Raw genomic sequence first — 137,418 nt, 5'->3', positions numbered from 1 at the left:
TTATCTAGTATGAAGTGACCAGTTCCGAGTTCGGCTGACTTCCGGCTTACAAATTCTCCAGTAGCTTCATCTAGGTACAAATGAGTCGTATTTTCAACCAATACTATACCTGCTCGCTCTGAATCTGCTATTTCCATCGGCAGTCGCTGAGATTTGAGCTCTGTCTCATTATATACCGATAAGGTAGAAGTGGAAGGGACCTACTCAACCTGATCCTCCAAAAGTTCTGTACCAAAAAAATCTGTAGCACAAGGCTCGAGTGACGGTTCCCCTTAATGTATTACATTACATAATGTAATAACATTTCGCATCGGATCATTGCTGCTGTGTCATAACTGCACATAACGAATTTGTCATTGCCAAAAATAAAAATGATGTGCACATATCGATTTTGTTAAATCGACTTCCAGGCGGAAATACTATATATTTGTTTTTGTAGGCTATGCAGAGTACTATTTTAATGCTATTTATCGAATAAAAAAAAAATAAAAAAAATACACATAACGGTTTTGGCAGGCGCACCGACGAATGTTTCATGGTTTTCTAGAATTCACCCCCTAAGGGTGCAAATAAGGGGTTGAAAGTTTGTATGGAAAAATGTTTAAATCGCCACCGATTTTTATAAAATTTTAAATTTAGACTCTTAAAAATATTTCATTGAACACGTTTCATGGGTTATTAGAATTCATCCTTAAATACGCAAGCGAAGCTGCGCGCGTCCGCTAGTGTTATATAATACTATCGATTCGCCTGCGGCTTCGCCTGTTTGAATTTAGAATTTTCATTAAATTTAGAATTTCGCTTTAGTAACAGTTAAATTCCACCTCTCAGCTTGCAATGTCCCAAAAATTTAACGGCAAGTGTGGGAAGTGGGAAACAAAATAAATTAACACTAGGTTCCATGTACCTACTCTAATATATGTAAGATACACCGTAAAGCGAAAATTATTGAAATATATGTATGAGTCCGTAGTGGCGCAGTGGCTCAAGCATGTGACTGAAATGTGACGGTTGTAGGTTCTATACAAACTCAGGAGAATGAATTACTATTTGTTAAAATTTTCATTTCTTCGCTCTAGTAACAAGGTAAAATCAACACGAAATGCCTCCAGAATTTGACAGAAAGACGCTTTTCTTCCCCAAAAGCGTCTTAATACTGGGTCTCACTTACCTACCCTACAATATACAGGATACAGGTGAAGCTAAAAAGAAATAGTTTAAATATAAATAAATAAATCTTTTAAGTGGCTCTTTAATAACCCATTAAAGATGAAACTAAGGAAGTCCGGCCCAGGTTCCTATTGCAAAGATGTGCATAAAGTAGCTTTACGAGCACTCAGTAGCCGCAACATCCTGAGGGCTCTCAACAAATATACATTACGAGTACAAGACATACAAAGACGACATTATGTCGCAAGTTTGTTCAAAGAAAATTATTAATATCTTATGTCAATTTTGTTTAGGTTTGTTGTTTGAAAATATACGTCTTTAGGAAAAAAGTAAAAGCAGTTCAACCATGGTCAGTCATGGTCAGACTGTTAACGAAATCATTTTCAGTTCAACCATGGTCAGTCATGGTCAGACTGTTAACGAAATCATTTTCAGTTCAATTCCCAATAGCGGGACTGAATCATTTTTAGCTGTCTTTTTTTCTTCAAAAAGAAGAAAATTTTTTACTCTTCTCATTGAGTTCCATCACTTAACATGCAATGCCTCGAATTCGTTCGGAAAGTGAAGAACTCGATTATTGTGAAAGTCTCCGCCTCCCCTGAATATATGGGTCTGACAAAGCGTGAAGCTAATAAAATATATATTTGCTTTCTAGATTTTTCTGATAAAATGTAATAGCTGTATTTAAGTTAAAATATGAACAAAGAAATTACAAAAAAAGGCATTAGACTGTCTTTAATACAATATTCCTATTGGATTAAAAGAAGAAGAAAAGCGTGAATTATTCTTCACCCCTTTACAAAATTACACGTGGTATTTACCTTACTTTTCATTGTTATTTCATTCAGCTACATTTCCTTATCGATTATTATGACTATAAAATTACTACTTTACTAACTTCAAATTGTTGAATTTCATTTGACTAAGTTTCTTGTCAAAGGGCTCAATTCAGCCGTAACTATTCATGAGGCTATACTTAATACACTTAGGTATCCCGTTTCTGATGCTGTAAGCTTGTGAAACATAAATTGGTGTACTTCGGTAATAAAATCAAGAACTATATCCAACTTTGAGGCAACTTTTCTGAAGAATCAATGTATATGAAACGAGGCACGACTTGATTATAACACAAATATCTACCAACTCTCCCAACGGAGGATTGAGGGAAACTTCAACTTCTTCCAATTCTCCATTGACATTCGTCCAAATAAAATTACAAGTTGGTAATTCTCACAAAACGTCAATCAAGCCGTATTCAGAGTTAGTAACTTCTGAGTCGACAAAGAATGTGTCAGATTTGACGAGGGCAAAAGAAATCGGGTCCTTCGTGTGTGCTTGCGCTCGCGAATAGCAAATGAGTCGCTCCTTTGGTATCTTTTTCTGTTTTTAATGTATATTGTAGTGTTTCAAAGTATTTTTTTGGTATTGTTTACTCTTGGAAAGATTGTAAGTATGACTGATGTTCAGAGTAGCATGCTTATTGAGATGGGGAATGTATATTTACCGATTTATAGCTTGTAATTTGTTTGCGTGAGCTAAAATCGTAAAAAATTGTTTTCTGTTTTGATATTATAATTGATTGATGATGATTTTTTTAGATCAAAAACTCCACCACTTGACTTTTAAAAACAATAAGAATAGTATTTTAATAGGACCCTTAAATTTTTTTTGCCTTTGAATATGGTATAATAAAAAAATAAATTTTAAGGCACTTCAAAAGTTAAGGTATAAAAATATTTACAAGTATCCAAACTTAAAATAAAAACTACTGAACTACAATGTAAAATTATTAACATTTAGCCATAGCTTATTAATAACATGAAGTTATGAAGTTACAGTTCCAGGTGGTTCCTAGCACTTTGTTTAGGAGTTCTTCAAAAGCAACACATACATATGTCTTAAAATATGATTTCTAAATAAACAGAACAATTTCGACTTGAAACATATGTATGAACAATAGGGTAAAACCCGGATAGTTGCCTCGGACGGATACTTGCCTCAGTTTCAAATTCTCTATGTTAGACGTTTTTACAGTGTTTCTTTTTGATCATAATAAGAAGCGTCCCCCGCGTAGGACTCGGTGCCGCATCAGCTGTCGAAGTAGGTGCACGAGTTTTGTCCGTGTGAGTAAAAATCTTCCGCGACGATACTTTGACGAGCGTCAGAATTATATTGGCAAGTAAACTCCGTAAAATATAATTATAACTAATTGCAGTTTCAGTAAAATAATTATTTCTTTGATTGCATTAGAGTTTAAATTGCACTGTAATAAACGTTTTGTTGTTAAATAAGTTTTATTTATTTTGTAAATAAAAAGGGCAAGTATCCGTATCAAAAAGGATAGTTGCCTTACTGTCTTTTGCGGATTGTTGCCCTGGGGTAACTATCCGTAACTACACATTTTAATGAGCAAACAGGTTTTTTTCTTTGTTATTTTTTTCATTTGGTTTTACCTTTTTTTCTTGGTGATATTTTTATTGGGCTTAACTATAGTTTATCTTAAATAAAATAAATTCTCAACAGCAAAATGCCTCGCAAGTATAAACGAAAGCCAGGCGTGATGGCGTGCCACATCAGCTGGACAGAAGATATTATTAAATATTAGCTTAGCACTTGCGTTCGAAGATCTAAATAAAAAACAAAAAAGTATCAACGAAATATCCCGGATGTATGGCATATCCTCTCGAACCTTAAGAAATTCAAAATAGCAATATTAATTAGCAAATTCAAAAAAATGAAATACCAACAAAGAAGTTAAAGTTGATAATTATTGTGTACTATGTTTTGAAAATTATAATTTAACTAAATCAAAATCAGATTGGATACAATGTGAGATGTGTCGAATGTGGTTGCATGAAACTTGTACAACATTCAAAAACCATTCCATGAGATGTCGCAAATTGAAAACCTTGGCTTCTGATAATAATCAATACTAATGCCAAAGTTATTCCCATAATTATTTTTAATATTTAAGATAAATATTAATATTGAATTATTTTTTTAAATTAAAAAATTACATGTTCAAATTTAAAATTTTAAAACCTTAGTACTTTTAAGTGTTGTTTGGGTAATAATTATAAAGGATCTCAGTAAGTAATTAGAACTGAATACTTATTTAATAGATGCTATGCCAAAGTTAATTCTTATTTTTATTGTTGTTCTACCTTTAAAATAAATAGTAATATTTAATTATTATTTTGGATACTTAATTACCATTTTGGAGTCTATTTTGTTGTAATTTTATAATTATATTGACTTTGATTAATACTTCATGAAAGATTGTGTTCAATAACAAAAAGTGATTACTTAAATTAATATAAGTTCGTTTTTATTTGAAAAAAATAGACAGGCAAGTATCCCCCGAACCATTTTTAACGTTAGGCTAGTATCCGCCATAGTAGGCAACTATCCCCTTTTTTAGAGGCCACGTAAAACAGGCTGTACTCAAAATTAATAATATTTATATTTGAAAAAATTGGCTAAGTTAGAAGATTAATATACTATATTTAAGAACGCACATTGAATAGATAATGTAGTGGTATACATTTCTAACAAAAGAGCTTTTTCAAAAAGTGTGGCAACTATCCGGGTTTTACCCTATCATAATATAATAATAAATAAACACTATTTTAAATTGTAAAACTTAGTTACAATTCATCATTGTAGCGCATTTAGAATATGATTGAATTTTATAAGTGCGGACTCAAAACGAGGATCCTGTTATTTATTTTTTACATTTTATTAAAATTCTGATATAGCGTGGAAATTGAGCAATAATTTATAACCAGATTGTTATATTAATTATTTTTTTTTCCTGGTTTCTACGTATATAAACAATCAAAATTTATTTTGAATTTAATTTCTTAAGTGCTGGAACTCGCCTTACCTGTATAGCTTGGATGGGGAGAATTTAGTATCGAGACTAATACTTATTCGGCTATTCGGTGGGAATTGGGGAACGGATTGTCTTAACACTACGTTCCCAAGTTCCGTTTCCGCTCCGCGGGATCGTTACTTTACGTTCTTTTCCCTGAAAGCAAGGAAAACCTGGGAACGTTGTTTTAAGACACTCCGCTCTCTACTTAACGCCCAATTTTTGAGACATGTTAAGTGGCGGAACTGAACGCCCTACTTAACCTATAGATATAATATATCATCCTTTTTTTCTATTATTCCTCTAACTTCAACAATAAGTTTATTTTAAAGGCAAGAAAATGAAATCTCAAATGCCGCCGTTTATTTCGTAAATGTTACACTTTTATTACATCGAGAACAATGCTTTATTGCTTTTATCTGTATTTCTGTTCGCGTAACGAGTGGACTAAATCATAATGCCACATCAATTTTTGTGCTCTAAATAGGTTATTATACTAAACAAGTCTTAAAAATGTTATATTTCTTATAAGAGCTCCTTAGTATATACGTGTTTTTTTAGCTTCGCGCACATAGGATGGTAGGCTGGGGGAACCTGGGACCCTAGTATTGTGACACGCTATTTCCATTAAGAGACATTCGTTCACCATTTTCCACCAAAAGCTGGAGCTACAAGTATGTATGTATGAAAAAATATATAGAAAGCTTGTTTTTAAAAGATTTTTTAATTAATATTTTATTTATCGCCTTGAAGAGTTCCGCCACTTAACATTGGTAACGGAGTGTCTTAACACTAAGTCCTTTCTGCCTCTCTGCCTAACGATACTGTAATGCGTTATATGTGCGCGGCGTATTGAAAATGTCAAACCTATTCGACAACTCTTTAACTACACTAGACACTTCGACACAATGTGTCCATAGAGCGGCCTATGCGACACTAATTGTAAAGACACTCGTGTTTATACAGAGACACTCCATGTATAATTGTATACACTGAGTGTATCGTGTAGTGAAGTAGTGTATGCATATCTTTGAGAAAAAAAAAATGAAATTAGATTAAATTAGTGTCAATGAGACTTGAAAATTATTAACTACTAGCGGACGCGCGCAGCTTCGCTTACGTATTTAGGAGTGAATTCTAATAAACCATGAAACATGTGTTCAATGAAATATTTTTAAGAGTTTAAATTTCAAATTTTATAAAAATCGGCGGCGTTTTAAAGATTTTTCCAAAAAAATCTCAACCCCTTATTTGCACCCTTAGGGGGTGAATTCTAGAAAACCATGAAACATATGTTCAATTAAATATTTTAAGAGTCTAAATTTCAAATTTTATAAAAATCAGTGGCGATTTAAGAATTTTTCCATACAAACTTTCAACCCCTTATTTGCACCCTTATGGAAAAAATTCTAGAAAACCATGAAACACGTGTTCAATTAAATACTTTTAAGAGTCTGAATTTTAAATTTTATAAGAATCGGTGCCGATTTAAATTTTTTTCCATACTAACTTTCAACCCCTATTTCACCCCTTTAGGGTTAAAATTTTTCAAAATCCCTTCTTAGTGGATGTCCAGATTACGAAAGTAAACATCTGTCCAAATTCCACGTTTCTATCATCAGCAGTTACGGCTGTGCGTGCGTCTTACCTCAGTCAGTGAGGACAAGTCCTTTTATATATATAGATATATAATTTCTATAACTTCTACTATGTATATATTTATTGACATCTCTAAGTAGAGATTCTAAAATCCTGAAATATTCCGATATGGAAATTCCAGTTGCCATCCAATAACACTAGAATTGCCTTCATCGACTTCACAAATACCGTTTCGCGAACTCTAGATATAAATCTTTTAAAAAGACAGCTTAATGCACTAACGTTGGAAATTCGATATCTCTATAATATATGTAGGTAACGAGGCCGTCATGGCGGAGAGGTTTGGTGTCTGACTGCTAACGCGAAAGCTTTGACTTCGATTCCCATTTGTAGGAGTGAATCATTTTCATTTTTCATTTACATCAAGAAAAACCGCGGCGTTGAATTCCACCACTCAACACGCATTGAATAAGGAAAGTGGTGAAGGGATTGAAATTAGGGTCGCGGTCTCTTTACTTCTTCTATCTACCGTGTTGAGCGGGAAAAGTGTGAAATGACTGGGATAAAGTCCCTCGTTGTAATTGGGTATCATTATATCTGTGAGTGATTTTAAGTTGTGGATCGGGATATAGCATTAGGGGTTTTTACTTTTTATGGTTCATGATAGTAAACTAAAATTAATTTTTCATTTTTTAGATATTTCTCTTGTTTTTATTATAAGTTAATAACCCAATCGTGGCATAGAGGCCTGAAGTGTGTCTGTAACGGGATTCGATTTCCATTTGAGGAAATGAAATATTTAATATTTCCATTTTCTATGCTTTGGCCTCGAGGTGAAACGCGGCGTTGAGTATCGCCACTCACCTGTGTACACGCACACACGTGAGTGCTCCTGTGCAATGACTGTTCTACTGTTACATATCATATAATTTAAAATCAATGAACAGAAACAACTTCAAAATATCGTACTGAAAGTAACTATCCAACCAATACAAGAAGAATATAGACGTGATCGTCAAATTGCATTTCGTTTATAGAGACCAACCGTTGAGAATTCTAGAGTTTCAGTTGAGAAGTTAGTGCGAAATTTTTAGACGGTTGGTTTCAGCGAGCGTTTTTCTTGAAACTTTTGCTTTTGCAAGAAATAAACTTACTTGACCAATACAAAACATCTTTTGAAATAGATCTCAGATGACATACTTTAAAAGAATCGACTTCCTTCTTCCATTGAGTTGATAGAAACAAAGATTTAGTACGGCGCTATAAAATAGAAGATATGTATACACGTATTGGGGAGCAAATAATAAACTCGGCTACCAAATCGAGTGGCCTGAGTTATGTGAAAACTTGGCCGATATGCTACGAACATACCAAGTTACAAGGATGTAGAGTTTTGAGATGGTATTTGCTAATTTACATTTTAAATTATATTTTTATTCAATATTCAATAAATAAATATTCAATTCAATGCTTTTGGCATTTTGAGTACTAGACATAGTAAGAGAATGCTTCGTTAAAGTGTAGGCACACATTTATTATTTTTCTACAAATCACGAGGATGGCTATAGGCTGTTACATCACGTTAAGATAATAAGATCCATTTTCATAGCGGAAATTAAAGATATCTATGTTTTTTTTTTCAATCGAATATTCTGACAGCTTCACGCTTTTTTCGTACCTTTCGTTAAGAAAAATTACTATTGTACTATTGTGAGCTCACTGCTACATATAGGTCTCTCCCAAGGATTTCCACATCGATCCTGATTGGGTTTCCAGTTTCCAGCAGCTTTTGGCAATCTGACCCTTAGATCGCCCACCTTGTTACACAAAATACGTACTATAATTCAATATAATAATGTATATCATGTGAGAGGAACGGAATATCTTAAACACTAGATTCCCTCTGCCTACCCTGCTGTGTGCGGGATACAGCGTGAAGCTGATTTTATGTATATCATATAAAATCAAAATTCCCAAACAACGATTGTCCCATCCATTGGCACTGACATCGGAACACGGTACATTTGCCGCCATAAATAATAACTGAGCGACCGGAGGCGCCGCGGATACGGATCCGTACAAAAACGTAACAAACAGATCTCTTAAATAAAGAAAACATGGGCGTATGTTAACATCTGTCGGTAGGCACGGGCTGGCACTGGAAATTACAACGGTACGCTCTACTGTACGCTGGGGGGGTTTTTTTTTTTTAATTTTTTTTAGCAGGGCAGAAATATATATTTTTTTTATTTAAAGAGAGTATATTCTCTTTACAGATATACATAAAATTAACACAAATTAAATGTAACTGTATTTATATGTATTAACTTTTGCACGTTTCATACATAGCTTTGTATTTAAATTAAGGAACGTTATCAACTAAAACAATTTATGTTAGGCATTAATAATAATCATACGTGATTATTATGATAATATATTCAAAAATGTCTTCTGTTCGCTTCGCTGTTAGGTGGTTGGTTTGTATGCTAATATAAGGTTATGATAATAAAGTTAATAATAAAATAGTCTCATTTATGTCTAGCTTTTGATTGTTACTGACCGACTGATAGTTCAAACTGCTTCATCTGATGACAGGCTAAACGCCAGGCTTCGCCGGTGTCACGTTGTCACACTCAACCTCTTGCGCGAGTTCTCCATTCAACGTGACTCTGGCGAAGTGATTTTGTGCTCATCTGGCACGCTCGGAACGCCATAATAGAAAGAACAGAACAGAACAGAACCGACATGCTAAACGTTTTATAATATTTTAAAAACGTCATTCGTACTTTTAACATGTCATTTTCACTATCTTAACGCCAGACTTAAAGAACCATACCATACTATACACTTTCTTCGAACATCATATGCATTTGCATATGAATTAATGGGTATAAAAAATATAATGGTAAGTAACAGATTCTTTCTTTCTATTAGGATCTTTTAATTTTTTAGCTTCGCGCTGTATTTTGCATACACCATGGTAGGCGCAGAGAAACTAGTGTTATGACACTATACAAGTTTTTTTTAAACGAATTCACAAAAGCCAAGTGGAACCCAGCTACAGTCGCACAGACATGCATCTAAGAGAAAAATAAATATCCCCAAGATATCCGTTCGTTTGAGACTTTTTCCTTTATATTCGTATTGTTTTATAAACAAAGAATTTCATACAAGGTGAGCCTGTAGGCTGCTTGTTGCCAATTACATAATGTCTTTACGCTGTATACAGTGCTGTGAAATATTACATTTTTCTTTGGAAAATAAAATTGTCTGTACAGTTGTACTGTTGAGTTATCTTAGGATGTATCTGTTCTGTTTACATCTTGTTTATGAGATATCTTTAGAAAAATCTACTCGGACAATATCAATTATTAACTTGCAAATTAATATTGAGGCTGTCAATTTGTCCAGTTTCAGTTCATTTCAGCAAGTAATATATATCCCATCAAAAACATAAATGTAAAAAGAAAGCCAAGTTCTGCAATAAAACGTATGCTTTCAGCGATAAAAGAAGTGAGATGTAAATGTATGCCAAGTTCAATGGTCAGTCCTGAAATTTATTTTTAACAATATAAAATATTTTATAACAACTGAAAATGCCCATTCTTCTTACAACTTGGAGATTTCATTTATGTGTAATATCTGACTTGGCTAGTTTTCAAATTAATTTACATCGATATTAATGAATGTATTCAAATTCTATTCTATTCTATTCAGATTCTATTGTAAATTCATATGAAAACTAGCCAAGTCAGATATTACGCATAAATGAAATCTCCAAGTTGTAAGAAGAATGAGCATTTTCAGTTGTTATAAAATATTTTATATTGTTAAAAATAAATTTCAGGACTGACCATTGAACTTGGCATACATTTACATCTCACTTCTTTTATCGCTGAAAGCATACGTTTTATTGCAGAACTTGGTTTTCTTTTTACATCTATGTTTTTGATGGGATATCATTACTTTTTGTACAGAAATTATAAGTAGGAAGGTTCATAATGTTATCAAAATCAAAATATTCTTTATTCAATTTGGCCATTACAAGTACTTTTCCTATAGGAAGCTACTATAGCAAGAAACTCAAGAGTTGCTCTTTTTAAAACATAGTTTAGAGTAAGCGCTTCATAGGACATTTCTCTTCGCCGAATAAACCAAGTAGGACACCATTGTGATAATACACTTCTATCTTAATATTGTACAAATCTACTGCATCCTTTATATCGGAAGTAGCTCCGTACGTAGTTAAGCAAAGCATGTCTTCTTTAGAAGAGTAAGGATTCCCGTTTCGAGCGCTAGTGTAGATACTTAAATCATTCCAGTTACGACATACGTACTCTCCTATAGTCTCGCGCAATTTATTAGTTTGTTGTATATCAATACGCTCAAACAAAGAATATGCAAAAGCATGGAAGAGACAGCTCCCATCGGGAGGCATTGGAACAATTCGGTGTAAGGTTCTTGTTTCACCCACAAGCAATTCTATTGAACGACTCATTGTTCAACATGTCTTGGAAAAAATATAAACAATAAGTTTATTAAGTGCTGACGGTACCAATCTGAATTGATATGATCCCAAGGTTAACTTCGTTCTCTGCCGTTTTCACAAGTGTTCCTAAAACCAGTAAAATCATGAAACCCAGGCCAAAAAAACCATTAAAATATGAGCGCCTTCGTACAATAAAATGTATCTAATATAATTAATTAGGTATTTACTTTTTTTATTATAGTCAATAATATTATGTTTTATTACTCTTAAGATGATATTTAATTATATATGAATTTAGATTATATTTATCTATGAATCTCGACTATAGTTTTTATTTTGTTGATTAAATGACAGTTGTCAGATTATAAAGTAATTAATGTATGCTGCGTTTAGAAATCTGATAAATTTATTATTATTTTTTTCTAATTTTATTATTTTGTTGGAATAACTCAACACGCAATGCCTCCAGAGTTCGATGGAAAGAGGGGAACTGAGTGTCTTAACACTAGGTTCCCTCTGTCTACCCCGCTATGTGTGGGATACACCGTAAAGCGGATTTATTTAATGGAACGAAGTTCCTTACGGCAGGCTTGGAAGGGATAGGGATTTCGCTGCGTGAACGAACTGAAAAAAATGTGATAGTAAAACCGTAAGAAAAATGCGTGGAATAAAACCGTTAAATGAGACGTGCGCAGGCGCGACAGTCGCATACACAGACGAGTAATGTATAATACCTTTCTCTTTCTCCCTCTTTCTTTTTTTAGTTGATAATTTGAATTACGATGTTTTTTTATTTTAAGTAATTTATTATTTCCTAAAATACTGAATTTTCTAAATACTTTCTTGTACTTAAATAAAAAGCAGCAAAATTTAAGAGAAAAATCAAGAAAACCTACATAAAATTGAGCACGACTTTTTTTGCAATTTGTGTCGATTCTACATGAGCCGAAGGAACTTCGTTCCTACCTGGTGTCCCACGACACCACATTTTGGTTTCTTTTATTATTTTGTTTAAGTAATTTTTAATTTTCTCTTTTTTTCTCTTATTTTTTTATTAACAATTACTTAAATTTTTACTGTTAATAATTATTTTATAATTACTTCTGTTAAGATAGCTGGTAGGCTGACAATGTTTCAAAATAAAAATCAAATCAGCTTCACTCTGTATCCCGCACACAGAAGAGTAGACAGAGAGAACCTAGTGTTAAAACACTCAGTAACTAGTAACCAGTAACCAGTCAGGTTTTACAGTCACACTTTATGCCCCTGTGCCACGACTGACCTTACAGATAGTATATTATTATTAAATTTTATATATATTTCTATCAATATAATTACTTTTTAAAAGCTATTATTTATATTTATTTTTTAGTGTATTTTTTTCTGTTTTAGGATTCTGTACCTCGAAAGCAATAAAACAGAACCCTTATAGGACTTAGTACTTAAATATTGTAATAATAATTTGTTATAATAATTTGTTATTTGTTATCATTGTGCCGTTATCATAGTGGTTTCGGTTAACGGTTTAATAGCGAAAAGCCTCGACCAACACCTTAAGAGGCTATCGCTTAGCTGTTGGATCAAGAACCGGATACAGAAGGCAGTATTACTTGAGACGGCACGTATTGTGCGGAGGTTCCTCTCTCTGGAGCCCTAGCCACCGATGGCTTGGACCCTTGTCCCGCCCTCGGAAGAGTGGTTTTTTTATATTTTTAAATGTATCTTTTTTATAATAATTTATATTTAAAAATGTAAGAGTGATTCACTAATTTAATAAAAGTTCTTCAGGTATTTAATATCAAATACGTTAATCGACTATGCAAATGCTCTTAGTATAATAAGTACTAAAATGTTTAAATTATCTATATATATAAAAGGACTTGTCCTCACTGACTGAGATAAGACGCACGCACAGCCGTAACCGCTGATGGTAGAAACGTTAAATTTGGACAAAAGTTTACTTTCGTAATCTGGACATCCACTAAGAAGGGATTTCGAAAAATTTTAACCTTAAAGAGATGAAATAGCGGTTCAAAGTTTTTATGGAAAAAAATTTAAATCGGCACCGATTTTTATAAAATTTGAAATTTAGATTTTTAAAGGTATTTAATTGAACACGTGTTTCATCGTTTTCTAGAATTCTCCCCTCTTATTATTCCCCCCTAGAGAGAACCTCTAGGGGTGCAAATATTCATAAATATTCATAAAATTTGAAATTCAGACTCTTAAACGTATATAATTAAACATATGTTGTATGGTTTTCTAGAATTCACCCCCTAAGGGTGCAAATAAGGGGTTGAAAGTTTATATAGAAAAATTTTTAAAACGCCACCGATTATTATAAAATTTGAAATTTAGACTTAAAAATATTTCATTGAACACATGTTTTATGGGTTATTAGAATTCACCCTTAAATAGGCAAGCGAAGCTGCGCGCGTCCGCTAGTAATAAATAATAATGAAGGATGTTAATCCATTTATTATATTTTTATATTTTTACGTGAAGCCCTTGAAGTCCACATGATGACAGACTTTCTCAGGACATAAATTAGAGTCATTTTCAGCTACAAATGGAGACATATCTTATCTTAAAATATACTTGAAAGCATCGTGTTGTTTGAGATGGCTTACGTAAGTAATAGTGAAGTTAGTCTACAAAACAAATAAAATATTTACTAACGTGTGACATAAATAAAAGCAAATATATATAAATAATGCATTGCTCTTATTTTGTTGGCAGGCGCTATGCCTAAAAATCAGTTATCATTAACTTTGATTGCTATGCTTTCATTACAGGTGCTATAAGTAAATGTTCCTAATTGAATCTATTTATTGAAAAATTATAAGAAAATATTTGAAAAAATACTAGTTTCGGATTTTTCCCTTGACATACACCCAATTACTTAACCGGATGCTAAATTTCACCATTCTAGATCATCTGGAACTTGGTTAACATTAAGGTCTATAGGTCAGTCACCCCCCTAAAAATTTACGATTTTTGGACGTCATTATCTAAATAACTGTTTGAGCTGTGTTTATGAAATTTTATGCACGTATACAGGTAGGGGGTCTAAATATTTGAGCCAAATATGGCAGCTTTAGGTGGAATAGTTTTTGAGTTACGAATAGGTAAAAAGTGGCTTCAAATGGTTCGTGTAAAATAACACACGGTGCTGCTCGCCAGTTCTGAAACCCAGAAACTTGGCACGCGCTCCGCGCGTTTTAAATTATTTTAATTTTCTCGCTTTTGCAAAAAATCTTTTTTTTTTTTGGAAAGTAGTAAGCTAAATATTCTTCTGGCATATGCGTGAAGTTAAAAAAGAGTACAAATTACATTCTTTTCCATCTATCGGTAAGCGCATCGCACGTCTCGTTACCAAAATGAGGAAATAAAAATATTAAATATTTCATTTGCTCAAGTGCGAATCGAACCGCACAGCCTGTCGCGGTAACGACTGCACCTTAGGTCCTCAGCGCCACGACTGTCCTCGAGTATGACTATCTTACATAGACCTGCTGATGATGATGAGGAGTATGATGATGACTGGAACGTGACGGTCGAGTATACATTTCAATAAATATATTTATTTTTATAAAAATAAAAAAGAAAATTACATATCGTTTAATAGAACTGTATATGGGGAATTATTGGATCGGTAATTATAGCTCCAAGCGGATTACAATACGTACCTACTGTGTAAAATTGCTTTTTGTTCATATTGCTTTGTGTTTGATGTTTGTATTTAATTTGCTTATATTGATATTTTATTCATAATGTTGTGTTGAATAAATATATTGTTTTTGTTAATAGTGTTAACGTCTGACTGTAAATGCGTCGTTTTATTTTTATTTTCTCTTTTTTTCTCTTGTTTTGTATTTGTTTTAGTTAAAATCCTGCACATAGCAGAGTAGGCAAAGGGAACCTTGATTGGTAAAAGTCAACACGTCCCTTTGTGTCGTTGCGAGAGCGAAGAACTGAAAATACTTCTTCTTCGAGTGGAAATCGAACCCACAAATTCGTGTTTACAGTCGCATGTTTGTATAGTCCCATATAATCTATTTTAGATATACCATATGAAATGAAAGCCTCATTTAGGAAGGAAAGAAGTGTTTTGCTTCTTTTATTTCCTAGAAGAGTTAAGATTTCCTAGAAGATGCGACAAATAATTCTCCAGGCAACGTTTCATACGTCCGTTTAGGCACGCGCCAATATAATAATACGATTATATGTGGCCCAAGGCACCATCACAGCAACTAATAACTCAAATTTCATTTAATTTTGATTGAACGTCTATATCTACACTATTTTTTAAAAACTGAAGAATTGGATTGGGTTAACGCCCTAATCTCAGGAACTATTGAAAAATCTATTTATCTAGCTTCTCGCATGCTATTTATAATAATCATTTGACCGAGACGAAATCGAACCTACGATATTGGCGTTCACATCCAGACGCTTTCCCATTACACCGCAATGGCTTCAAGTAATTTTAGTATCCAGGTATTTTTGGATGAAGCTATTAAATTGATTGTTACAACGACTCGCCCTACTTCCTGTCGCTTTGAAATCATTGATTGTATTTTTATTAGTTTTTTATATGTCTTTACTGTTTCTTTAAATTCTGAAAAGACGTATTTTACATTAGAAAACATAATAATGTCGCCCAGTGCTAAGACACTCCGTTCCTTCCGTTAAACTTTCGAGACATTGTTTGAATTTATCAAAATATAGGTAAAGCTCTTACTAGAGCGACTAAATGAATATAATACATTCGCCCGATCGGGAATCGAACCAATAACCGTAGTCAGACATTGTGCCGCTACGTCAGACGACTTGCAATCTCTTATATTAAAAATGAAAAATATTAATCCGTGGCATCAGACAAATTGGTGTATTTTACTAGAAATCTACACTTGGAAGCTAAGACAAATTTTTACTTAAATCCGGTTCAAGTAACTAAAATAAAACAAAATTACTCTAAGGGTTTGTTTACAGTGGGCCTCGCAAAGTTTGACTTTAAGTAAATTTAGTTCAACGAAAGGGATGTAGGGAAATGGTGTACAACCTTATATTCTTGGTAGTAGCTTATTATTTATTAGTTTTTAATGATTTCAAATAACATTTTGGGTTTATACATCTCCTGGATGTATGTAGGGAAGAAGTAAATGTTAAGACACGCCGTTCTCCAATTAATGGAATTGGGTTTGGGATGGGATTAATGGGATTTAAATATTTAAATAATGTACCCGAAAATATTTTAAACTACGAGTGAATATTAATAATATATTTTTTATCAAAATATATTCTAGGCTTACAAGTTTTATAATGAAAGTCTGTTCTATTATGTTTTTATTTTTTCGTCCGAATATACAAAAAGCCCAAATTATCAATTGCAATGTTACATTGTAAAAAAAAAACATATTTTTGAGGCCAAAAAGGTATAAACACAAGTAGCTCCACAGTTCCCCCGCATATAAATGGGTAATCAGAGGGAATCTAGTGCTAGGTCACTCCGTTTCACATTTATCGCTGAATTTTATTAGTGTTTAATAAACTATTGCCGATACTCACTTGACACTTATTGTACTTATTCTATTTAAATTAATAATTTAAAACAAATATGTTATCCTCGTTATAACGTGATCACAGACGGCGCATGACGTAGCGCCCCTCTAAACAAGATGTCATGACTTAATTTTACATTTACTGTGAAACACGATTTAAGTGAGGGGTTTGATTTTTCATAAGAAAATGTTAATTAGGCTTAGTGGGAGATTTTGAAAATAATATTAGCGATATTTTTCATAATGTATACACCTATTACTTATATGTACAAAATATAATATGTATATAAAAAACGTCTACACCCGTATCTCCGACACAATGCGTGTTGCGAAACTAAACGCCGTGTTTCCTCCAATACAAACACTAAAAGCAATAAAAAATAATTTACATATATATTTATATCTCCACTCTCCTATCTAAAAATATATGAGTGTAATACATTAGCGTGCTCTATGGACGCGGCTCACAACTTAAAATAAGAGTCCCCTTGTATCTGAAACTCGATGTGAATGTTTCACATTAATCAAAGGTATGCCTCATTTATATTCCTTTATATAGATTGCAAACTTCAAACAGCTAATTTGGAGAGGAAACTATTTGTCGTTCAAATGTTTTTTAATGAAATATCTTAATTTGACATGTTCTTTAGCTACTATATAAACATTGAAATGTTTGAAAGGTGTGTGAAATATGGAGGTTGAGTCGCGGAACTTAACGCCGTGATTTGTCATATTAATAGAGTGAGGTAATTAAAATATTAAGTATTTCATTTCCCCGGGTGGGGATCGAACCCACAATCCTCGTGTTTTATAATCATTTTATACAATTTGTGTGGTTAACTTATATTCTAAGAATCTATTTTCAAGTAGATACAGAATAGTGGAATATGGTATTTAAATAACATTTCTTAGTAATCTCTACTCTTTTTACAGAAATAAATAGAGAGCACAGAGTTATATGTGTAATATTCATGTTTAACAAAGAAAATCTCGGTAAACTTCAATAAACTAAGAAATTTTATTGAAATTGACCAAATTCAATATAAGTAAATCTACTACAAAATTAGAAAAATCCTATACTAATTAACATAATTCCAAATAAGCCAGTCATTCGTTTACTTAAAACCAAGTAAATCTGCCGTCTCAGCTATTAAAGAATTCGAATGCAGCTAATTTAACGTGACATATTATAAATAAGAGGAGGGGTGGTTCCCTAAAGGAAAAAACAAACATCTCAGAAAGAATACAAACGTATGTTAACATCTGTCGCGGCGCGAGCCGTACTGGTGAGTGATAAAGTGTTGTTTGTTTTTTTTTTATGAGGCCATTATGGCGAATAAGCGTGCGATTGTAAGCGTGATGGTTTGGGATTCAATTCTCACTTGGGGAAATGAGATATTTCTTATTTTTATTTCATCGCTCGGGTAACGAGGTAAAGCGTAGCGTTAAGTTTTTCCACTCAACACGCAATATCTCCAGAATTTTGCGGAAAGTGGGGAACGTAAGTATCGTAATGAGAACGGAGTGTCTTAATATTAGGTTCTCAAGTTTCCTATATCTACCCTCCTATAAGCGGGATACATCGTGAACCTAAAAAAATATGTAGATATTATTTATATCTACATATTTATTTAGTCTCTACTGTACTGTATAAAGAAAGATTTTTTGATTTATTTTTTTTTAAATAATTCTTAAACAACAATCTTTACAAATAATATAAGTTTTATTCTCAAAACTAAAGACTTTAACCACAGAACTGTACCAAATGCCTGAAATTCTATACGCCAGTGTTGATTGCAGTTAATTATAAATTCGTCTCCCTCGCATTGTAAGTTATTTTTGGTGTCACCAAAAAAAATAAAAATGAACCTTTATCCTTTCAAATAAAGTTCAAATTAATTTATATGCGTTTACAACATTCACTTCTTTTATCTGCACCGATTCTAAATCAAATGAAAATCAGTGTTTTAAAGCGCTTTGAGAGTATTACTTCCGCCAATATGACTTGCTTACTTCAGTTCAACCAAAGTTGGATCAAAATTGTCTCATTATACCTTGGATGAATATTAATTCTTATTAAGTCTTAGTCTTTCTTTTATCTTTTCTCAAATCAGGTTACTTAAAATGTATGAGGACTCGTAGGAGACCATATATGATGATATTGAGGACATTTGAAAAAGCACGAAAAGAGCGCTAGTGGCCCAAGTTACTTCACCTGGAATATGTGACACTAGAGCTGAAGAGTTTGTGTGGTTGAATGCGCTAATCTTCGAAACAACCATATCCCTGCATGTGTGGTCAGAGTTACCACCAATACTTTCATACCATGTACAGAAACTTTTAGATATTTCCATTTGACCACGCGGGTGAAACCGCAGGAAAAAGCTAGTGTATTAGAAAATTACTTAATAATATTACCTTTATATCAGATCGATGTAATATATTATGTGAACCTTTCCCAGCCATATAAATATTTAATTTCAATTTTATTAGGATCTTTCTCAAAGGTGTTTCTTAATTGTATGGGTAACCCAAATTCATGTATTACTTACCGGGAACGTAATTAGCTCTAATAAGTCCCCTTAAAATTAATATAAGGAAAATATTATTTTAATAGAAAATTATGATTTTATCTTTTTAAAGTTTTATTTAGTATGAGATAGGCTTTCAATCAGTTATTTCTTGCTTTCGTATGATAAGTTTTAAATATGAGCGTGTTTTCCACCACAGCAGAGTAAGCAGAGGGAACCTAATGTCAAGTGACTCAGTTCCTCAGATTCTGTCTTAATTTCGGGATATTACGGGCTAGGTAGTCGAACGAGATACCCCCTGCCTACACTGCTATATGCGGAATACAGCGTATTCAATATATTCCTGGTCGGTTTTTATCTACTTATGAAATATAAAATGTCGATATTACATACAAATACTAATGTTTTACTTCCTTAGGAGTGGATTTTCCATTTCTTTATTAATGCTTACTTATGTTATACAAAAAAACAACTTGGAATGAAATATTTTAAGATAACAAGCTTAGTTCTTATTAATTGAAAACCCCGACAAAAGATTATTGAAATAAATAAAAGTATTATTTCAAAAAAATATTTTTACCTTGATTTAATATTTCTTCTTATACTATATATATTATAATCATTAAATCCTTTTCAAAAAAGAAATGATAATCTTTCATAATAATTATAAAACGTCTCAAATTGCTTGTGAAAACAAAATTCATATAAATTATTCGTTCCACGTCGCAAAGTGTCGGATGGTTTATATACCAGTTCACTCAAAAGCTGGATTAATTTAACTTATGTAATGTATTAAAACACCAATGACTGTAGAATTATATTCAATTTTTTACTGTGAATCTTTATAATGAGAATGGATATGGGTTTCTTTCCTGTTATTTATATATATTTTCTTTAAGAAATATATATAAATATATTTAATTTCGTTTTATATAAATTTACGAAGAAATTTTAGCTTCATACTGTATCCTGAAAATGGCAAGATAAGAATGGACTAGAGTCGTCTTAATTAATCTTCACGAGTAAGAATCGAACTCACAACCGTTTATTTCTTTTTTCTTGATAATAATTAAAGTAAAAGCTTGTGAAGCGAAATTGAAAATGTTTTTCATTTGACCTTCAGAAACTCAGAATCATTGATACTGTATATTAAAGCACAAGAATATTTAAAAAGACCGAAATATAGTTGGATACAATTTTTATTTCCCCACTCTAGTAAAACAAACCGCGGCGTTGAACTCCGCCACTAAACACATAATGCCCGAATTTCGTAGGTAGACTGGGATAGAGATTGTTTTGCCAATAGATATTCTTTGCCTTCTCCACTTATTGCGGGGTAAAAAGTGAATTTAAAAAATAAAATACACAGGTAAAATTGAAAAACAGGACTAGTTCACAGTCCTGAATTTCCTAATAGATATTATTTTTACTAAAAAAATCTGAAAGAAGAGATGAGAACGCAATTTATGTATACATTACAATATCAATATTTGGGGAAACACTTAGAAAAATCTAAGCAAAGGTCTCTTTATGTGGGAATTATTACACATGTTCACAATCAATACATTCTAGGCGGCTTAAGTATCTATACATTTTATTATATTGAAGACTGTAGATTTGGTTCCCGGTTGTGGTAAAAAAAATGTAAAAATTTCAGTGGCGGAACTAAACGCCGCGCTTTGCGTTGTTAACAAGGCGAAGCAAATTAAAATTTTAAATATCTAATTCCCTGGAGTGAGAATCGAACCCACAATCTATTTCATTAACTATTTCATTCATTATAATTAAAATAATTTTAAATAATTTGCTATAATATTATATTATATTCCAAAATCATCAGTAATACTTTAATAAGCTATCGATGACTTATTAAATAAGTAACATTTAATGGATAGCAGGAATTATAATAATTAGTTTCTCATTTTAATATACGTTTTTAGTTTTACGTTCAGTTTCGCCATTCAATACAAAATGTCTCAAAAAATTGGGAGAGTGGAGTGTTTTAACACCAGGATCCCTCTGCTTACGCAGCTGGGATCTACTTACGCGGCCGGAATCGCAGTTAAATTAAAATATATATATTACACTTAGAAATTGGAATTATTTTTGATTCTTGTTTTGCTTCTAAAGGAGAGAAGTTCTGAAAGCACTGCGCGTTGAGGTAACCCCGCTTTGCCTAGACACAAGGGCGAAGAAATGAAAATTAGTGAATATTTAAGTGGAATCGAACCCACGACCTTGTCGCGATTATAGTCCTACCTTTGAGTCTCTGCACTACGACTAGTTTTTAGCATAATTTCGAATTACATCAACTAAAATACAAAATAATTCATAAATTAACATAAACTATACGCATTTGAGTGTTTTCAATCTAGCTAATTACGCGTGCTACGAAATGAGCATTCTCTATTAAACTTAATCAAAATTCATGAATTTTTAACGTATTCATTATGAGGGTATCACGTTTTCACACAAAATATTAGTATAAATTAGCAACGTCGTGGCCCAGTGGGACTGTGTGTAACTGTAAACGCGGTGGTCGTGGGTTTGATCTCCACAGCTTAAAGCATCCTGCACATAGCAGTACATAGCAGAGTAGGCAGGAGGAGCCTGGAAACCTAGTGTTAAGAAAAGCTCAAGGTGCTCTTCCTCGATCGCCACAGACCGGGGCTTCAGGTGATTCTTCCATAACCCCAGCAGCATCCCTCTTCTTATCCTGTTGTACATGAAAAGCGTGAATTGACTTTATAAATTATTCATTTATATCATTATAGTAGTTTGTTTATTTAAATTGCGTTAAGATTTACCCTGCGTCTCCAGCTTCCATCTCTGTCGAGTGTATTAACAGTTGTACTGATAATATCTTCTGTCTCTATCCCGATTCTAGTACAGGATAGCTCCCTTATGTAAGTCAGTTCTTGCTAAACCACCGCACCGTGCGGTTGTGCGCGACGTGAACGAAAAAACATCGAAATGCCGAACTATTGGTTTCGACCATTCAAAAATAACAAAAAATCCAAATTATAAGTGAAATAGTGTTGTGTTACAAAACTTAAACCCGACTCTATATATATAATTTTAATTTTAGAAACCATTATGCTTCTAATCCCCGAATTCTCTTACACACTTAATAAAGTACTGAAACGATTTATGTATATAACACAGCTAGTCCTTAGTAAAGTAAAAATAGAGGAGCACTAAGAGCTCATAATTTATGGCGTGACATTAATTTTAACTGCCGAAAGTGTCACTCCGTTATTTGTCAACGAGTTGATTAAAAACAAAAATAAACGTGACAGCTACGCTAGTGATGTTAAAAAAGTAGTGTTGGGATGACATCTTAATTAGAATACTGATAATTTAGAAGGGAATGTTTTAATTATGGACATAATTAGTTAATTTACAAGCGACAATGAAACGAAGAAGAGTGTGAAAAAATATTGTAAAAAATTATTGAAATATATGTAATATAATTTGAATTTAAAATGGCCGATTTGAAAAGGATTAAGTGGCATTCGTATTTGCTGAATGCGATACTGCTTTTTATCTCCATGCTATACGGTGAGTTATAGAAATATATATTTTTAATTTTTCTGTTCTATACTATTAAAAACAAATTAATTTAAACTTAACGGCGGAACTTCAACACTATTTCTCTCTATTATCTCTACTCTCTATATATTACTATCGATAATGAGTGACTGAAAGACAATGTGCAAATGAAATCACTGGAATTTGAAAGTATAAATTTGATCTGTAGGAGGAGTTTTAAGACATGATTTCCCGAAATTCCAACAGGAAATGGAGAAAACAGAATTTTCCATTTTACGTTTTAATATCGACGCAAACAAACGACTAGTAGCTTTAGCTTTACGTTAAGACATTCCAACATTCAAAAATTCTGGTGGAATTGAGTAGCAAAACTCAACGCCGCGTTATGTCTTGTTACCAGAGCAAGGAAATGAAAATATTAAACAATTCAATTCCCCGAATGGGAGTTGAACCTGCGACCTGTAGCGTTGACAGTCGTACACTTGTACTCCTGCGCTTTGATAATTAAATAGACATTTAATTATCAAAGCGCTCGAGAAGTGTATATTCGATGACTTGTTGATGTAAATATTTGTAATTAACATATAAATATGTGTTTGTGAGATCAAAGGGAACAAATATTAGAAAGTCCATGTATTACAATATGTCGGCATCATATACAGATTTCTGTTTCAGTTCAATAAACACTGTATTGAAGAGTATTTTTTCATAGACTTCAAACGAAGTATGAAATTTTCAATTTTTTTTTTGGATGTAGGTAGGTATATATTTTATGTAAGTTAACATATATTTGAATTTTTTTTGCTCTATATAATGTGTAAATATTTCGATAGTTTAATAGTATTTACTTTTAGGAAATAATTATACAAAATTTAGTATTTGCCTTAAGCAAAATTCGAACCTACTATCCACATTTTACGGAGATATAAAAAAATTGCACACCATGAGATCTGCATGTAATATAGACTTTTATAGGTTGAAGAGTTTTGATGAGTTGGACAGAGAAGTTACAGTGAGAAAGTTAAGAAAACTCCGCGGTGCGGTGCGTGTTGGAACTTCCACCATTGTCTCACTTAACTGACAACAACTTAGTAAATGGATTAAAATTCATAATATACCCTCAGATATGAGGAATTAAAATTAATTAATATTCACAGATAACCAAAGAAAAATCCTTTATTTTTTCTTATTTATCGAGTTCTAGAAAGATTTTTCTTTTCACGGTTTTACGCTATTCCTCTTTCTTTATTCTATCGTGATATTGTGTGCGTAGTTGCAAAATTTTCTTCTTGTCAGAGCAATACCATTACTTACCTTACTCTTAGTTAGAATCGAACCCATAACCATTGCTTTTACAGTCAGACTTAGTTCCTACTGTGCCACGATCGTCTCAATGGTCTCTACTGTTATTTGATATTGTTATAGAAACAAAAAAGTAACGTCCAATCTCTTCTAGAAGAGAAAAAAGAGAATAATTAATTAAAGTTTTTTATGTACCTAAACAAAAAAATAAGGCCAACCTTTGATTTAATTGCACAACAAGTACCTACCTAATTAAAATTTATTATGAAAGTATAGAAAAAAATGACACCGTCGCGTCGAAACTTAAGAAATTCTAAGCGTATTCATGTCTCTCATTAAAACATTCGCTATAGAAAATAATGTTTGTACGTATATATGTATGTACGTTTGTACGTCACATGAAAAGCTCTTCATAGAATCTAGTGGTTCTAGATTGGTATAAAATAGAATAGTCCCAAGTCCAACACTTACGCTCGCAACGAGATCTTATTTTCGCGAAAGCTCACTTAAAAAATTGAATTTAAAAGTTTGTTTTTTTCATCAGTCCCTCGTCGTTGTGCAGTTGAAGCTTAATTAGTACGTACTTGAAATAGTCGTGGCTTCAAATCCGCAATAAATATATACTTTTACGAAAAAAATATACATAGCTATGTTATATATGAATTATAATATATAATACTAGCTTTCAGTTCTCTTCGGTCCTAAGATCTAAAAGAAATAAACATAATATTACGCGACACATCCTAAATAATAGTTCGAATTATGTGTAATGTTTTAGTCAACTATCGAGTAATTTAATAACTTAGTAAGTAATTTAGTCGAGTCGATCTATTTCATTTTCTTTTTCGGGCGCTGGTTCACCGATTAAACAGGTTCAAATCTGTCGAATTATTCCAATTCATTAGTTTCAGTTTTTTAATATTTTCAAATTTTATTTATTAAACTAACTATTACATACAATTTTTTTCGTTTACTTCTTCTAAAACTCCCGTAATAGTTTAATTTTAGTTATTTAATACGCATTTTAGGCTGTTAATTTTCCAAAGCACCGCTCACTTGTGACTCGATTTTTGGACACTAGCGAGTCATTTCAGCCACTAAATTGCTCGCTACTAGACTAAAATACTAGCATTATTGCAAACAAGGCTTAAAAGCTGAACTTTGACAGTGAGTTACAACAAAACGATGTAATAAACCCTGTAGGGTTATAAACAACACAAAAGGATTTTTTTTAATTTAAACAATTACTCATTAAGATTACCGCGATTAACAAAATCTTTAGCTTTAAATAGATATTGCCAAAAAATATTATTTCTTTATTTGCTTTAATTGCATAAATTATAAGAAAAGTAAATATTTATTTAATTAAAAGTAATATTTTCTTAATGTTTGTATTTAATTGACAAAGTTAATAGTCACCTGTCAACCTATAATTTGATATCTTCAGTATGGTTAAGTCGCGGCCGCCCTGAATTTAGTTGTAGATGGCTACGTAGATTTGATTGTAGATTTTTTCTTATTTTTGATTGTTTTTCTTTTCAAGTCAACAATGCGAAAAAGCTTAATAAATCGAACTTCATGGCCATTACTTGTTATCCTTACTATACGTGTATTTTAAATTCTTCCAATACTAACTGACTGACGGATAACATACAGACGTAACTATTGATTTTACAAAGATGAAATTTGCATGTAGGCTATCATAACATAGAGCAATAATAGTTTTTCGAAATTTCTACAGGAATAGGAAAAAATAACTCTCCATTTTACGTTCAAATGTCAACGTAATAAAAGAAGCGGGCGACGACTAGTAGTAAATATATATATTTTTCAATTCATAAGTAAAATAGAGTGATTAGAGGAGTCGCCGTAGCGCAGTGGCACAAGAGTAAAGTCGCTCTGCTAACAAGTCAAAACGCGATGTTAAGATCCGTCACTCAACAAACAACGATTCCGCGGAAAGTGGGAAACTACACAGATTAACTCTAGGTATCCTCTGCCTACCTTGCTAAATACGAGATACAGCGTGAAAGTAAAAAAAAGAACTAATAACAATATTTAAATTTACTTACAAGTAATACAATATAATTATAGCACTTCCTTTCATAAAAATATTACAGAATTATGAAAATTAAGTAGAAAGTAATATAGCAAATTGTGAATACATAAAATAAAACAAAGTTAAACTACTCGTGTAAACAGAACTAGCAGACAGCCTGTAGCGGACGCGGCCATTATCTTAACAGGTTTACTCAAATTTCGTTACGATTTTGGAATTCTGAGTAAAATATAAGAAAGCTTTCGTTTCGAAGTAAATTTTTACTTTGAGTTAATGTATTTATGTTAGCTTTACTGTGTATCTTGCTTATAGCGACAAGACAGAGGATACCTAGGTACTTTGTGTTGAGACACTCCGTTCTCATTGAGTCACTTCCGTTGCTCATGTTCCAGCTAATTCAAATATTAAATGTTTCGTTCGAAAACCGTCATGCAAATAGACCTCTGAGCATCAACTACCTAAAAAATAGTTTATTCTTTTAACCTAATTTCTCGTGTCTTTTCCAATAACAGTTTCTGTCGTTCTTTCGTAATTACGCCAGGTTCCATTAAGATTGGTTCAATAATTTGATAGTAAAGTTTTTTTTGCACCTACATATACTAGTTTTCATTTTAGCTGCTATTTAAAAGATAATTCTTATATATTTAAGGATTTTTTTATGAACATTTTGTTTTCGAACACTGTTTTATATTTATTATAATAAAATTTTACGATAGTTTAGTATTCTAAGGCTAATGTGTATAGTGAGAATTGAAATCTTATCTTATGTGTCTCCATATTACGCACATGGCTGCGTAAGCAGAGGGAACTTAGTTCCCTATTAATTGAATGTTTACCTTAGTAGTTGAGTGGTGGAACTAAACACCGCGCATTTTGCCTTTGTACCAGATCAATGAAATGAAAAAAGTCCCGAATTCATTCCACCGAGTGGGAGTCGAACTCACGACCGTCGCGTTACAGTGACACGCTACAGCCCCCGCGCCACTACGGCCTCTATTAAGTAATAATTTGATATTAAATATTAGCAATTTATTCGATATTTTATCTTAGGAACGGAGAAGGAAAATAATAGGAGGACTGAAGGAAAATACGCCCAATTCTTGTTTCTTCATATTTTAATTTCAATGTCGTAAATTAATATTTCGCTTTTTTCTATTTATCTGGATAAAATTTCAGTAGAAATATACACAATAACAAATATATATATATTTTTTTATGTTCATAAATACCGAGACGATTCGACAGTTGTGAGTTCGACTCCAACTCGAGGTTATGAATTATTTTCATTTCCTCAACTCTAGTAACAAATTTGCAACAAATTAACAAACGAACCGCGGTGTTTAGTTCCGCGACTCACAACAACCACCAGAAATAAAAACAAAATGAAAATAACGAATTGAACAAATGCCTCTCTCTTTATATGACAGTCACGGCGGCATCTGGCCATAGAGAGTTTTGCATGTCATATTCCGCCTCAGATTGAATAACTTCTTATCGGATCGAGATGATAGATGTGCAATATTGTTTATTTCTTTCACGTTTCTACTTTATATTGGTTTCCACTTCAGTTGTATTTTATAAAGGAGTTCGTGTAATGTTTTTTGTAACATCTATTTTCGTGTAATAAGTAGATTTAGAAGATAAATTACTTAGACAAGTGAAAATATAAATTTAAATAAATATTTCATTTCCTCGAATGGGATCGAATCCACAATCAGTCGATTTTGTAGCGCACTGCGCCATGAGTGGCCTCAAGGAGCCCCAAGGAAAAAAGAATATTCTACACAATAAATAATAAGACTATCAGATATCATAAGAGCCAATACTATATATTTTTTTCAGCTTCACGCTGTATCCCGCATATAACAGGAAAGGCAGAAGGAACCCAGTGATGAGACACTCCGTACACAAAATATTATATCTGATAAACTTATACCTATAGTCTTCTATATTTTTACTTAATTAAATATAGAAGCACTTAAGCGAAACGCCACAAAAATAAACAATAATATGAAAACTTTAACGAATTTATTCCAATGTAAAATGCAAATGGCTACGCTTAATTAAAAATACCAGTATGCAAATGTTTTATTCTTCCAATTCTTATCTAAATTGCCTTGTGCTCTTAGGTGTAGGAAATTTATGTTGTTTTTTTACAACACAGTTTGGTTTAAAAATCTGAAAGTCCTTAAAAAAACATGATTTGAACTTGCTCTTTTTGGACGGATTTCAAAATCGTATGTTCAAATCTGTGGATACTCATATATCTAAAGCGATTAAACAATTTTTATATAAAATGTTCTATTTTCTAAATTGAACTGTACATACATATTTTAAAGAAGACCAGAAAAGATAATTTCTGTAGAACTTTTAATTACCTATCAATTTATGAAAATGCTTGAAAACCTAAAATAATTACTATAGACTAATTCCAACGATGTTACAGTCAAACTAATAACCTCCTTTTTTTGAAGTCCAGAACTAACTAACAGAAATCTAGAGCTAACTCTTGTATAAAAAATAAAATAATCCCCAGAGGAAACATAATAAACAGCTATAATAAACCAAATAAAATTTCAAATTTAAAGAAGGCTTAAGGAAGCTGCGACGGACACAATAGACGGATGCCGCGTCTCAGGCCACTTACAATGTGATCTCGACGATCAGTAAATGGCGCTCCTGGTATATCCTGCTGCTACTATTGAATTATCTTATTTAAATTTTAAACTAGATTTTGCACGCGACTTCGTCTGTGTGCTCAAATGAAAATAAGTGACATTTGTTTTTTTTTTATTTGTATTAAAATTATTTATTTAAATTGCTTTTATTAGCTACATAATATGTCTCAAGCAGAGAATACGAGTGTTAGTGCATTGCTAAGAGCCGAGAGAAGAGAGAGCCTAGTTACCAGAGCCAAGAAATTAAAATATTCATAAATTATATTTTATTCCCCCAAATAAAGAATCGAACCCACAACCGTTGCTCTTGTAGACGCACGCAGGCAACGTAACAATATTAAGTAGTCAATAATAATTTTATATCAAAATATTTATAACACTGCCAAGAAAAATCCATTTAAAACCCAATTTTACATTCACAATCGTCGGCTTGTAACGTCAAAAACCATAAAAGTCTTTTACAACCAAACTAGCCTCCTATAGAAGTCGCAACTTGTCTCGCGAACATAAAAAGGGAACTTTGGGTACCTAACTATATAAAAGATAACCCATTTTTCTTCGTTTCACAAGATGACAGACGCCAGTTTAGCTTAAGATCTGACCGGATATTTATGAAAATATATTTTTTGGCAAAATTATAATTTTAATGAAGAGAATTCATTTTTTAATGTCATCGTGATGATTGTTGACAGGATGTTGGTGTTGATTGACTGATGCGATGGTTTCGGGTTCACATTTTAATGAGGAAATATTAGTATTTAGGTGTTATATTAATATTTTAAATTAGATGAAAATAAGCAACAGAGTGTCTAACACTAGGGCCCTCTGCTTATAGCATTGTGGCAAAAGCGTTAAGCTGTTAGGGAAAATGAAGAACAGAGATAAATAATATATTTATGTTGTCACCGTTGGAAAAGTTCAGACTAGCCAAAGAAATGCTCATATTTAAAATACTTCCGGATCCATTTTTACAAATTCCGCCGATATTATTATAGATATAGAATACTAATATATAATATTTTTTTTCTTTCTATACATTTAAATAAACTTATAGTACATAAATAATTTATAAATAATATTTCAATTAATAAATTGCGGTCTTTCGTTCTCTATTTCTGTGGTTTTTAGTAGTCCTGCCATTTGTGGTATAACATTTATTAAGTCTAAAGTATATTATTATTATAATTATGTGTTATATTATAATTTATTGCAACATTACTGTTCTCAAAGCCATACATTTACTAGTATTTAGTACGAATTCTCACTCTCATAATACAAGTGAATGTAATTTAAAAAATGCACTGGTAGACTAGGCACACTATTTAGTTCCGCTATTCAACGAGCAATGTCTAGAAAATACGGAGAAAGTGGGCAACAGAGTGACTCAACACTAATTCCACTCTAACTGTGTGGGAAAAAGCGTGAAGCTATAAATAAATTAAAAATTTATTTAAGATATACTAAGGCTGTTCTTCCGAAAATAGGGTATTCTAGCTTAATTTTAAGTTTTAAATCTATAATGCCAATCGAATAGATTAATTTAAATACTGTAATTACGATAGTTAAATAATGTTTGTTGTTCCAAACATTTGCGAGGCAGCCATTGTCACGTATGAATGTTGCTTATATGCGCATTCTAGAATTATGATAATTATAGTGAAATTTCAATATTACTAGTATATTACACTATGTAATAGGGTAGTTACAGGCCGTCGTGGCCGTATGATTGTGGAAAATAAATGATTATTTAAGAATATTTTCATTTCTTTGTTATGGTATCAAAATAGCGCGGTGTTGAGCTCCGCCACTGAATGCCTCAAAAATTGGGAGAACAGTGTGGAACAAAATGTCTTAATAATAGGTTCCCTCTGCCTATCTTGTTATATGCGAGATATAACGTAAAGCTATTTAATTTTTTATTTATGCACTTGAAGTCCACGACGGTTGTGAGTTCCAATTTCTTTGTGGTAATCTCATTTTGGTAACAAGAAAAAGCACGGCGTTAGGTTCTGCCATTTGATAAGCAATGTCTCGAAAATTGATCGGAAAATGGCAACAGAGAGTAAAGACTCTCTCTAAGTCTTTATTTATAGTACAGGTTTATTATTTCTCGAAGTAGCAATAAAACGTTTTACATTATTTGACACAACAATAGAAATATTTAGCGTTATTGCTTGCATTACCCTATTACTACACCTCTAAGAGACACGCTACCTCTCTCTAACACATACACTTGTGTATCACTATCCCGCTCTAACACTCTATTTTAAGTTCCACGTTCACAGAATTTATTTCCTCCAATGCTTCAGTAAACAGATTATTTCTCTCAGATACGTATTCGCTAAAATTTTCTTTTGTTGAAATTTTATATTCTATATTTTAAAAGCTTTACAAAAGATTTATAGAGCTTTTCTTAAATTCTTTTTTTCAAATATGCGTTATGCGTGGCTAGAGTGTGGCTTCATCAAATAAAAAAAATCTATCTTTAAATAATTGAGGCCGTTTTAGCGCAGAGGTAGTGTTCTGCTGTAAACGTGTCGGTTGTAGGTACGATTCCTATACGGAGGAATTAATTATTTTCATTTTTTTTCCGTAGTAACAAGATACAGAATAATTTAAATTTTAAATTCCTCGACTTAACGCAATGTCTCAAAAAATTTGGCGGAAACTGTGGTTTTTTTTTTGATTCTGGTAACAAGTTATGCCATTCAACACGCAAGGTCTCGAGAATTCGATGGAAAATGAGGAACGCAAATATCTTTATAGGTACGGAGTATCTTATGACTAGGTTCCAAGGTTCCCTATCCCTACCATCATCACATGCATGTTGTTTTGAAATCACAATTTCTCTCTATAATTTTACAACCTAAACTAGCTAAAATCAAGACGAACCACAGTATAAATCCGTTAATTCAAAACTAACTTGCCAATCCGTATAAACTGGTTATCCCCAATAGACCTTCGCAAATCGTCAAAGCGGCACCGCTAACACACATTTGTGGAGATTACTCAGGAACAGAGGAATGCAAATATCAAATTTGTATTACATTAGTCATTGTATGTTGTTGTCGAGTATATATTTGCTCTTTGTTTGTTTTTTTTAGGTTCCTGTATTTTGCATATAGCAAGGTACGCAGAGGAAACCTAGTGATACGACATTTGTTTTCCCAATTTACCCCATTTTTATTAAGTAATTTAATATTCTTTGCGCAGTATTCTATATACCGCAGTACAGGCAGTCCATTCTCCATTTTCCGTCGAATACTTGAGGCATTGCATGTTGAGCGGCGAAATTCAACGCCGTGCTTTGTCTCAACACGCAACGCCTCGTTTTTTTTTATTTTTTAACATTTCTTTATTTTACACCTTTTATAGCAACTTTCTAACAACTAACTTACCAAAACATTTTTTTAGGTTCACGCTGTACCCATAATATATCAGGAGACCTAGTGTAAGAACTCTCCGCTTCCAATTAAGACACTTCCGTTCTTCACGTTCCGCCGAATTCTAATATTACATGTTAAGTGGCGAAACTCAACGCCACGTTTTGTTATTGTTACGAGAGCGAGAAAACACACATATAAAATTTTTCATTCTCCTGAGTGGGAATCGAATCCACAGCTCTCGCGTTTTCACTTACTCGCTTGTGCCCCGCGCTTGGACGGCCTCATTTAATTTCATAAAACCCAGATATCTTTTTACAACCTACATTTTACATATTTTATATATATATTTTTTAGCATAACTCAAAACAGTATTTCTATCAAACAAGTGAGCAACATTTGAAAGGATAGTAGGTACGTCATTATACGAAAGTAAAATTTTATTTATAATTTTAATGAGTTCTTATTTTTTCTTTGCGAAAATTTTATTGGATAGTCTTTTGAACTTGTCGTAATGAAGTGCTTTTGATTCTCACTGTGGGATTTTTTTTCGTTTTCACTTATTTTTTAACTAAATATGTGAAGCAGTTGGTGCGTCTGACTGTAAGTTCGATGTCTGTATATTATGATGTGATTTACATTAGTAGAATTGTAAGCAACGGAGTGTCTTGACACTAGCTCGCAGAAATTACTAGGTTATGCAGGAAAAATTATGAACTCTAACCCATCAGCGAAGAGAGTGCACTCTTCCCTGATGGGTTACATTCATCCAAGTAGGATGAGCCAAGGAATTCAGAAGAAAATTAATATCTCATTAAAATTTACCTAAAACATAACAATCAAACAAAAGGAAATGAAAATCTTATCGCACGTCGAGAAAATTGGTCAATTAAACAATAAAACGATTCCACAAACGGAAGCTCCAAAACGAAGATGAAGTCGGAGTCGCAAAACTCGGGGGAAAGTAACATAATTTCTCAAAATTAGCGAACCAATTAATCTTGAAACCTTAAAAATATTTTAAATTATCTTTACTTTGTACGTCCATGGCAGGTCTGTCACAGAAATCGTTTATTAACGCGACATTAGCAAATTAAGAACTCTGAGAGTAATTAGGGATTTAGGATCCCGTATCTCAGTACAAAAATGGAACCCTAATATTCTGATATCAGTATGTTCGAGTTAAGAATTGGTAAAAAGTGACAATTTATAACACGAATATTGGTAGGTATATCCGAATATTGGGAATTTTTAAGTTAATCACACGAAAAAACCCTTACCAATTTAGACTTGCAGTTCATTTCATACAAAATTTGTACATACGCCCGCAAACTTAAGTTTGTCTTTAATTTACCGTTTAACCTACAAACATGAAAACGGTACGGAATCCGCTGTGAGCAAATCTGTCTCGCACTTGACCGGTTTTTTAGTTCCGTCCCTCTATTAAATTACGCTTACGCGGTACACGTATCGGTATTCGGATTATCAATATCCGTTTTTAATTAAGGCTTTTGAATTCTGTCAGTTATAATTTCTTGTGAATTTAGGGAGTGAAGTTAATTGGAATATTATTTTAAAACAAATTGCCTCTGTTCTTGACAAATGGGCTAACCAAATTTTCTCTAGGAATGAATCACTTTTTAGCTTGGATATTTTCGTTTCTGATTGCTTCAGTTATTTTTTTTTAAATTTCACCCTACTATACTACCTATTTTTATATCTCATAGGTACAGAAAAATAGTGTAAATGTAGTAAACGTGTTAAAACACTCCCGTTCACCACTATCCACCGTATGCTCGAGGCATTTAGTGTTGTTGAGTGGCGGCACTCAACGCCGCGCTTTGCCTCATTAGGACATGGACATATTTAATATTTTCATTTCATCGCTCTGAATATATGTAAAAATATTTGTATAAGTTTATATTTCATATATTAAAATAAATCGTAAATCATTAACCAAATTAGGACAAGTAACTCATACATAAATACATAATTATAAACATTTTGGATTTTTCAAATTAATATATATGCTTTTAAATTTTTTTACAAATTTAAAACTTATTTCACGTCTTCATATCGCTTAATTTAGTAAATAGGTTATGTTATTGCATGAAAAATAAATTCTAAAGGTATAATATTGAGAGAATTTTGCAGTTTTGGTCTTAGCGCTCTCATATTGTAACTACGTAGAGAACTCGAATACTAAGATCGATATATATTTTACCTTTGACTTAGAGTGATCACCTTCACGATGTATCTCGTACATTACAGGATAGTTAGTGGAAACCTAGCGTTAAGATTCTGAATTATATTATGAAAATATGCTACATAATTATAAAACAAAACAAAGAGGCCAGTCGTGGCGTAGGGATAAAAACAACAAGCGTGCGTCTGTATTCGGGATAGGTTGTAGGTTCGATTCCCATTCGAGGAATCTTAGAATTTTTTTTATATATTTTCTCTCTTTACACAATTACTTGCTCCAATGACAGCTTCACGCTTTTCCGGCATAGCAATAGAAAGAGAGAGTAGTCATAGTGCTGAGAAATACCAGTTTCCCGTTTCCGCCCGAACTCGACACATTGATTGACGTAACTTAACGCCGCAAAATTTCTTAAACTAGTTGTAATATAAATTTTCTCAATATTTACTTCTGACATTAAGTCAACAAGCCAGGTTAACCAGACAGCCTTCATTAGCCGCCTCAAGGCTGATTGCGCATTTGTACTTGGCTAGTTTGATTAGGTATTGAAATCCAAGAGTTCATAGTATTGTGGCTTTGATAATATTATAATCAATTTAAATTGCTTGATATGTGTAAGCTGTAAGGAATATTTTATTTAAATCAGTTTCACGCTTTATCCTGTTTATAGCAGAGTAGGCAGAGGGAACCTAGTGATAAGACACTCCGTTCCTCATTGAAGTGAAGATGCTTTTGCTAGGTTTCCTCAACTTAGTGTTAATACATTCCATTCACCAGTTTACGCCGTATTATTGAATCTACCAGCACGGGGAAATGAAAATAAATTAAACATTATTATAGCATTGAATTCCGTTACTCAACACACCATGCCTCAAGAATTCGGTAGATAGAAGGGGAACAGTGATGCTAATGGGAAATGGTGTGTCTTAACACTAGGTTCCTTAATTCCCTGTGAAACATCTATCCATCCAATATCGTAAAACCTTTATTTTCAAATAAATCGTATAATTAAAAACTATTAAACGCTAAAGCATATCAGAAACAGAATTAAACATCAAAGGAGGTGCAGTAGTTAGAACATTCACTCAATAAATAGCTGTCGTCATTTTCAGTTCCTCTCAAGTTTCTAGTTTAGAACTACCGTCTTCAGTTCAAATCATAACAAATTGCCTTTGCAATTTCAACTTTGTTTCTAAGATTGTAGACAGGTTGCTTCAACTACTAATAGTTAGTAAATTCTTATTTAGATTCTCATTTATCTATTTGTGTTCAATTACGTTGTTATTGTGATATAACGTTTGACTGTAACTGCGATGATCGTGGGTTTGATTTCATTCAGGGGAATTATTATATTTAAATTATTATATATTCATTTTCGATTGTAGTAGACAAAACATTCATTACACCACTTGTCACTCCGTCCTAATGTTTCGTATCCATTATTTGAGGATATGGAGGGAATAAATTCTAAGTATGGGAGACGAATCTTCAAATACATATAATATTTAGAACCAAGAAGAAAACTGAAACTAAAAAAAAATTAAAACATTAAAAATATAAATATTTCAAAGACTAGAAATCGAACCCAGTACCATTCAATTCAAATCTTCTTACACAGAGTCCTAACGACCACACACACGAACTAACAAGAACTTACTAACTCTAGAAAATCGATTAGATTAATATGACATTAGCATGTCTCGTTTCAGTTCCAGAGTATTTTCCTAGAACTTGGGAGTAGCGGTTTTTGATGAGCGCCAGTGCACAACTTGACTTAACTTGTGGAACGTAAACACAAGAACATATATTGAGTTAGTGGATCTGGTCTTCGGTAGCGTCTGGAGTTGCTGTGGTCGTGACTTCGATTTTGGGTAGGATAAGTTAGTGTTGACTAATGAAGTAGTGTTATATAGAAGGTAAATCACGGTATTAGGTTTTGTATTTGGCGGGTAAGTTATGACATCCTGTTCTCCGCTTTCTGCTCATTTTTCGGCATATTTGCCTTGCCAAGGCAAGCGACCACAACTAGCCACAGAGCTTAAGCCAGAGTAAATTAAATGAAAATGTAATTTATAAATTGTTTTCGATAAGTGTTACCTTATAACTTGTATTTGATTCTATCTAACGTACGTCTGTCTGTATAGAACTCGAAAATTTCAAATAAAATTTAAAACATTACTTATACAAATCCACTTTCGTGATTTTGCAACACTTTTGAATTGTCATAAGATAAGATAAATTTACTAGAGCAGAGAATAAAGTTACGTCTTATAGAATGGAGAGAAAGAACGGAGTGCTTTGGCACAATATTTTCTCTGCCATCCCTGCTATATACGGACGAAGTTTAAAGCTACTAAGCTTGGTTGTAGAGTATGAGAAAATTTCTAAATAACTTTACCCTAGCAGTATTAGCTAGTAGTTTTGATAAGCGCTAGCATACAATTTATATTTAACTGTATCTAACTTTTCTGGAATATAAACACGGGAACAACTATTTAATTTGGTAATTCTTGGAACTGTATGCTAACTGTAAAGCTGTTGTCGGTTGATGCGGAATATTGAATTCGTTTCTTGGATAAATTAATATTTGATTAAGGAATTTAAATGGAAAATAAAATTTCATATAATAATACAATTTTTTACCTACTTTTTAGTTCGCATGTTTCATTTAAATACTTAAAGTGATTGTAATATTTTTATATTGGCTTCCTATATATTCGTATATCTTTTTCGCGCTAATATTGAGATTAGCGCTTTCAAACAAACAATTTCTTAAGCTTTATAATATTAGTATAGAAGTCTAGATAAGATGAGATTTGTATTTTTATGAGGGTTTTTTATATATTTCAAACTAATTTAATACTTTTAATTAATATGCTAAATAATTTTTAGAAAGAATCCCAGGGCGAAAAATATCTTTAATGACAATATATTTTTTGCGCCCCTGCATTAAGACTGGCCTAACCTAACACCAAAGATAGAACAATATTGTTTTCTTAGAAAACCTTAAAATTTTAAAAGCTTCGCCTTCGCACCTCCTTGAGACCGTCCAAGACGATGACGTGACGTGACTACTGATACTTTAAACGGTGTCCTAAAGTCGTGACTTCGAATCCGAAATATACGTTTTCTAATAAAACTTTAAAAAAATCAAATTATATCTCCAAGAAAAATACTACAGTTTACAATGAGCGTTTCAGCTGAAATATAAGCATATATATTATAGTATAAGAAAGTTGAAATAGAGGGTGTAATTTTTATGAGGTACGCTCAGTTGGAAAGGAATTTTTGATATTTTAACTTTAGACACGAAAAATGGAGACAAAGTTCTCTTTGTGCGAGAGTCATATCTCATTCATAGCGTGGGAGAAATTGCATTAAAATTACTTTCGTAAACATAACGTATATAAATACATACATAAATGTATAAAAACTTTAGTCTAGCGTACAATTTATGAATAAATATATTCTTCCGCAACTTCAAGCTCACATAGTATGGCAGAGGGAACTTGGGAACCTAGTGGTCTCTATTCCATTAAAACATTTTCCTTGCCCACTAATCGCCGGATTTTCCAAAAAATATTTTCCATTCCTAATTATAGAATAATACTTTAAAAACGTAAAAAGAAAAATAGTTGTAAGTTAAAAATTTTTTTACTGAAATTGAATTGACAACTATTGTATAATACAGTCGTCTCGCTATAATAACGTATAATATTATTGTAGAAGTTGTTACTAACACCTGCACGAGATAGCCGTAGACTTGAGATTAAATTTCTTTATTTCTATAGAAAAGAAAATATAAATATTTCACCTGATCTACTTTAGAAAACATGTAATATTTCTAGTGTTTAGTGGTGATATTACTTTACTTTCTTATATAAAAATCGAATTGATTTTAATATTTTCAGTTTATTTTATACGTAATTATTTAATCATGATGTTGGGAACTTAACGCCACGATTTCTCTTATTATCAGAGCGTAGAAATGAAAATAATTCATCCTTCGGAGTGAACCCACAACCATCGCGCTCACACCCTTGTGCCCCTGGGCCACGATGGCCTCTAAATTATTATAATATATTTCTAAATATAAAATAACTTATTGCTTTTTTATTTGATAAAATTTCTTGATCTTCAGTACAAATATTGAAGAAATCACCTGCAAATTGTGTACACCTGTACTTAGAGCTCGCGCTCAAATATACAAATGATATTTGCGTTACACACATCAAACATAATCGTTAAGAGCAAACAGGCCGCCTATAGAATATATCTAAAAATGCTAAATCAAATAAAATATTTGTTCTATAATGAGATTTTTGTCGACAGTATATTTTTTATATTTATAAAATACCATTTTTATGTGGAATAAGTCTTTAATTTTTATTGCATAGCCGGGTGAGTAAAGGGAACCTGGGAACCTAGTGTTAACATGCTCCCTAGCCACTAAGATGCTTCTGTTCCCCATTCGCCGCGGCCGCGCCACGCTCATCGACGCGTACCTGGATGCCAGAACAAGAAATTGGTAATAAATTTTTCCCCCAAGTGGAAATTGAAACCATAACAGCCGCGCACTGCGCCATGACAGCCTATTTATATATTTACTTTTAGGCAGAGAGTTACCAGTGTCGATGTCGATGGTTCTAATGGTGGGTTTCCATGTATAAATGAGGTCTTTATGAGGCCTATATACCATATGCTTAGAAACCAATAGAATATTATTTCATTGCTTTGTATAAATAAGAATATTATTAATAATTAATAATCATTGATATTATGGGAACATTATAAATTTTGTATTTATTATTATACGAGTATTATGCACATATTATATTATAGCAATTGCAATAAGTTGTTTTATTAATAAAAGTAGTTCAACAGTTATAAGAATCAACTTATTGAATTGCTACAATACAATACAAATTACATCGATATGAAATAACTGATGGAAAAGTAGAACAAAATTGTATATACCTAGTATATACAACTAACGAGTATGTTACATCTTGAGGTTAAAAAGGTGTAAAAAACAATGAAAAACAATGCTATCGTTATGTTTTTTTTTATTATTAACGATGATGTCGCAGTGGCACAGCATCTTACTGTAAGCGCGACGGTTGTAGGTTAGATTCCCGTTCACTTTCAGGCAAAATTTAGATACATTACTTTTTGATAGGAGTGTCTTTTCACTTAGCTCCCTAAGCCTATCCTGCTTTCGCGGCATACACTATTAGACGGTCGTTATTATAATAAAAAATAATATTTTATTTTGTGAGTGTAATAAAACAAGCCGCGGCGTTGGGTTCCGCAATGTCTGCGACTTTCAAAAGACCTTGCGTGAGACTAAAAATAAAATTATTTTTTATTTTATTATTATTTTAGAAGACTACAATTATTATTTATTTATTAAATTAAAATATTTCTATATTATCTACGGACATATTATAAAAATGTTTACCAATAGCTGTAGAATATAAAATGAAATAACGTAAAGAGTTACATACTCCTTTATCCTGAGATCAAAGTACTTGGAACGTTAAACCAAGATCTCATATGCACTTACAGAAAATCACACCCCTAAGCTCGATTTATTCGCACCTATAATTCTCTTGGCTCCACTGAAGCACAATTTAGAAGTGTCTGATTATACGTTATAGTAGTCAGTTTGATTATCAGTTTCTGTTTTTTTTCTTGCAGTATGCGGGATAGAATCTAAAGTTAAGACATTTCTGTGCCGTTTTCCCGTAAGAATTTTGAGACATTACTTGTTAAGTGGTGGAAATAAACACTAAGTTTGGTTTTTGCAGAGCATGAAAATGAAAATAATTTATTTCCACAAAGGCTATAAATCGGCAAAGTGGGAAACTAAAGAGACTCGTTCACTAGATTAACGCCACGCTTTGCCTTGTTGCCAGAGCAAGCAAATGAAAATATTTAATATTTAATATCCTCGAGTGGGAATCAAACCCACAACCTGACGCGTTTACACGCGATTGTGCCACGAGTGACTTCAATTATTTTAAGAAGATAAACTCAAATTATTGAACCGCATTCTGCTTATAGCCCAGGAAAGGTAAATATAATCTGAACGCTGTATGTAATCTCATCATTTTCGTTCGTTGCCAAGTGATTTGGGATTAATTCCAAGGAATACTGTAATCCACGAGTATCTTAATGTAAGGACCGGAAAGCTTAGGTATAGATATTTTGTTAGCTGATTTTTAGCTTCAGAGGGAACCTGGGAACCTTGTGTATAAGTAAGATACTCCGTTACCATTGATACAATTCCGTTCCCCATTTTCCGTAGAATCTTGGAGGTATTGTCTTAAAGATGTAGAGATCACATAGCTCTTTTATCTTTTACTTACGTAAAAAATCCCCTTATAAGTATATCAGCTTCACGCTGTGTACGGGAGCACATCGCAGGATAGGCAGAGGGAATCTAGTGGCAAGGTTCCGGTCCCATTTTCGGTGAAATTCTCACGCGGTGAAATTCAACGCCAAGCTTTGCGACGACACTAGAACTAAGAAATGAAAATTTAATTATTTAATTCGAGTGGGGATCGAATACACAATCAGTCGCGTTTTCAATCACACACGTGTCCCTTGGCCACGACTGGCCTCTTCCTATAGGTATAGCATATATGACATTTCAATATAAAATTTCCATCATATTAAATGTATGTCTGTCTCACATTTATAGTTAGCAGTAACAAATATTTTATATCACCAGTTAAGTGCCAACTCGCAAACAATAGGTTATAAAGGCCCCGTTAAAATACAGGCTGTTCCCATATTGAATCTCCAGTCACAAAGCCGTATGTATCGATTTTATATGATGCAGTTTACTGCATTATATGTAGATACATATATGAATATTAAGGTTATGTGGGATGATGGAGAGAATTAAGTGGTTGCACACTTTGTATTTTAGTGAGTGTTATTTTACTAGGTGATCGTAGGTCAGCGTCCGATTGATTCGATTAATGTCTGAATTCAATATCCAAGCTTTGGCAAAACTTTTCAAGTTCTACCACTCGACATGCAATATTTCGAATTCGGGCGGTAAGTGGAGAGTGGAATGTCTAGGCAGTGTTTTTTCAGCGTTTTTTGTTATGCAGTAAAAAGAGTAATATCATATTTTTTTTGTTTCAAATTAAAATAAAACCGGCTAAGTGCGAGCTTGACGTGCTATCCGTTATCTATAAAAACAACTATTTCTCTCAACTATAACTCTCAGTCGTGCCGCTGCGCCTTCACCGTACCTTTGTACAAATATAATATTTTATGTAAAACTAGTATTTTTTTAATTCTAATTTATGCTTTTTTTTTTAAAAATCGTAATAATTACTGTTTTACAGCAACTCCGCCAACGTCACGACAGCGCGTATGTCCGACTTTTATTTAAAAAGTTTAATTGATCCAAAACTTCTTATAAAGTCGTTATGAATAAATTTTATTTAGAATACGAGTTTCAACGTAGCAATCATCTGGAGGTCTTTTTATGTAAAATAAAAAAACTTGGAAATTGTGATCTTTTTGGAGGAAAAACTTTTTTACGCATTTTCTGTAACTAATTCTATATAGAGTAGGTCGTCATCCTCACATCAGTCCCTTGATGACCGCTGGCATAGGCATAAACCTCCCTTAAGGACCTTCATGCAAGGACCTTCAAATAATACATTTCAGTTTTTTATGGTTGAAATATCGAAATTTTCCACAAATTATTAGCAAACTAAGCCAAGAAAAACTTTGATGATTATTATAAATTCCAACAAAACTGAGTGAGGATATGAAAATAAGTATAATTATTCAGCCGAATAAAAATCGAACCCAAAACCACGTCGTTTATACACAGACGCTCCCTATACCCTCAGATTATATACATAAACACATTGCAATACCATAAACAAAGAACAAAATTGAATAACAAAAATAACATACATATAAAGACTACTCAGGTCACTTTTTCATACGAATCTGGATGAATGGGAGAACGAGGCAGAGAAATACCTACGTGGGTTATTACCGCGTTCCCAACCAGCACAGTGATATATGGATGAATTTTAAAAACATTGCACGTCCATTTTATGAGCGTTAGCGGAAATTTCATTACTGTTGATATATTATTTAAACAATAGCTTTAAACATTTTTTTCGTTATATTTGATTTAGATTCTTGTAAATTAAATTAAGGATTTTATAACAACAGTTATTTTTACTGTTGTTATCAGAGAGGCTTCGATTGAGTTTTGGATTAATAAAAACTACAAAGTATATGAGATTGAAAGGAGTAGATTAAATTGTTAAAAAAAATAGACAGCTTCTACAGTTTCACTGTACACCTCTTTTTCGTTTAATTTTAGAGACATTGTTAGTCGAGTTGCGAAGCTTAACGCCGCACTTTGCATCGTTAATAAGGCGAAGAAATCAAAATAATTGTTTTCCCCAAGCAGGAATCGAAAACACATTGGGGTTGTGGGCGGCGGTGATCATCATCAGATGACCCGAACGCTCGTTCGGGTCGCCTTGTTCTTTTTCCATAAAAAAAAAAAAACACAAGTCGAGCTTAAAATCAAACATGCTACTGCTGCGGCAAGACGGCAAAATTAAACTATTTTTAGAGAAATATAGTTAGTTTACTTACCCATTTTATTCTCCAAATTGCTTATCTTACATTAACTAAGCAAAAGCTTGTAGCTTAAACGGCTTAGAAGTAGTTTCCTGTGTGGGTGCATTTTTGAAATGCTTTTAGAAGCTAAAAAGATTTCATTTGATTTGTGGTTTGGATATTTTCAGAAACATAACTCTGTTTTCGAAAGTATTCCACACTACAGTAATACTACAAAGATGTTTATATTTTTTAAATTATAACATTGCGGCGTTAAGTTCTGCTACTATACACGGTATGTCTCGCAGACTGGTGAAATGTCTAAGTAAATCTCATCCTGTATTATATTATTATTTCTTTCAGCTTTAGGATGTAGTTCGCACATAGTAAGGTAACCTAGTGTGAAAACTCTCCTTTCCCCACTTCCCACTGATTTTTTGAAGCAATGCTTGCTGACAGGCGGAACTTAAAGCCGCGCTTATTTATTTGGCCATTTAGCATACAAAAGCCTATACATTTTACCACTATTATCATTTACATCAACTCCACATTTGACTAAACACGTCCGCAACAAAACTAAAGTACACTGACTCAATCACAGCGGTCGCGTTAGTGCGATCGATTTATTTCGAACTCACTATCCAGTACAAATGGACCGCAAACAATTGCTTTAAATGATGCTTGTTGGTATTGCGTTAATCAAAGCTTACTAAATGTTCGTATAAAACTACATACTAGTTCTTCTTTGCAGCTTCGCCTCTACGGGTAGTTAAAATAACTAAAAGTTACTTATGATAGATGAGAGACACTGTTCCCATTCCATTAAGACACGTAAGACAGTAAGTTCTCCAGTTTTCGTCAGATTTGGAATGCATTGTGAGTTTAGTAGTGGAACTCCGTGAATGGGCACAAGCGTGCCACACAACAAATTGCCTCCCAAATTTGACGGAAAGTGGGGAATGGACTTAATAAAATCTCAATACTAGCTAAACGTGAAGCTAAAAAATAGTGTTTATAATTATAAAAGGCTTAAAGCTCAATGCATTTAAAATTAAGTTTCAAGTATAATTTTCAATACTCAGGTCATTTAGTATAACGTTGAGAACACAAAGGATTTTCACAGAGCAATTTAAGCTGTTGAAGTCATCTCATCAAATTTTCGATTAAGTAAAATTTGCTTTTGTCCATACAAGTGATGTAGCGTTCCCCATTATCATGTGCTATATAAATAAAAATGTACATAAATATATTTTTATTTCCCTGGTAGATAAAGTATCTCTTCCTTCACATATAGAACTTATGTGAAAGATTGATGAAGAAAAAATCGGTAAAGTGCGAGTCGTGACAGTGAGAGCTCTGTGGAGATTGAAGATTCCTTATCAATTTCAGGTTTTTAGGTTAACAGGAAATATAACTATGTGAAATATAACTATAAATATAAAATTTTACAACTGGCTTGTTATAGTTTTTTCTGTAATATAAATTTCCATTTTCTGATTTTGTTCTGTATTTATATCGTAAATTCTTATTTTTGAAAAATTTCATAACTAGGGTGTTTGGAAATACCCTATAGCTTTTGATTACTCAGTGATTTTCATACAAAACGCAAGCACGTTTTGTGCTCCAAAGGCCATAGATATGTAAACCCTGGGTCACACAGGTATTGACAGACGGACACACAAAGTTATCCTAAGGGTTCCGTTTTTTTCTTTTGAGTAAAACTTTTGTTAAAACTAAGTGATGGAAAGCATGATATCCAGAGAGCTTTCGCCAGTTCAAGTACCATATACTTTTATATCTAACAAAATGCAAGAGACAAATTAACTATAAAGTAAAAACAACTAAAATAGTACTTAAAATCATTGTTTTTTCAATATACCCTCAAAAGTTCCATTTAAGAACAATGTTAGTACAAGTAAAAATAAACACGTTAGTTCGCTCGACCAAAGGTGGCTCGTCTCACATAATCGCGAGCAAACAAACAAATACTGAAAACAATGTTAAGTGGTCTCAGAATAGTAGTGAGTCAGTCAGTCAGTTGAAATGGTATGAGCTCTTTGGTTCTCTTTAGAAGAAAATATGGTATAAATATAGTATATATTTTATACATATTTATAACTTAAATAATAAAGAGAGTTGTAATGTAGAAAGACTAAAGATATAAATATTTTACAAAAGTTATACGAATTGAGACCAATGTAATAGTTTCTGAGATTCGTGCGTTCAACCAAACAAACTCTTTACGTTTAATATATAAGTACACAGATTACTACCAAGATTATATCACAAATTACTGAAACCATAATCGCTTAATTAAATTGTAGTTGACTAGCCACATTATAAATTGTGTGATAATTTTGAACTAAATATTCAACAGTTACTACACGTATATTGACTACGGTAAGTTTATAACAGAGGTTTGCTATTTCAGGATAGGTGGTTCACCGGGAACCTGTTTCTATAACGTGGGCCGACCCTTTTAGGGGTACGCAGACCAAGTGGGACTAATGGACCGATAGATGTAGTCCGTCGACACTACCCACTAAAACCGTAGTGCTCCTCTTTGAACGTTAAAGGCCGAAGCTAAGAAAGCCAAGAGTTCTTCCATAACCCAGGCGACCAGTAGCGAAAACGTAGCCTTAAGATACTCCATTCCCAATTTTCCTCAATTCTTGAAAATATCTCGAGTGGCAGAACTCCATAACATTTTGTCTACAAGAAGACGAAAATTAAATTGATTTAAATATAAAATAAATAAATCAATATGTTTAGAATATTATTGTTTCACCCAAGCATATCTGATCTAAGACCTAAGTCAATACAGCCGATGCAATCTACATCTGAGGTTGGCAGTGACGGAACAACGCCTGTTGACGTTTAATTAGCTGAGCTATCAATAATGCTGTACCTATACATATTATTTAGAGCTAGTAACTATAATAATACCTAAATTCTACATAATTGTACTAAATATGTAGTTATTAATGTAAAATTTATATTAAATCTATAATAATTACCTTGGGGCCAATCATGGCGCAGGGGCATAAGCGTGTGATTGTAAATGCGATGGGTTGTGGATTCGATTACAATTAGAGAAAATAAAATATTTATTATTTAATTCCAATCTGATTTTCCTTTTGTTTTTTCGATCTAACAACCATAACATTAGGTTTCGTCATTAAGCTCATAACGTATAAACAAGTAGAAAGTGGACCCGTAGTGTCTCAACTCAACGTTAATTCTATCTACTTCGATAAAAGCCACTGTTGCTTGAAGATAAATTGTATTCCATGAAATTAACGGTAGCACGAACACGGTATGAATACTTAAATCTACTTTAAAATTCATTTATTGACTTCTACGTTACCTTATTCATTCACCATAAATGAATTATTATTGTGAAAAGCCTATAAAATGTAATTTCAGACGATGAAAACCTTATTTTTTTTTATACTTATCCCTCCAAAAATAATTGACTTATAATTCTACTGAACATTTTTTTTTATTTTATGCCTTTCTCAAAAGACAGTCATGGCGCAGAAGCGCAAGCATACGACTATAGATGCGACAGGTTGGGGGTTCGATTCTCATTTAAGAAAATGGAACACCTCTTTATCAGAGCGAGACAGACGCCTAACGCTAAGTTAAATATAAAAAAAATATAACTTTTACTTCAAAAAATAACGCTCCGCACCTCCTTGTTCGAAGTTGCCTCTTAACTATATTTCTGCAGGAACTGTCAATACCAGCTGTTCATAAGACTCGGGAGTTTGTAGTTTGAAAGTATTATATCGCGTGAAATATTCAAAGACTATAAGTAAAGAGAATTTTGTTGCTTTTAGAAATCCCTAGACTGAAATCTGTGTAAATTATTATAATTTACTTTTTTAGCTTCACGCTGCCATAGTACATAGGTATCACAAAGATAGTCAGAGAAAACCTAGTGTTTTGACACTTCATTCCCATTAAGACACCACCATTCTTCACTTTTCGCCTTTCCTTCCGAACGCCGAGCCTTGCCTCGTTATCAGAGCGAAGAAATGAAAATATTAAATATTTCATTATCTCGAAAGGGAATCGAACTCACAATATGTCGCTTTTACTGTCGGACGCTTGTGTTCCTGCACCACGACTGGTTTCAAAGGGAATGGAAATAATTAAGTTGTGTATGATATATTCTAATTGCGGGAGGTAACTCTCACTGCAGCTATGGTAAATTAAAGTAATTTAAATTTAATCATTTTGAGAGAAGATAAGAAATACATTAATAGTGGCACAGTCGATATAAACTTTTCATCTTCTCGCTCCGGTGACGAGACGAAGCGTTGAATTCCGCCACTCAACACCCAATGTCTCGAAAAAAAATCATCGGTAAGAGGGGAACGGAGTGTCCTAACACTAAGTTTTCTCTGCCTACCCTTCCGTATGCTTTATATTTTAAAAAATCTACACATTCAGAATCAAATTACAAATCTCTCAACATGTTTCCAGTATTTCAAGGTAGGTAGGTATATTGTATTTCGTAAATACCGTCTGCTATGGAATAGTACACGGTTGCGCGATCAAAAGCTGCCTTTGACTATAGGGACGTGAACGTGCCTGCGTTAGGTTACATGATGCCATTGATATATTACATTCTGTTTGGAATAGTACCTTCTATATATAGTAGGTGCATATCCATATATCTATACTTGTACTATACTTGATGCCGGTGTACCAGTAAATGTCTGTAAACGTAAGTGGTTTCGGATTCGATTTGCATTCGAGGAAATTAAATGTTGCAAGACAAATCGGCAAATCAATGTTTTCAAAATTTCGGCGGAAAGTGGGTGACTGAAGTGATTTAATGGAAACAGGTTCCATCAGGGGTCTCTCGCTGCGGAAACCCAGAGACATAGTGTTAAGATGTGCTTTATATAGCGTAGAGCTAAAAAAATATAGTATTAACTTGCTAACTTCCGCTAAGCAACGATCAGAATTTTCTTATATCTTCATTTTTAATTCTGAAGGCTTAGATGATTTTAACACCGCGCTTTGCGTCGTTACCTAATTGTTAATATCCAGGGAATGAAAGTGTTTAATATTTCATTTCTTTAAGTGGGAATCGAACACAAAACCTCTTGCATATTTACAATCACACGCTTCTTCTCCTGCGCCAGGACAGGCCTTATGTATAAAATTTATACGAACGTTCAAAAAAGCAAGCTCACAATAATAATTGTTGTTTATATAAGTTTTCGAGTAAATCTTTTTTTAATGTGCGTTCTTTCTAACTACGAAACTTTTAATTAATTCTCCGGTTCTGCATCGCCCAGTTTTTTGTTTCGCAAAATTATATTTATTAATGCTTCTACCATTGTCTCTTTTATTTACTACAAATTAGATATTTTAAGTTACATTAATTAAAAATAATTTTGTCAGACGTAATGTGGTCAGAAATGCGCAGGGGCAGAGGTGTACGCGACAGGTTGTGGGTTCGATTCCTGTTCAAATTAAAGATTATTATCATTTCTTCTTGAAATATTCAATTGTTTCATTACATCGCTGTGGTAATGTGGCAAAGCGCGGCGTTGAGATACGCCACTCAACAGAAAATGCCTCGAGATTTCGACGGAAAGCGAGAAACGGAGCCTTAGCGATAGGTTCTCAGGTTGCACTGTCCGTCTAACGAAAGAATTACTTATAAATATATTAAAAACCATCATGGTGCAGTTCATGCATGTTCAATTTCCATTCGGGAAAGTAGGGAACTGAGTTTCTTGACACTAGGTTCCCTCTGCCTACCGTACTATGTGCGGGATACAGCGTGAAGCAAAAGTATAAGTAAGATCAAAAGTACCGACCATACGTGAAAAGAAAATCGTTTTACAGATTAAATATTTTCTACATATTCCCTGACTTCACAGCCCTTCAAATTGAACGAGCATCGAACGCTCCCACTGACGTTTAGAAATGAATGTGCAAAAACAGTCCGGAAACTAAATAAATGTCTCTTGCAGCGAGAAAATGTCACTTTAGTTAAAGTTAAAATTATTTCTAGATATTTTATTTCTTCTTCATTCTTCTTCACTTTCCCGCATAGTAGATACGATCGGCAGAGACAGTATAGTGATAAAGACATTGATTGCAGAGTGGCGAAACTTAACGTTTTTTTCACAAAAGCGCGAAATAATAATGAAAATATATACGGAAATATTTATTCGATGTACGGTACATCGCTTATATGATGAACAACGACTCTTACGTAATCGAAAATTTGATGAGATGAGTTCAATATATCTAACAGTATTGAATGCTTGAAGTCAGGATCGAATCCACAGCCATTGCTTTTCTATTAGCCTCTGCCCCATGAACTCATTAGTATATTTCCTCGAGTGGGAATTGTATCCACAATCATCGCGTTTACCAGTGTCACGCTTATGCCCATGTGCCACGACGGCCAAGTCTGGCAAGGCAAGGCAAGTCTGTACAAGGCTAGTAGAAGGACCTATGACAGATTATTAGAAAAACTAACTATGGAAGATCGTTCATACTGTTATTATCAAATAGGAAAATTTTACATTATAAAATGTAAATAATAAAAAAAAAATTAACATACACTTCCGACGGCGGAACGAGGTTCCAAGCCATAGATGGCGGGGACTCCGGAGTAGGAAGGAGGAACCTCTTCACCATTCATATTCAATACAGTCACTCAAGTACCGACATCCCACATGACAGTAATTTCATGGGTTAAATCCAAATATTTAGATAACTATATATTATTAAACTATATTATTCTGTATTAAATTACGAACAAAAGCACAGATATATAGCTTAGTTAATTAAAGGAACAAAATTAAGACGAGACGATGTTTATTTGCTAATGAATTAATTTCATTTATATTCTTACTGTACTAAAACGTGACTGTGGTAGCAAGTTAACGATTTGGAATATACAAATATAAGAAAATGTTAATGTACTATAATAATTTTATCCTATCATGGCAACAGAGCATAGTATCTAATTTCAAATATCAAGGTTGTAAGTTCAATCCCGTGGAGGGTAAATATGATTATTTTTAAGTGATATTCATTTCCATACTCAGCAAAGACAAATAAATGTATTAATTATCTTGATTTGTAAATTGAGAAGAAAATGGAAAACGAAGTGTCTTAACACTAGGTGTTCTCTGCTAGACTATAATTATAGTAAATTGACTTTAATTATAAAAAAAATACAATATTCATCAATCTTCTTCAGCTGTAAGTTCTATTGGCATCATTCCAATAGATTGAAGTTCGACAGTCGAAGCAGAATGTTTTCTTATCTTCTTTAAAGAACAACGTAGCGTCGGCTCAAACTAAGAAAGATCACGCCAAGTGAACAGCCTTTAACTGAGAACTTTGCTTTTTTCAGCCGTGCCAAGTTTGTAAGAAGACGGTATATATAGGTTTAGGATGAAATAGGTAGAAACAGATTCGAATTCAAAATAGTGTTATTTAATTTTGAATTCTAGTATAAAATAAAGTTTCCATAACATGAAGTTAATTATTTAAATTAAATATTTTATTTTTATTATTCTCTACATATCTCATCTGAAGAAAAAAAACCATTTTATTTATAAAACATTTTTAAATTCTTTTACAGAAGCTGGAGGTCTAAGAACGACAGAGCTGAACATAATACCAAGAGTTGTACAGAAGGGTAGAAACGTGACAATGGCGTGCATGTATCAAATACATCCAAGTGAAATTTACTCTGTGAAATGGTACCGGGGCACCCAGGAGTTCTATAGGTATTCACCATTAGAATCACCCACCACACGAGTTATGCCTGTAAATGGGATTAAAGTTGATGTAAGTGTTATTTTTATCCTTCTAGATCTTAAAACCAGTTTCAAGCTGTATCCCGCACATAACAGGGTAGGCAGAGGGAATCTATTGTCAGAACACTTCGTTTCCCATTTTCCATATTCTGGAAGTATTGCATGTTAAGTGGCGGAACACAACGCCGAGTTTAGCCTCGACACTAGAGCGATGAAATTAAAATATAAATTTAAATTAATATTTCATTTCCTCGCGTGGGGATCATAGTGAAGAGTGAACGCAGAGATAATTTAGTGTAAAGACATTCCAATTCTTATAAGCTTGCCATAATAAGTATTGGAAATCGATACTAAGTTTAATCAAATGAAACCCAGTAAAGCATAATATTTTTAAATATAAAACATTCCCTCAAGTGAGTATCGAATCTACAACCATAGTGTCGTGTATACGACGAAACAAAACTAAGCTGTATATTCGTATTACATTATATAGAACATTTAATCTCTTTATCCGCGAATCGCCATTCAGAGCCAAAAAATGCGCGTTTATTGAAACACGCCTTTTGTTTTATTCTAGAGACGTTTGAAGGAATTATACGGAATAAAAGTGCAAAACATAATCCCATTACCAACGTTTCAAAGAATTCTCTTTAAAATTTACTATTTACAATACTAAAATGTTCTTTTATTTCTGTTGTTCTTATACTGACACCTTTTTTGTCACTTGTGTGTTCAATTTTATATGGCAATTTCTTATTTTATAGCGTCCGACTGTAAACGTGACAGGTGGGTTCGATTCCTACTTGAAGAAATTTAATATTTAACATTTACCTTTCCTGGTAATGAGCGCGGCGTTGAGTTTCGTTAATTAACACGTAACCTCCACAATTCGCTGGAAAGTAGGGAAATGGAAGTGTTTTAACACTAGGTTCTCTGCTATAAGATGCAAAAAAAGATAATTTGCAAGATAATTCTTATTTCATTTATATAAAAACATTTTTTAAAACATAAATTTTCTTTCAGAGGTTAAACTCAAATGAAACTCACGTAGTTCTGATACGAGTGACGCCGGCGTTAAGCGGCAACTACAGCTGCGAAGTGATACAAAACGCACATACGTTCCCACACTACACCGCCACCAGTAGACTCGATGTTGTTGGTAAGTTTTCCTTATTTCAAGCAAAAGAGAATTTAGTGAGTGAATTCTCCACTTTTCGTATATTTGGAGACTTTTACGTTGACTATTTGTTTGTTCTCCAAGGGATTGCAGTCCAGGGTTCTAGGTTTAGTCTAATAGGTAATAATGGAAGCATGGAAATTGGGTGATTCTAAATGAGTACTGTTTATTTATTTTGATGTACGGAACCCTATAAACATAAAGAATATTTTATTTTACCTTCAAACAGGATATTCGCTTAAATAATACAAAATTTGTATATAAATATATATATTTTATAATAATGTCGGCCATTTAAACTACGCTACAATTTGCGACGATCACATTTAAAATTGCCGTACATTACTGTAACTTGTTGTGGTTATAAAATTTTGCTCTGCTATCAGTAATTTTCATAATAATATTTTAAAACGAGTTAATATCGATATTATTGTAAATAAACTTTTGTATATACGTATGTTAATCGCTACTTTAATGACTGTAGTTTTATTGTACTTCGTTAAAATTGCAATGATGGACGTCGCTGGATTCATATATTTTTTTAAATTGGTCACATTTTTTTAATATAATATAAAATTTAATATAATTTTTAATATAATATTTTGTTGCAATTTTTAAAAAAAATTGCAACAAAATTTTAGTAAGTCTAATTTATTGACAAAAACTTCAGATCTAAACAAAAATATTATTTCAGTTAGTATTCCAAGTAAATACAGTCTAGACATCTAGCGTCTCTGTTGTTTATCGTTATTGGAATAAAGTAGTCGTCTTATATAACCATATACATATTTATATATGGTTATAGTTCAAACTATACGCATTAAGTAGAAGATTAGAATATATTTATCGATATTTTTACTTAGAAAACTAGCAACTAGGCAGCTAGCAACGAGTCTTAGTTGGAACGGAGTGTTTTAACACTAGATTCCCTTCTTCTATGTGCGTGAGGGACACAGCGTGAAGCTACAAAAAAAATTAAAAGTTAAAAGTCAGACGTTTTTCCGCTACAAAGACAACTTACCCAACTCTCTCTATGATATGTATGTATAATCTTTATTGTTGTTCTTCAGTACTCAACGGAACACTTACAAAGGGAACATGATACCTCACTCTCTTTGAATGAGACGAGACCGCAGTTTCAAATATCTTATTTTGCTTTACTAGAAGTAGAGAAATGATTTTATTAAAATAGGTAAAATTGAAATAGTATTCTTTTCAATTTTAGGAGATGCACATCATTGATTTTGCCATTTACCTCGTGTTTTCTTAAATTCAGATGAAAAATGCAATGGTTGTAGATTCGATATCTACTCGAGGGAATAAGTTATTTTCATTTCCTTCTTCCTTGCGACCAAGCGTTGGTTCGAGTTGTACATGAAATATCTGAATAGTACGGAGAGCCTTATTAATAAAACGAAAGTGAATGAGAAGGTAAAAAAGGAACATTATTTTTATCTAAAACAAAGAAGAAATAATAGCTAATCAATCAAAACTAAACAATAAAATGCAAAAACTCAAGTAAAGTCATGCAAAAATCCTTGTATAATATAGAACATATAGTATTGAAAGTTGTGTACCAATATTTATGGGTTTGTTTTGCGTGCGACGCCAATAAGTTTGCTAGTAAGTGCTCAGTTTCAGCCAGATAAAGGCTCTAACGGTCGGGACACGTGATTTTGGCCTTTATCGCACTCTGTAATGACATTTTTACGATCGTTTGATTCAGATAAGATTATCGCTCGAAATTATACAGGGATGTATTGAAAAATTTTAAAGATTTTGATACATTTTGACCTGATTTCAAAAATAAGAGTAGCAGTTTGAATTGTATGTTTGTTTGTGTAAAGTAAACAACCTATCGGTATTTGGAAGTTTGTATCCCTAGGTCTTCTGCTCACACGGCATAAACCTAAATACTAAAATTTCGACTGTATTGGCTTTGCCTATATTTTCATCTTAAATTCCACGCAAAAATATGAATACCAGATAGTACGACCGTGTTCGCAATACCGAAGTTCCACAACAAGCCAATTTTGGTGGCGTTGAAACGTATTTAATGTGCCGACAGCTCCGTTGGTGTGGTCACACATCACTTACATCTAGAGAGCTGCTAACTAAATGTATCTTTTACTCAAGAGTTAGAGGATGGCAGAGAAAAATATGATGCATCACTCTTTAAGTACAGAGATGTATATATAGAAATTGCATATAGAAAGGTGTAATACTGAGTCGTCACTATGAGTATACAGTGTCCCAGATGAGGGATGATTATTCAACAGGAGGATGATGACTTTGAGGAGCAGCAAGAAGAAAACCTTGACTGTAGGCAGGCAACAGGCCCGTCGAATCCATTTAAATTGCGTGACATTTCATATAATTTTCTAAACAGTTTGTCATGTACATGTCTTTTAAACACACGCGACTTCACTACGACAATTTAGTGAATGATAAAGCTTACACACAAGCTTTTATATTTATAATAATAATAATATAAGTAGGATAGGGTATACAAAGATCTTAAACCATTTTTACGATAGAAATATTGTCTTAAAATATACTTCATAGAAATACTGTTTCTTCATCTTTTTTGTAAGTGTAGCTTAATATTATTCTTTCGTGAGATTATCAGTACCTGCTTAGTTAGTTCTCAGAATTAATTCCTGTAAAATAATGTTTAATCGTTCTGAAATAGTTGAAGTGAAAAATATTCATTTTGAAATACTATACGAGTAGATGTTATTGTTTCGCATTTAATATTTATTTCGTTAATGGCAATTTTAGTTTCAAATGTGAAAAACAAAAGCACTTTAAAACTCAATTATGTTAGTTATATTGTATTATGGCACTTACCACAAGCATTGTTTTTGATGTTACACTGTCATGAAAACTAAAAAATATGCGAGGCAGACTCGCCTACTGAGGGTTCCGTAGCAATTTTAAGATTATATACCCAATCGGACAGATTTATTATAATTTATAATAGTAATTGTTTGCTCAGTCTATAAAAATTAGATACCTATGTGAAAACAACATACGTATATAATCCCCTGCTTAAGGACTTAACCTGGAATTAATACGACCATATGTGTATTAATTTTAGATTATTTTCTAATTAATCTATAAGATTATGGTATAAACGTGAAGTAAACATAAATTAATTTAAAAATCTTAAGCAACGAATACAAGTGGAGTTCCAGGTAGTATTTGAATCTGTACCCCTTTTAATACAAGTCGTATCTTTACTAGTCTAATCCAGATGTATCCTGCATAGCAGTAAGCAAAGGATACCTGTGAACCCAGTGTTAAACCACTGTTTCCATCAAAACACTTCCGTTTCCTATTTTTCCACCGAATTCTTTCCGTATTCGTTACCAGAGCGAAGAAATGAGAATATTCATTTCATCGGATGGGAAGCGAACTAACTAACAACTTTACAGTCACATGCTTGTGTCCAAAAACTGGTATCACTCAGGGATTAAGATATAGTATATAGTATCTGATTACAATTATATTATTCAAATGTTATTAAACTTCAAAATCTCATCGGATATAATCTTTTAGAAAATTAACATTTATTCGTATTATATTTATCATTTATTTCTCATATAAGAAATATTTAAATAATATAAGTTTCTTGTTTAAACATATTAAACTATTCAAAGTTAGTAAAGCACTCAGTCTTCGCAATACATTATAAACAAAAAGTGGGGGTTAACAAAGGATCTTGCCCCAAATAACTTCTTACTTGAATAATGTTCAACGGTGATACTTTTAGTTAAGCTCTAAAAGATGTTCTTACCAGATTAAATTGTTTTATCTCTGTAAACAGTACTCAAAATGTATATTTTAATTTTAAATACGACTAATAACTTTCAAGCTTGAGAACCAGTCGTGGCGCAGAGGCACAAAAATTGACTGTAAGAGCGACTTGGTTGTGGGTTCGAACATACGATATTTTCATTCCTTCGCTCTGGTGTCGAGGCAAACCGCGGCGTTGAGCTCCTCCACACGCAATACCTCCAGAATTTGGCGGAAAGTGAGGAATGAATTTGATTTTTTAATATCTGTTATCAGGTATCGGTGGACTTCGAGCGATCGAGCTAAGGATATCGCCGCCGGTGGTCCAACGGGGTTCAGATGTGACCTTAGCTTGCCTATACGAGCTGACCGACGCACCACTCTACTCAGTCAAGTGGTATAGAGGACGCCACGAGTTCTACAGATATTCTCCTACTGAGACTCCTGCTACGAAGATATTCCCCTTCGCCGGGATCAATGTCGATGTAAGTTTTATGTATTGCATTTATTGTTATTCTTGTCGCGGTGTTGAGATCCGCCACTCAACACGCAGTGCAACTACTTCAACGAAATGTGGAGAAAAGAAGTGTCTTAATGAGGACGAAGTGTCTTACCAATAGGTCTCCAGGCTACAACAACTAAAAACTAAAAAAAAAATATAAAACGTTCCCCCCAAATAAATCGAAACAAGAACTATCACAATCACTTCTAACACTAATACAAAACTAAAATACTTTCTAAAGACCAACACCAATTTTCATTGGTCCCTCAAGATTTTTCATAAAGGCATAGCAAGAAGTCTTAGAGCGTAAACGCTAAGCCACCTCAAGGGAGTCAGCATTTAGGTTACGTACAATTTGTCTTACACGTTTCTGAAAGATGTCAAGTTTGTATCACTGAATACTCTAAAAGGGTTCAAGGGTTCTTACGTGCGTCAAGTTCTTAAATAGCTTTGTACGTTTGGAGGAAAAAAACTAAAGTTTTAGTAGAATGTATGGTGATCTAGGTACAAGATTTATTTGGTAGTTTTAGTGGTTCTTAGTGAAAGAATGCACTTTTTAAAGTTTCTGCTTACATCCTTGAGGCAGTCGTAGTATAACGGCACAGTGTCTGGTTGTAAATACGGTAGCTGAAAAGATAAACAACTAGTAAAAGCAAAAAAATGGAAAAGAAATAATTTAAACAGCTGCTCTTGTATAATAAATAATATTATTACGAAATACCATAATTTGTTTATACAGAAACCAAATTGGCCCTGTCCAAAACAGATGCAGGTGGCCATTTGTCATTCGCGTTATTGTAAACAGCATTTACTTACGGTTCCCTTTTGTAATAATTAAATTCTTAGTTACCTCTTGGTGGTGTAAGATATAAGATCCCATCAAAAACATAAATGTAAAATGAAAGCCAAGTTTTGTAATAAAACGTATGCTTTCAGCGATAAAAGAAGTGAGATGTAAATGTATGCCAAGTTCAATGGTCAGTCCTGAAATTAATTTTAACAATATAAAATATTTTATAACAACTGAAAATGTCCATTCTTCTTACAACTTGGAGACTTTATTTATGTGTAATATCTGACTTGGCCAGTTTTCATATAAATTTACAATAGAATCTGAATAGAATAGAATTTGAATACATTTATTTATATCGATGTAAATTAATTTGAAAACTGGCCAAGTCAGATATTACACATAAATAAAGTCTCCAAGTTGTAAGAAGAATGGACATTTTCAGTTGTTATAAAATATTTTATATTGTTAAAATTAATTTCAGGACTGACCATTGAACTTGGCATACATTTACATCTCACTTCTTTTATCGCTGAAAGCATACGTTTTATTACAAAACTTGGCTTTCATTTTACATTTATGTTTTTGATGGGATATCATTACTTTTTGTATAGAAATTATAAGTAGGAAGATTCATAATGTAATCAAAATCAAAATATTCTTTATTCAATTTGCCCATTACAAGTACTTTTCCTATAGGAAGCTACTACGGCAAGAAACTCAAGAGTTGCTCTTTTTAAAAGATAGTTTAGAGTAAGCGCTTCATAGGACATTTCTCTTCGCCGAATAAACCAAGTAGGACACCATTGTGATAATACACTTCTATCTTAATATTGTACAAATCTACTGCAGCCTTTATTTCGGAAGTAGCTCCGTACGTAGTTAAGCAAAGCATGTCTTCTTTAGAAGAGTAAGGATTCCCGTTTCGAGCGCTAGTGTAGATACTTAAATCATTCCAGTTACGACATACGTAGTCTACTATATCGCAATTTATTAGTTTGTTGTATATCAATACGCTCAAACAAAGAATATGCAATAGCATGGAAGAGACAGCTCCCATCGGGAGACATTGGAACAATTCGGTGTAAGTTCTTGTTTCAACCACAAGTAATTCTATTGAACGACTCATTGTTCAATATGTCTTGGAAAAAATATAAACAATAAGTTTATTAAGTGCTGACGGTACCAATCTGAATTGATATGATCCCAAGGTCGACTTCGTTCTGTGCCGTTTTCACAAGTGTTCCTAAAACCAGTAAAATCATGAAACCCAGGCCAAAAAAACCATTAAAATATGAGCGCCTTCGTACAATAAAATATATCTAATATAATTAGGTATTTACTTTTTTATTATGGTCAATAATATTATGTTTTATTACTCTTAAGACGATATTTAATTATATATGAAAATAGATTATATTTATCTATGAATCTCGACTATAGTTTTTATTTTGTTGATTAAATGACAGTTGTCAGATTTGAAAGTAATTAATGCATGCTGCGTTTAGAAATCTGATATATTTATTATTATTATTTTCTAATTTTATAATTTTACTAGCGGACCCGGACGCGGCTACGCCTGCTTGAAATATAAGAATATAATTTGTATAGAAATATAATTTCAATTTAGATGAAATGCTAAAAGTGACTATTATATTTATTTTCATAAGGATGGATATCAAAATGACGGGGTAACGAACGCGGTCGCATAGCGACGACGGTTGTTATTAACATGGAAGAAAAAATTGCATGTCAAATTAGAAAGTATTTTAATTTATTAGTACATATGTGTAATGTAATATTATATAGCCTATAGCACTTCTGAAGAATGCAGCTTTCATACAACATAGTAAATCGGACCAGTAGATCCGGAGATCTTAGCGTTCAAACAAACAAACAAACAAACTCTTCCGCTTTATTATATTAGTATAGATTGGAATAACTCAATACGCAATGCCTCCAGAATTCAATGGAAAGTGGAGTTACTGAGTGTCTTAACACTAAGTTCCCTCTGTCTACCCCGCTATGTGTGGGATACACCGTAAAGCGGATTTATTTACTTTTTATTATTTTATTTAAATAATGTTTAATTTTCTCTTTTTTTTCTTATTTTTTTTATTAACAATTACTTAAATTTTTACTGTTAATAATTACTTTATAATTACTTCTGTTAAGATAGCTGGTAGGCTGACAAGATATCAAAATAAGAATCAAATCAGCTTCACGCTGTATTCCGCACTAAGAAGAGTAGACAGAGAGAACCTAGTGTTAAAACACTCAGTAACTCCACTTTCCATCGGATTCTGTTGGCATTGCGTGTTGAGTGGCGGAAGTCTACATCGCGCCTTGCCTCGACACCAGAACGAAAAAATGGAAATATAAGTTTAAATAAATATTTCATTTCCTCGAGTGGGAATCGAACTCACAACTAGTCAGGTTTTACAGTCACACTTTGTGCCCCTGTGCCACGACTGACCTTACAGATAGTATATTATTATTAAATTTTATATATATTCCTATAAGTCTGCTCCCCATACTCTCTAAGGTTCTGGAAAAGTTACTGATGCATAGAATACTGCCCATTCTAAACAATGAAAATGTAATACCCGACCACCAATTTGGCTTCAGACTAAAGCACTCCACCATCGAACAAGTGCACAGAGTATATGACAAAATCCGTAAAAGCCTCGAGGAAAAACAATACTGTTCCTCTGTGTTCCTCGATATTCAACAAGCCTTTGACAAGGTTTGGCATAGGGGTCTTCTGCTTAAACTGAAGAGTAACTTGCCACATCAGTACTATACCATATTGAAATCTTACCTTGAAGACAGGATGTTCCAAGTGAAAGAAGCGGATGCAAAATCATCCTTTTTCCAAATAAAAGCTGGTGTACCCCAGGGGTCAGTTTTGGGACCGCTACTATACATACTGTATACCTCAGACCTTCCGCAGGCTGAAGGAGTCACAACGGCGACATTTGCTGACGATACTGCAGTACTAGTCAGTCACAAAGATCCAGTTATTGCATCAAAGATTCTACAGGGAAGCCTGGATAAAATCTCAACATGGCTGAATAACTGGAAGATAAAAGCAAGTGCTAGCAAATCTGTCCAGGTCACTTTCGCCCTAAAAAAAGGAAACTGTCCACCAGTAAAATTGGAAAATACTACACTCTCGCATCACGACAGCGTCAGGTATTTGGGTCTTCATCTCGATCGTCGCCTGACATGGAGGAATCACGTTGAAACAAAGAGGTGTGAACTTAATATCCGATATAAAAACCTCCATTGGATACTAGGGCGTAACAGCAAACTGAGCCTGGACAATAAGCTTCTTATATACAATGTTGTACTGAAGCCTATTTGGCTCTATGGGATACAACTCTGGGGAAGTGCTTGTAAATCCAATATCACGATAATTCAGAGGGTACAAAACTTCATACTGCGAACAATCAGCCATGTACCGTGGTTTGTTACCAACAAGGAAATCCATGAAAACCTCAAGATGGATACTGTCGCGTATGAAATAATAAAACACAACAGTAAATATCGAGACCGATTGGGAAGGCATCCTAATGACCTTGCATCTGCCCTTATAACGCGAAGTTATGCTAAAAGATTAAAAAGAAGTGATATACTTTAACAAAAAAAAAAAAAACAAGTAAAAAAAAAAAAAAGATAATACTATAAGGTAGATGGCTTATTGGAGTCACGCCTTTAAAAGCCAACAGCATACAACACATTTGCTAAAAGTAAAGAACTGATTGTAAATTCAGCACAGAAAAAAAAAAAAAAAAAAAAAAAAAAAATATTTCTATCAATATAATTATTTTTTAAAAGCTTTTATTTATATAAATTTTTTAGTGTATTTTTTTTTCTGTTTTAGGATTCTGTACCTTGAAAGCAATAAAATAGAACCCTTATAGGATCTTATATAGGACTTAGTACTTAAATATTGTAATAATAATTTAATATCAAATACGTTAATCGACTATGCAAATACTCATAGTATAATAAGTACTAAAATGTTTAAATTATCTATATATATAAAAGGACTTGTCCTCACTGACTGAGGTAAGACGCACGCACAGCCGTAACCGGTGATGGTAGAAACGTTAAATTTGGACAAATGTTTACTTTCGTAATCTGGACATCCACTAAGAAGGGATTTTGAAAAATTTTAACCCTAAAGGGGTGAAACAGGGGTTGAAAATTTGTATGGAAAAAAAATTAAATCGGCACCGATTTTCATAAAATTTGAAATTTAGATTTTTAAAAGTTGAAAGTTTTTTTAAAAATTGAACACATGTTTCATCGATTTCTAGAATTCTCCCTCTAAGGGTGCAAATAAGGGATTGAAAGTTTGTATGGAAAAATATTTAAAACGCCACCGATTATTATAAAATTTGAAATTTAGACTTAAAAATATTTAATTGAACACATGTTTCATGGGTTATTAGAATTCACCCTTAAATAGGCAAGCGAAGCTGCGCGCGTCCGCTAGGAATAAATAATAATGAAGGATGTTAATCCATTTATTATATTTTTATATTTTTACGTGAAGCCCTTGAAGTCCACATGATGACAGGCTTTCTCAGGACATAAATTAGAGTCATTTTCAGCTACAAACGGAGACATATCTTATCTTAAAATATACTTGAAAACATCATGTTGTTGTAGATGGCTTACGTAAGTAATAGTGAAGTTAGTCTACAAAACAAATAAAATATTTACTAATGTGTGACATAAATAAAAGCAAATATGTATAAATATTGCATTGCTCTTATTTTGTTGGCAGGCGCTACACTATAAGTAAATGTTCCTAATTGAATCTATTTATTGAAAAATTATAAGAAAATGTTAGAAAAATACTAGTTTCGGATTTTTTCCTTTACATACACCCAATTACTTAACCGGATGCTAAATTTCACCATTCCAGGTCATCTGGAACTTGGTTAACATTAAGGTCTATAGGTCAGTCACCCCCCTAAAAATTTACGATTTTTGGACGTCATTATCTAAATAACTATTTGAGCTGTGTTTATGAAATTTAATGCACGTATACAGGTAGGGGGTCTAAATATTTGAGCCAAATATGACAGGTTTAGGTGGAATATTTTTTGAGTTACGAATAGGTAAAAAGTGGCTTCAAATGGTTCGTGTAAAATAACACACGGTGCTGCTCGCCAGTTCTGTTCGTAAAAAAACTTGGCCACGCGCTCCGCGCGTTTTAAATAAGATGTTATATTTTTGGGTATAATATAGGGTATTGTCAATGCGACGATTGTGGGTAGGATTACCGGGCATGAATATTATATTTTCATTTCCTCACTCTAATGACGAGGCTAAGCACGATATTGAGTTCCGCTACTCAACACGCAATGCCTCAAGGATTTGGCGTAGAATGCAAAGAAAAATGAAAATGCCTTAATAGCAAGGAGTATGGAGTATCTTAATACCAGGTTCCCTTCAATATGTATCTCGCTAAAAAGAAGGTAGGCAGATGGAATCTAGTGATACGATACTCCGTTTTTCAATTTCTGCCAGAGCGAGGAACAAAAATTAATTAATGACACCTAGTAAGATTCGAACGAATTCGGATAGTAGCAGGCACTATAACAACAAATATTTCAACAGCGAATTCCGCCATTTCCTTCAACTTAAAACATTTACAAAGCAGGCACGCCCCGACGCGCCTCAACAATATTCTAGTAATAGAGCGTAATTGTTTTGTTGAGCTCCTTTGTTGCACTGACGTTTGAAATGAAACAATTAATTGGGATTCCATTCCGGATATGATACACTCAATTTTATTCCACGAATACTTTATTTATATCAGAATTCAGGATTTTCGTGTTTTTTTGTTGTATACTTTAATTTATCCTGGTTTTATGGGGTTTTTGTATGTTTGGGGTTTTGAAAAGAGCAACTGTTGAGTTTCTTGCCGGCTCTTCTCAGCAGAACTGCCTTCCGAACCGGTGGTAGCTTTTTGTTCATATGTTCATTCGACGATTCAAAAGTGCTTATTATAAGTTTATTTGAATAAAGAATATTTTGAATTTGAATTTGAATTTATAAATATGATAGGGATCTGCCTGTAATCCGCTTCGCTCGACCACCTAGTTCACCTCGCTCGTTATAATTATAAAAAATACAAATAATAATATGAAGGAAAGAAAAAAGGAAACAAAGATTCTATTTTGCATATGCAGATAATTAATTCTCGAAGGAAATCGAAACCACTGAAAGAAAATTACTATTTTCATAATACATAAAATATAAAATGCAAAATGAACAATTTCCGTTCCTTTGTTGGAGAACGAATTTGAAGAGGAATAACTGATAGTTTTTTTGTTTGATATCTGTTTGTTTGTTTATGTTGGGTTCAGTGAAATTTGAAGCTACATTATTACAATAACCGAAGCAAAAACCAGAGAAAGATTTTTTAGGGTTCCGTACATGAAAAAGAAAAAACGGAACCCTTATATTATATATGATAATTGTTTTTTCAATGAATAGGTATACCCCAAAGGTAGTCAAAAAATCAACAAATATGAATATATATTTGTTGATTTATTTATATAAATATATAAATGAAAAAATACTTTTAGTCATTACCTTATATTAATTATTATAATACCTTAGGCCATAAATATCCTTTTTATTTTAATGGCCTAAAATTGTTGTTGACCTGAAATGGTTTTTGCAGCGTCACCGGGCGAAATTAAACTTTCTTTCTTCATATTAAACTCGTACCTTTTGTTTAAACAAAGAAAGCCCAAATCTACTTCCAAAGCTTCAATTATAAAACGTTTTCGTCTACGGCGTTCAGGATCAAAGAAATTTCCACAACACGTAATCCCTGCGTTCCTGCCAAAGGATAGTTCTTAGGATTTCGAGAACATTATCAAACTTTTATACTTTTAAACTTAAACCTTTAGAGATTGGAAAGTTTAATTATGTGGGTATAAGTATACAATAAATATACTTCTATATATTATTAACTAATTGTGGGCGTCACAGGCATCTGACTGTTAACACCACTTTTTGAGTTCCATTCCCACTTTGAAGACTTGACTTGACTTTCTTCGTTCTGGCAACCAGTCAAAGCGCGGCGTTGACTTACGTCACTCAACACACAATACTTCGAGAATTCAGCGGAAAATGGGAAACGGAGAGTCTTAACTCTAGGTTCCCTCTACCTACCTTGCGGAATACAGCGTGAAGCTAAATTGTGTGAAAACATAGTCATAAAATTCGAAACATAAATAAATATTCATAGAACATAAATTATGATTTGATATGAAAAACTGTAGAAAGATTATAATCACCATATTTAACAATACCCAACAATATATAAAAAATAACACTAGGAAAATGATACAATTTCTCACTTTCATACAAAAAATAATGAGTCCGACACGAATTAAATTAGAAAATTTGTCTGCAACAAGATTATTCTCAAGATACCTAAATCATGGTCGCGTGTTCCACTATTTTTGTAGAAACAAAGTACTTTTTCCCCGTCCAGAGCTCAGCAGATGTTCATAAATTTAAGAGTTTCTCATTTCCGCGATAATAACTTCACGGGTCATTTTGCCCCCATTGTCTGCTGGGTACGGGTTAATCCGAAACAAGCAGAAAGGGTTTCCATATGTTTTTGTAGAAATTGCTATTTTATACAATTTACTGTGAATTTTAGAGGATATTTTTTTTGGAGAGAATAGAGAGAGCCTTGGTAGCGCAGCGGACTGTCTAACAGTACATAGATCGTGGTTGTGGGTTTTATTCTTATTCGAGGGAATGAATTATTTTAATTTCATTGTTCTCGTATTGCGTGAATGGCAGAGCAAAGGGAACTTAGTTTTAAGACGTTTCGTTCCCTACTCCTCGCCCAATTTTCAAAACATTTTATGTTGAGTGGCCGTTGCGTTTATTCTTGTTAGCAGGGTGAGACAATGAAAAATAATTAATTTTCTCGAGCACGAATTTAATCCATTACCGTCGCATCTACAATCAAACGCTGCCACTGCGCCATTACGGTCTCAATCATAAGAAGAAACATGTGGATAATTTGTATATACATAATATATTTGTATTCACTATAATACACAAGTGATTGGGCCCTCCACGGAATAGAGGGGTCGCTGTATTGTGAATATTTTATGTTTCAATCATAGATCTATCTCCTTCTATTTAGATGTTACGTTCATATTACGAAAGATATATTATTTATTATACATATACATATATTTAGATTTAAAGGCTAGTCGTGAAACAGTGGCACAGACGTGTACTGTAAACCCGGCAGACAGCGGGTTCGACACCCACTTGAGAAAGTTCTGCAGAATTCGCAGAAGTGACCTAATAGAAATAGAATATCGTAACACTAGGTTCCCAGGTTCTCTTTGCCTCCCCTCCTATGTTTGGGACATAATGTGAAACATTTACTGTACTTTATTAACTTGCATTGTGCCTATCTATTAATCAATCAATGAAAGAAACTTGCAACGCTACTGTAGAAGAAAATCTCTTAAAAAACTAAATATCTCAATAAATATCTCTTTCTAGCGGACAAGATTTTCGAAGTTTTTGCACAAATCCTGAACTGAATATATGTATACTTCTAAATAATATATACAACTAAATATGATAGTAATTTTGATATTATAATATATATAGAATTCACACAACTAATATCACTTTGTTATTTAGTAGGATTATTATTACTGAGGCAGGATTTCAAATAATAGTTAATATTCCCTTTATGAGTATCATTCATCATTTCATACACTGTTTACTGTTGAGTCTATTGTAAATTATTACAGTAGTACACCACACGTGTGTTGTTTAAAATGTATATATACATTTGTTACTATTATTATTGTATTAAATAACTAATAGCAATTACAATCTCTCTAGAATTCCGTGGCCGTTCTGACGCTAGTTGACTGTAACGTGAAGGTTGTTAGTTCGACCCCCACTTAAAGGAATCTCCTCCAGACTTTGGCACCAATTCAAAAAATTCGGCGGAAAATGGAAAACGGAGAGTCTTAACACTAGGTTCCCTCTGCCTACCCTGATGTGTATGAGATACAGCGTAAAGCTAATTTAATTAGATTTTAAGTACTCCTTAAAAATTGAAGGATACATATTTCGGCTTATCATAGATAATTTATATCAAATAACATTTATACCTCATTTTCTTCTTCATCTCTATTGAACTATTTGTTTATAGTGTTGAGTCTCTAGCATTAAGTGGCAATTAGTATGTTACAGAGTTTTACCCTTTCGTGGGTTTTTAAGTCCCGAGTCAATGTTCGCGAGAGTGGTATGGAATGTTATGAATTATTTTAACTATTATAGGTCTGTTGTAAACATCGTACAGTATTTTTTGATACTGGCTGTATCTGTGATTGTTTTTATAGTATTTTATATGAGCAGCAAATCTCAGTTCAAACTAAGCATTTATTTTAACTTAAAATTTAAAACAATATTCAATCCTTTAAATTTCCGAGACATCGCTTGTTGAGTGGCGGACCTCAACGCGCTTACTCTACTAGATGGGAACATCAGTCATGCGAGAGAATCATGATATATATAAAACTTTCAATATCAGTGGAGAACGCGAGTATATTAATACTATTTATATCTCACACACACAGTCAAAAATTATCAGAATACTTTACACTAATATTTACATTTTTTTCACTAAGTTATAATTTTGTTAACAGTTAGCTAGATCAAACCAGAGCCAAGTTGTTTTAACGAGAGTGAGCTTCGGTCTATCAGGTAACTTCAGCTGCGAAGTCACAGCAGACGCGCCATCGTTCGCCACCTCTATAGTTTCTAATAATATGGAAGTTGTGGGTAAGTTGAGCAACTTGGTGAAATTTCCTTGTGATTTCTATTTATTTTTATTTTGTAGAAACCTTAAGCTAAATCTATTAAATATAAAAAAACCTTTATTAGTTTTTTCTGTTTCGCGTTTTATTCCGTAGAATACAGTATACATAGAGAACCTCAAGTGAAAACACTCTGATTCCCAATTTTCAAATGACAGTGAGAAAAATGATTCCAAGAATTCATTAATCCATTGAAAAATTCATTCCAAGATGTAATGATCAAACCCACGACCACTGAGATGGATGGATCAGCTGTTACGGTCGTTATTCCACTGCTTCGAGAGTCTTTATTTTTTTCTATATATATATATATAACATCTTTTTATATAAGCATATTCGATTTCAAATATTATCAATGTTCAATATAAATCCTTATATAATATGCGTGGGATGATCAAATGCCGAAATATGTACTTTATATAGCACATTCGTCGTATCTTTCGATTTAATCTATTTACATACTTTTATTATGAAATATGTTTTTTTTGTTATAATATTGATATCTTTATTTAAATAGATGTGTATATCTTTATATTGTCTGTCTGTCAGCGTGACGTTTTAAGAGTCGAAAAAAAATTATTTAATCCTTATTTTTGTGCGCAACTAGAACGTTCGATACGATATTATGAAAGAACTGAACTGAACTGAACGGAACAGCAGTTAAGTTCTGCCAATCAACACGAAAATTTAGGGGGAATTAGGCAACGGAGTGTCTTATCACTACTGTTCCCTCTACCCTGCTATATACTAAAGATGAAACTAAATATAAAATGTTCTTTCTCTAGTCCTTCCGCCATCATCACCTACAATTCAGACAAGTCAACACTACTACATGCCGGGCGACATCCTCAGAGGCAACTGCAGTTCTGGTCCTAGCCGACCGCCTTCCGAGCTTACCTTCTTTATTAATGATATACCTGTAAGTATTATTCAATTTTTGTTTTTCTTTTTTTTTCTATATGTGAGAAAAGGAAAATAGTATCACTGTTAGCTTTAGAGGAATATAGTATAATAGAAATCAAATTTACAAAGGGAGTTTATAGTTCAAGTTCAGGGTAGTCAAAGGAAAGCTAGTGCTAAGAATCTCAATTCCTCACTTTCCAAACCTTTCCACAATTTTCAATACACTGTGCGTTGAGTAGCGGAACTCAACTCAACTTTTTACAGTCAAATGCGTGTCGCTGAAAAATGATAGACTTTTCCTCATTTCCGTATTTTACTCAAAATTGAAGCAAACTAAAACATAGCAAATATAATTAAAATTAATCATAGTTAAATAATAATTCAACTTAGTTTCAGTCAAAGAGACTATAACACGAATGTAGATGAGCAAAATTACATTCAAGCCATAAGAAAGTTGAAGCTGAAAGCCGTACTTAATACATTTAAAATATAAATTCTCACTTTTCTATTCAAAGTTTCTACTTGGCACTTCCTCACAAATTGTAAAATCCAATTCCCTCGAAATACTAAGTTGCAACGTCAACATTTAATTAAGCTATATTCATAAATCTGGATCCTTTATCCATTATATCCTTAAGAGCTATGATCACACAGTGGGGGGGTTCCATATTCCATCGTAGTAGGCCATATCGTTCCCATGTTCCAATATTTCATATTTTCATTTTCTCGCTATGGTAACGAGGCAGCGCGCGGCGTTGAGCTCGGTCGCTCAACATGCAATGCGTCTATAATTCGTGTTCGTTTGTTTTAACACTAGGTTCCAGGTGGTACCACTTCTAGAAAAGGTACTTTCGTAAATATGAAATAAAATTTTTGGAATTATAAAAATAGATTATAAATAATTAAATAATTTTCTCTCACTTTTTTAAGACTACATAAAACTAGTTTAAATACCGCTACTCGTAACAAAAGCGAAAAACGGAATATGTCGTCACTAGATTCACTGTATCAACCCTACACCCTGTATACGAGTTAAAGCGTGAAGCTGCTAAATCCGTTAAATATACTAAGTTTCAAACATATTTCCTTCAAAGTTCCAACTTCATTGTTTCGTTCCGTTCCTTCATTATGTTATTCCAAGACACCCGCGTCTTGAAAATTAAGAGGGAACAATAGTTCGGTTTCGGTCTGGAAATGAGGACGGAGGGAAGTACTCGTTCCATTAGTTTCGAACATAAGATCTCTTCACTTTCATACTGTTTGTGTCTTCGTGGAGTAATGTGGGGTGTTGATTTTGCGCTATTTGCTCTTATTTCTTGTGAAATCCTGGTGTCGTTTGCAGTATATTGACAGTTTCTTTACATTGTTTTGTAGTATTTTTTTTAGATATCTTTTTTTGATACTATGATGCGTACGGCTGTGTAATGGTATCGTGGCTAATGGTAAAAGCAACGATTTGATTTCAACTCCGCGAAATTAATTAAATTAATTTAATAATTAATATTATTTGATTTATTAGTTCTGGTAGCAAAACGTGGCGTTAAGTTGCGGCGTTTTCAGTAATGGATCACTTAAAACGTCTCAAAGCCAAAAGGAAATTATGCGTTGTTTTAAAATAAATTCCATAATAGTACGAGGAATCCAGTTGAAAATAATCTCTGAATAAACGTTCGTATTGAAAAAAAATATTTTTATATGTTATTAGATACAGTCCATCGAGGAAGACTAAATTATATCATATCAATGCTTATAAAGAACCTGCGGTGAGAGTCACCTCATACACTGAGAATATAATATGTATATATCTTATAGAACCCATAGCCATTTCCATTCGTCTATAGAACCGAAGACATAGTCAAAAGATAATGATCATATAAAATATATAATATTTAAAGTATAGCACTTTGTATTGAAGTCGCAAACGGACTACAATTTTATTTACAAGCCACCTCGAACACTCAGTGCACTCTGTATTTAAGTACTTTTTACTTATAACTGTATTGAACTGTATTTTTTTGCTTTTAGCGACGCAATCGTAGATTTTATTATAAAAATTCTGCTTTATTTTATTTTTCTTTATAATAACTGAATGTGTGTTTTGGTATTTAATTATGCTTTTAGCTGTAAGAAGATTACTTTCGGTATTCTGCATCTTTTGGATGAGCCTTTCTAGGTCAAAAAAGTTCTTCTTATTTTAAAGCTTATCCAAAAAATATGAATTCTGTTTAATTAATTAATTTGGTTTTTGGGGCGTGCCAAAAGAAATACACAGACTAGCGTATTGCTAGGTCTGTTTCTAATCTTTTAATTTTCTACTTAAAATTTAAATATTTTCAGTCCATTATTGCTATCCGTTACAGTGTAGGAAGTAAGGAAAAAAACATTTCACCCGTTTCCGCAATATTTCAAAAATTAGGGCAAAAAGTGGAAAACGCAATGTCCTAATACTAAGTCCCTGGCTAAACCAAAAATACAAGGGAGTTAGAAAAGCTGAATAAACTTCATCATCAGAAAATTCATTTAAAAAACAACCATATTAATTCCCTCATTATAATTAACGCTACAAAGTTATAACACATTTCACTATGTACAAGGAATTTCTAACGCCTCCAACGTTTATCATGGATAATGAGGAACATCCGCAGCACGACGTGCTTTGTACTGCAAATTAGATCTGGTATACAATTTTAACTAAAAACTTAGTTATTGGCGTAGAATATTATAAAAATATATTAAAAACTAATAATAATAATTTAGTGTATTAGTGTTTTGTATAATTATGTATTTACATAAATAGAACAATATTTTTTTAGTGTTACGCTGTATCGCGCACGTAGTAGGGTAGACAGAGAGAACCTGGGGACCTAGTGTAAAATACTCCATTCCCATAAAGATATTTCTGTTTCTCAATTTCGAGGAGGGTAGGAGAGTAAAAGTATTTAAACATTAATTTCCCCGAGTGGGAATTTAACCCACAGCCCTCGCGTCTACAGTCACTTGCTTACGCCACCGTGCTGCTACAGCCTCAAATGATATTTATTAACAGATTATATATTCATCCACTATCCAATTAACTCTCTCTCTCCCTTTCAAGGATGAACATTTTGTTTTTATAATAAATTTGAAATTAAAATCAAACTACGAGAAAAACATAATATATACAATTCAGATTTGAGTGCTTTAATATCAAAATCATGACACAGTTCAGGTACAAAATGGTACAGCACTGCACTGTACTGCACTGCACTGCACTGGTAGTATTATCGCAGCAACACTGTTTATCATAGCTAATGAGTAAAGTCCGCAGTGTAGAGGCCTCGGACGCCAAATTAAATGCTCTTTGAATGTTGGTATACTCGTACGTACGTTTTTACTAAAAGGTATTATAACATTAATAAAATGAAGAGTTTTTTAAACTTCTTCTATATTAATATAATATTTTTGAGTGCGTTTTTGATGGTTGATATTATTGAAATGTTATATTTTTTGTTTATTTTCGTGTTTTTAACCCTTAATCAAACAAACTTTATTTTTCGAGTAATTTGAAATCTGGTCACGGCTTTTAGGTAAGTGGGTGCCGTAGATTTCGAAAAACAACTCCTTTTTTTTATAAAAAGGGGGGAAATGGGGGTTTTGCAGTGGGAAATTATTTCCCAGTATCCGGTATTTCAAAGCAAAATATAATCAAGTGGGAAATTATTTCCCATTATCCGGAATAGCTCTCAACTTTTGATATATTTTTACTACAAGTTCTATACATGTAAGTTGCTCCTACTTTACTTGTTTCTTTTTTGTCTTATATAATAAAATTGAAAAAAATACTGTAATATGAGTGAATAAAGTTATAAAATGAAACAACAACGTTAGGAATGATATATAGTTTTAATATAAACTGAAACTTAATTACTAAGAAAAATAATATTATTGAGGTGGAACAGTGTGAAAGGTTTTGAAGCAATTTTTAGCACACAAAGCTACTCCACAGGCGGAACACAGTCTGTTGTTGGTGAGTTTGTGATATGAGATGTTTCTCCTAAGGCTGTCAGTAAGGCATCCGTTGAAATTTGTTGGGCTTGTATAGTAGGCGTTTCTTGTTTATCTTCATTCGATTCGAAGCTGAAGATATATTCAAGACGTTGTTCAATTAGGTTATCGTCATGCTGATTGAGGTAAGTATCGGATGGAGAATGAATGCTATTGACATAGCATGAGTCATCTTCAGAATCTGAGGCTGATAAATCAGACAAGTTGTCTAAATTTTGCACCACCTCCTCCAATTTTTTCTTTGGTAGAACTTTTTGTAACTTTTTAGCGTCCATATTTAAATAGCTAAAACAAATAAAAGGAAGTCTAAACTAACTTAATAGTCTGAGCAGTACAAATAGTTCTAAAATATAATAGTTATAAAAATCAAGTGAGAAATCACACAAACGCAGTCATAACTCTCGAGAAAGCTCCATATATGAGTTACTCGCTGACAATTTTGTGTAAGTTAGATAAAATTATAAGTAACAATACCTGTTTAGGTACTTATATAGTGCAACAGACAAATTATTTATTGTATATATAGAAATTGGTATTTTTCAAATGCTGGAACAAACAATGGGAAATAATTTCCCACATAATTAAACCTAAGAAAATACAACAAATATCAATGCTGCGAGCCCAAAAACCGTAAGAAACATTCAGAAAACAAGTCTAGTTTACAATATTATTGTGTTTATGCACTTACCAGATTTTTTTCTACAAAAACTTTTAAATCTTCCGTTTGAACCGGTTTTTTTCACAAAAAATTTCAAACTGTGTTTTTGACATTGACATACAATGACAGTTCGCGCCTTAAGACAAAATGTTGCAAATAAATAAAATTAAAAAATTCTGTACGATTATTTTTCCCTAAGGTTGGTACTGATTAGAGTTGCCAAAGACGAAATAAAACAAAAAAATTACAGTAGTGGCATGTGGGAAATAATTTCCCAATATTTGATTAAGGGTTAAGTTCATTTGAGTGGTCGTCGAGATGCTGCGCCACGGTGTCTAGCTATAAAATTAAAAGTCATTGGTTGTGAGTTCGATTCCCACTTGAGATAAACAGTTATTTTAATTCCCGGGCTCTGGCAGCAAGATTAAGAGCGCTTGAGTTTCGCCATTCAAGACACTATGTCTCAAAAATTGTGCCCATACGCCACATTTGGCTTTTTAATTGTTTTCTTTTCCCTGCTCTGGGAAGAAAAAGCGTGTCATTGACTACCCCCCATTCAAAACGCAGTTTCTTGAATTCGTAGTGTCTTGTCACTGAATTCTTTTGACCTACCAGTAGGGTAATATAATAAAAGCATGAAACTAAAAGAAATAGTGTATCTAAGCAATTGTGGCATCGAGGTTTACTTAATTATAACTTGTATCAATATTTACACTCAACCGCGAAATAGCTTCCGTTGTCAAAACAATGTACTTAAAGCTTAGTTAAAATAAACATTGTGTACAATGTTTACTTGTTTATATTTAGATTTGTATTTTGTTCTAAGTTGAGTTATTTAAAAATCACTTGGCAATTAATATACAGAAGGGATTTATTTAACTAGCGACGCTCTTGCGGCTTCGCCCGCTTGTACCTTACAGTTATTTATTTTCTCATCTGAATAACGATTTAATAACATTATCGGTATAAAGATGATCCAATATTGAAAGCTAAAGTTTCAGCTTTCAGTTTTCAGCATACTTATTTTGTAGAAATATTGGCGCATGCAATATTTTATACTAACATAACTTTTTTATTTATGGATCGATTTAAATAAAACTAGTACTAAATGTTAAGGGGAGCTTACCAAAATACAATAGTAAAAATCTCAACTGCATTTAAATTGGTTAAGCGTTTACAAACACACAGACAAACAGACAAAAATAAAAAATATGTATATTTTGAGTTCGATTATAGTAATAAATGCTCTCAATAAGAGATTTTCTTAAATATATTCCACATACAGATCGTGTGATTTCTGATTTATTATATGTAAAGATTATTCTTTGAAATTGACAATTGATAAAGTACCAGAAGAACTATAGATGGATATAAAAGGATATGCCCCTGGTTTAAACGGAAATAATACGAAAAGAAGATTGATTGGTCTTTCTTATTCACTCCCCTATAAACAACTTTCGAGGTTCGAAAGAAAAAATAAAAGTAAAAAAAAAATTTTAAGTTAAACGGTTTTATATTGCAGATAAATGTACTAAAAGCTAAAAAATAATTTCATGGAAATTATGATTACTAAAATAAAATCGTGGGGACACTTGCTACTTACCACTAGGTGGGTGAAGTCTCATGCCATGTCTTTCGATTGTAGATATTGGACGTGCCCCACGATTTTATTTTAGTAATCATAATTTCCATGAAATTATTTTTTAGCTTTTAGTACATTTATCTGCAATATAAAACCGTTTAACTTAAAATTTTTTTTTTACTTTTTTATTTTTAAGTTTTTAGTTTTTATTTCTCATGCTATTCAATTCGTTGAGTGCCTCATTATTGCAAGGTTAATGGAGAATGTTACGATCGATCCCCCCAGAGGTCTAATAGAGGGGCAAGGCTATGTACAACAAGATGTGCCTGAATCTTGAGGGGAAAACGCTAACGACATATCATTTTTATCCACCCTAATGCCATACAGTTCTCGGCGCGCTTTTACCTTTTACCTTAACTCGGGTGGTGTACCCCTAGCGACGTCTCATTTTTAGCCACCCTATAGCCACACAGTCCTCGACAGGATACCAGATCTTGACTTAGGTGGGAGATTCATTGTCGACGGCTATATGTTGGCATGTTGAGATCTATGGCGCTGTACGGGGCTCCCGTGTGGGTGGATTCTCTCACCGTTCGTAACAGGACTCAACTGCGAAAAGCGCAACGGGTCATAGCGGTGAGAGCTATTCGGGGCTACCGTACAGTGTCATGGACGGCGGCTACTCTCTTGGCGAGTGATCCGCCTTGGGAGTTACACGTGGAAGTACTCGCTAAAGTCCATGCTTACCGTACAAGTGAGCACACCCTAGACATCCTAGGAGGAAGGTCTTTGTACACTAAGCGATGGTGGCGCGCAATAGGCGGGCCTACCACCGAGGCGTCGTAGTAGCATACGCGAGTGATCCTGCGGCGTCTCAATTTAGATGGTGAGGTTTCCGCTGGGTTTTAGTGGGTAGTATCGTATTGCCACGGTGAGTCCCACAGTACCATCCGCCCGCAGAACATATTTGTCCTGCGGACGGATGGTCTGCGTAAAAGCATTTCCCAGCGTCAAAAAAAAAAAAAAAGGTGGGAGATTCATATTGTAATTTTGTATAGTATACTGTATTATACTTACCAAGCCCTTTATTTTAATACCCATATTGATGGGATTGAAAACTACATTATCCGCCATTTTGTAGCAGTGGCCATCTTTGATTTTGATTTTGTATAGTGCACTGAATTCTCCTTGACAAGCCCTTTCATTTGATGCCCATATTGATGGGATTGAAAAAAACTAAGTGGTCCGCCATCTTGTAGCGGCGGCCATCTTGGATTCACAATAATATTGAATATGGATAATTGTATTGTCACCAGAATCAAAAGCGTATACCAGATTTCAGATCAATCGGTTAACGGGAAGAGGGTTAAATTTCAATTACTAAATTTGACCCAAACAAATATACAAATAAATAAACAAACGGGGTGAGCTAAATAAAACCGTTTAAAAAATATTACACCTTACGTTATTCTGCTGAGAATACTAGTTTTTTTTAGCTTTACGTTTTATGCCGCACATAGCAATAGGAACTTGGCAATGTAGTGTTAAGACACTCCGTTTCTATTAAAAAACTTTGGTTCGCTACTTTCAATCAATTAATTAATAATGGCTGACAATTAATATCAATTAAATTAAATAATATTCCTGATTGGGAATCGAACCTCGACCATCTCGTAACACTACTCTACAGGCACTTCGGTCGATAATAATCTCCAATATATTCTCCATTCTGCAATGCTTTTTCTCAATAATCCAAATATTTAAAATAGCCCGTACATTAGCTTTTATAGATGATTTATTGTCCATTTTCTTCGTTGTGAATTATAAGGGGAATCTATTATTTGTGATTGATTTATGTTCTTTTATAAATATTGGTTAATACTAGAGTTTTAAATCTGTATTGTTTTTTAGCTTTGCACTACTTTTAAAGATTATTTTGGGTTTTAATATCAATTTATCAATATTTATCATGAAGCAATGAGGCAGTGCATTGGTAGTGGGTTCGAATCTCACTTAGGGGAACGTTTATATTAGATTTATTTCCATTTCGGCGCTCTGGCAGACATTGTGTGGTATTACAGGGAAAAGTAATGGCGCAGCAGTACAGCTATAGCTTGCGACTATAAGTGCGACAGGCTATGTGTTCGATTCCCACTCGAAAAAAATGTTTTTTTACATTTTCATTTCCTCGCTCACGTAACAAGGCTAAGCACGTTGAATTGTAACTCTCAACATGCAATGCCTCCACATTCAGCGGACAGTGGAGAAAGTAAGTGTCTCAATAAGAACAGAGTGTCTAAACACTAGGCATCTAAAAAAAACATTCTTCACCAAATCAATGAGATTTTCATTCTCATCTTATTCCAAGACACGAAATAACATGATACACCAACATACATTAAATTTACATTTTACCTTTATGATTTAGAAATTCTTGTTTTCATATAAAATATTTTCTTTAGGCACATAGTCGTCCGGTTCAACTTATTATGCCTACATATATTATGTTTATTTAGCGCTTATAAAATGAATGTAAGCAACGACAAGTAGCTTTATTATTATATGAATTAAGTAGGTTTAATTAAGCTGGGTTCGATGCAGGTAAGTTTTATGATGGTAGTGGGTTCGGTACAAGAATTTGTTTCTGTTGTTCTGCCAGGATGATTTTGCATTCGATTCCCACGCGAAGGAACTGCTTATTCTGATTACCTTGCTCTGGTAAGAAGAAAAGCAGGGCGTTGATTGCCGCCACTCACTTTTGAAAACTTGGAAATGTCTAATCTCTAGCTTCTCTCTTCATACTCCTATATGCCTATATAAAAAAATACATACATTTTTACGTAAATAAATCTAAAGAAACGAACATTATTTTTAACTATATTACTTTCCATCATCAGGTAACTCCAGGAATGTACCAAGCTCAACCAGCACCTGAAGGTCTGTTTCGATCAGAACTATACGTGCAAATCCAGCTATGGCCAGCTCATTACGAAAGAGGGGCACCCATACTGCGGTGTGAAGCAAAAGTAGGAGATTTGTATAGAGACAACTCAGCTGTCGCCTTATATTCTGCTAATAGCGATCCTAAAATAGAAAGAGGTGAGTTTATTATATATTATGTTTTTTTTATGAAATGAATAGGCGGTGTTAAGTTCCTCCTTCAGGCGGCGGATAGAATACAGCAAATGTGACTTTTAGTGTCAAAAAAAAAATAACGGAAATAGAGATTGAACCCTCTATCTCTTTAATAGTCTGACGTTACCCCAACGCGCTACGATGGCTCCAAAAAAAAATCAACAACCCTAAAAACCCACAAACACAAAGCTAAGCCTGGACTTCAAACACCTAGAATTGTTTGAAAATTTTTAATATTTAAATTGAATACCTAATCCAGGGTAAAGGGCATTGTTTCAAAAACAAACACGGCACAAAGGCCTCAACTTTAATATTACTATTGTTTAATTTCAGTCCAGAAAGACCCAAATACTTAAAGGTTATAAGAGACTATAATTAAGAAGCCAGCAATCCTCCACTGACCTAGATAATTTTGGGGCGTACCATTATAAACACTAATTTTAGAAAAGTAAACTTCAAAACAGAATATATTTAACTTGTTCTTTGGTGGATTTGTGCTTGTTTTCTCGAATTGTTTGAGAGTAGAGGTAGAAAGCGTTGTATTATTAGAATAAGTAAGAATTTTCACTTTGCATATTTTTTTTTTATATTTTGACCTGCAGGTTCCATTTATTATTGTGATAAAATAAGTTGGAACAGCTTCTTATGGTGGTTATAGAGTGGTAGCGTTTGACTGCAAACAAGTTGGTTATGGATTCGATTCCCACTTGGGAAAAGTTATGATTTTCGTTTCTCTACTCTGGCATAACAAAGTATAGCAAGCTTAATCGGGAAATAAATATAGATTTCACACTAATGGCCTACCCTGATTTTACCCATAAGAAATATTTATAAATTATATAATATTGAAGAACTGAATTACTTTTTTAGAAAACCTATCACATTTCACAAACGTGCGACTGTAAAAGTGAAAAGTTTTAGGTTCGATTTCCATTAAAGGAAATAACTACTAATATCTTAAAAAGCTTCCAAGCCCTCTAACAACTAAGCCATACGTTCTAATCAGGCTACGTCGAAATTCTTATACTTTTCTTACAATGTATTTCTCATAATAACCATATACATTATACTACAATATAAAAAGTACTTCGAGAAACGTTAAATATATTAATAATTAACTATCAAAGGCAGCCATTGTGCTGGGTATTTTAACATTGTAACAGTGAATACACTGTGAGAGGAAATTGTCTTCTCAAATGAGGCGGGAAGCTATAATTTACTGGTCTCAATGACCTCTTTGGTAGATTATTATTGCTGGGGCTTCCTGTTGATTTGCTGTGCTTTTTGGAGATCGTTTCTTGTTATTATCCCCCATTTTATCCTTATTAGTATGGGATTTTTTCTTTATTTCCAATGTAAGTGTTACATAGTAACTTTTTGTAATGTTAATGATTGGGGAGTTTTTTTTTTGTTTTTGCGTTGAATTTACATGAATGTTTAGTTTTTTTAGTCCTAAGCTGTATCCCGAATATTCTAAATTACGCAGGAACCTAGTTACTATTAAGACACTCCGTTCCTGATTTTCCACCCAATTTCCGAGATATTATATGTTCACTGACGAAACTCAACGCCACGTTTTCTTAATAGAGAGAGAGAGAAAATGAATACTAATTAATTCCCCTGAATAGGATTGAACTCACAACGGTCGCATTTACAGTCACTGCACTGCTGCGGCACGACAGCCTTTTAAAGGTGATTAGTGAGTTTATTTTATTGGGCTCGTACATTTTATGGTTATAATATATTAAAGTAGTTTAGTACTTTAGTGGTAGTAAAATGTTATTTTTAGTGTTTTACTGCAACTCTTTTACAGAGGAATTTATAATAACATTTTAAAAGTTCTAAAGTAATTTTGTTTTTCGTTATTAAAGTACTATGTAAGATTATTTAAAACGTATTTGTAGTTTGTTTTATATTTTTTAGGAATAAGTTAATATAAGAGACCAGTCATGGCGCAGGTAAGCATAAGCGTGTGACTTTAAATACTACAAGTTGTGAGTTCAATTTCCAATCGAGAAAATTAAATATTTAATATTTTCATTTCTTTGCTCTGGTGTCGAGGCAAAGTGCGGCGTTAAGTTTCGCTACTCAACACTGTCTCCAGGATCCAGCAGAAAGTGGGGGGCGGAGTGTCTTAACACGAGGCTCCTTCTATCTACCCTGTTACACGAAGGATGCAAATAAAAAGACAATATGAGCTTATGTTTTAGGAATTTGGTTCTTCGTTTTCCACCATTATTAAATTTTTCAACAGATTCTATTAACGATATCTTCTCAAATATATCACTTAAATAAAAAAAATTGGACAAATAAATATGACATATTGCAGATCATCGATACTAGCATGCGGTACTCCAAGCTGCATTCAAAACTAGAGAATTGATTCATTTTTTTTGTTCCAGTGACGTCACCGGGTGCTGGAGCCAAGCTGCTGCCGTGCCAAGTTCTCCTCCACCTATACTTTATAGTATGGCTAAATAAAGTTATTGAATACGTATAGAAGTGCTCAAATGATGTCTAATTAACTGTTAGTTAATTCGATTTTAAAACAAATGTTGAAATACCTACTGTAATTATAAATAGGTATCTCTATAGAAATTATTAATGATAAGTATTAGATAACTGTACCTAAATGAGCTACCAAAAATGTAAAGACTAAGAATATTGTTGATTTAATATAAATTATATGTCGAATTGTTTGTTTTAATTTTTTTTCTTTTAGAATGTTTTTTGGTCTGACAGTTCTGGGTTCGATTTCCACTTGCACTTAAAAATTAGGTTTCCTTTTAATATTTTTAAAGTTTTAGATAATCACAGAGTAAAATTTTAAACAATAATCAAAAGATATTTTATTAAAATTGTCATTGACTTAATGAAAATAAGTAAAGATAACAAATTTAACAATATATGCATAATTTTTACAAACAATTGTTTTAAGACTGCTTTCATACATATGTGAGTAGCGCAGTGGACGGCATCTGACACCGAGATAGAAGTGGGTTCGATTCCACTCAGGGGAATAAAAAGTGAAGAACCACAGAATCTTGACACTGGCTGTCCTGCTATGTAAGAATTGCGTGAAAAAATTGACAAAAAAATATACATTACTTTCATTTTCAAGTGTTAAATCTCCTAAATATAAAGAATTAATCTTCTCATAGTATCGCCAATAACTGTCGTATTGTTGGAAACTTCGATCGTATTGTAGCTGAAGATACCAAGTTTTAATCTTCGAGTACTGCAATGCAATCTGCTTTGAACTCAATGCTAAAATAACAAATTGAACTATTTCTAAGAACTGTTGGTATAATGTTTTTGTAAATAATATAGGGAATTTAAACTTATATTTTTTAATTGACAGATGTTTATACAATGTTTGTGAAGTGATTGTTTGATTATATGACTATAAAGGTGGTGGGTTCAATTCACGATTCATTCAAGTGGTGAATGGAAGTATCTTAATGGAAACGGAGAGTTTCAACACAGCCTACCCAGGTATCAGCGGGATACAGAGTGATAGCAGAGGGTAAAGATAATAAATAAAGGACCTAAATACCTAAACAAACTAATTAATTCTTGCTGCTGCATTTCATTATTTTAATCACACATTTGTTTCGAGTGAGGTTTGTATAATAAACTAGCGGCCCGCCAGCGGTTTCACCCGCGTGAACTATGTTATTATTAATTTCTGTCTCCATGACTACGTCCTAGTGACGTCTATGCAAAATTTGACACTCCTAGCATTTGTAGTAACGAAGTTTCATACAAACTTTCGACCCCAAAAACAACCCCTTAGAAGTCGAATATTGCAAATTCCCGTCTTAGCGAGCACCTAAGTCCTATAAGTAACTCCTATGCAAAATTTAAGATTCCTAGCACTTGTAGTTTCTGAGATTTCGTGATGAGTGAGTGACATTTCGATTTTATATATATAGATAAATACTTATTACAGTTAAATTTTAAACTCTTTTTATCTTGGCTTGTTATTTTAAATTAGTATACCGCTAAAACACCTATGAAGAGGGTGATGACAGTAGACGAGGGTCGTTTGTGTCTGGTTACCCCGCAAGGGTTAAGCGTGAAAGTCAAAAAAAGTGTTTTGATTGTAATTTCGCTTTGCGTATAATATATTCGAAACACGGGGGAACGGAGTGTCTTAACACTAGATTCCCCAGGTTCCCTCAGCCTACCCCTCTATATGCGGAGTACAGCGCGAAGCTAAAAAAATATATTTTCGCTTTTATATTTAGGCATAGCGAGATAGGTCGACAATGACATCAAAAAGAATTATTTTTTAAAGCTATTTACGAATTTCTCCTAAGCGCTATTTTGAACGTACTAAAATATGGTAGAGCTTTACAAAATTCTCAAATATAAATAGATATGTATTTTTGTGGGTAATACTTATGATGTTATGATGATTTTTTTTTTCTTTTTACTCTTTTATAAGTGTTAAGGCACTCTGTTTCTCACTTTCCGCCGAAATCTGGAGAACTTAGTGTTGTGCTTTGCGTCGACACCTGAGCTTAAAAATACAAACATGTTAAATATTTAGTTTCCTCGAGTGGGTATCAAACCCACAATTACATCCACACGCTTGTCACCCAGCGCCACGGCTGGCCTCACTGGTCTACTAGGACGCCTTTCCACTAGGTAACGGCGACTTTACTCTTATTTTTTTGCTTCATAATCTCAAACTGTGTTTATATGAACATATATATTTGAAATAGAATCTATACATAAGTTAGAAATGATATCGATACTCCTGAAACCTTACAGATTATGAAATTATTACGTCTAACGCAAATTCTATATTGATCTACGTCACAAGTACCTGTATTTAGCTCAAGGACGAGTAGAGGTCAAGAGATTAGCTGATTTTATATAATTAAATGAAACCACTAAATACAATAATTTAAATGCTTTAATTAAATTGCTTTCCACTGATATATGATTAAATATTTTAAATTATATAACAAATTTTAATGTGGTTTTCACTAATTGTCTGGGTTAATCAAGAGGTATGAGGTATGTGAAACACGCGTATTTTATTGTAGAATATATTAAATATAACGTCCCGTTTTAATAAAGACTGCAATAGTTAATAAATTAAATAAAATCGATAATTTGTAAATGTTTGTAATAATAATTATTATTTTTACTTCACGCTGTATCCCGAACATAACATTGGTAGACGGAACTTAACGCCGCACTAAATCTAGCAAATGAAAATATATTTTTTTTTCTCGAGTGGAAATCGAACTCAAAACACTATAGTAATTAGATAAAACAATTTTATATTATTTTCATAATAATAAATTAAATCTTTTTTCACTAAGTTCTCCCTGCCGTGCTTTGTAGGATAAAATGTGAACTTCTTGTCTTAGTTAGACACATTCTAAATTGAAAGAAGTTGGAATAATAAAGTGACATTTTTTTTTCCAAAATTAACTCGAATACGAAAAAACAACCAGAATTTGTCCTAAAGAAACTTTTATACATAATCATTTTATTAAGAAACTTTTTCGATTAACCTTTTGCCGTTTCCAACATTCAAATATTTTATTACTTTTACACGTAGTTGTTAAATGTGTAAAGAAATCAAACACCTCGAGGCTTTTACAGAACTTATATTTCTTCCAGGGCTAAATAACATTAGGCTTCTACAATTTATATCTCAGGACTTTTACAGAACTTATACTTCTTCCAGGGCTAGATACCATTAGGCTTGTACAATGTATATCTTAAATTATAATACAATATTTTATTCTAGAGGACCACTTTCCTCTTCAGCTCCAAATCTAATAATGCGCATCAGAATTTTCAACACATCAAGCGTCGCGCTAGTTCTATGTATAAATTTTCAAATATATCTTTTTATTAAACAAAGAGGTTGATTTACATTTTTCTATAACAAATTATCGTAAATATAAAAACTATTTATATAAAATCATTACATTCGGCCATCCGACTTCGTGCAATCTCCCGATGCACGACTACTCACAAACTCACTCATTACATTCGGTCGATTACAAATAATATATGTATTGATATTGCCGCAGCCTACTTGACATCACTAGTTTCAACAAATATACAACTAATTAAATCATTGCGTCTTGAGCTAGTACAATCATATTATAATAACATGCGCAATAGATACTAGACTTAACATATAATTTACAAAAAATAATTACTTTTGAGACCAGAAGACTTTTGGAGTTCTCTCAGAAGTTTAACCATATGTACATATAACGAAATTGTAACTTATCGCTGCGTGGAAGAAATACGAGAAAATCTATCAATAAATAAAACATGTTTTGTTAAAATGTTGTCTGTCGGTTTTGTCGGTTTATGTGTCCCTGCGTTTGTCTGTACGCAAAGTTGAGCAAGTAAAGAAATATGTAGTATAAAGTTTAGTATCAACTCAAAGTAGCATCAATAATCATACACACAAATATAAATATTATGTTCTAATGTCCACTGGCTACATGTTTGTTTATCTCTACATATATTGCACTCTTTACGTACATACTATTTAAAGTTTATTTCTTGCTGTTACCTATTATTATCTGTCAGTTCCGTTATTGAACTTTAATTTCACTCTTAAATATATAAAATAATAAGGATAGCGTATTTATATTTGAAACTCCGCTAAAATTACAAATATCCTACGAAATACTTTATTGTTCATCATCAAATAAAGTGTAGTAAAAGAAAATGCTTCACATAAGAAAATGCACAGCAGGCGGCCTTATCGCTGTAAGCGATCTCTGCCAGGCTACCTTAAGGTGCACTCGGAAGTGTATGTCAATCGGTAGCCTACCGCTGCTTTATATCCTTATACACATACGTAATATATCCTATTATATTGTATAGAATTATTAATTATAATAAAATATAATTTCTAATGTCAACAAATATATATAAATACGGTCACGTTAATTTGTAAAGAAAAGGATACAAAAACTTAAATATGTCTAGGTCTAGGTCTTGGTATAAGGATACCTAGGAAATATTATTAAGCAATTTTAATTAACACAATAGATGTATGTTGATAAGTATGTAAAAAAAATCCATAACAGTACGTTCAGAAAAGTAAAAGGATCAACGATATTACAGAGCCAAGTAGTGTGCATCTAGCTGGGCTCATGATGTTTGGATTGAGAACGTTACATTCGATAGGAATACAGCGTCGAGCTATTGGCATCATCAAAAATAAATATATATAATAACAATTTTGCAGTTGAGTTATAACAATTACTTCACATACATACTCATAATAAAATCGTAAGAGGTTCGGTCTTTACTTGAAAAATATTTAAAAAAAAAAAAAAAGTTATTAACCTAATAGAACCCAAAACAATTATTTTTGAATTTTTGTTTATTTGTCCGTTTGTCTGTGCGTTTGTTATCTCAGAATCGACTTAACCGATTTAAATGCGGTTTTCACTATTGGGTTCTGGCAAGCTCCCGAAAACATATAGGGTTTATTTTATTACAATCGGTTCATAAACAAAAAAAATAAAAGTTATGCCAATTTAAAGTATTTAGTTCGACAAATTTGCTAATTGCCGTAACAGTTATTTTATACAAGTGTTTTACTGAACTGACTGAATCTTTAGTTTTCAATTCCTTTATTAATATTTCTATTTCAGGCGGGCGTAGCCCCGGACGGGCCCACTAGTAGTAAATAAATTCTTATGTAATGTAAAGAATAACCTCATGAGAAACACTATAACGATTTTACAAAGTTATTTTTTTATTTTAAAATCATCCAATATGAGAATTCCAATTTTAATTAAGTAGAACAACATGTTCCCTGAACTATTCAAGACCGACCTAAACACAGCAATCCCTAACCATGCCACGGAACGACATGCAAGGAGAGTTGGCTGTGGCTGAAATATTCGAAACGATCATCTGTTGAACTATATTTACATAAAAGTCATTTAAACCACCAAATATTCTTTGCGTTGTAAAATTTACTCGTTAAAGAACCGATTCCGAAAATTCCTCAAATTTTTGCAATTGAAATTTACTGAATTTAGGTAAAAAATACATATATATATATATCAAGGACGAGTAATTCCGACGGCTAAATCAAATTTTAAAAACTATGATTTATATAAATAAAAAATAATTTTCCGTATTATTTCTTAACGTATACACACAATGCTACAAAAACTATTTTTTTAGTCCTATGTAACTTCCCTAGTAATTTCCTAAAAAATATTTCTTTTGAGATACTTTAATTTTTATAAATAAATTTAGAAATCTTTATTGCCCATTTACGCTTAATGACTAGAATTGGTTTATGAATAAAAACGTTATGTTAATATGAAGCACGTTTGTAAGACAAAATTGCTGCAAAATAACTTATTGAATCGACTAAAAATGTAATTTTCAACGTATAAACATTGTTTCTAAGTCTACGTTGACGATGCGGTCCCAGAACGAAAATACACTAAATTGTGACCACCATGTTGTCATAAGGGGAACAAAATCGCGTAAAAATAACTACGTACGTAGCAGTTATTATTATTTACAGTTACCAGCAAACAAATTGCGATCTTTTACGAGCTACCAATTGTTAAAGTTTCGAGTTCGTAAGAGAGTAAACATCTATCTTCGTGACAAATTTGACTAAGACAAGGTAAGCAACAAACGCGGAACGCCACATTTTAATGCAGTAAAATCTCATCTACAACTAGAGCACTAACGCCTGCCTAGTCATCAGATGAATTTTCAAAAGGTAAGTAAACCCCTGGACAGAGGTCCAAGAGAGGTGAAGAGAAACTAACAAGTTTACTAGTCTTAGTTTACATGTTTATTAAATTTATGAGCTTAAGAAATGCAGATATTGACACTCGCTCTATGTGCGTTTCAATTCGCTACCATAAAGAAAATGGCAGAATACATAAATATACATTTTGTACTAAATAATATGTTTTGGAACTGGAGAAAAATATATATAAAGACAATATACTACCTTTTTAAACATAGCGTTTAAATAGTGCGATAAAATAGTGAATACGTGTGAATACAAAACCAACGTAAGAAGATAATAATTGCTATAAATCAAAGCAGACTGGATAACGCTAAAAGACAACAAAGTGAGATGATTCATTAATTGTGACTGTCGTTTCTCTAATTTACACATAATTTGCAACGTCTGTACATATTGTAATTATGCTAATAATAAAATTGTAACGTGTGTATGCTAATAAACTCTTATGTACATAGAAACAAATTTAATTAATTTATTCCAATCACCCCAACCCGATATAAATCACATATATGAATTCTACTGGAAATAAAAAATGTCGAAACTTGTAGGTGGTACTACACTGGTGGCAGAACCTAATGCTGTGACTTTGTTATCGTGTTTCTATTTATCTTGTTTAATATATTTGTTGCCACAATAATTGATACATAAAAAATATATATCTTTCAATATATAAAATTTTGAACTAGCAGACCAAACTAACACTGTTATGACCTATGATATTTATGACACTGACGGTACCTGATCCTGATCCTGATCCTAATCCTGACCCGATACCCGAGTGAGACTAATTTTCTACTTTTAATGCATGATATCTGAGATAAATCAATAAATCTTCTGGTTTTTTTTACATTTCTAATAGGTTTATCGAGTATCCTAATACAGAAAATAGCTTTTTTCTTTCGTTTTAACCAGATCTAAAAGTAAAGCTGAGGGTAATTTATTACAGAAATATTGATGTATATTTTTTTATTGTCTAGTATTAGCTTTCATTTCTTTGAGAAACTGATCATAATTTCGCTCAAAGCACTTTATTAAACTTTTTGTAGATACGAATTATTTCCTCACAAGACCCATTATAAACAAACGAGCAAAATTTATACACTCATTTACTTATGTAAGCCAATTTTCTATATGTCACACAAACTGCGGAATTACATTTAAATGTGATCTATTAACTTTTATAATACCAGTAACTAAAGTTTAACTTTAATTCTTATCTATTATACAGAAATTTATAAATCTAAACATTGCTTTTGTATACCAGTAAAAAGTTCCTTTGCTTGTCTTTATGTCACCGAAGCGCTTTATCACATCAGATGAACCGCTCATCAGAAGATGTAAATCACTCCTACGGCCGCGAAGATCTCGAAGTTTTGCATTTTCGATAAATTCCTTTTTTTTTTGTTTGTCATTGCCATCATTCCACTGGGTGGTTCCTCTAGGGTGCGTCTCAGCATCCGACTCCATTTCCCTCAAATTAATGCAACAAATGTCATTAAAAACTAATAATCTTAATAAATTAATTGGTGTATTTATAAATTATCAATTCAAAAGCATTCTCTTTTAAATGTCATTCAAAAAATATTTAAAAATGGATCGTCAAAATGTCAATAAATAAATCAGAATCAATCAAAAGAAAAAAAAAAAACTAAAATAATCAATATTAATAAACAAACATAATAATTTAAGCATACATTACTTACAAAGACACACACACACTATGCCTGACTGCCGCAATCATCAGTCACGAGCAGGCGCTTACTTAATGTTTTACTTTACTACTACGCCCGACATACCGAGGCCACCACCAGCCTCGAGCAAGCAGGCTCTTACTCTAAATACATAATATCAATCATCAATCTTCGGCACGCTGACCGATAATTCATCTACGGCACGCTGACCGTTAATTCATCTATGGTATTCTAACCATTCTTCTGTGGCACGCTGACCACTAATTCATCTATGGTATTCTAACCATTCTTCTGTGGCACGCTGACCACTAATTCATCTACGGCATCCTTAGCCGTGTATCAATCTTTATACTATTCTATAAAATATACTTTATCTTCATACTATTCTATTAAAATATACTTCATCATCACACTATTCTACAAAATATACTTTATCTTCATACTATTCTAATAAAATGCATAATAACTCTTAAAGTGACTAAATTTTCAATCAAAAGCTCTCCGATCAATAATATCTACAAAAGCTAGCAGTGGAAAACTTGATTTCCATGTTTTTGTTGTACGTACCTCACTTTGGGGCGGAATCTGATCCCGCTTCTGACTGTAAAGAAATCAAACACCTCGAGGCTTTTACAGAACTTATATTTCTTCCAGGGCTAAATAACATTAGGCTTCTACAATTTATATCTCAGGACTTTTACAGAACTTATACTTCTTCCAGGGCTAGATACCATTAGGCTTGTACAATGTATATCTTAAATTATAATACAATATTTTATTCTAGAGGACCACTTTCCTCTTCAGCTCCAAATCTAATAATGCGCATCAGAATTTTCAACACATCAAGCGTCGCGCTAGTTCTATGTATAAATTTTCAAATATATCTTTTTATTAAACAAAGAGGTTGATTTACATTTTTCTATAACAAATTATCGTAAATATAAAAACTATTTATATAAAATCATTACAAATGTATCTCCATTTTTTTAGCTTCGCACTGTATCCCGCACATAGCAGGTTAGGCAGAGGGAACCCAGCATATAGACACTTCGTTCACCAGGCAATTGTCAAATTGGCAGGTCAATTGTACCAAGTAACTATACTGTCACCTAACCTTCAGTAGCCAAGTTTCATCATGAAACAATTATCACAAGTGGTTCAAATTCAATTTCTTAAAATTTATTACATCATCAACCCAAAAAAAACCATATTAAAAAGTCATATCATAATTAAAACTAAGCCAATTTAAGTAATAAAAACCAATACAACTCGGTTCTGGTACCAACATCATCAGTCTCAGTATAGAAGGGAAACAAAAAGACTTCGTTTGAAGCGTTCACAGGGATTTTATTGCGTTCCATGCAAATAGCTGGCGTATATCAACTTGGTCCTTACGCATCAAATGGCAGACGGTTTTTGGAATGAGTTTGACTGATCACCTAATATTAACCTTTATGAAAGGAGCGTATGTGGGATATTAATGTGCTTGTGTTGTCAAAGGAACGCAAGGTTAGTAAGTTCGATGTTCAGTTCGTCGAGATATTTATATTTGGTATGTATACAGGGTGGAAGTGTCTGCGCTCCTTTTGAGGGGAATATTCATACTTAAAAAAATAATTAAGATACGTCAATAGTTTAGACATAGGACTCTTAAATACTAATAACGTAAATACTTACTACTACAAACATCCTACTAAATGAACGAAGACGAAGAAAAAAAAAATTAATTTCCCCGAGTGGGAATCGAATCTATAAACGTCGCGTTTGCAGTTAGTATATATCAAAAGTTTGTTGTTAGTATATATCTTTGTTGTACACTTATCAAATTCAGATTCAATGTATTCTTTATTCAATTAGACTTTTACAAACATTCAAATATACATTTGGTTGGTAGAGCGTGGAGTTGATTCCCACCATTCGAGAAGCAATGTTTAGAAAATTTGGAGAAAAATGGGAAACGAAGTGTCTTAACACTAAGTCTTTTGTACGGGAAAAAGCGGGAAATCTTAAAGCTGAAAAAAATTGTAAATGAGTTTCAATACAAATTTCACATTTTTTTGTAATTCTATTTTTGCTATGTAAAATGTCAGAATAGCAACGTCACAAGCATACATATTGAAAAAGTTTCATGTATCAGACACAATGAAATAATAGGAGATGAAATCTCTGTATTGTTATATAGATCAAACATTTTTGGATATTAGCTTTATATTAATATAATAAAATATTTATTTTATTGACGTTGAAAAATAATAAAAAATGTTTATTATTTTTTTATTTTCATATTGTATCCCGCATATATCAGCGTAGGTAGGTAACTCTTTTTTTATGTCGTGTGAAAGGCTCAAGCGGATCGAAAAACCACCTGATGAATTCTTTAACTTGAAAAAGATTTTTTAATTATGCACTGATTTGAATAAAATAAACACTAAATGTTAAGGGAACACCACACCGGCCGGCTTTTAACTAGGACCCAACAATTACGATAGTGAAAACTATACTTAAATCGCTTTGACCTATTTTAAGATTAGCATGAACAAACGAACAGACAAAAAGACAATATAAAGAAAATTTAACAAATTAATAAACATTTCTTCATTTACTTTGAAGGAAAATAAAATAAAATCATTCGTCTACTATATAAAGCTATTTACGAAATAAAGATCCTTCTTTTACAATACGTAACAGCTGCCATATCAACATTTTTTTGTTAAGAACATACAATACTGGGTCAAACATCTGTTTGATTTGTATTGATTTCTTTTGGTCTTCTATTCTTTATATTATACTAGCGGACGCGCGCAGCTTCGCTTGCGTATTTAGGGGTGAATTCCAAGAAACCACGAAACATGTGTTCTATGAAATATTTTAAAGAGTCTAAAATTTCTAATTTTATAAAAATCGGTGGCCATTTAAGATTTTTTCCATACAAACTTGCAACCCCTTATTTGCACCATTAGGGGAACAATTCTAGAAAACCATGAAAAAGCTTTTTAGAGTCTTAATTTCAATTTTTATAAAAATTGGTGCCGATTTTTAACAAAATCTATACAAACTTTCAACCCCTTATTTGCACCCTTAACGAGAGAATTCTAGAAAACGATGAAACACGTGTTCAATTAAATACTTTTAAAAATCTAAATTTCAAATTTTATAAGAATCGGTGCCGATTTAATTTTTTTTCCATACAAACTTTCAACCCCTGGTTCACCCCTTTAGGGTTAAAATTTTTCAAAATTCCTGCTTAGTGGATGTCCAGATTAGAAAAGTAAACATCTGTCCAAATTTAACGTTTCTACCATCAGCAGTTACGGCTGTGCGTGCGTCTTACCTCAGTCAGTGAGAACAAGTCCTTTTATATATATAGATTAGAATTTTGGACTAAAACAATATTAGTAACCATTAACAAAAGTAAGATAATATTGCACAATCTTTTGATAACGAGGAAAACGGAGAACGGAATCTTTTGATACTAAGATAAAAAATAAAAAAAAACAATAATAAAGTTAATTATTGTTAGAATTGTACAAATTTCAATTTATTATTACAAGTTTAAGGTTAAAATAAATACTTTAAATTAATTTTTAACAAAAACAAAAACCGACTTCTAACAACGAACTAAAAAGTGAAAAATAATTATATAAAGATTTTATAATTTTGAAGTCGGTGTCAAACTAATGCTACAACACCTTTACTACACCCTTTTGTTTTTGTTAAAAATTAATTTATTTTACGATTTTTAGTGATGGGTAGATCTTAAAATGAGGCTTCTTGAACGAGTGGTGATGGTGGTGGTAGTGGTTGTGATTGTTCTTTGTAAAACTTCATTTAATTAGCTATTATTTTTGTGCAAAGTTACATTTTGGTATATTGACAAGAACAAACATAAAAAGTATTCGGGTGAATTCGGAATCTCCCTTTTTTGAAGTTGGTTGAAAATGAGAACATCCTCTTTCGAGATTGGTTGAAAAGAAATGCAACGATCAGGAATCTCACTTCTGACATCAATTTAAAAAGTTTTTGCTTGTAACTATTACAGTATAATTAATTTTTGACCAAAAAAAACAAACTTTCTCAATTTCCTCCGGATTCCATAATCGAAACCTAACCAAACTTTCACCAAATTATCCTTGAAGTGTATCCTTTCAAATAAAAAAAGAATCATCAAAATCGGTTGGCGCGACATTGAGTTATTCGGCTATTAGTCGCGCACATGCATAATGCAAATTTAAGACTTATGTGATTTTCTCATGGATACCATTGTCAGACATGGACCAAAAAAAAATGGGACTATTCGGGAAGCTATACCTTTCAAATAAAAAAAAAATATCAAAATCGGTCCACCCAGTTAAAACTTATGAGGTAACAAACATAAAAAAAAAAAAAAAAAAATAAATAAAAAAAAAAATAAAATACAGTCGAATTGATAACCTCCTTTTCTTACAGAAGTCGGTTAATAAAATAGTAAAGACGGTACAGCCGAACGCAGCTAAAAATAAAACCAGCTAATCTGCCACTTAACGCGAACCCGGAATGAAGATTGATCAGTGAAGGGTAGAAGTGCTCCGTTATTGTATAGCGCTCCTTCTTTGAAAAAGGCTTTTAAGTGATATAAACAAGCCTTTCACAAAATTCTTAACTTTTTTAGATAATAAATATAAATTAAGATATTACTATTCTATATATCTATAAGTATATCTGTACTTCCTCTTAACTCACAATGTCTTGAAAATTGAAATGGGATTGAAACTGAGCTGAAACTGGGAAACAAGGTTTCCTCTGGTACCTTGAAAAGCATGAAGCTACTATTCGTCAAATTAATATGTAAGTAAGTAGGGCCCATAAAAAACAATTAATTATAAAAACCCAGAAAAAACACGATATAATTTGACCAGAACGTGCAATAGGTGATTTTTAAATCTCATTGTTCCTCGCAAATGACCGTTTGTGGTCCAAAATGGGTCGTAAAATGGCTTTTATGGGTGGACAGGTTGGGTGCCACTGGCTCCATTATTCCACAGTTTTCGAATGAGAAATTAAATTAAACCGAAACGTTGGTAACAAATCCAAAGCGATTGGAAATCTGTCGATGTTATTTTGCATTTGATTGGTTTTGGTTTTGATATATTTCTTTTACTTTTTGTTCAGAGAGTCAATACAGAATACGGTATGAATACAAAGAAATATTATTTAGTGAATGAATATAATGTTTTATTTATGGTACAGTTTCTAAAAAAGAGACGGTTGTGAGTTCGATTCCCGCTCGGGGGAATAAGTTATTTTCATTTCTCGTTTAAGCTTAAGTTCTACCATGCAACACCCAATGTCATGAAACTTTGGAGGAAAGTTTCTGAACGACAAAGGAATCAAACACACGGCCACGGAGCTCACAGTCAGGCACTCCGCCCTCTTCCACCTGCGCCACACCTTCATTCATAAATAAACTTAAATTACATCCCATAATACAAAATCGCAGAGCTATTACGGAGCAAAAACACTTTACCTCTTAAACTGAATTTAATCGTATCTCGAAACGAAACTTGCAAAAAGTTCTCCCACGGAATAATAATAAACAATATTCTTCAAGTTTTCACATTAAAATCTCTTTATTATTCACGAAACGGCGAGTTTGACCGTTTATGCCATTAAGAATGCAGGCCTCGTGGTGTACGCGTGTTTCAATTATATGCATGTTACGTTGAAATATAAACGTGGTCGTAGGTTTAAATTGGTGGAGGGGTGGTGCTGGAAAAGCGACGTGCATTTTTGCTATTTTTTGTGATACATTGTTTTGAAAGTGTCATTTAAATGCGACTGACTAAGCGCGACGGTTAAAGGTTCGCTACCTATTCATGGGAATGAATAATTTTTATGTTTCTTCTCGTTGCTACCAAATAAGACACGGCGTTGAGTTTCGCCACTTAATAGACAATGTCTTGAAAATTTATTGAAAAGTGGCTCCTGGCAGTAGTCTCTCTTTGCCTGAATAAGGCGAAAGATATTAATAATTTCAAACAGGCTTGTCACTGTTACCAATAACCGAAGATGTAATTATTCATTATAAATTTTACTGATCCTCAAGGTTAATTTAGATACGATTAACGTCTCAATTGAGAAATAGTAAGTTAAATGTGGAGAAAATAAGAGAAAAATAATGTTTTCAAAAGACATTTTTATTATTAGAGGCCGCCCACCTATTTGTGGATAAATTTCATACACTTATAACGGATAGTTATAAGTGTATGAAATTTAACGTTAGTTAAAATCTAACGGATAGTTATCTTTGAAATTTAGAAAAGAAAATCGTGATAGGCGTTCCTTTTGAAGTACGGAACCCTAAAAATCTTTACATACTTTATAAACAGAAAAGAAGAATCGGCATATTAAAATACAAATATTCATATGATTACTATTTATTTAGATCCCATACTTATCCAGTAACAAATTACCTATATCAATTATTATATCCTACAAATTCGATAAATTCCCACCTAAATTCTCAAGTATCCAAATCCTATCACCACCAAAAGTAAAGACGTGGATTCGCCAGTAAAACCCAACCAAACTTTGGATACCAAAAGTTTCGAAGTGGGTAAGAAAACAACAAGAAAAACAGCGTCGCGGAACGCCTGACGTGTTTCCAATACGGAACTTGGTTTAAATAGCCCGAGTCCAGCAAAAACATTAAAGTTTTTAATTTAACTTTAAAGCCAGAGCCAGATCTTCGCTGTTTGTGTATGGAAATCTTTTGAATGGAAAATAATGTGGATTTCGTGGTGCAGTTAAAATTGTGGGTTATTTCTATTTGGAAAATATAAATTTAGAGATTGTGTTATACTATAGCAGTCGTAGCCCAGGAACTAAAGGGTGACTGTAACGCGATGTTTGTGGGTTCGGTCCCCACTCGAAGAAATGAAATAATTATTTACATTTATATTTCCATTTCTTCGCTCTGGTGTCGAGGTTAAAGAGCGGCGTTGAGTTCCGCCACTCAACACGCAATGAGTCTTTTTAACACCAGGTTTCCTCTACCTACCCTGCTGTGATCGGGATACAGCGTGAAGCTGATAAAAAATATATATCATCATGTAAAAAACGCGCCTATAGCACGATGTTAAGTCCCGATACTCAACACTGAGTATCTCGAAAATTAGGTGGAGAGTAATAATAAAAATTATAAAATAAAATAATAGTTAATGTGAAGATGAATAGGTTTTAGCGCAGTACAGAATAGTAAACAACTAAATTCCAATTGCTTTCCAAAGGTGTAATGTTGTCAAAAGACCTATTATCAAATATTTACTTGTGTGTATTTACCAGGTCAATGTTTACGGAGCAAACATTTATTGATACTTAGGCGGAAGGTTAATGGATGGGATGTTTTAGCTTAATTGTCTCTTAATTAAAGATAGAAGAAAACAGAGTGACTAAACTCCACGTGATCTCTCAGATTACCTTAAGTGGCAGTGATCCCGGACAGTGTCTAATCCTCTGTGGGACTCCAGAAACACGCCTATTTATTATAAAAAAATTGGTATATCTTTTCCTATAAAATAAATAATTGGATAGTTACTATTGTGTTCGACGCGTATTGTTTCAGTTTGAATCTAACTGTATATATGTAATGGCGGCTTAGCGAGGCAATTGTTTATTACTTTTATGATATATATACCTAATAATATCTTAACAGCCTTAAAAGGTAAGCAATTAAGAAATAATGTAATTTTGACGACTTAAATCGTAATGAATCCCTCAACTGAAGCCAGTATTGATGGGTGTTGTGTGGTATTGGTGGGTGAGGGGTATTGTGAGTTCGATTTCTAGTCGAGAAAATGAAATATTTAGTATTTCGTCGTCGAGGTGGAGGCAAAGAGAGGTGCTGACGCTGTTCCTGCATAACATAACAACATTCTTAGAAATGGAATTTGAACTATAAACCTCCGCTTATATTTAGATACTTCCCACTGTGTCACCAGTGCCAAACGGTTTGGCAAATGAAATTAATTTATTATGTTTACGGTTAAGCCAACGCAACGTGGATTTAATTTAGCCAAAACAAGGTCAAAGTAGCTGAGTCGCGACGGATTTACTTATAAGGGGAAACCATAAATACCAAAAGATTGAATAAGATTTTGATATAAGGAAAATATAATGAAGATTCCTCGCGTTTGGGGCCGTCGTTGCCCAGGAGCACAAGAGTGTGGCTGTACACGCGACAGTTGCGGGTTCGATCTCCACTCGGGGGAATGATTGAATGATCCCATATTATAATTTCTTCGCTCTGGCACCAAGGCAAAACTTGAGTTCCGCCTCCGAAATTCATTGGAAAGTGGGGGACGGAATCTTAACAATAGGTTCCCTCTGCCTACCCTAGGGAACCTACCTATTAACCCGTTATAGTTGTGTGCGAGATACAGCGTGAAGCTGATAAAAAAATACCAGGAAGATTGAATAAGATTTTGATATAAGAAAAAAGTAATGAAGATTCCTCGCGTTTTTACGATAGGAAAAAAAATTGTATCGCACCGTAGCGTACAAAGTTGAGCGATGTTTTCGAGTGGACGAAATACTTGGAGATTTTGGTAAGTGCTAATAAGTCCTGGGGGCATTTGTTTCGTTCACCGTGTTTAATGTTTTGTAAGACATACACTTAATTTGTTTTATTTCTTGTTGGGTTTTTTTTCCGAATATTTAAGGCCATCGCGCCATCGAGATAGGAATGTCGTGTATCTAAACGCAATGGTAGTGAGTTCAATCTCGACTCAGGGAAATAAATATTTAACATTTTCATTTCTTCCCAGATTCTCTCTGCCTATTCTGTTATATGTGAATTAAAAAAGTAAAAAAACAAACTCATTTTCATGCTTTGGACTTAACATACAATTTATTAAAAATTTGTCAGAAAGCGAAAACGGAGTGTTTTAACACTACGTACACTCTGCCTAATCTGCTATGTGCAGGATACAGTATGGAACAAAGAAAATATATAAGGTTTTAATGCAATGGTTTATATTGTCCCTATATACTTAACACTTTAATACTATTTATATGTACAAATCTTACAAAATGTAATCGAACCCACAACCAGTACTATAAATTAATCTTTATACTTTTGAAAATATATTAAAATAAATGAGAACAATGGAAACGCTTTCCCCATGAGTTATTACCAAATGAGTTTTTCACATTTTTATAATGAATCACATACAATCCGCGCGGGATTTCGAGGATCTATTCATTATTTTACTTATGGTATTAAGTTTTTATTATATAATTTATGAATTATTATAATTATATGACACTTAAAATTTATGTAGTTAAAAATACTTAGTTGTTAATACACTTACACTAGGTTTCGTCAGCCTATCCTGCTATATGCGGGATACAGATCATATGCGTGAAAGAGTTAAGCTGAAAAACATTTAAAAGAAAGGCATCTTTATTATCACATAGTAGGGCATGTTAAAAGAACTGGAGCATTGCGAGTTAAGTATTGGAACTCAACGCCGCGTTTTGTCTCGACACTGGAGCTAATAATTTAATGAAAATATTAAAACTTTCATTTCCTCGAGTACGAATCGAACCCACAACCTGTAGTATTTACAGTCGCACTTTGAGCCCCTGCGCCACGACTGGCCTAAACTGACAATCATACTATTTAATTTCTCATTGACCACATAAATAATATAACGTATCGTGGTACGTGGTACATCGCGTGTGGCGTGAGTAGTTTCCGTGACGAGATTTCATTTGGACCGGGAAGGGTAATTAGGGACCACTCATTGCATTCGGATTTCCCCTCTGAATAGACTCCAGATGGATTGTGGCACGGAATATGGGAATTTCTTTTTCTGCTGGTTTTGATGATTTGGATGCTAGTAAAAAAATGTTTTGGTTATGTGTGTACATTTTGTGTTCTGTATGAAAGTACAAGTGTTAATGTAGCTGACTGAGTTAAATGTATTGTAAATATATTATTTTACTTATGTTAAAAAATCAAACAAGTATACGTTGGACTCGCGCAACGAAAGTTCTAAATCAAGCTCAAGATTGGATGGTCAACTTAAAGTTTACGGGTGTATGCACCTATTTTGTATTGAAAATGAACTACGAATATAAGTAAGTAATTTTGTCTTTTACCAATTTGTCGTTTCACCAGTTTTCCAGAATATTCCTTTTGTAGCCGCGCTCAGTATCAGAATTCGAGTGACTGCCAGTATCGTGGTTATCTGGAAAGCAATTCCAAGTCGATCTTCCAGAAACTGAAGGTCATTAACAGTGCGGGACATCTAAACGCACAGTCCGTCACAAACTCAAATACTATCCACACCATTCGGATACGTGGCACTCCATTACTGTATAGTTTCCTAGGAACTTCCTTTCACGCGCCTGTAGAATAGTCTACTCTCGGCAACGTTTCCAGGTCAATACGACTTGAGTGCCGTCAAAAAGAACATCTAACTCCATCTCAAAGGTCGGCAACGCACCTGTAGCTCCTCTGGTGTTACACAGGGTCGTAGGTGGCGGTGATCGCGTGCGACCTGTACGCTTGTTTGCCTTTCTTATCCAAAAAAGTCTTTAGGTTTGTGTACAAATCGCAGCAAAAACGCTCCTTAATTTTGATGGTGATGATGATGGTGCTCCAAGGTACTTAAAATAAATGATCATAGATGGACAGACACACATACAAACAGATGGATAACAAAGTGATCCTATAAGGGTTTACTTTCAATTTTTTGAGTTACGCAGCCCTAAAAATATTTCAGTACATTCATGTTTTTACAATGTTATATGTTGCTTAGTTTATTATAGAAGGTTTTTTACAAATTATGTAATTAAAATTAATGAGATACCAGTATTTTGTACATTGGACAGCAAGTATTAGGCCATGGTCAAGAGCGTCATTCATATTTTGGTAACACTGAGTTTTGTGATGAGTCCACTTCAAGTTGAAATTAAGTTGTTGAGACTAGTTAGTAGTTCTGTTAAATTTTAGTTTTTATAATAATTTTTGTATAATATTTTTGTTGAATTGTATAATTAAAATTTGTAGTGACTCAATGTGGAAATCATCAACTCATCACAGTCAAAATAGAGAATACATAGATATCCTATGAAAAATATTATTTCGGATGTTGTTTTGTGTTTTTAAATTATATTTTCTTTTACGAGCAAGCCTAATTTTGTTATAGCGTTTCGTTATATTATGTATCTGTGAATATGTAAATTTAATATTAGGATTTTCTGATTTCTATTATCAAATACATCTAAAAAATAAACCCATAGAAGCACTGCACTGAAAATTCTTCACAATAAAAGTACTACCAAGGTTTAATATGAATAAACTTTAACTTACGAAACGAATGATAGTTCACAAAGAATACCTGCTATTATAAAGGATCCGAGAAACCTGTTCGACGCCTTGCAATTTCAAATACAGACGAACGCTTACAAGTTACCTAAGGAGTGGATTACATAGCTTATATAGCATGGCAGCTCTATCAAATACATTTCTCATAATAATAATACTCCATCAATGATATTATTGAATAAATATATTACTACTGGTTCAGAACTTTAAGACGTAAAATGATTATGAATGAAATTCGTATTTTTAATAATAATAATAAAATAAAATAAAAAGAGAGAAGAAAGGTCTGGTAAGGACACAAAGCGCGATGTTGAGTTCACCCACTCAACACTGATTGTCCCTAGAGTTTGGCGGAAAGTGTGATACGGAAATATCTTAATAGGAAACCCAATGTCTTAAAACTAGGTACCCTCTGCCTACCCTGTTTAATATAAAATACAACGTAAAGCTAAAAAAAATATGATACAGCTGTTCACAAATATTAGCTGCACCCAATATACAGCGAGATATAAACTGATTTAAACTCCGTACATTTAAGAGTTATGTGTGAAAACTTAAGTTTTACGCTCGCAGTCATACCAACGTCAGCGATCATGTGAAAAATTGATGATCTCGTATAGAAGTTCATCCCGTGGGAGTAAATAGTAACAATCGCAACCTTTACCGCCGGTGGTTTTCCATCAAGTAGAGGATCCCGGGGGAGCCGCGGGTATAGAAGGAAAGTGACTTAAATTTACGAACTTTGAAACTGTTTAAAGCTATGTTGATAAAAACATATATGTATGTTTGTATGTTTTTGTTGGATATGAAAACAAATTTCTTAGGTATTTTCTATTTTATTATTTATAAAATATATTTCTACTTTTAATCTTGATGTTTTACCGTTTAATTTTGAAAAGTATGAACGAAATCTCTTCATGTAAGTCTTTTATAAAAATCTCAAGTGATATTCAGTGAAAATCGAACTCAAATGCATTGCCTCTACTACCTCCTAACTGATGGCTAAGCACCTTAAGCAACACAGGGTTCAATTTATAACGTTCTGGGTTCAATTTCTCGTCGCAATGAATTATGTTAATTTCTTCCCTCGTTAATAAGTGTGGATTGCGTGTGGATTAGCGAATCTCAACGTTGCACTTTGTCTTGATCCAAGAGCGAAGAAATAAAAATATTTAATATTTAATTTCCTGGACAACGCGCGGCGTTGAGTTCCGCCACTCAGCATGCAATGCCTCCAAAACTCGGCGGAAAATGGGGAATGGAGTATCTAAACATCAGGTTGCCTCTGCCTACCCTGCAGTATGCGGGATACAGCGTGAAGCTGATTTAATTTCCTCAAGAGCGGATCGAACCCACAAACTGTCGCGGCTACGGTCACGCGCTTGTGCCCCTGCGCCACAACTGGCATTATTTTTCTATTTTATTATGTTACAAAGCTAATATCTCTACATATTTGACTAAACTAAAATATTCTGTTCTTTTAGTTAACAACCACAAACATCGTTCAAACCAAAACTTTTGGCCGGTACAACGCGTGAGATCATTATTAATACAAATTACCGGAGCTAAAGGTTTAAATCAAAATTTCAAATTTTCCAACAACGGAGGGTTGCCAGAAATCGCATTCATCAAAACTTGAGAATTAGCTCCCTTTCCTAATTAAACCTGTCCTGCTCGGTTGTTAACTTCGACCCCCCCAGGGCTTTCGGATCTTACATAAATATTGAGTTTAAATATAACTTTTATTATTATTAATGTACCTACCTACCTACTTTATTGCCTCCCAATATCCTTTTGTTGGATGGAAATTTTATGAGGATTTTTTTATGTATAACTGTTGGGGTGACGGTGACGGTGTTTTTGAAACGGAAATTTGAATTTTATTCTGATTTTTAGTGTGTTTTATCAATGTCGATGTTAAATTATAGTTTTTTATTTTATTAGCTTAGAAGGTTTTACTTATAATTTACTTTTATGTAAGGAGGTCTCTACAACATAAATTAAGTAACTCTTCAATAGTACAGTAATTCTTAAGCCACCTATGAGTGTTTTTAACATTTTAAAATACAATAAAAAAAATATTAAAAATTTAATAAGTACGTTTTAAATTTTCAACTAAACTGAAGTATTTATTATTCAATTCGAAATTTACTGAGAACAATATTTTTTTCACGCTGTAACACGCACATAGCACAGAGGGGGCGGAGGAAATCTGGGAATCTAGTGTTAAACACTCTACTCTCGTTAAGACACTTCTATTACCCACTTTCCGAAAATTGAAATGAAAAATAAATTCTGCATGCATTATGAATGCATGGTGGCGGAATTCAACAACGCCACGCTTCGCTCCGCTACCAGAGGAACCCGAAAAGGAACTGAAAATATAAAATATTTATAAAAATGAACATAATTTTTAGTCAAAAATCAATTGTAAAATATACTGAATTGACTCTTACTAAATAATAATAACGTGCATTTTGAAACAGGATTATCTTCGGTGTTCTTAGCGGTCACGAGTCACGTAGATTCTACTATTTTAATATGAACCTTTAGTGATATCAAACGGTGCATTTACGTTTAGTTTAGATATAAATTGTATTTAATATATTGTATTTGTAGTATTTATAAATTAAGTATTAATAATTGCTATTTTAGTACCTACTTCATTAAATTTAACGTTATTTGCTAGATATGAATAAGAAATGTAAACATTTTGTGTTATTCGATTAGTTTCTATACAATTAAAATTCTCTATCAGACATTTATAAAAACGCACTTTTATGAGTAAATGGAGGACTAATTTTTCGCATACTTTTTACCTGACCTTTCTCCAGTATCATAGATAATGTATTATTGAAGAGATCTCCCTCTGCTTGTCTAAAACTCTTCTTTTCATTTATTGTTTTGCCATTCTTTCATCACTGTTTCGCTCCATGCGCCCGAGCTAACTGGGTACGTCGAACTTCTTTCTCACCATCATATCCTCAGAAAAAGAATAATAAAATAAATAAAAAGCCTTTTATTTCTTGCATATTATTACAGTTTGATTAAGATTAATATTAAGAAAATACATATGCTAAATGCAAGAACCCCTCCTCAGATGAAGGTGAAGGCCTCCTCTAAAGAAGTCCATTTCTCTCTGTCTTGAGCTATTTCCGGCCAGCAGGGGCCAGCGATTTTGACTACTTCGTCTTCCCATCTCGTATAAGGTCTGCCTCTGAGGCGCCTGCCCTGTGGGCCCTTCCATTTGGTTACCCTGCCGGTCCACCTCTCGTCCATTTGCCTCGCTACGTGCCCTGCCCACTTCCACTTTAGTTTTTTCGCAAAGCTTAAAGCATTTTTAGCTTTGGTGATTTTTCTAATTTTAGTGTGGCGAATTTTTTGGAGCTTTTTGATTTTTAGCATGCTTCTTTCTATTCCGCGTTGGCAACTGGTTATTTTGTTTTTTACTTTCGTAGTATATTTCCACGTTTGACACGCGTAGGTAAGGCTCGGTAGGAGGCATGAAGTCCATACTTTTGTTTTGATACTTATTGGCATGTTACTTTTAAATATTTCTCTTAAGGACCAGTACTTATTCCAGGTATTCTGCACTCTTCGTTCAACCTCTTGTTCATTTTGTTTATTATCGAATCCGATTTGTTTCCCAAGGTAGATGTATTTATTTGTGTATTTCAGAATTTCATTGTCTATTGATATTTTTATATTTGTGCTGTTTGTCATGACCATTGTTTTTGAGAGGTTCATCTCCAGTCCTACCTCTTTGCTGGCTGCGTTTAATGAATTAAGCAGAAAAAAGAATAAAAGTTGTATAATTTATATTAGCTTCTAAATATTTTTTTAAAACAATTGTAATATAACAATTAAATACTTTACCAGACATTAAAGACCATACTCGTATCAAGATAAATTACAAACAATTGGTTGTGAAAAACAAAATCAACATTAATCATCCACAAAAATGTGAGATGAAAACTAAAAAGCTTGAAAATCTAATAGAAATCTCATCAAGATTTAAGTTTCTACTCAAAGCTTGGTACAATCAAGTTACTGTATATACTACGAGGCGGGCTCTTTAGTTATTCCACATACGATCTTCAAGAACAAAGTGCTTTCAACTATGTGAATTGTTTCATTACTTTTGATAAGAAATTGACTTTTAAAGGTAATTTAGAAATGGCCTCGTTTCAGCTCAGTTTTATAGATAACGTCGATTTAGGTTACGTTATAAGTTTTATTACGCTTATGACGTCGTTCGTATCGTTTTTATGTATACAAACTGGTTATTATAATATTTTTAGAGTTCGTTATATGGTTTTCGTGATTAAGTTTTATAATAATCTGGTAGCCTCAATTGTATAAAAATCGTGCAAATCAAGAATGAATATTACTTTTTTTCAGCTCATACCACTTCATAGAGTGGGGTAGGCAGAGGGTACCTCGGAGGGTTAAGACACTCCGTTCCCTAACTTACGTCCAATATTCGGGACATTGCGTATTGACCCAGAGCGAAAAAAAATAAAATTCATCCATTACGTGAAATCGAGCCCAAATCCGCGTCGCACTACAATAGTCGCACTGCTATGTAAGTTACGACCTGAATTGGAAAAATATACATAAAATTGAGAACATATTGCCTGATTAAATTATCGATTTCCATTAATTAACATTTACACCAGTACAGTACATTTCAAACGTAACATTCACAGTACGTATACGTAGATGGCGGAGTTAAGTCAAAAACGAACAAAATTTTATTTTAAAGTGAATTGGAAACGTCCGGTTGAAAGGCAGCGTAATTGCATTGTCATACAAGCTCGGCTTGATGATCGCTTTAAATTTTGCTATTTGTTTTTCATATGGGTGATTCAAAGATGTTTTTTTTTTATTTAGAAAGAAAGATATTTTGATTATTAAAAGTATAGATTTGAGCACAGCGTTTGATTGTAAGTACGATAGATGTGGGTTCGATTTCCACTCGGGGGAATAAATTATTTTCATTTCTTTTCTTTGGGAACAATACAAAAAGTGGCGTTATCATCCGCCACATCAGTGCCAACATGCAATATCTCATAAATTATGCAAAAAGTGGAGATTTTCCCCATGAAGGCGAAAAGGTAATGAAACTTGTTTTTTTCAGAATTTTTATTCTAGCCGATCAGGGAGAAGGAATATTTTAAATATAGGTGCCCTATAGAGAATCAAAATTATAATCATCGAATGTCATTACCTCAACAACCTACATACAAATAATTACAATAATTTGAAAACTAAGTTTACGACCTTAAAATAAATGTTACCTCAGGTTCGTTCAGTTCACAATCAAACTAATAAGCACTAAAAGATGAGAACGCTATGAATCTACCTCGACAACTCGGTCGGGATCCGTTTTAATATTTTATGCGAGCTTCAAGACAGAGTAAGATTTTCTTGAAATGCCTTTATACAGATGTTTCCATTGACGTTTTTTTTTATTGCATATTTTTTTTATTAATGTTAAATTCACTTAGTACCTAGTTATTTTCTCAATTGATGGTAGCTTTATGGTATTAGTTAGTTGACGCCGTTGTGGCGCAGGGCACATCGTCTAATTGAAAATGTAATGGTGGTAGTTTCAATTCTAACACGAGCGAGTGAATTATTTTCATTTAATTAAATAAATTATATTTTAACAAAACAAAAAATAAAACTGACTTCAAATAAATTAAAAAAATATAAAAAAATTCTTAAAAATAAAACTTAACATAAAGTTAAAAAAAAAAATTGAAGAAAGATTTTATAATTTTAAAGTCGGTGCCAAGTAAAACAAATTTAGTACTAAAGCTTACTAATTTGATATTGTAGTAAGGTTGTTGCAGCATTAACTTGGCACCGACTTAAAAATTAGAATTAAAAAATTAAAATCGAACCCGTGAACCATTGGGAACATTAAATATTCATTTAGGGTGCTATCAATTTCGTTTTAAAGCAATGGAAACACTCTCGCCAGTCGGTATTCGGTGACCGCTATTAATCTACATTGAGATGCATTTTAGTGCCTATAGAAAACATTGCTTTATAACGACTCTTTATAAATAAATAATAATTACAGCTTTTTGATATTATTTTTGTTTTTATTTTGTATAGAATGGTGAATTTGAGTATAAATATAAACTAATTATGTCGTTTTCTTCAATTTATCTAACTAACCAACGCATATATGCATAATTAAAGAAAAAAAATAGGACTTAAGCCTTTGATGACCTTTAGGTTAGCATTAAAAAATAACAGTCTATCAAGAACTAGGACACTTGAGTTGTGTTCATTTAAAAGAGAAACGCTATAAAATTGTAAGGAAACATTCCATCCACCTCCACGAGTGTCGGGGAAGGTCATTTTTCACTCGGAATCAGTATTGCGTTTCAACATGCCGTGAACATTCCTGACGTTCCACTTGGACATATTTCCACGAACAATAAACAGCTAAAAGAAATAATATATTGTATTTGGTTTTTTATTAAGCATGTGAAGACTTATGGTATTTTTCTACTATAGATTAATATCTGAAAATTTATAAAGGTACGCAGAGGAAAATTATAATAATTATAATACAAGGAAGTATAAAAGCTAAATATGTGCTTCTCAATTTCCTTTTTTACGACAGGCATAGATAGATCTTTAATGAGGCCAGTCGTGGCGCAGTCAGCGTGAGATTAAAATGTTATAGGTTCTGAGTTCGATTACTACTTGACGAAATGAAATATTTAACATGTTCATTTCTTCGCTCTGGTGTCGAGGCAAAACGTTCAATACCCAACGCCTTCTAAATTTGGCGTACTTGCAGGATACAGCGTGAAATTGAAAAAGAAATGATGAGCACATTGAGGTATTCCAGAATATATTCCTTGTGGATGGAAACCAAGTTTATATATCGATATAGCATAATATAATGTATAACAAATCCACAGTCAACTCCTCGAATCATAAAATATAGTTCGTCAATCGAAACTTTTATTGTCACGTCCCCTGAGCCACGAAGTTGTACCACTGTATTTACAAGTTCCGCCTAACAAAGCTGTTATATTTCTTGTTGTACGGACGTTTCCATCTTTTTTCTCATATAACATTATGAGAAAAATGACGATAATATTTACGGTTTCATAGTTTTGTAAAAGGAATAATGAAGGGTAATTTTTTTTCAGAAAACGTATAAAAAATTTAAAGTAGCGGGACTCGAACTCGCGTCGCGCCACGGTTTTCAATATGGGGAACAGAAATGTCTTAATGAGAACTGAGTATCTTAACACCAGGTTCCCAGGTTCCCTCTACATATCAGCGGCTACGTGCAGTATACATATATAACAAGCAAGTTACAGGGTTAAAACTCAAACCATTTATATAATAACAACATCAAACTAAACAAACAATCAAAGTTAGACAATCTTGCCCATATCTCGCGTTCTAGATACAAGAACAATATGCCAATATTAGCAGACACTATGTGCTCTATCTACTAAGGAATATCTATTTTAGCTACGTTATTTATTATTTTAGCTTCATGCCCGCACACAGAAGGGTAGGCTCAGAGAACTTAGTGTTAATACACTCCGTTGCATATTTTTGAATTCTGGAGGCATTCCGTGTTGAGTGGCGGTCGGGAGCCTCAATCAAGTATACAATCTAAGTTACCCATAATTTTTCAACGAATTTTCGTTTCCGCTTTTGCCTAAGCAAGTCCACAACCAACTACTAAGATCAATCATAATTTATAATAAACAGAATAAACAAGAACACAAAAAAATCTAACGAGAACACAAAAAAGAAAAGAACCATTCATCAGAGGTCGAAAATTTTATTGTCATACCCCCTCACCGTGTGTCATCAACTTTGTTACTATATTTACAGCTTCCTTCCACCTCGTAACGGAAAACTCTTTTTATTGTTTATTGCTCAACTTTATAGGAAGTCCTGAGGTATAAAAAAGTAATAATATGGGGAATTATTTTGTAGGTATGTTCTTAGTTTTTTTTATCTAAGACTAGTGATTACCTGTAAGTTTGTTTTAGTTCAATTTATGATCGCAAAATGTAAAATTTGACTTTGCCTCTTCTTGTAGAAATTTCAGGGAACTCTTTTTCAGTGCTCCCCTATATTTCTTAGGGAAACTACATATCAAATTTCAGCGTCCTTCTGTAACGTATTATATGTGGTGTTAAGGCCGCCTCTATACCATTTTTCAGTTGTTTTATCTTGTATCTGTTTTATATTTAAATTGGTGTAATAAAGTATTAAATAAATAAATAAGAACATCCCCATCATGCCAAAATAGCCCCAATACCAAAATTACACAATAAAAACCATCTCCAAGAGCTCTCGGATAGCTCTCTATCCAACTTAAAATAATGAAAATAACATTTAAAAATTTAATTAAACTTGCAATCCCATCAGCGGGAATCGTAAAAGAATTGTATTTACCATCTAACTTAAAACGTCGACTGAAACATCCAGCTTTCAGACAGGATTGTAAATCACTCGCTTCCAAACCATAAAACTGTAACATAAATTATTCATTCGTAGCTATACGATATTATCTATTAGAGTTATTAATTCATATAACTTTGCAAATAAACATAAATACAAGTATTGAAGTTGAAGAAACTTGTTAATGTATCAGATTCTTCCGGTGGCTGCGTTGTACATGATATTTTATATGTGAGTTTATCTTTTATATAGTATATTTATAGGCATTTCTCAGTAAATTAAGGTGACAGATTGTAGATTCAATTCCTACTTAGAGAAATGAAATATTTATTATTTTTCTTTAGTCGCTCTGGTAGCCTCCAGAATACGGTGACAAGTGGGGAATGCAAATGTTTTAGTAGGAACGAAGTGTCTTAACACTAGGTTCCCAGGTTCCTTTTGCCTACTCTGCATTGTGCGAGACACAGCGTGTAGCTTAAAAATCATTCGAAGGATAGAATTAACTTTGTTTTTTGTGCTCTGGTAAGCGGCACTGAGTTTCACCAATCAAAATCCACAAAATGTAAGCTTTCAAGATTTTCTTTGCTTATTAATTTATGCGTGAAACTAAAAAAAGGATTAACACATTACAGTTAAGGGTTCCGAAACTAAAGTTTAATCGACATCTTAATTAATCTGGTCCCTCATGTGACTTGTTCAAAGATAAAACTTTTGAACTCTAAAATGGTAATAATAGAAGTGGTATATGCTACATGATATATATTTTTCTTAATCTTACGCTGTATTCTGTACGTTGAATCTAGTGTTTAACACTCCGTTCCCATAAAGGCATTTCTTTCTCCTTACTTTCCGCCAAACTTTGGAAGTATTGTGTGTTGAGTGATGGATCTCAACACTGCGCTTTGACCGAGAAGCGAGGAAATGATTATACGTAATATTATAAATCATCTTTGCGCTATTTACCACAAAGGAAGGTAGTCAGAGGGAACCTTATGTAAAGACGGACCCATATCAGTGGTAGAACTCAACGCCGCACATTGTCTTGCCAGAGCGAAGATATGAAAATAATGAATTCATCTTTCATCCGACAACTTCTAATATAATTCCTGATTATAAATACCATATTTTTCACCTTTTATTTTAAACATAATCTTATGAAAAAACAGAGAAATATATCACTACACTCTCTATTAAACTCTTAAACATAGTTATTACATAAAGGTATCACTTCTATATTAATATCATACATTCTACACCAAAACTTTGAAACTACTGAACTAAAATGGGTTTCCGATACATCGTTATTGCCGTGTTATTCATTGCATTGGCGTAGTTTCATTCATGTACCTAATAATGGGCTATATTTAAAAGATTTATCTAACATTCGATAGTGGGTCAAGACGATTTTATATGTACTTAAGATACTTACAGAATACTCTGGCAGAATACTCTGGCAGAATAGCGGACACATATTTACTGACAGCCATGTCGTTTATTTTTCTGGTAATGAGAGCACCAGTCGTAATGGAGTAGCGTTCCTCATTTCCAAACACCAAAACAACTGTGTAATTGGTTACGAACCTGTAAGTGACCGTATAATTTCTTTAAAACTCAGAGCAACTCCTGTAAACCTAAATCTCATCCAAGTTTACGCCCCTACCAGCACATCCAGTGACGAGGTCATAGAGGACTTTTACACTGCTATTGAGACTACCATCGCCAAAATCCCCAATAGAGAATTACTTTTAATTTTAGGTGATTTCAACGCTAAGATTGGAGCTAAATCTGGTCATCTTGGTGACTGTGTGGGTAACTTTGGGTTAGGAAAACGCAATGAACGAGGCGAACGGTTAATCCAATTTGCCTCAGAAAATAACTTCACGATTGCAAATAGTTGTTTCCAACACCATCACCGAAGATTATACACATGGACCTCTCCTGATGGAAAGCACCGTAATCAGATTGATTATATTCTCATACGGAGGCGATGGAGAACATCTGTTCAAAATACCCACACTTTACCGGGAGCGGACTGTGGATCAGATCACCAACTGTTGATGTCTAAACTGCGGGTAAAGTTAAGAGCCGCCAGAATCAAAAAAGCACAGAAGCGACTAGAAGTTCTAGATACCCCAAAGTTCCTGAAATCTGTTGAAAACAACTGGGAGAAATGGACTACCGCAGAACATCGCGAAGAAACCATTAACACACTTTGGGATCAAGCCAAACAGCTTATCTCAAACGCTGTTGAAGACTCAAATCCACCAGTGACGAAGCACAAAAGGCAACATTGGATGACAGATGTTACTCTGTCACTGATAGATGAAAGGCGCGAGAAGAAAGCCACAGGTTGCGACGTAAAGGACTTGAATCGACTATCATCTCAAATTCAAGCGCAGTGTAGACGAGATCATAACACCTATCTCAATAGCATATGCAATGAAATTGAAACTCACGCCGCAAAATATGAATCCAAAGATTTATATCGCAAGATTCGTTTCATCACCAAATCATTGTCCCCTAAATCTTGGGCTATTGAAGACAATGATGGCAAAATAGTTACTGAACTCGATAAGATCTCAGAGTTATGGAAAACCTATTGTCAGTCTCTATTTCAGGACCAACAATCGCGCAATTTTTCACCAACAGAACCACATAAAAGAGAATTAGAGCCGGATATACTCTTGTCTGAAGTAAAGGCTGCCATCAAACATCTCAAGGATAAAAAGGCTGCAGGAAGAGATGAAATACCTATCGAAACTATCAAAGCCTTAGGTGAATATGGTACTCGAATTTTTCATACAATTTGTAATAAGATATGGCAGACAGGAGTATGGCCAACCGAATGGACTCACACAGTTCTTACTCCTTTACATAAAAAGGGTTCTACAAAAAAATGTGGCAATTACCGTCTTATTGCACTTATATCACACGCAAGCAAAATATTGCTACATATCCTGAATGAGCGTTTGAAGTCCTACTTATCAAGGGAAATTGCGCCAGAGCAAGCTGGATTTGTGAAAGGTAAAGGTACGAGGGAACAAATTCTGATCGTACGCCAAGTTGTGGAGAAAGCGCGGGAATTTAACAAACCCGTTTACATCTGCTTTGTAGATTTTTCCAAAGCGTTCGATTCTGTGAAATGGCCAGTTTTATGGAACACTTTACTGCAAATGGGTACACCAAAGCATTTAGTACACCTTCTTAGACAGTTATACGAAGGAGGAACTGCCTCAGTGAGAACGGACGGCATACTATCAAGCAACTTCCATCCAAGCGTGGGTGTCCGTCAAGGGTGCATAATATCACCGCTCCTCTTTAACGCTTACACTGAGCTCATAATGCGTATCACCCTTGAGAACTGGACAGATGGTATAGCGGTTGGTGGCTACAATATTGCAAACTTGCGTTACGCCGACGACACAACCTTATTCGCCTCCAGTATTCAGCATATGGAAGAACTGCTTCAAAAGATGGAATATGTCAGCCTTCAGTTTGGATTAAAGGTCAATCGCAGTAAAACAAAGATGATGATTGTGGATCGCGCCAACAATAATTCGCCGGAAGTGACTCATATTGCGAATTGTGAAGTTGTCCAGTCCTACATATACCTTGGGACTTTAATCACAAGCGGAGGCGGATGTATGGAGGAAATAAAACGACGCATGGCTATTGCCAGAAACGCTGTGGAAAGGCTTAGGAACATATGGAAGAATAGGAAAATCACTAAAAACACAAAAATGCGATTGATCCGAATACTCGTCTTCCCTATTTTTCTGTATGCCGCCGAGACATGGACCGTGCGGGAAGCGGAAAAGAAGAAGATCGATGCCATGGAGATGTGGTGCTGGAGGAAGATGCTCGGGATATCGTGGACAGAGTTCCGTTCCAATGTGTCCATACTCCAAGAACTTGGCATCAAAGAGCGACTATCAGCTCTTGTAGAAACCCGCATGCTTAAGTTTTTCGGTCACATCTCCAGAAAAGGAAACGACTCCATAGAGCGACTCGTGGTGCAGGGCAGAGTAAATGGTACCAGACCAAGAGGTAGATCACCCATGCGATGGACTGACCAAGTAAAATCAGCTGTGGGCGGTAAATTGCATGAGTGCACTAGAATGGCGACCAACAGAAGGAAATGGCGTGAAACTGTGGCAAGAATAACAAAAGCCAAAAACGTGACTACGTGATGGCCACGACCGCTCTGTCAAGAGCGTAACGACTGAGAAGAAGAAGAAGATACTTACAACATCGTGAGAGCTGATATATGTAATAATTCTTGTTTTGAGAGGTCTGCCTCGGAAGGGATACGGTATTTTTTTTATTTTCACGCTGTTTCCCGCACACAGCAGGATAGCAAAGGGAACCTAGTGTTAAGACATTTTGATGATGTTTACAATATAAAAGGAGTGCACTGCCCTTTTCGCTGAGTATATACCGAAATATATTTCTTGTAGGGCGTAAGCGACGTCTATCGCCATTTGAAGCGTTCTATCCTCCAGCATCACTTTCGTGCACTTGGTGATGACTACGATGGGACCATTATCAGTTATGTTGAAAATTTGAGGTTGCCTATTTGTCTGGTTTCCTTTTCAACTAACTCCACAAGGCAACAGCAGGATTATAAGCCGCCATGTAAACTACCTTTAAGGTTAAACAGAACATACAGTATATTCTTATTTAGGAGTTAATAACCCATAATGTATAATCATGAATGTTGCCAATAAAAATATTTAAAAAAACGAAAAACAAACAGGCCCAGGCAGCTCCTGACGCAATGATTGTGGGTTTGATTCCCACTTAGGACTATTACTTTCTTTTCAATGCTTTGACAACAACAAAATCAAAGATGAATCCCAAAATTTTCAGTTTTTCAGAAATAAGGCTTGAAACAGACATATATCTCCAGTTCTCTCCTCTATATATTACAGAAATGATGTTTTACATCTAAAATCGATATTATGATTACTCGTTAATGGATATTTATTGACGTCCCAACGCTTTCCCCCGAGGAAATGAGTGATGAATGAATATGAAATGCGGGTGGTATTACAAAATTTTGTACTTACATATTTCCTTTAATGTCAATATAGAAGAATCGTTTTATTGATTATAAAGTTGAAATGGTTCCTTAAGTAATTAAAAAATTGAGATTTAATAGATATTTTTGAGATTCACGTGAAAGAGCCTTGTGTTAAGACACTCTGTTCTCCACTTTTCGCCTGACTGCAGGCTTTCCGAAGAATTCAGCGGTAGGTAAGTGGGAAACAGAAGTGTATTAATGCGGACGGAGTTTCTCAATACTAGGTTTCCTCTGCCTACACTGCTATGTAGGACATAACGTGAAACTAAAAAAAGTCTCTGAGAAAGGACAAAAAGTTGAGAACGAAGTATCTCAACACTAGCTTCTAAACCAAATCCGTGATGATCGATCGCCACTTGTTAAAATGATTATATTTTGCTATTTTAATTTCGACGCTCTTGTAAGATCAAACGTGGCGTTAAAATCCACCACTCAACACCAAATATCTCGAAGTCAGGCGCAAAATGGAGAAAAAAGTGTCTTGATTTTCCTTTTCTATGAGAGAAAAAAAACGTGAAAATATATATATTAACAGCGATTTGGCTAATGTATATAAAGCAGGAACATAACGTAGCGTATTAGTTCCACATCACTTCTTGTACATGAATCAAGAGAGAGCATTCAGGTGGGGAATTTCAGGCATTAGCCCGGCTCTAGATGAATTCACTTACGTATCTTGATCGTAAAAACGGTAGTAAACTTTTATAATATTCTATTATATTTTAGAGAGCTATAAATATTTATTTTTTAATATAAATTATTTTCAATTTCCCGCTCTGGTAACATAGTGTTAAGGCACTCTATTTCAATTATGACACTTCCGTTCTTCATTTTCCGTTGAATTCTATAGGTAGCCGAGTGGAGGAACTCAATGCCACACTTTGCTTCGTTACCAGAGCGAGGAAAGGAAAATTTTAAATATTTTATTACCTCAATTGATAATCGAATCCACAACCTATTATTACGTTTACAGAAGCACCCTTGTTCCACAGCGCCACGACTGGCCTCGATTATTTTATTAAATCTATATATATTATAAATATCAATAACAATTGTGTAATATTATCAGGTTTTAACTAGATAGAAACTCTTCTAATGTGTTGAAATTCGTTTTCGGTTATACATCATTCCACAGTCACACTCGCATAATTGAAATTCAACGTGGACTCGTTCCAATATATCATTGTCAAACACTAAATTACATATAAACTGTTGTATAAAGTGATAAACGAAATTAAACTGCGCTATTGTAGTACAAAATTCAAATTAATGGTCGATAGTGTTGACGTAAGTGTTGGGGTGTGATAGAAAAATATTTATTTTTTGGTATTTTTTCCATCAATACCGCAAAGCCCGCAAAGACGAAGGTCTTTAACGAGTGCGTCCTACCAGTTATGACATACGGAGCCGAGACGTGGACACTGACAGTGCGATTGGTCCACCAGCTTAAAGTCGCTCAGCGTGCTATGGAAAGGGCTATGCTTGGAGTATCTCTGAAGGATCGAATTCGAAATGAAGTTATCCGACAGAGAACCAATGCTATCGACATAGCCCAAAGGATTAGCAGGCTGAAGTGGCAATGGGCTGGTCACATTTGCCGCAGAACCGATGACCGTTGGGGTAAGCGCGTTCTAGAGTGGAGACCACGCCTCGGCAAGCGTAATGTAGGACGTCCTCCAGCTAGATGGGGTGACGATATTCGCAAAGTGGCGGGCAGCGGCTGGATGCGAAGAGCTGAAGATCGAGCTCAGTGGCGTGCCATTGGAGAGGCCTATGTCCAGCAGTGGACGAGGACAGGCTGATGATGATGATGATTTTTTCCAGAGTAAACTCTGTATCCCAACTGTACATTCTATTTCTCAAGGACAAGAGTAATTCAAGATTTTGTTGTGAAAACTAAACGTGGAATTTTGTAAGATTATGGAATAATTAATATAAATAGTTTCACTTAAAAAGAAAAAAAAAATATGTTTTCTTTTTCATCGTAGTAGGTTACGAAGATGTATCATAAATTTCTTTCTTTTATTTACTCAAAATGAAAGACACTTATCAAATGGGTTTTCAAGTCGTAAAAGAAAAAATCTGTTTCATCCCTTTACCGTTGGTATTTCTAGAGATTTAAATCTATACTTTCTAATTGCAGTAGCTTCATATTACCGAGTAACGTAAGAGGTTTTTATATGTATAGATGAAACATGAGTTGTATCGACAAACTGTTTGCACTGCACCCACAAAGCGTGACCGTTACGCTCGTTTTCACTCCAACCAACCAATCAGTATCGAGATCCCCAATCGCGCTATCAATATTTTGTGCACATTGTCATATAAAAGATATTTTATCAAATAACACTACGGGGAGTCCGTTGTTACTGAGAAGACCGGCGGTGGCGAGGGCCGGACTCAAGTCTCGCTTCAAAGCCCTGTAATTAATTAATTAATTTAGTTTGTAGAGTGGTTCTCTGTATTTCAGTGTTCGGAAGGTTTTCAGATGAATATCTGGTTATAAAAACCCTCTTCTTCATCAAGTAACAAGATTGACTTCCTTTTTTTTATCATCATATTTAATAGGAGAGAAAGAAGAAACACATCATGTTAAGATATATTTAAATACCCACTTCCACTTATACTCCTAGCCCTCTTTGATCCACGCTATTAGTCAACTATACGAGACTGACGTGCCTTTTAACCAATTATTAATTAAATAAACTATAGAATCAAAAAGGCCACCGACGATTAAAGTCTGTGACATATAAAATCAGATAAATATTTATAAACAAAATGTATTTCATGTTGAGTGGCGGGCCTCAACGCCGCGCTGGGTATTCTTACTAGAGGTAGGAACTGAAAAGGTCAAAAAGAAGGTCTCGAATGGGAATTGAACCCACAATCTTCGGGCTTACAGTCGAACGCTTTGCTACTGCGCTACAACGGAATCAAATCTTCAATCCACTACCAAATCACACCAAAATAAGAAACGTAACTTTTTCCATATAATAAAATAGGCAGGCAGTAAATCTGACGTAACCGTAAACTAAGTTTACGATGCGTTTACGTGTACGGAACCCGCAATATACGTAAAATATCAGCGAGGTAATTAAGAAGGCACCCGTATTACTTTTATAGACGCTTTATAACAAAAGGATTAGAGTAATGCATCATTAAGATTTGCTTCGCGATAATTCACTTAATGTTCATTTTAATACTTTGAAAGCTTTTGGTCTTGTTGTTTGTCTGTCTTGTTCATTGTTTTAGGAGATATAAGCGGCTTTATAGTAGACTGTAATGGTTTGAGCTTTTTGTGCGAAACTTCTAGGTGTTATGAGCTTATTTTGGAAAGTGGTTGTTGAAGTTTTGGAAATACGAGTTTTGATTAAAGAAATTAAAGTTATTTGTTAAATTTTTAGTAAAGATTTTTTGTTTTGCATCACACTATAACCCGCACCTTTACACATTAAAGGCAACCTGGGAACCTAGTGTTAAGACACTCCGTTTCTATTGAGACACTTCCGTTCCCCATTTACCGGCGAATTCCCGAAGTATTGCGTGTCGAGTGGTGGAACTCACACCGCGCTTTGGATTAAAATATTAAATACTTCATTCACTCAAATAGGAATAGAACCCATAACCATCACGTTTACAGTCAGTCAGTGCACGCAACACAACCAGCAGACAGAAGTGGGTCGGGGGTAAAATATATACATATTATATATGATCTTTTTCTCAGCACCACATATAACAGAGAGATAAGGTTCAGCATATAACAGAGGAACAGAAATAAACTTCTGTAAATCTTAATATATAAAATATTCGTTTAGCTAATTACATGTAAACTGAGACTGTAAATATCTTGTATTCATCCAACTGTATAAATCATTTAATTGTTTACTTAGAAATAGAGTTAAAACTAGGCCACCAGTTTATGAGCTATTATTGTAAAACAAACAGACAGTTAAAGTACTATTGACGATACAACACATCTGCCAATGTTTTACGTTTCGAAATTTAGAAACGTTCCTATAAAGTGAGTGAAGTCATAAAATTAGTTTTTCTTTGTATTTCGAAACATTTACAGTTTATTTTCGTTCAGTTAAGACACTCATTTATTTTAGTGTTTTTTTAACTGATGCACTCACCTTATCGTACAGGGCAGCAGGCTTAAGCAGGGGGACCTTAGTGGCAAGATACTCACTCCTTTCGCAACATTGCGAGAAAAAGGAAATAATTAATTCCCTCGAGGGATAATCGAACCCGCAATCGTCATGTTTACAGTCACACTTTCTACCTCTGTGCTGCAGCCTCATTCAATATCTCTAACAAATAAAATAAACTTCTGTATATATTTACTTCAAAACTATTCTAAAAGTTTTCATAAAAAACCTGCCGCTCATTTTCCGCTAGACTCCCGCGGGATTTCGATGTTCAAAAACCGCACTATATGGGAAACTTGCTTTATTGTATGTCAAAATATTCACAAAAACCTTTAGAACTGCGGAAAGAGAGAACATTTGTATAAAACTACCCTCGCTGACCTAGTTTGCTTATAAGAAAAATAACTTCCGTCGTAGTATATATGAAAAGTAAATTATGACGCGTCAAAGAGTGGATAGAAGCGTGCAACTATAAGCGCAATGGTTGTGAGTTCGTTCGATTTTCATCCAATGAAAGGAAATATTTTCATTTCCTCGCTATAGTAAGGAGGAAAAGCCGACGTTGACTTCCGCTAGTCAACACTTAATGTCTCAAGGATTCGGCGTGAATTAGGTAACGGAAGTGTCATAATAGGAACGGAGTGTACAACACTATAAATAAATAAATAAATAAATAAATAAATAACACTAGGTTCCCAGGATCCCTCTGCCTACGCTACTATATGTGGATCATTGCGTGAAGCTGAAAAAAATTTTACCTTAGGCTGACTACGGCTTTAGGTCCCGCCACTTAACATTTACATCCAGAAAAATAAAATAGAGTAATTTAAGATTATAAGAAAAAACCAAAGTACTTATGTACATGTCTCATAACTATCTAAATCTTCGATATAACACCGGCGTCTGTTCGTGTAATTAAATTTTTATGACGCCCGAAGCCGGGTCCATAATGTTTGCTTTTTTATGATTATCTATTTAATCGTCAAACTGCGGCCGTTACAGTTTTATATCGGATCGTTCCAGCGAAATTGTTATTTGAGGAGATTCTGATGCGAAATTTGTATTGTGATTTGGAAATCTTTTTTCTTTTATTCTCGTTTTTTTTTTTGTACTTTTTGCAGAATACTTAAATTTTTTTGACGACAAATACATACTCATTTATATTCACTGTATTTTTTAGATTTTGCGTTATTTTGCTTAGCCAAATCGAGTAATCAAGAATATATATCTTAAACTTTATGTTTTATTCATTTTATAACAGTGTGGGCAGAGAAAACGTCGTGTAAATACATTCTGCTTTCACTTTCAGTATTCAAGACATTGCATATTAAGTGATAGGACTCAACGCCGCTCTGTACGGTAAGAGCGCACAGATACAAATACGAAGTAAGAATCGCACCACCAATAAAATTCTGTAAAAAACATATAAATCTTTTATATTCAACCTGATAGTTAAATATATTATAATGAATAAATGAAGAGGTTGTGTCTTTAATTCGTTTTCAGGAAAATGGAATAAGTAATATTTTCATTTCGTCGCTCTAGTAGCTTGGCAAAGAACAGTGTTAGCCTCCATAACCCAACACGCATTGCCTCAAAAAATCGGCGAAAAGTGAGAAACGAAAATTAGTTATTAGGAGCGGAGTGTCTTAACACTAGGCAGATCTAGATATAAGTACAGTTTAAATTATCCCAAAATTAAGTACGCCACATTAAAAGAACTTTCTTAAAATAAAAAAGGGGCAACGGGCAACTATGCGCCCGTAGATGTAGTTTTTTTTTTTAAAAAAAAAAAAAAGAAAAAAAAAACACTAGGCAGAGCCCTTCCCTGATTTGCACGGGATACAGCGTGAATAATAAATAATATCAACCTTTTTCTAAATCCAAATCGAACCCAAAACCATTCTTCAATACCACAATGTTACCCGTTAAAAGCTTAAAAAAATATATATCACATATTCATAACATATTTCCATCGATAAAAGCTCACACGAAACAGAAATTTGTTGGAAAAAATGTTAAAACCACCCATCGACCCCTCGAAGGTCCCAATATGTTCCATCGAAAGTCACTTAGGACGACTCGTGACTTACTGCTAGTATATGTAATATGTATACTTTAAGATACGTTTGTTCCATTTACCGAAATGACCTGGTGGTTTGTGACTTTGGGACGTTTTTTCAGGAGTTTCCGGATAAGTGAAGCTGAAATTTATACTTTATAGTGATTTTATAATTGTTTGTTTTGCGAATTTTGATTGTGAATTCTTCAATCTTCAATTTATAGCTTCAGTTGCAGAATAGAGAGATTTAACCTGAGTTCTCCATTAAGAAATATTAAGATTTTAGATTTGATGGCGTATATTATTTCTATGTATGCTTGTAGCTTAATGAGTTATATCGCTTGGCAGGTTTTAAGATCCGTGAGTTCATAATTCATTAATCAGTTACATAATTCCACAATTTTATATGTTTCATTTTATCATAATCCACATTTCTTCAATCTATCAAGGGTTTAGAATATTCAACTTAGATCCCTTGCATTAATTTAAAGAAAATCTGAAGAAAACTACTCAGCCACTGCACTATTAGTTACAACTGTAATAGTTTTAAGTGGAATAGTTGATAAATTCATTATAAACTTGACATTGAAGATACCTTTAGGTATTTGATCTGCAACTTTGAAATCTCAGAGTTTGACATAATTTAATATCTAACGGACCATTAATCAAATTGCAGCAGAACCTAGAATATCTTGCAAATAATTCGAGGGATTTGGTTACGTTGAAACAATGATATTACCTAAAGCTTTATAGTAAGCAAGCGGCCCCAGTGCGGCTTCACCCGCTTGAACTATGCGAATATTTGTCTAGCATTGTTTAAGTGTATTCTGGGAAAAAAAATATTTTAAACAGAGATGAAAAGTTGCCATATTGCTTTACAACCCCTCTATCTTTTAGTAAAAGTCACTATAGAAATAAATTCAGTTAAGTAAATTCAATTCCGGAGATTAGGCTAGACAAACAGAAAAACAGACGAACAAAAAAAATTGTTGCGTAACTCAGCACCGCCAAAAATTTATTAACCTAAATTAAAACGTAATAACATTAACAATCGCGGTGACTCGTTCAGGCGTAGTCTCGATGGCGTGCGATTTTTCCGCTTCGGCCGTATAGCTGGATAGGCACCAGTGCTTACTAGTTCTTTGGAAATATATGGATGGGACTTCCAATTGTTCTATTTACTTTTTATTGATAAATTAATAAAAAATATTAAGTATGTTTCTTTTGTCAGCATAGCTTATTTTATATATAGCAGAAGAAACTTTTAGTTATATTATATAGTTTAATTGGCTATAAGAAGCTGGTAAAAAATAATTTGGAGGAGGATAACAGAATTGGACTGGGGAAATAAAAATATATTTTATATTATGTAAATTCTCTGAGTAAAAATCGAATTTGTAAACACTTCTTACCCTTCACACCTTTCCCTCTCCAAATGTTTTTAATAAATAATAGAAATTAAACTTTTCTGTACCAACATGTCCATACAAAATTAACATTTAGCGACAATACCCCAAGAGACAAGAAGTGGATCGTTAAGGTTGGAAATCATCGATATAATTCCCGGCACCTCTGAATGTCTGCTCTGTGCGCTACTTCTACTGAAGTTATTAAAGATTATAATTAAATATGCATAATAGAGTAAAGTCGGATAAGGCCAGTCGTGGCGCAGAGACACAAAGTGTAAACTGTAAGTACGACAGGTTGTGGGTTCGATTCCCATCTGAGGAAATGAAATATTTAATATTTTCATTTTATTCGCTCTGGTGGTGAGTCAAAGCAGCCTCCAGAATTTGGCGGAAAATAGGGAACGGAGCGTCTTAACTCTAAATTCTGTCTACCATGCTGTGCGAGGAAACGTAGAGTAAATGCAATTGAGCAGTTATTATATGGCAAAGGTGTTATAAAACCAATATTTATAGATATAATGTATTAAAATAAATATTTGTATATGAACTACTTCATTCCCACGAGTGGGAATCGAACCTACAAGCCCCTGCGCCTCAAAATTCTTTAGCTTTATAATATTCGTGTAAAATTATATAAATAAATAAGAATAAATTTAAATGTAGGTGGATACACACGAACGTAAAGAAAAAATATTTTTAACTTTTTTTCATTCCATACGTATTGTAGAATGTAAAAGGTTTTCGAAGTGTGAACACTCAAGACTTTTCTCTATCAAATCGGACTACTCTTTTCAAGCCCAATAAACCTTTTCTTCCTTTTCAAATCTAAATTTAAAATGCATTTTACTACTGAAACATTTTAAAACTGGAATGTTTAGTTTTTTTGTGTTTTTACTGATTAATTAAATGCCTAACTGAGGAGATTATTTTGTATATAACAAGATTATACTGTTACAAACAATAAAATATCCAAATCTCGAAATCGTTCTCTTTTATTTTAATTTATGACAGGAGTGTCTTAACACTAAGTTCCCTCTGCCTATCCTGCTGTGTGCGATATACAGATGAAGTGTGCATGAAGCTGATTTTAAAAGATTCTAAATAAAATGCGAGCCATCAATGTAAAGCAGAAAAACAAATAATTATTTAAATGCTGTCTACTAATAATCGGAAATGAAATATTTAGTATTTAATATAATTTAGCGAAAAGTGGAATATGAAAGTGTCGTAATGAAAACGGAGTGTCCTAACACTATTTTCCCAGGTTCCCTCTGCCTGCTATAACAAATGCGTGAAACAAAAAAAAATATTAAAAAAATTACACCCATTTTATTTAAATTATAAAAAAATCATAGCAGATTTAAGTTTTAAAAAATACCTCGAACGTAAACAAGCTATCGAATAGCCACTATAAAGCCACCATTAAAAAACAGCGATTAACCGACTCATTTAAAATGATACAAGGCTCTCGACGCGCTTGCCAAATACCTCTGTTTCCTTCCATGGGGAAGATTATTCTGAAAATATCGTATATATAAAGCCACATTTTTTGTTTTATCGGGTTATATATATGGGTGCTCAAAATAGTCCAAATATAGAGCAAAAGATAGAAAACAGAAGTCATCGTTTGTGGACTAACTATTAGAAAAATTCAGAATATTTTTTAAATAATATTTTTTTAGTGTTTTCCGTAATCTAGTTGGTAAATCTAAATTACAAATATAATTTTTTTTTAGATAAAAAGAACCTAATATTAATTCACTCTATATCTAACATTTCACTCAAATTTAAGACAGTGCGTGTTGAGTGGTGTAGCTCAACACCGAACGTTGTCTTAGAAGGGAGAGCAAATAAAAATTGTTATAACATTAATTTAAAAACAAATTTCACAGAATAAACATCCAACGAATAAAACTGAACATAAATTACGTGGTTAATTGAGGGTGAAATTATGCTGCAGTTTTGATGACCTGCTGCATTTTTATGTTGCACCTCTTACTGGTCGTAGTTGCGGTTTTATTTCTATTAAATAGTGCCAGAATATTATTTTATATAATTTCTGTTGAATGTACTCTTTCTTAGCTTTTATAGCTAAGTTATTCTGTCAATATTTATTTAGAAAATAAAGTTGATGTTCTTCTTATATTTTTTAAACAAATATTAAAATCACTTCATTCTCTACTTTCTGCGTAAACTGGAGACATTTTATGTTGAGTGGTGGAATTTCATATTTTAAAATTATTTTTTATAAGTATATGAATGTGTAAGTTTCATTAGAAATATATATATACGTACATATACACATACATAACTCACAAATATAATATAATATTTTTCCGCTACCAAAACGGCTGCCTTCAGAAAGTAATTTTCGATAAAACAATTTGTCGTGCGGCCGTTCCACACATCTGTGACGTGAGTGATTTTCCGCTAACCTACGAGCGGGAACCAGTAGGAGTATTTCTGTTTTCTTTTATTAAGGTTAAGAGGCGAAGTTTTTAACTTATTGTTAGGATTCCATGACTTTTGTATGGAAGTATCTGTAGGTATTTGGTAAAGAAATGAAAGAAAAAAAATAATATAAGGAATTTATATTAATTGCTTTTATTTCAAGACACACATCACCTAGGAACCACATGAATGATATATCCATGTGTCAGCTAAAGAAATTTAATAATAATAAGTACGTAATTCTTTAGACATAATATTTCTCTGTTATAAACATGCAGCGCTATATTCGACTTTGTTGAACTGTTATAACTTTATAAATAGACAATTTAAAAACGTTTAATTTAATTATTGAAGACTCTCTATAAAAGTGTCTAGAATATCCATTTTTTATAATCATTTTATTTAGCTTCATGCTACCTGGTATTAAGATCTGATGTTAAGACAATACTTTCTCCACTTTACGCCGAATTCTCTAGGCACTGCGTAATGAATGATAGAACTAAACACTGCGCTTTGTCTTATTTCAAAAGCGAGACAGTAAAAATGTTGAATAAGTTCTTCTCCGTTAAATGGTTGTGGGAATCGAATTCACAACCATCACGTTTACAGTCCCATACTTGTGTTCGACTCTCGAATTATCAATTTAAGAAAAATAAAATCTTTAGAATACCCTAAAATCAAAAATCAGCACCTATCCTACAGAACTCGAATTGAACATTCCATATCCAAGTTGGCCAACTTAAATTGACTTCTAACTTGGAATTGAAAGAAATAGAAGGAATTGTATAAAAAGAGTGCGTTAATCGGCAAAGTTGAAACGAGTACTTGTCAACGGCTTAAGAGTCGAGTGATTTTTCGAAGCTTTTCCTGAAATAATTTTGGTCCTTTCTATTAATTGATTGTATAAACATGTCGTTGTGGTGGAAATATTTGGAAATGTTTAATGCAATTGATTCTTTATATAGGGTTTAAATTTTTATTATACAAAATACTGTAGATAGTCACAAATTTTACCTTCGTTTCGCCTTAGCTACCTTCGCTCAACAACCCCTATGTACGAAGTTAACGACATGAAAGTAATTTCTTGAAGGACAGCCTATTTTTTAGCAATATACATTGTATTTTTTCAACACAATAATTATCTTAACTTCGTATTTGATAAACGATAAAAAGAATTATATAAGGAATATAAATGAAAAAGAGATATCGAAGCCCTCTTGGCACAGTGGAACGTCGTTCGACAACATGCTGGTTGTGAGTTTGATTTTCATTGCTTTAGTTAGAAATGCGGCGTTAAATTCCGCCACGTAAAGTTTCAAATTTAAGCGAAAGATACTTTGTCGTATTAAATGAGATATAGCATAAAGCTAAATAGATGTATTAATGAGATTTCCAAGTGAAATCGCTCTCGGGCCTTTTAATGATGTTCGACTCAATCGTATGGATAAATACGATGTTATGTTGCACGTAAAACGTTTAACCGTACTTTAATTTGCTTTTGGTATTCTGTAAACAGAACACGTTTATATAAGGTGACTGAACACTTATTAAATAAATAAAATAAATCAGCATCACACTGTATCCCGCACACAGCTGGGTAGGCAGAGGGAACCTAGTGTTAAGGTACTCCGGTTCCTATTTTGTGGGAACACTCGCATGTATCAAAATATGGCGTTGAGTTCCGCAACACGCCGTCTCGAAAATCTGGCGAAATAAGTGTTTTCACACTAGACTTCCTCAGATTATCCTACTATTTGGGATAAAATGTAAGGCTGAAAAAAAATTTTTTTCATTCACAATGTGAACCAATGAACCTGACTTAGACATCGCGGCGTCAAATAAAGCAATAATAAATTCCAAGTACGAAGAAAATTATACCGAGCTGGCCGTTTGAAAGATAAAAGTGCAATTGAATGAAAATTCTACGAATAAATAATAAACTAGTTTCATAATATTCGTTCATGCGATGATGTTGCACGTCAGAAAGTTCTTCAAAAATTCCACTTCGCCTTCGAAATACGGCCATTTCAAAAAAACTTTTACTATTTATTCTTTCGTAGTATGAGAATATTGATATAAGATTTTCTTTGTTATTATTTCTTGTTTGTCTCGGTAACTCCATTGAGTTACGCTATGTTAGGTTTCGATTCTATTTGTGGGAAGATTTATTTATTTATGTAACAATGTTTTTTTCCATTGCAGAATAGATAATGGAAGCCTATCAAGATTTTCCAATTTGGAGAACTTGTGTGTTGAAGCTGTCAGAGGTAAATGAAAATAATTTAAATATAACCACCTCAAGTGAGAATCGAACTTACATAATAATATAATTATCCCGTTTACTGTTAGAAGCTGTCCTGTTGTGTGAATTCAAGGTATTTGTGACGTGAAAAAAAAATCGTTGTTTTTTTTTTTGAGATACAGAACCCTAAAATAAAAGGTATTGATTCGAAATGACATCTGACTGACTTTAAATATGGCTTATATTAGCTTCATTTATTTCTATATTTATTAAATAACTTTTTCAAAGTCAACGAAAGTGATACTTAGATTTGTCTTAAGTATTACTTTCACAGCTTTTTGTTTCATTACTCAGAAGTAATAAAAAAGTAAAATATTTTTCTTTATTTTTCACAGTATTAAGAAATTATGTTAAATCTGTTTTGATCTTCATTATTATGAACCCTATAAACATATATTTTTTATTTTTTAGCTTAACGTTGTATCCCGCACATAGAAGAGTAGTTATAGGGAACTTGTGAACGTTAAGTCACTCCGTTCCCATTCAGACACTACAGTTCATCCATTAAGCCATATCCTTATGCAACCGGGTCTCGATGGCCTCGAATTTATGTATACTCAAATGCATAATTAAGACATATTTTTTAAAAAGAATATTAAAAGCTTTAACAATATTTGTCTGAACTATTATGTAACACGTATGTATTATAAAAATATTATTTTACGATATTCTCTTTGAATACGTAGAGCTTAGTGTCGATGTCGGCTACCATTTTTGTGCTAGATTTTTATTTTTTTCAACCAAACCTCTTTTGCAATCGGTCAAACGCGTGAGTGGGTAGCTGTGTCGTTTGAACGTTGAGTGCCATTTCTAACATGATAGAAAATTTATTAGTCCATGTTTTTAATTAATAAATAGAATAATGCGTAAAGCCAGTCATCGCACAGGGGTATAAGTGTGCGACTATATATGCACCAGGTTGCGGGTTCTGTTTCCACTCGAGAAAATAATATATTTAATTATTTTATTTCTTCGCAGCGCTGCATCTACGCGCAATTCATTCCAGAATTTAATGGAAAGTGGAGAGTGGAGTGTGTTAAGACAAAGTTCCCTCTACCTACACCGCTAAATAGGGTACACCAAGAAGCTGAAAAATTTACAATGTCGAAAATTTCACTGACAATAGTTTTAAATAAGCATTAATCAGCATTTAATAGACATTAAAACACAAATACTGCGTAGAACTTAATAAAGATATAAAGCAATTTAAACTTTAAATAACATCTCTGAGTGTCGCAGTTAATTTATAATTGCGACACAACTACCTAATAACATGTTAATCGCGTTTGATTTATACCTTTTAATTAATGAATGTTGTCGCGGTAATTAGTGGCCAGCTTCGAACGTTTAGGCTTCACGACTAATTGGCAAGTGTTGAGAATTTACTATAGGCACTATAGATTTATTCGATCGTCGTTAGCGAGTGCGTGCGAAATTAAACATTTGAGTTATCAAAGGATATAAATGTTATAAAGTTTATGAATGTAAGATTTTTTAAAAGGCTTGTTTTTTTTAGATTTTCACAGCACACATTTGCTTGTGTTAGCTTACACTTTGGGCTTTTGCTGTTTAAGGAATTAGAAAATCATAGTTTTTAAGAGTAAGAGTGTGTATAATATAACTCACCAATAGCAAGGTTTTAGCTATTGCAATATGCTCTCCTATATTTAGTATTAAATAATTATATGAGTATAAGTATAAACGAAACTAAAGTAATATGTAACACTACTCCAGATTAAAATAAATAATATAATAAATTTTAAAAAACCTATTTCATAATTAATTATAGGTCGCACGTAATGTTTCCGAAATACTTGCGAAAACCCAAAGTGATTTATCACTACGCAAAATATATTTAAACATACACAAACTTTTACAATTAATACAAGGACTGGTAGATTAAATAAAGTGATAGCAGTTAGTCGTAGTTTAGTGCACCGAGCTGAATAGTTACGGTAGTTATTCAATGGAGGCACAGAATAAGCTGTTCTATAATTTATATCTGTAGTATTAAAACTTTTAAGTAAATTTCAAATTTAAGTTAATTAAATTAAATGAAGTTGGAAGTTTTTAATTAGATACATTAATTAGATAGAAGAGTAATTAAATTGTTTGTGTGCCACTTTTAATTATTTTTTTTTTCAATTTCAAACTACCCTAGTTAGGCAGAGGGAATATATATAATTTCCGCTGAATTTTCGAGGCACAGCGAGGTCGAGTCGCGAGTCGGGGTTTGAGTAGCAGATCTCAATTACAGTTTATGTTCATTACAGTAATAAATTTCATTATTTGTGATTCAAATGCCGCTAGCATAGTTATATCGATATCGTATTAGCATTATACAAGTATGTCGAGCGATTGGTCTATTTGAGTGAATTTTTTTGCTTATAGCTGCAATTAAGATTGATTAATTAAGCGTTCCCATTAAGACACTATCTTTCCCCATTTTCCGACGAAGTCTAAAAGTATTCCATGTTAAGTAGCAGACATCAACGGTAAACGGAGTTTACCTCGTTACAAAGTTACGTAACAGATTGTTTGAAAAATCACAAATTTCGAATATACTCGTATAATATCCTCAAGTGGAAATCGAACCCACGACCTTTCTTATTTACAGTCACACGCTTGTTCACCAGAATAGGCCTCATCATGTATGTGAACAAATATTTACTTTACTTAAGTTAAAATTGAAATAATCAAACCTTTGTTTGTAATAGGCATAGTTTTAACGACTTTGTATAAATATTTGATTTCGGTTAATAGATTGTTGAATAATTTTCTGTTAAATATAAGTACCTACATATATAATATTTATTTTATTTAAATCCAAGATTATTTGTACAGAGGCACAGGGATGTGACTGTTACCGCGATAGGTTCTGGGTTCGATTTTCACTCGAGGAAATGAAGTATTTAACATTTACATTTCTCCACCACTCAACACGTAATGCTTCCAGACAATTGCGAATTAGAAGCGTCTTACTGGGAACACAGTGTTTCAATACTAAAAATAAATAATTAAAAAAAAACTAAATATCTTACCAGGTTTGCAAAACAGAAACTATTTTTCAAATCAAACTTTACAAAAAGAACAAATTATTAACAAAATAACATAAAATTCAAGATACAACCGCCACGCCAGCCAGCTGCGAGTACGATCAAATAAAACAATTAAACCATCCATTACTGGGTTAATCAACTTCAACGAACAAACGCTATTGTTTACCTTTTTATATTTTTTACTTCCCAATATATATACCACCTGTGGCATTATAAATCACGCTTTGGGATATATTGTTAGAAACAGCAGCTATGGGAGCCGGTGGAGCTCATAACTTTGGGTTAGTCACCACGCTTTTCATTTTACGATGGGTAACGGCGCAGGATTATTATGAAGGTGAGATATTGACCATTTTTTTATGGTAAAAATAGTTTTATATGAGATTGTGGTAAAGGGAACCTAGTGTTAAGGTATTCCGTTCCTCATGTGTTGTCTATTTTTGGTAACATTTCGTGTTGAGTGGTGGAAGTTAACGCCGCGCTTTGTCTTAGAACTAGAGCGAGGCAATTAAAATGATTTGTTTTTCAGAATGGTAATCGAAGCTACAACCCTCGCGTTTAGTCACACACTGTGCCGCTGCGCTATGAAGGTTGTGGATTCTGGACCAGGGTTACCTCATAGTTAAATTCAACAATATAATTTCAATAAATATTTTTTTTTTTTTCAGAACACCACAAGAACGAAATAAGAAGCCCAGTTGGTCATTTATCAGAAATCCCAAAACGCTTCGAAGTGAGAGGAGAAAACGCCATGAACGCCTTCAGCAAATACCTAACTGACATCCAAACTTTGGCGAAATCGAAAAACTTAACCATACTCTACAGAGTTAAAGTCGACAGTGCTAAAAGTACAAAGCGTAGAAACTACAAAGAGAGATTGCAAAAGGGGAGATCCAAAAAATTCCTCGTACCTTTAAAGAAGAAGAACATGAAGTTATCCAGTTTCGAAGTAATATTGAGGAAACGCGCCAATGATTTGAGCGTTCAGCGTAATTACGAAGATATTTCCACCACGGAGAGGCAGAAAGTCATTTTTACTACGCGACAAGTGGCAATCGGCAAATATAAGCCGATTGTAGGCGGTGTGAGGACCAATTACTTGAAAATTGTACGTCCAGTGCGGAACAAAATTATAACAGTCGAAACTTAATCTTGGAAAAACTTGTATTTTGTAAATATTATTTTGTTTTTATTAAATATATTTTTTTTATATTAATAGTCTGAGATTGTTGTAATAACCATAACGTATTTAGTATTATTATTATTAATATTTATTGGTAAAATTAATTCGTATATCAAAGGCTTTGCGTCACTGCTAAATCTTCTATTGAAAAAAAGTAGTAGTTTTTAATAATATTTTTTATGAGATACCCACTCTGGGGAATAAATTATTTTCACTTCCTCACTTAGATAAGAACACAAACCGCAGTTGAGTTTGCTCGCTCTGATAATTTCGACAGAAAGTAGGTAACGAAAGTGTCGTAACACTAGGTTCACTCTACCTACCCTACTATGTGCGGGATACAGCGTAAAGTTTGGAATAAAAGAAAATTCATACAAATAAAATAAATATATAATTTTTCATTATATTTTTATTAATGTAATAAATAAAACGCGGGCAACCCTTTTACCCTTCATCTAAGGGTCTTGAAGTGTAGGTGCAGCAATAACCCTAGGTGTAATATTATGAGCTGTACAACTCTTATACTACCCTCATATTGCTCTTAGCTTGGAGAGTGTGATGTTCCTTTTCCTTTAAAGAAAATTACTTATTTCAAAATAAGCCCATTTATTTGTATATCTTTAAAGATTTCTCATTATATTTTTTTAATAGCTTCACCCTTTTTTCGCTTATTATGGTAGGCTGAGGAACCTAATTGAGGAACGTTATGGCACCCCTTTCGGCACTTTCCACCGAATTTTTGAGACTTTGCTTGCTGTGTTACGAAACTCAACGCCACGCTTACCTTTGGAATGGGAGAATGATAATATTAATTTCATTACATCCAGTAGAAATCGAATCCACAACTTGGCCGCGTTTACAATTACTGCTAACGTTTGGGTCGCTACGTCACGACTGGCCTCTTGTGTTCTTACAGCAGCGTTAAGTATATGTATAAATATGTTAATATACTTAAATTAAGGTATTTATATATAGATTTAGCTTTACCTATAACCTTTAATCAAAAATTTCGCTTCAACGATTTGAATATGGAAAAGGTAGTCTATAAATAAAATCACTTTATATTCCAATATAACAAAGGTTTATATTTCTATAAAATACTGTTAAAATTGAATGGAATATTATAAATATAGAATTTTATGTAAATTTAAAGAACTGTAGTGAAAATTTAACTTTTTATTGAATGTGATATGACTGAATTGTTAACTTGTTATATTTATTGATAATAATAATTACATCTAACGACGAAGTAGCGTAAATTGCAATTTTGGAAGAGAACGACATGCTTGAGCCCCTGCGCCACGAAGGCCTTTACAAATACTTATATTTATACAAAAAAGTTATACCACTTTAAGACTTATTTAAATCTTCATTTAAGGGATATGAGGTAACACAAACACATACATATATCTCTAGTTAGTTAGGTGATACGCTTAAACATGTAAATTTAATCAGGCAGCGCATCGTCGGTATTATAATTACAAATGAATGAAATGAATGCTAAGTGACCGATTACACGAGTTTGCGGTGAGACGCGTCTCAAGTAGTATCTGCTTATACTACCTCCAATTAACTGACGTGGTTATGGGTTTGAATATTATTTTGAGATAAATTGACATTTAAAACTAGCTGTAGCTTTGATGTACTCAGTGAAGTTTATTTTTCTTAATGCTGTATCTCAGCTATAGCAGGGTAACTTTGTGATAAGACACTCCGTTCCCCAGAACCGTTCCTCCGTTCTCCAGTCTAGTAATTGTAAACAAAACCAGCAATTATTCTGCCATTAACATACAATGTCTTGATAATCCAAAAAAAGTGGAGAAAGGAGTATTTTAACACTAGATTCTCTAAACTTACCTCACAAAAAAGATTTTTTGTTTGAAATTATGAATGATTTTGTTATCCAACCTCTTCCACGTATGAATTACTTAGTATACAAGATGAAAAGCTTTTAGAGGGACGAATTTCGGCACGAAAAATGTTTTGAAAGGCGTGCGTTTATTAAAATCCTTCCACAGAGTGATGCTCCAGACTATACAAGTATGATGTTTGTACTGAAACCGTGGAAAGCACAACTGGAAATGTTAAAAAATGTTTAAATTATAAAATTGTAAGTTCTTTGGTTTAATTATTTAAGTTAGTAGATATGTTATCTCAAGCAATGTTTATGTGATTTTATTTGCATAGCAATAATAGGATTCTTAAGTAATATAATACAAAAAAATGTATCGTTGTTCTTTTTTAGGAGTCCGTACCTTTTAAACATTTTGTTGTCCGTCTGTCTGTCTGTCTGTCAAGAGCCTTTACCTCAGGGACGCTTTGAGATATCAAGTTGCAATTCAAACCCTATACTCAAATCTACGGTCCCATGATTTCAACCTAGTTTTGAACCTAGATATGAAGTTCAGGAAAAAATCTGAAAATTATAAAATTGTGGTTACATCCTAAACAATACCTTTAGGAGGGGGGGGAGGGGGGGGTTATTTTATTTAGTATTAAAGTTCAAGTGAGGTATCAGATGAAAACAGGCTTTATATTTCCTTGTCCTTATATTTCCGTAAGCTGATAAATTAATGAACGACGTTGAATTCTGCTATATAAATAGAAACTGTTAACATTCACGGATTACATAGTTTAATAGTAGGTCCCCTCTGCCTACTCTTTTAAAATACATAAGTTTGAGTCAAGAAAGTTGAAGTTTAAGATTGATCTTTATTTCTCTAGAGTAGAAATGTTTTCTTGGATTTAAACCCACAATTATTCTTAATCAATTTCTATATTTCATACAATTCTCACAATAAATCATACTTACATGGAACGCCGTGTTTGTTTTATTCATTATTCCAATAATAAATTAAAATGAAGTCTGTCGTAAATATCGCGCCAAATCGTCTGTGAAGGTATCGATTGACGTTCGCATGGTTTACGGCGGCAATCTCATTTTTATGTATAATAACTCATTTTTAAATGGTTTTAAAAGTGAAAATTTTAAATTGGCTGTTAAAATTGAAATATTACAGAACATGTATTGGTTTTTATTTTTATAGTAATTTTATACGATTTAAAGTTGTTATTCTTGCACTTAAAATTGTGGGATAATAGTTATATCGTGTCTTTTCAATCGGATCGTTTAGATATGTTTTTTTGCTTGAATATTTCTTTTTTTTTTCTACTTTACGCTGCATTCCACATATAGCAATGGGTAGACGAAACCTAGAGTTAATACATTGCATTCAGCACGTTTCTCCTAATTTTTGAGACATTTCGAGTTGAGCGGCATAATTCAAAGCTGTGCTTTACCCGTTACCAGAACGAAGAAATAATGATAGTTTCTACGTTCCTCTGGGTGGGAATCGAATCCACAGTCATGGCGTTTAAAATCAGATGCAGTGCTGCTACACCAACACGGAATTTACATTACTTGTTCGAATGTTGCTGATTTTATATTCTAAATTTTACTTTATTTTTAAGTAGTTTCATCTGCGGCTTCGCCCTGTGGTCATATCAAAGTAGTTAATTGTGTAACACGTCCTAAGTGCCCGAGGTAACTCTCACCGCACGCAAAGTGGGCTACATCGAAACAATTAACGTAATGTAATAAAAACCCTCACATATGGCCCTCGTCAATAAACGAAGTATCCAAAACAAACATAATTTAAATTAATTCCAGAAATTCAAACGTTATTTTATACTTTTGTAAAGTATTTAGCTAAATTAGTTATGAAGTAATATGAAACTGAAGCAAGACAAAGACCAAAAGCAAGAGTGAGTGGTAAGAGAGGCAAAGAGAGACTTTCTAGAATACAATAAGAATGATACTGCAAAAAAGTCACGTAACAAGAAAGAGGGTTCTCCCTGATGTTCATGGATGAAGTGAAAGAGGTATGCAAAGACAACAAACAAACACTTCGTGTTTAGCGTTCGGTTTTCTCTGACTGAATGAGAAAACTTGAAGATAAATTTAAAAAGTACTGGTATTCTAAGGCATTATAAAAAATGTATCAAATCTAATTTGGTAAATATAGATTAGGCATAAAACTATTACACAGAATCTATACCATTCAACCCTAAAAAAAGGTACGACTCAAACAGCCTAAAAATGCCAGATTGAAATGTTACTGAGGAAAAGCCCTCATTGTAATCAGATCGGCTCGGTTGTAAATATTGTAGTCGCAGCTTAGCGAGTGATGCATCGCGATAGCCTCGCTAGCGGGATAGAGATGTTGTTACGATATATCGATATTATTATATATCCCCATCGTGGTGTAGGGGTGTCTGACTGTAAACATGACGATTAAGGTTTCAATTTTAACTCCGGAAATTATTTTCATTTACTTGTTTTAACGTCAAGATGAACTGCGGCGTTGAACTCCGCCACTCAGTAGCAGAAAAATGGAGAATAGGGTGTTTTTATATTAAGTATTCTCTGCCTACCATTTTATATTCGGGATATAAGATGAAGCTAAAAATATATAAATGTTAAGCAAACAATATATAAATTAAACGTTTTGAATAAAAAGGTTAAATAATCAGAAGAGTTTTACCTCCATTGGACTTAAAAGTTGAAGAACTTGTTAGATGTAAACAAGAAGCAGGTTTAGACCTAAACTTTTAACTCAGGAAACAAAAAGAAATTAGATATTCCCACCACCGTAACATACGTTCTATAATATTTCTATTGTTAATTATATTTACACCAAAAACATTGCAAAAAATACCCAAAAAAATAACAATTAAAATAACTTAAATATCTATATCGATACATCACTACAGTTTAAAGCTGCAAGTCGTGAAAATGATGCTATCTCGCTACGTCAAGAACGTTCTGAGCTAACGTAAGCTTCTTAAAAGCCCGCGTTACTTTCCCCGGCTCATGTGAATCTTTTGTGGAAAATTAGTCTATTAGGGCTTGGAGTTAGTTGTGATCTAGACACTTTAGGTCTAGATTGTTTTACATTATACTAGTATTCCACTTGCGGTTTAGCCTGCGTGGATGAGGGGATGCTGAGAGCCTAATAATAAGACACTCCGTTCCCACCATTACGTGTTGAGTGAAGGAACTCAAAGTTGTGCTTTGCCTCGTTAAAATTATGAGAAAATTACAATTAAAAATAATTTGTATCACCGAGTGGAAATCTCTTACGTTTACATTTGCACGCTTGTGTTTCTGCACCACGACTGGCCCCATTTTTTTGTTCAAAACAAATAAAAAACTAAACCTATTTGCACCCAATAAACAAAATATAATGAATTACTAAAGGTAATATAACCCACAAGCCATAGATTAAACGTAACGTTAAATGTGAGCCAGTGAACAATTTTAACTTCGGTGCCAACAATTAGTTCGCAAAATCTAGTTGGGCAATTGTCGCTTTCAAAATAAAGTTTTCATTCCGCTCTAACGTCGACAAACTATATTATTATTTACACTCATAATAACACTTAATACAGTATATATAAGGTTTATTTTATAGGTAATGATATGAAAAGGATTTCTAATACAGCTTAAAGGATTTTAGATTCAACTTCGGTGTTAACAGGAACGAATCAAAATTTGTTAAAGTAAAGTTTTGGTCGAACTACTCGACGCTCGATTTTCGATACTTTCCGATTGTTGTAATATAGTATTGTTTGTGACAAATTGGTCCTCTATTTCTGATAATAATGGTATAATTCCAATTTTCTTATAGAAATTTTTACTATTAGTATTGTCACAGAAGTTATTTGGGCGCAGTTTCACACGACGGTTGTGTATTCAATCGGAAAGATTTTTTTTTAGCAGTATATACAGAGGGAGAGGAGAGAATGTTAACACTCACCGTCCCCCACTTTTCACCAAATTCTGGGGGCATTGCGTATAGAGTGGTGGAATTCAACGCCGCGCTTTGCCTTGACACCAGAGCGAAGAAATAAGTGGGAATCGTATCCACAACCTGTAGCGTTTACAGTCACATGCTTGTGCCACTTGCGCCACAACTGGCCTCTATAAATATTTAATAAAATAATTTTGACATAATATGTTATCAAACAATAAAAAACCAGAGGATATTTTTGTGTTAAAGCAGGCATAAACTTTTTCGATAGATCGATTTTGATAATCCTTTTTGTATTGTAGAGAGAATATAACCGAAGGTGCAATTTAAATACATAAAAAATCCAACCATATCGATAAAAAGCCATAAAAGGAGATGATCGATTGTTCGCTCACTGATTTTAATGCATGATCACGCATAGCTTTTTGCAGTCGTATGATTTTAATATATATTTTTATTAGCTAGTATGTACGTATCCGAGGATATAAGGTCTTACATATTATATTTGGATTAATAAGATCCGTCAAGTATTCCAATTATGTTTTTGATAGTTAAACATTTGTTCCTATTATGTATTAGTTTGACAAGCAATTTACAAGGTGGTATAATATAAAAGTGCCCCTAAAATATACACTTCCAAAATTAAATAATTTATTAAAAAAAAATAGAATGTAATAATGCTAAACTTAAGAATATCACGTTCAGTTAAAAATTCGATAAATATATCTCCAATAGTTATCGTTAACGTGAAGGGTTGTGGCACCCATAGCTCTCCTACTGTGAGTGTTAAAGGTACAGTTTTCATACGCTTCTCCTGCTAGAACCTTTACAAACCAAATCACAAAATAAGGAGGAACCTTCCATACAAAGTTCTTTCATACGAAGTTTTTCAATACAATAGCTTTAATTTTACGTTAACTTTTCGATAAGAGAGAAGGCAAATAAGTTTATATATTAAATCGACAACTTTCTGTGTAGCGGAATCAAACGCCCTTGTGCTGTAAATATAGATCGGGATGGGGTTTCGCTGTTCCGGAGAAACTTCTAAGAATTCTTTTCGATTTTGTTGTTTGAAAGTATTTTTTTGTTTTATTATCTAAAATTATGAATAAATAAATTACAACCAACTTTTTATTAAATAATAAAACGTATATTATGTATCATACATTTTTGAAACCCTTGATTTATATAAATATACTGTATTAATTCGGTGCAAGAGTTATATGTAAAATATATAATTTCTGTCAACTTATATTTTTTTTTAAAAAAAGAAAAATTATTACAAAAAAAATTAAAAACATTTTTTTGTAAATAATGAATCTATTTATTATATTCAAAATCTAAGTTTTGTAAATGGTACCTAGACCTAAGATCGGATGTAATATTTCTAAATTAGAGCTAAATTTTATACAAAATTTAAGAAGCTTTTCTGTTTCACTATAAAGAAAAAATCAAATATTAAAGATATTTCATTATACATAAGGATTCTTCAACCCCTAGTTCTAAACTTCAACATAGTAAGTAAATAATAAGTTTTCATCGTAATGGCTTAACTTTCTCAAGAGTATAGTTTATTTAAAAACAGGCCAAATGGAAAGAAAAAGCTTGAAAGTTTTCACTTTGTTATAAGATATTTATTTATAAGTTTATGATCATTAGGTACAGTAGTTTAAATATTTAAACAAGCCTAGTTGGGTGAAGATAACTTAATGTCAAGACTTTCCTTATGCTAGTAACTCAACGCCGCGCTCTGTCGTATCAGAGTGCTGAAATAATGCTTCCCCCGATTAAGAAACGAACTCAACCAACGCGTTTGTAGTCTAATACAAAAATTGTATGATTTTTGCTTCCACTTAGGGCACTTTCAATATTTTCATATTAGACAATGTAACATAGACTTTGCAATTAGCATAATAAGATCAAAAAGATTTAAAACACTCCGTTTTTCACTTTCCGCCCAATTTTTATGGAGGAACAAAATGTATACGTTGTTCTATAAGAATGGAAAACTAAAATAATTAAATATAGTCATTATCATAGGTAGAAACTGAACCCACTGCCATGGCGTTTACAATCAGAGGCCGTCCCACTGCGCTACTAGGGTCTCAAAGGAAAGATTGACGCTAATTGCGTCGTGACATTTGCTACGACAGGTTAGAATTTTAAAACTTTAACTAAGTGGATCCCAGATGGTACAGAATTTCCAATGAAAATGAAGCTAGGGTATTACGCAACGTAATTTGAAAATCGATGTAGTAATTTCGACCACGATTAGCAAG

At 33.2% G+C, this 137,418-nt stretch overlaps 2 protein-coding genes across 2 annotated transcripts; both read left to right on the top strand.

Moving 5' to 3' along the window:
* The first annotated feature begins 22,137 nt into the window (after positions 1-22,137).
* LOC146539795 (uncharacterized) lies at positions 22,138-80,013 on the top strand. Its single transcript, XM_085207536.1, has 8 exons — positions 22,138-22,788; positions 50,648-50,856; positions 51,849-51,984; positions 56,077-56,285; positions 66,827-66,962; positions 67,783-67,916; positions 77,082-77,283; positions 79,722-80,013. Exons 1-8 carry the CDS (start codon positions 22,713-22,715, stop codon positions 79,817-79,819), a joined length of 1,200 nt encoding a protein of 399 aa, XP_085063662.1. The 5' UTR covers positions 22,138-22,712; the 3' UTR covers positions 79,820-80,013.
* A 48,367-nt stretch (positions 80,014-128,380) lies between these two features.
* Positions 128,381-129,293, top strand: LOC146539794 (uncharacterized). Its single transcript, XM_085207929.1, has 2 exons — positions 128,381-128,480; positions 128,812-129,293. The coding sequence occupies exons 1-2, from the start codon at positions 128,396-128,398 to the stop codon at positions 129,291-129,293; spliced, it is 567 nt and encodes a 188-aa protein (XP_085064055.1). The 5' UTR covers positions 128,381-128,395.
* The last annotated feature ends 8,125 nt before the right edge of the window (positions 129,294-137,418 follow it).

Source organism: Heliconius melpomene, chromosome 3 (assembly GCF_056956725.1).
Source record: "Heliconius melpomene rosina isolate 202511_hmr_F chromosome 3, ASM5695672v1, whole genome shotgun sequence".
NCBI lineage: Eukaryota > Metazoa > Arthropoda > Insecta > Lepidoptera > Nymphalidae > Heliconius > Heliconius melpomene.
This window is presented reverse-complemented; position numbering and strand designations above follow the sequence as displayed.

What these genes read in the sequence shown, in the direction of transcription:
- LOC146539795 (XM_085207536.1), top strand. Translation starts at nt 22,713, where the DNA reads ATGGCCGATTTGAAAAGGATTAAGTGGCATTCGTATTTGCTGAATGCG. An exon ending in TTTTATCTCCATGCTATACG is followed by an intron (nt 22,789 to 50,647) that starts GTGAGTTATAGA and finishes ATTCTTTTACAG; the next exon opens with AAGCTGGAGGTCTAAGAACG. An exon ending in TCGCCGGGATCAATGTCGAT is followed by an intron (nt 56,286 to 66,826) that starts GTAAGTTTTATG and finishes TTTTGTTAACAG; the next exon opens with TTAGCTAGATCAAACCAGAG.
- LOC146539794 (XM_085207929.1), top strand. Translation starts at nt 128,396, where the DNA reads ATGGGAGCCGGTGGAGCTCATAACTTTGGGTTAGTCACCACGCTTTTC. An exon ending in GGCGCAGGATTATTATGAAG is followed by an intron (nt 128,481 to 128,811) that starts GTGAGATATTGA and finishes TTTTTTTTTCAG; the next exon opens with AACACCACAAGAACGAAATA.